This window comes from Triticum aestivum, chromosome 5B (genome assembly GCF_018294505.1).
Source record: "Triticum aestivum cultivar Chinese Spring chromosome 5B, IWGSC CS RefSeq v2.1, whole genome shotgun sequence".
Lineage (NCBI taxonomy): Eukaryota > Viridiplantae > Streptophyta > Magnoliopsida > Poales > Poaceae > Triticum > Triticum aestivum.
In genome coordinates, this window is record NC_057807.1 from 194426674 (window position 1) to 194570852 (window position 144179).

A 144179-nucleotide genomic window follows, 5' to 3' on the forward strand; every position below is an offset into this window, starting at 1 on the left:
CCTTTCTTTGCCGTGTTCTTCTACTGCGGGCTCTGCCCACCCTTCTCTGATTTCTTCTGCGATATCATGAATACCTACGGGCTCCACCTCCTTGATTACACCCCCAACGCTGTTTTGACCATGGCAGTTTTCGCCCATCTATGCAAAAAATTTGTCGGAATCCACCCCAACGTAGCTCTCTTCCGCCACTTCTTTATGCCTCGTGTCGAGAGAGGGGAAACTCTTGCCGGTGGGATTGCCTGGATCTCACGAGCTGGCAAGAAGGAGACTTATCTGGAGGGGGAGCTCCGCAGCAAATGGGACGAGTGGAGAGCAGATTGGTGCTGGGTAGTAGAGGAGAACCCGCAGCCGTTCACCGCCCTGCGCCAAACCCCAACAGTGCGTGGCAATGACTGGAGCGCCCTGTCCACGGACGACGACAAGCTGAAGATTGCCACTACCCGGATCTTGCGTCTCAGGCTTGCCGGGCTGACCGTAGGCGCTGTTGGCGCAGATTACCTTCGCCGCCGCATCGCCCCTCTGCAGGCGAGGGGGAGACCGGCCTGGGAATTTGGAGGCCCGGCAGATATCATGAGGTTGCGCCCGGGCCTTAATTACAATTTCACCATCCTGGAGTTGGATGGGATTCTCAAGGAGACATTCAAGCACGACCCGCAGCATCCCGAGTGGTTCAGGTTGCCGGCAGGCATCTTTCCTCTATGCAACAACTCCTCGCGCGACCGCATCTGTGCGATGATGCCGTTGTGCGATTCGCACGGGATCATCCCCACTTGGCAAGAACCTGCCGACGACGTCGTGCAGTAGTTCTTCGACGGCCTAGTGGAAGTGGCGGTCAATGCTGACGAGAAGAAGCTCCTCACCCGCGATACCACCGATCAAGAGATGGAGCGCATCGCCACCAGGGCGAAAGAGGCGGCGGTGGCCGCAGCCGCGGGCGAATTTGGGTTCATAGTGGAGGAAGCAGACGCAACGTTCGCAGCGAGCCTTGCCGAACGGGAGTGGCACGAAGACGAAGAAGAGCTCTCCGCGCCTGACGCCGAATTGAGCGAGCCCGCCGAGGGCACAAGCGGCCCGCCCTCTCCGAGGAGCTTGCCGCGAGCGCAGCCCCCAGCGCAGCCAAGAAGGCGCCTCCGCAGGCTTGGGAACATAGCAGGGCGGCAAGTGGGCCAACAGCCGCAGCGCCGCGCGACGCGCTCTGCCGCGGCAAGTACGGTTGCCGCGGGAGCGCCTCCCGCCGCGGCAGCAACTGGATCAGGGTCGTCTCGGGCCGCCTCCGCAGTCCCCGCCAAGCGGCCAAGGGATCCCACTCCTCCACCTCATCGCGCCGGGGGTGGGCCGAACTTCGACCTATCTGTGCTCAGCTCCGACGAGGAGGAAGAAGAAGAGTAAGATTCCTTGTTATTCTTGTAGTTCTTCAACTTGCTATCCTTGTCCTGTATCTGATCTGATCCACCCTGAACCCTCCCTTTTCAGGACTCTGGCCCAAAGGGCGGCGAAGAGGGCCAAGGCTACGGTGGTTACCATCGAGGACGAGCCTACTCCGACGGCAGGAGGAGCACCCGAGGTCACCTTGCCGGATCCGGCCACTACTCCGCAGAGCAGCCCCCAGCATAAGTACTTGATTTATTTTCTGCTTCTGGGCGCGCGCGGTCTCTCTTTTCATTTGTTGACATCTGATCGCTGGTTTGTTTGTGCAGGAGCAGAACAACTTCATCAGGAGGGCGTGGTGATCACCTCCGACTCGTCGTCTGCTTCGACTACACCGCCAAGGGTGGACTCCCCAGCAAGGTAGCGTTCCCCGGCAAGGGAACAATCTCCGACAAGGGAGGAGTCTCCGGCAAGGGAGGAGCCTCCGGAAAGGGGCGGCACCAACGAGCCTTTGGTGGTGGAGCCCATGGCCGCAGACCCCAGTGCAGGTAATCTTTCTTGCCCGAAACTCTCCTTGCGTTCTTCTGCTGATTCTTCTTCTTGAGTGCTTGTTTGATTTCTCCTTCTTCTCCGGTCGTCAGATCCACCCTCCGTGGATCCGATGGAGACCGAGGCCACCGGCGAGGAGGACGCGCGTGGCAACGACACCGCCACTGAAGAAGAGGCCGGCGCTGAAGATCCCGCCGGCGACGAGGCCGCCAAGGCTGCTAGCGCGGGAGCTGGCGGGGGATCCGGCGATCGTACCGACGGCCCAGAGGCCGCAGGAGCACCTGGCGCTGCACCGACCGCCGATCCCTCCGCCGCCGCCGCAGCGCCAGGCTCCAAGGAGCCCCAGCCCGGCGCCTATCTGAAGGCCGGCGAGGGCATCTTCATCTAGCTCCCCTGGGCGTCAAGCTCCAGGGCGCCGGTGGAAGGAGAAGCTCTGGATGGGGAGGTGCTCGCCTCCGCCGGGTTGTCAATCGTCGACTTGCCGGGAAGCAGCGACGAGCCTGAGGAGGAGCGGCTGCTACGGAGGCTGCTGGCGCTCTACCGCGCCCGCCAAGCGAAGTTGGAATCCCGGGAAGCGCTCGTCGCGAAGGCGAGCGTGGATATAGAGAAGCGCGCGGAGTAGCTCCGGGGTCTTCGCCAGGACACTCTCCGGGCCTTGGCGGAGGAGCGGGAGCAGCTTGCTGAGGAGCGGAAGGCCTTCCTCCTCGAGAAGGCCGAAGCCGAAGAGCAGCAGCGGCTCACCGGCGAGAAGTTGTACGCGCACGAGGGCGAGCTGGCTCAACGGAAGGTGAACCTCGACAGCCACGAGGAGGAGCTCGCCGCGCGCGAACAGGCACATGCCGGGACGCTCCAAGAAGCAAGGGATGCGGCTGCGGCTGCCGAGACCGCCAAGAAGGAGTTGGAGGTAAGGGTAGCGCAGCTGGAGGCCGATCTGAAGGCGGGCGGCGAAGAGCTTGCCGTGCTCAAGCAGGAGCACGAGAAGGATGCGCTTGCCCACGGTGATCTGCAGGTCCAACTTGCCGAGAAGGGCAAGGAGCTGAGCGCCGCCAAGGACTCCAACGCCGATCTGGCGCTGAAGTTGGCCACCTTGACGGAGACGCTGGACGCCGCCAAGAAACGGGAGGCGGACTTGAAGAAGGATATCAAGGCCAACGAGGCGCTGCTGGCGAGGGCTGCCGAAACCCAGAATCTGCTCAGAGATACTGTGGCGCTCTGGACGGAGGGCCTCGTGAACATTGCTGCAGTTATCGAGGAGGAGCTGGCGCAGCTAGGAGTGGAAGGCTTCGGGTATCCCCCCGACGAGAACCTCCAGCCTAGCGTCAAGCTCACTCTGTTCTTCAAAGGCGTGGCGACGGCCCTCCAGCAACTCCGGGAAAGGATCCCAAAGCAGCTGGCCGACGAGTCACGCTCGATTTGTGCCGGAGTTCTGGAGAAGGTGCTGGTGAAGGTGGCCTTCCGCAATCCGGGCCTCAACCTCACCAACGTCCTCAAGAGGCTGCCGGCGGACGCTGATCTTGATGCCCTCAAGGCCCTCGTAGCACCCATTGTAGATAGGGTGAACGAGGTCAAGAGGGTTGAAGGCGGCCGCGCAGATTAGGCCGTCTGTTTTCTTCTTTGCTTGTCGCTGCCAGTCATGTCATAGGAGCACTTTGTTAGAGGCGCGACAAGTTACTTTTGTAACATAACTCTATCTTAGGCAATAATTGTTGTGTTACTTCCTTTACCCGACCCTTGGCTTTGTATGTTTCTGCCATACGCTTTTTAGGAAAAACTTGCCGGCGGAGGCACGCTTGCCGCGAGCGCTGAGTGCGGAACTTCAACAGCCTGCTGGCGGTGCCGCTACCGACAAGTAACCTTGCCGCAACTAGTCGCGGCTCTCTTAAGTTGTTGAGCGGACTCGAAACAAGGTAAGGGCGCAACTAGCTGCGGGTTGGTTCCTTCTCGCACAGGTTTTCCATACAAAGCACGGCCGTTCAAGGAAAATAACTTAATTTTAAAAACTGATCGCTCAAACTTTGGCGACTTAGCTTTTCTGTCGTTTGCTTCCCGGCAAGGCGAAACTTTCTTGAACGGCCCGGTCCACACCATTATCTTCTCCTTCCCCCCCGGTAATCCTTGTGGGCGAGGGAACCTTCTTCCTTTTGAGAAAGAGAAAGAAAAGGAAAGTAATGATATGGAGCCTTACGGCTCGTCATCGCTTACCGGAGGCCGGTGCTGCACAAAGTGTCAGATGATATATGCGAAAAAGAAAGAAAGCATGAAATCGACAAGATGTGCGAAGCACATGAGCTTTATTTATGCACGGGATCTGCGCCCGGCTTTGTACAAAGGATTACATGCAACAGCGGCAAGACTTGTACAAAAGGTGGTTGCCGGAAAAGCTTCCGGCAACCGCGCCCTATGGGTAAAACTTACGAAGATGTTCAATGTTCCAAGAGTTGCTCACCGGAATGCCGTCTTCGGTCTCAAGGCGGACAGCGCCGGGCCTAGTGACTCGTTTCACCCGATAAGGGCCTTCCCACTTCGGCGTCAACTTGTTGGAATTCTTGGCGGACTGAACACGCCGAAGAACAAGGTCGCCTTCCTCGAAGCTTCTGGCTTTAACTTTGCGGCTATGGTAGCGACGCAAAGCTTGCTGGTAGCGAGCGGCTCGCACATCAGCCTGAAGACGGTCTTCCTCAAGGAGCAGCGCGTCATCTTGTCGCAGCTACTCTTGCTCGAGCTCATCATAAGCGAGCACTCGAGGCGACCCATAAACGAGTTCCGTGGGGAGAACTGCCTCTGCTCCATAGACTAGAGCGAAAGGTGTCTGGCCAGTGGCTCGATTTGGCGTCGTCCTGATTGACCAAAGAACCACCGGCAGCTCCTCGATCCAGTTTCTTCCGCACTTGCGCAGCCTGTCGAAAGTTCTGGTCTTGAGCCCCCGCAACACTTTAGCATTTTCCCTCTCCGCTTGACCGTTGCTTCTCGGATGAGTAACAGAAGCGAAGCAGACCTTGGCGCCAAGATCTTGGACATACTGCATGAAGGTGCGGCTCGTGAATTGCGTGCCATTGTCAGTGATGATCCTGTTAGGGACCCCGAAACGGCAAACAATTGACCTGAAGAACTTGACTGCTGACTGTGCTCTCACCTTCCTCACTGGTTCCACTTCCGGCCACTTTGTGAACTTGTCGATGGTGACGTACAAGAACTCAAAGCCCCCGACAGCTCGGGGGAAGGGGCCGAGGATGTCGAGCCCCCATACCGAAAATGGCCAGGATAAAGGGATCATCTGGAGAGCTTGAGCTGGTTGGTGTATCTGCTTGGAATGGAACTGGCACGCTTCACACTTGGTTACTTGTGCAGTTGCATCCTGGAGGGCTGTTGGCCAGAAGAAACCTTGCCGGAACGCTTTGCCGGCAAGTGCTCTTGCGCCAATGTGGTGACCACATATGCCTCCATGTATCTCTGCCAACAGCTGTTGTCCATCTTCCCGGCAAATGCACTTCAATTTCACACCGTTGAGTCTTATTCTGTACAGTGTGCTGTCGACAAACTTGTACATACTTGACTGCGGGGCTACTCTTTCCGCTTCTTCTTGCTCTTTGGGAAGTTCTCCTATCTAAAGGAAACGTACAATCTGCTGCGCCCATGCTGGAGCCTGCGGCTCGACAACAAGGACTAAAGGCATATCTGTTGCTGCGGGAACATCCGCTTCTACGGCAAGAACCTGGGGTTCAGCCGGAGCGTGATGCTCCCCGGCAAGCTTGCCGGAGCAAAACTTGTCGGGAGCGTCTGCTTCAACGATACAAACCATAGGGCTTGCCGGAGCAGACTGCTCCTCAGCATTCTTGGCGTCGATCTTGGGGACCTTCTTGGCGACGGCTTCGGGAAGCTCTGCCGGAAAGTAGTCACCAGAAACCAACTTCCTCTTCTTGCTCTGTCCGGTTGATGGTGTTACAGATGGTTGAGTTAGCTTGAGCACGAAGATCCCTGGTTCCACAGGTAACTTTAGTGCGGCGCACTTCGACAGGCCATCAGCTATGTCATTCTGAGCTCTTGGAACATGCTCCATTTGCAGGCCGTCAAAGTGCTCTTCTAGCTTCCTCACTTCATCGACATATGCTTCCATCAATGGACTCTGATAACTCTTGTTCACTTGGCGGATGAAAAGCTATGAGTCACCCCGGACAATGAGCTTCTTGATCCCAAGGTCGGCTGCGATTCTGAGGCCGGCAAGCAAACCCTCATATTCTGCAGTATTGTTTGTTGCTTGCTCCTTGGGAAAGTGCATCTGGACTACGTACTTGAGGTGCTCTCCGGTGGGTGCGGTAAGCAGCACGCCAGCACCGGCGCCTTGCAGCGAGAAGGCACCATCAAAGTACATGAGCCACTCTTTGCTTGTCTCATTGACGGGGATGCTCGTTTCTGGAATTTCTTCATCTGGTGTTGGCGTCCACTCTGCTATGAACTTTGCCAACGCTCTGCTCTGGATAGTTGAAGTGCTCTCAAATTTGAGGCCAAAGCTTGACAGTTCCAGCGCCCACTCAACAATCCTGCCTGTTGCTTCTGGATTCTGCAATATCCTCTTCGACGGAAAGCGAGTGACAACTGTAATCTCGTGTGCCTGGAAGTAATGGCGCAGCTTTCTCGAGGCCATGAGAAGGCCGAAAAGCAATTTCTGCACACCAGAGTACCTCGATCTAGCCCCCTGCAGGAGGGAACTGACAAAGTAAACTGGGCGCTGCACCATTTTCTTCTGCACCTCCTTGCATGCCTGCGCAGATTCATCTTTGTCGGGACCAGAGCTTGTCGGAGAAGCCCCCTGCTTGTTACTGGATTCACTTGCCGCAGTTGCTGGCTCATCGTCCGCCTCCCTCTCCGCTACTAACGCAGCACTAACCACTTGATTGGTTGCCGCTAGATACAGCAGCAACTTCTCTTGTGGCTTAGGTGCGACAAGTATTGGAGTGGAGGACAGGTACCTCTTCAAGTCCTGCAGCGCAGCCTCCGCTTCCAGAGTCCATTTCATTGGACCTGCCTTTTTCAATATTTTGAAAAACGGCAAGGCGCGTTCAGCAGACTTAGAGATAAACCTACTGAGAGTAGCCACGCAACCAGCCAGCCTTCGTACATCCTTGACGCGCTTCGGTGCTTTGATCTGCTCAATGGCCTTGATCTTGTCGGGGTTAGCTTCAATCCCCCGCTGAGACACAAAGAACCCGAGAAGCTTGCCGGAAGGGACTCCAAACACGCACTTCTCGGGGTTGAGCTTGAGGTTGATGTTGCGCAGATTTGCAAAAGTTTCTTCTAAATCTTGGATCAGGGTAGCCTTGTCCTTGCTCTTGACCACTATATCATCCATGTAGGCTTCCACATTTCTGTGTATCTGGGGCTCAAAAGCGACATGGACTACCCTTGCAAATGTTGAACCAGCATTCTTCAATCCGAAGGAAATTCGTACAAAACAGTATGTGCCACATGGTGTGATGAATGCAGTTTTCTCCTCATCCTCTTCTGCCATGAAGATCTGATGGTATCCTGAGTATGCATCAAGAAATGAAAGCAAATCACATCCAGCTGTGGAGTCAACAATCTGGTCAATGCGCGACAAGGGAAATGGATCCTTGGGACAAGCTTTATTGACATCAGTGAAGTCTATACTAAGCCTCCATTTCCCATTGGCCTTGCGCACAACTACAGGATTGGCCAACCACGTGGGATGGAGCACTCCTCTGACAAGGCATGCTGCTTCCAATTTCCTGATTTCTTCTGCAATAAACTCTTGGTGCTCCACTGCTTGCTTCCTGACTTTCTGCTTGACGGGCCGCGCATGAGGACAAACGGCTAGGTGGTGCTCAATTACTTTCCTGGGAACACCGGGGATATCAGACGGTTGCCATGCAAACACGTCGACATTCGCCCGCAGGAAAGCAATGAGCGCGATTTCCTATTTAGGGTCGAGGGTGGCACTGATGGTGAAGGTACCACCAGTGCCGTCCTCCTTGGCGGACACCTTCTTGGTCTTAGGTGGAGCTGCCATCGTCTTCTTGTACTTGCCGGTGGGGCTCGATGGTGCGTCCTCGACGGTAGCGCAGCACTCCGAAGAGGTGCGCTTGCCGGAGTGGGCATCAGAGCTCTTGCCGGACTTGGTCTTCTTCTTCCCCCCGGGAGCTTCAGCGGCAAGTGACTTGCTATCGGCTGCGGCTGCTGCTTCCCGATAAATCTTGTCGGTGCAGATAAGGGCATCTTTCTTGTCGCCAGGGACAGAGATGACACTTATCGGGCCTGGCATCTTGAGCATGTTGTACGCATAGTGAGAGGCTGCCATGAACTTGGCGAGCGCTGGACGGCCAAGGATCCCATTGTAGGGCAACGGGAAATCGGCAACGTCAAATGTGACCCTCTCAGTCCTGAAGTTCAGCTCGCTGCCAAATGTGACCGGCAGCGTGATCTTCCCCTTCGGCTTGCTCCTTCCCGGGTTGATTCCTTGAAATGTGCCGGTTTCTTCGAGCTCGCTGTCAGGGATCTGGAGTTTCTGGAGGACCGCGGAGGATATCAGGTTCAAGCCGGCCCCGCCATAAACTAGCATTTTCGTGACCTTGAGGTTGCGGATAGTTGGTGAAACCAACATCGGCAAGCACCCGACCGCAGTTATGCGGTCAGGGTGATCCTCAATATCGAAAATGATAGGCGTGCTGGACCATTTCAGAGGCTTGCGTGACTCCATGGATGGCTCTGCTGCATTAACCTCCCGCATCCACTGCTTGAGTTCGCGGTGCGAAGTATGCAGAGAAGCACCACCGTCAACGCACAGGACCTCTGTGGCTTTCTGAAATTCCTGCTCGTCGGCCTCGTCGTCATCCATGTCTTCGTCATCGTCATCGTCTTCATCCTTGTCGCGGCCACGGGGAGGCCTATCTCCTTGCCGCTACTTGGCCTTGCCGCGGCGTCCTCCCTGGCCGGGGCGTTTCTTGCCGGCTCCTCCAGCACCTTCCTGGGCCTTCTCCTTGTCGCGCCGCTCGTACTCAGCTTTTTGCAGCTCAACAAGCTGCTCAACCTTCTTGCAACTCTGGAGATCGTGGCCCTTGGTGCGGTGGATCTTGCAATACTGCTTGCCGGAGCTGTCCTGCTTGTCGGCGGCCGCCATAGGCTGGGCCTCCTTGCCGGAGCCACCATCCATAGCTTCCTTGGCGCCACCTCCGTTGCCGGACTGCTCGACAGCTAGCACTTCCTTGCCCTTTTTCCTTCTGTTGTTCTGCCGCCGGCCTTTCCTTGCCGGGGCGGCATCCTCACTGTCGGATCCTTCTGCTCCTGTATTTTCTCCGGGGATCCTCCTCCCCTCTTCAGCGCGTGCACACTTGTCGGCCAGGGCATACAGCTCGCTGACGTCCCTGATCTTGCACATCGCCATCTCCTCCCTCATCCTGCGGTTTCGCACGTTCTGATGAAACGCGCTGATGACCGCGGCAGGGTGGACGTCTGGGATGTTGTGCTGTACACGGCTGAACCTCTGAATGAACTTGCGTAGGGACTCTCCTTCCTTCTGGGCGAGCAGATGAAGATCACTCTCTTGGCCATGTGGCTTGTGGCCGCCTGTAAAGGCGCCGACAAACTGATGGCACAGATCTGCCCAAGAGGAGATGGAGTTGTCCGGCAAGTGCATGAGCCAGGACCTGACGTTGGGCTTGAGCACCAGCGGGAAGTAGTTGGCAAGGATCTTGTCGTCCCGTCCCCCGGCAGCCTGCACCGCGATGGTGTAGATGCTGAGGAACTCCGACGGATGCGACTTGCCATCGTACTTCTCTGGCACGTCTGGTTTGAAGTTTTTCTTGCTGGGCCACTGGACTTGCCGCAGCTCATGGGTGAACGTAGGGCAACCTACCGCGTACGGCAAGTCGCCTGGTTCCCCCGGCGCGTGCATGTCGACAGAGGGCCCAATGCGCTGGTCAGATTGATGCCGCGCTTCTCTTCGGCGCTCGATGCGAGTACGAGCGTCTTGTTGCCGTTCGTGGAGAACTTGGTGCTGGTCGCGACGAGCTCGTGGATCCGACGACGCGGTGGAGCCACTGTTGGGGTGGATCCGGCGATTCGGCGATCTTGGCCTTCTTGGCGGAGAGTGCATGGAAGTTGCACCCCCATCGGTCTTGTTGACATCGGCTCACGTCCGGCAGTCTTGCCGCGGCAGCGAGGTGCTTGGTTATCGTGTAGTGTCGCCGTTGGCGAAGCCGATGAGGCTCTGGATCGTGGCCCTCCATTCGTCGGTCTTGTCCGCCGTGGGAGGGTAATCTAGAAGTAGTTGAGCTCGCGCCAAGGCTTCTGCTGGAGTGGTGGGCGGCATCGGCGAGCGGTGCGAGGTGCGGGATATGCTCAGACTCCTAACTATGTTAGAAGGAGCAGTATCCCATCCAGGCGACCGCACTTCGCTGGGGCCAGCATGCTCTCGTGCAACGACAAGTGAATAAACACTCATCTTGTGAATAACACATCTTGCATGGAAAATATTGGTCACCACCTGCCGCTTCATGAGCGATACAGGCACACAAAAATGAAATTCAATTTCAAAATTTAGAGATGGCACACACAAATTTACTTAGAATCTCACGGAAATACCGCATATAGGTAGGTATGGTAGGCTAGAAAATAGATTGAAAATTTTGGATGCACAAGTAGTATTTCTACTTAGTACAAATGAAGGCTAGGAAATAGATTGAGAAGCATCCAATCAAGAAACAAAAATTCACATAAGCGAGCAGTAAGCATAAATAACACCGAATAATGCACCACAAGTAGGATGTAATCTCGTTGCATAACTGTTAACTTTCGTGCTTGCGTTGGGAATCACAAACCTTAACACGAATATTCTTACTAAAGCATAATTACTCACCAACATGACTCACATATCACTATCATCACATCTCAAAACTATTACAAAGAATCAAGTTTATTTTGTCCAATGATCTTCATGAAAGTTTTTATTATATCCCTCTTGAATATCTACCACTTTGAGACAAATTTCATATGTTGCAATTGCTTTTGATAAGCTCAACCAAATTTAAGTGAAGAACATGAGGCTAAAAAAATTTCATCTCTCAAAATAATCTAAGTGAAGCATGACAGAATTTTCTTCAAAGATTTACTAACTCTCAAATAAACCTAAGTGAAGCTTGAGAGCATTTCTTAAAAAATATTAAAACACCCCATGCTAAAAAATATATAAGTGAAGCACTAGAGCAATTTCATAGCTCAAAAAAAATAAGTGAAGCATAAAGAGCAATTCTAACAAATCATAGTATAATTTTGGCTCTCTCTAATAGGTGTTTCCAGCAAGTATAGATGACACAAACTAAAAAGCAAAACAAGCAAAGACTCATATAATACAAGACTGTCGGGGAAACTGATCCACGAACACCTATGGGGACCGGCGGACTGAGCCCCTTTCGGTTCGGCAGAGGGCGGAGGTCGCACAAAGAGCGGATCGAGGCAGTACACACGAGCAGTTTACCCAGCTTCGGAGCTCTCTGGAGAGATAACACTCCTACTGCTGCATCTATGTATATTCGGTGTTCTTGCTCGGGAGCGACGTGAGCTACCAGACCGAGCGTGGGAGCCTGCTAGCTTCAAATGAGTCGAACCCTTTCTACGTTGTGCATGGGCCTCCTTTTATACGCTCAAGGGGTCACCGACAGGTGGCAACGTAGGCTAGAGGGGTAAAAATGGAAAAAGAGTGCGGTAGGTACATCTACCTCTACTGTAGCCACAGCGTATCCTACCTAACTCTGACGGTAGGGGACAAGAGCATTGAATGCCCGTCTGAGTCGCCCAAACAGCGCAAAAAGTGATCGTTAGGAGCGCCACCTTTTGCCACGATGGCCTCCTCTTCATCTCCGCTTGCCACCGCATACCCCTGGCTGCACAGGCTCCCGCCACACGCCCCTGAGAAAGCCTCAGGGCGACATGCGGGCGGATGCGCTGGAGCGCGGGCACAGAGTGGCAGCTGCCCCCCGGCAAGTATCTTGTCGGGGTCGTCGTCTTGTCGTGTCCGGAAGTTTGTCGCTCGCCGGACCTTGCCGGGACGCGCGGCGCGTCGCGGCAAGTTTCTTGAGGTGCCGTGGTTGGCCTTCCCGGCAAGCTCCTCTTGTCGGGGCCTTGTCTCTTTATCTTGAATACTTTGTTCTTGAATGGCTTCTCGGCAAGCTCCTCTTGCCGGGGTCTTGTCTTCTGAAGAGCCACAGAGTATCTTGGCGGTGACCTGGCGAGCCTCGCCGTGGGGTGCTGCAACTGCCCGTGCACAAGTTCGGGGTACTAGGGTACCCCTACTCTAGTACACCGACAAAGACGCTCCAAACAAAACTCAAGATATGTGACGAATAAAAATATAGCTCCAAGTAAAATTACCGATGGTTGTTGGAAGAAAGAGGGGATGCCCCAGGCATCCCCAAGATTAGTTTCTTGGTTCTCCTTGAATATTAATTTGGGGTGCCATGGGAATCCCCAATCTTAGGATCTTTTCACTCCTTATTCCTTCATCCATCGAAATCTCACCCAAAACTTGAAAACTTCAATCACCCAAAACTTAACAAAACCTTCGTGAGATCCGTTAGTATAATAAAGCAAATCACCACTCTAAGTACTGTTGAAAACCCATTAATATTTTATTATTGCATTATATCTACAATATTCCAACTTTACCATGGATTATACCCCTCGATACAATCCATAGATTTATCAAAATAAGCACAGAATGCAACGAAAACAGAATCTGTCAAAAATAGAACAGTATGTAGTAATCTGGACTTTGATCATACTTCTGTAAATCCAAAAATTCTGAAAACATAGGACGATGTAGGAAATTTGTATATCAATCTTGTGCAAAAATTTCAGAAGCTTTCGCCGCTTCTGTGATTTTCAAAAATTGTTTTACTGGACGCAAAAGTTTCTGTTTTCCAACAAGATCAAATCAACTATCACCAAACATAATCCCAAAGGTTTTACTTGGCACAAAAACTAATTAAAACATAAAAACACAATCATAACAGTTGCATATTTGTGCAAACACTCAAGAACAAAAATAAAAAGTTAAAAATAAATTTTATTCATTGGCTTTCCTCCCAACAAGCGCTATCGTTTTAAGCCCCTAGCTAGGCACAATGCATAGATTTAAGTATTATCATCTTTAGTTTTCAATTCCTCAATCACACAACTAGAATTCTGATTTAGCATGCAAGTTTTTAACAACAATACTCCTACGAACAAGATCGAAAAAATTATTTTTGTAGATAGGTTGTTTTATCACTTCAACAAAATTGGGGGTGAACGCTAATCATTTTAAGATCTTGGTTACTGTTGGAAGTTGCACCCTTGTTCTTAGTAACTTGAGTAATCTTGCCAATTTTTACGGGAGCCTTTTCAATAATTTTGGCGAAATAAAAAGCACAACTTAAGTTACTAATAATTCTTCCAACTAATCAATCAGAGAAGGACTTTCTCCAATTCTTTCGTTAACTACGGTTTCGTTCTCCCTTAGTATTTAAAAACATCGCCTGCTTTTGACCCGAATTTATTAGCAAGATTCTGCATCCTTTTATCCTAAGTTTCAATTTTCTCTAAGGTGACCATCTTCTTTTCAATAGCATCTAATCTTTGCATAACATGCTCAAGAGTTAAGATTGTTTCATTAATAATGATAGGTGGTGCACCCACTAGATCTCCCATGGCATTAAAAGCATCCAAAGATGGACACATCAAGAAACTCCCACTGGTAGTCGTATCAAGGACCAGTCTATACCAAGTGGTAATGCCCACATAAAAACCGCGAAAAAGAATAACGGTAGATTGCTTACGAGTAGATCTATTATGAGCATTGCAAATCCTATACCAAGCATCTTTTAGATTCTCCCCTCCCCTTTGTTTGAATTTAAGAACCTTGTTCTCAGGGCTACACACAATAGAGGAAGAACTAGCCATAACAACAAAGTAGGCAAAAAAGATTGCAAACAAAAAGATAGATTTGACGAGAAAACGGCAAACGAAAAAGAGGGCGAATAAAAGGCAGTTTTTTGTGAAGTGGGGGAGATGAAAACGAGAGGAAAATGAAAAATAATGTAAATTGCAAGGAGATGAGATCTGTGATTAGGAACCTGATAGATGTTGATGATGTCTCCCCAGCAACGGCGTCAGAAATTCCTTTTGATGTCGCTTGAAACTGCGTCGGTATTTCCCCAAAGAGGAAGGGATGATGCAGCATAACTACGGTAGGTATTTCCCTCAGTTATGAAACCAAGGTATCAATCCAGTAGGAGAACCAAGCAACACTATGTAAACGGTAACTGCACACAAAGAACAAACACTTGCAACCCAACACGTAAGATGGGTTGTCAATCCCTCCACGGTAAAAAGATGGATAATTTTGTGGTAGATTGGATAAATAGCTCCCGATAAAATGCGAAATAAAAGATGCAAATAAAAAGTGCAGCAAGGTATTTTTGGGTATTTGGAATAATAGATCTAAAAATAAAAGTTGCAAATAATAGATCTGAAAGCAAATATGATACATAATAGACTCGGGGCCCGTGGATTTCACTAGTGGCTTCTCTCGAGAAATAGCACACGATGGGTAAACAAATTACTGTTGGGCAACTGATAGAAGATTAAATAATTATGATGATGTCCAAGACAATGATCAATATATAGGCATCACGTCCATGATTAGTAGACTAATTCCTGCCTGCTTTTACTACTATTACTCCATACATCGACCGCTATCCAGCATGTATCTAGTGTATTAAGTTCATGGATAAACAGATTAATGCAACAAGAACGATGACATGATGTAGATGAGATCTATTCATGTAGGAATAGCCCCCATCTTGTTATCCTTAATAGCAACGATACATGCGTGTCTTGCTGCCCCTTCTGTCACTGGGAAAGAACACCACAAGATCGAACCCATCACAAAGCACCTCTTCCCATGAGAAGAAAAATTGATCTAGTTGGCCTAACTAAACCAAAGATTCAAACAAGAAATACCAGGCAATAAATAATCATGCATATAAGATATCAAAAAAGACTCAAATAATATTCATGGATAAAAGATCTGATCATAAAATCAAACTTCATCAGATCCCAACAAACACACCGCAAAAAGTCATTACATCAAATAGATCTCCAAGAGACCATTGTATTGAGAATCAAGAGAGAGAGAGAGAGAGAGAGAGAGAGAGAGAGTAAGCCATCTAGCTACTGCCTATGGACCCATAGGTCTATGGTGGACTAATCACGCATCATCAGAGAGGCACCAATGAGGATGATGAACCCCTCAGTGATGGTGTTAGATTGGATCTCGTGGTTCTGGAATTTGCGGCAGTTGGAATTGTGTTTCGTCGACTCCCCTAGGGTTTCTGGAATATTTGGGAATTTAAGGAAAGTAACCCTTTAAGGGGCTTGTTCAGGGTATCTTCACCTCAACCGGAAGCACAAAGAGTTGTCCCTCATTCTACTTCACCTACTGAAATTTTTTATTATGAAATACCTTCGGGTATGATAGAGATTTGTCCCTCATTCTTCGGATGGATCCTTATGCAGGAGATGGAACGGTGCATCCTGATATGCACTTCATATATGTGGATGAAATTTGTGGATTGTTTAAGCTTGCAGGTCCATCCGAAGATGGTGTCAAGAAGAAGGTTTTCCCCTTATCTTTGGGCATAAAAGTATTGACATGGTATAGGCTATGTGATGATATTGGAATATGGGATTGGAACCAATTGAAATTGGAATTTCATCAGAAGTTTTATCCTATGAATCTTGTTCATCGTGACCGGAACTCAAGCTTGGGGGAGGCTTAAGTCAATGATGTATTCATGCCCCAATCATGAGCTCTCAAGAGAAATTATTATGCAGAATTTTTATGCCTGGCTTTCTCGTAATGATCAATCCATGCTCGATACTTCTTGTACTGGTTCTTTTATGAAGAAGACTATTGAATCCAGATGGGATATTTTGGAAAGAATTAAATGCAACTCTAAAGATTGGGAATTCGACAAAGGTAAAGAGTCAGGTAGAAAGCTTGAGTTTGATTGTGTTAAATCTTTAATGGATACCGATGCTTTTCTTAAATTTAGCACTAAGTATGGACTTGACTCTAAGATAGTAGCTTCTTTCTGTGAATCATTTTCTACTCATGTTGATCCCTAAGGAGGCGTGGTTAAATATAATCCGCCACTAAAGTGAAAGTAGAGGAACCTACTAAAGCTAAAGAAGAAATTATTACTTATAGTGTTAATCTAGTCGTTCCTACTGCTTATATTGAGAAACCCCTTTTCCTGTAAGGATAAAAGAACATGCTAAGGTTTCAACTGTGGTTAAAAAAAGCTATATTAGAAAACCTACACCCTCTGAACAAATTAAAGTTGAACCTAATGTTACTATGGTTAAAGATCTCTTGGTTGACAATATTGATGGGCATGTTATTTATTTCTGTGATGAAGCCACTAAAATTGCTAAACCTGATGATAAAGATAAAAATAGACCTGTTGTTGGCATGCCTGTTGTCTCTGTTAAAATAGGAGATCATTGCTATAATGGCTTATGTGATTTGGGTGCTAATGTCAATGCTATTCCATTTACCCTGTATCTAGAAATTATGAACGATATTGCACCTGCTGAGATAGAAGATATTGATGTGACAATTAAGCTTGCTATTAGCGACACTATTACACCACTTGGGATTGTTAGAGATGTTGAAGTCTTGTGTGGGAAAATAAAATACCCTACTAATTTTCTAGTTCTTGGTTCCCCACAAGATAATTTTTGCCCCATTATATTTGGTAGCCCTTTCCTAAATAAAGTTAATGCTAAGATTGATTGCACTAAGGAAACAGTCAGTGTTAACTTCTGTGATGTGTCTCACAAGTTTAATTTCTCCAAATTTCCGTAGACAACCCCGTGATAAAGAATTGCCTAGTAAGGATGAAATTATTGGTCTTGCTTCTATTGTTGTGCCTCCTACTGATCCATTTGAACAATATTTGCTAGATCATGAAAATGATATGCATATGAATGAAAGAAATGAAATAGATGAGATATTATTCAAACAAACACCTATTTTGAAACATAATTTGCCTATGGAGACTCCTGGATATCCTCTTCCACTTAAGAGTGATCCCGTGTTTGAGCTTAAGCAATTGCCCGATACATTGATATATGCTTACCTTGATGAAAGGAAGATATGTCCTGTTATTATTAGTGCTAACCTTTCAGAGCATGAAGAGATTATTGAAAACTCTGAGAAAGCATCATGCTGCTATTGGATATACTCTAGATATCTTAAGGGCATTAGTCCCACTCTATGTCAGCACATGATTAATATGGAGCCTGATGCTAAGCCAGTGGTTGATCATCAGCGACGATTAAATCCTAAGATGAAGGAAGTGGTAAGAAATGAAATATTAAAGCTCCTAGAAGCATGTATAATCCATCCTATAGCTGATAGTAGATGGGTAAGTCTTGTTCATTGTGTCCCTAAGAAGGGAGGTATTATTGTTGTTCCTAATGATAAGAATGAACCTATCCCACAAAGAATTATAACATGTTATAGGATGGTAATTGATTTTATAAAACTAAACAAAAGCCACTAGGAAGGATCATTACGCCCAACTATTTATTGATCAAACGCTAGAAAGGTTATCAAAGCATACATTTCGGTTTTCTAGATGGATACTCTGTTTTTTCCCAAATACCTGTGTCACAAGAGGACCAAGAAAAAACTACTTTTACATGCCCTTTTGGTACTTCTGCTTATAGATGTATGCCTTTTGGTTTATGCAATGCACCTGCTAGCTACCTTTCAAAGATGTATGATTATTATATTCTCTGACTTTTATGAAAAGATTGTTGAGGTTTTCATGCATGTTTTTTCGTGTACAGAACATATTTACATGATTGCTTAAGAAACCATGATCGAGCTTTGCAGAGATGTGAAGAAGCTAATCTTGTCTTGAATTGGGAGAAGTGCCACTTTATGGTGAATGAAGGTATTGTGTTGGGGCATAATATTTCTGAAAGAGGTATTGAAGTTGATAAAGCTAAAGTTGATGCAATTGAGAAAATGCCATGTCCTAAATATATCAAAGGTATAAGATGTTTCCTTGGTCATGCTGGTTTCTATAGGAGATTTGTTAAAGACTTTTCTAAAATTTCTAGGCGTCTTACTAATCTCTTGCAAAAAGATGTTCCATTTGTTTTTGATGATGATTGTGTAAAAGCCTTTGAAACACTTAAGAAAGCCTTGATCTCTACACCTATTGTTCAACCACCTGATTAGAACTTACCTTTTAAAACTATGTGTGATGCTAGTGACTATGTTGTTGGTGTTGTTCTAGGGCAAATAGTTGATAAAAAAATAAATGTTATCCATTATGCTAGTAGAACTCTAGACAGTGCTCAAAGAAATTATGCTACCACTAAAAAAGAATTCTTACAGTTGTGTTTGCTTGCGATAAATTCAGGTTGATTCTAAAGTAACTATTCATACTAATCATGCTGCTATTAAATACCTTATGGAAAACAAAGATGCTAAACCTAGACTCATTAGGTGGGTTCTTTCGCTACAGGAATTTGACTTGCATATTACTAATAGGAAGGGAGTTGAGAATCCAGTAGATGATAACTTGTGTAGGCTAGAAAATATTCTTGATGACCCACTGCCTATTAATGATAGCTTTCCCGATGAACAATTAGCTATTATAAATGCTTCCCATAACACTCCTTGGTATGCAGACTATGCCAATTAAATTGTTGCTAAATATATACCACCTAGTTTCACACACCAACAAAAGAAAAGGTTTTTCTTTGATTTAATAAATTACTTTTGGGATGATCCACATCTTTATAATGAAGGAGTAGATGGTATTATTAGATGTTGTATACCTGCGCATGAATAGGAACAAATCCTACGAAAGTTTCACTTCGAGGCTTCTGGAGGACACCATGCGGGAGAGAAAACTGCACACAAGGTATTGCAATCTTGTTTTTATCGGCCTACTGTTTTCAAGGATGCACGTAAGTTTGTATTATCTTGTGATGAATGTCAAAGAATTGGTAATATTGGTAGATGCCGGGAAATGCCTATGAACTATTCACTTGTTATTGAACCATTTCATGTTTGGGGATTTGATTATATGTGACCTTTTCCTTCCTCCAATGGGTATATTCATATTTTGGTTGCGGTTGGTTATGTTACTAAGTGGGCAGAAGCTATTCCAACTAGTAGTGCTGATCAAAACACTTACATTAAAATGCTTAAAGAAGTTAATTTTCTTGAGGCTTGGAGTCCATAGATATTTATTGACAGACGGTGGTTCACACTTCATTCATGGTGCTTTCCATAAACTTCTTGCTAAATATGATGTTTTTTTTGAATTAGTGACAGTGGGAGAGGCTCCCACTGACTTTGTATTACTCACAATAGAACAGTTACATTTGTGTTACATAGGGTTATTAGGCCCCCCGGCCATGATTGATACAAAGCTAGCTGCCCAAACTAACAATGAAATCAGAGAGGAAAGGATGAACCTTCTCAGGACAGTTGTGGGTCACCAAATACAAAGCTAGCTGCTAAGTATGATGTTAACCATATAATTGCATCTCCTTACCATCCTCAGTCTAGTGGTTAAGTAGAATTAAGTAATAGGGAAATAAAGCCGATCTTGCAAGAGACTGTTAACAGATCTAGGAGGAATTAGTCTAAGAAACTTGATGATGCATTATGGGCCTATAGAACTGCTTATAGAAACCCTATGGGTATGTCTCTGTATAAAATGGTTTATGGAAAAGCATGTCATTTACCTCTTGAATTAGAACATAAAGCTTATTGGGCAATTAAAGAGCTCAACAATGATTTCAAACTTGCCGATGAAAAGAGGTTGTTTGATATTAGCTCACTTGATGAATGGAGAACCCAAGCCTATGAAAATGCTAAACTGTTTAAAGAAAAGGTTAAGAGATGGCATAACAAAAGAATACAAAAGCGGGAATTTTAATGCAGGTGACCAAGTTTTGATATACAATTCTCTTTTAAGATTTTTTGCAAGAAAACTTCTCTCCAAATGGGAAGGACCCTACATTATCAAAGAAGTTTATTGGTCCAGTGCTATCAAGATCAACAACATCGAAGGCACCAACCCGAGGGTGGTGAATGGGCAAAGAATTAAACATTATATCTTAGGTACAACTATAAATATTGAGACTAATATTATTCATTCCGTAACACCGGAGGAGTACATAAAGGAAACTTTTCAAAACGCTCCAGAGCCCTGAAAAGGAATAGGTATGTGATATGGTAAGTAAACCAACTCCAAAAGTTCAAAGCAATTTTACTCCGTTTTGGAATATATGAAAATTTTGGAAAATAATAAGTAGTCCAAAAAGTGCACGAGCAGGCGACAAGCCCGGGGGGTGTGCCCAAACCCCCTAGGCGCGCCTCCCGAGCTTGTGGGCCCCTTGTGTGCCCTCCGGATTATGTTTCTTCCCAGATTACTTGTTTTGCATGGTAAAAATTCATTATATAAACTCCCGAAGGTTTTGACCACCGTATCACAACAATATCTCTTTTCTTGTTTCGAGCTATTTTTTTTGATAGATCTAGATTGCCATGACGACCCCAAGTTCATCCCAGGACAAGTTTTACGAGAAGGTCATCAGCCGCTACCTTCTGGAGGTGATGAAATACCCTCAAGCCATTGAGATGGTGAGGGGGTGCTTCACATCCAGGATGTTCAAGGGCCAAAGAAGATCGGAAGCATGGAGACCATGCTCGAAGCAGTGGAGCATGAGATCTTCAGGTGTAAAGGGATGGTGGAATGCGGACTCAACGCCAACCACTCCATGATCATGAAATTCACCCATGATCACAAGCTGGACAACGATAATATTGGAGAGGCCATCTTCAAGCTTCACGAGCAAATTGAGCACCTCCAAGAACAGATCTATGACCTACAAAACTGAAACTATGAGTATGAGTCCAGATTTAAGAGGATGAGTTTAGGTGCAGATTTCAGGATTCTAGAGAGTTGTTCATCCTTCTATGATGGGGAGCCTATGCCTTGGAAGTGGAGGACAAGCCCCCCACATCATGAACTTCATCATCACCACCTCCGAAGAAGGAGACTTGAGTACACGGGTATGGGCACTCCCTTGGCTTGTTCCAAGCTTGGGGGAGGTGCCCCGGTATCGTATCACCACCTTTATCATTACCATCTATCTTAGTTTGATCCTTTTGGTTAAATCGTGATCTAGTAGAATAAAAGCTTTAGTATGATCTAGTCTTTATGTTTTTGCTTCGTGATCTATCTATGTAATCGAGTATGAGAGTTACATTATAAAGATTAGTTTTGAGTTGAGTGATTTGATTTCTTGCTTTGATCTTAGAGATGAAAAAGAATAAAGCAAATGAAAGATTATATAATAATCTTATGAAGAGTGATGACTTCACATATAAGAAGTATAATGCATGAAATTTATTGAAGGTTGACAAACATAGTTTTGGTCATTGTTGCAATTAATAAGAAGTAATAAAGAAAGAGAGGTTTCAAATATAAATACACTATCTTGGACATCTTTTATGATTGTGAGCACTCATTAAAATATTATATCATAATAAGTTGATGTTAGAAAAGGAACACAACTTTTATGTTTACTTCTTTTCAAACATAAGTTATATTGTCATGGATCCTCCAACATGTGGAGCTTGTTTTCTATCCCATGCTAGCCAAAAGAATTATGCACCAAGTAGAGATACTACTAGTGCATTAAGAACTTTTAAACCCAGTTTTGCTATAAGAGTCCACTATACCTACCTATGGATTGAGTAAGATCTTTCAAGTAAGTTGTCATCGGTGCAAAGGAATAAAAAATGCTCCCTAAATTTTTATGGTCTTTTAGTGTGAGGAAAATAATCTTTGTACGGACTTGTGATGGGGTAGAAATAAAAGCGATAGAGTGCATAATAAAGGCCGCTATCACAAGTGGCAATATAAAGTGACGTTCCTTTGCACTAAGAGTTTGTGCATCTAAATAAAAAGCGCATGACAACCTTTGCTTCCCTCCGTGAAGGGCCTATCTTCTATTTTAATTATCTACCTTTATGCAAGAGTCATGGTGATCTCCACCATTCCTTTTTAGTTTTTCTCTTTTTGGAAAGCATCATATGTTGGGGAAAGATCAAGACACACATATCCAGTCGAATGTAGGTGATCATAAGTTATTATTGTTGACATTACCCCTGAGGTAAATGGTTGGGAGGCGAAGTTATAAGCCCCTATCTTTCTATATGTCTGCCTGATGCTTTGATCTCATAAGTATCGTGTGAGTGTTAGCAATTGTTAAAGATTAAATGATGGTTGAGTATGCGAACTTGCTAAATAAAAATCTCTTATATGGACTCCTTTTGACATTATGATAAATTGCAATTGCATCAATGAATGAGATTATAGTTTGTTAATTTTCAATGAAGTTTTTGGTTCATACTTTACCATGTGAATGAATTATCACTTTAGCATAAGAAGTTATATGACAATATATTGCTGTTCTAAAGATGATCATGATGCCCTCATGTCCGTATTTTGTTTTATCAACACCTCTATCTCTAAACATGTGGTAATGATTATTGATTTTGGCTTTTGCTTGAGGACAAGCAAGGTCTAAACTTGGGGGAGTTGATACGTCCAGTTTCCATCATGTTTTTATGTTGATATTTATTGCATTATTGACTGTTCTTACACTTTATGATACAATTCTTATGCCTTCTATCTCTTTCCAAGATTTACATGAAGAGAGATAATGTTGGCAGCTGGAATTCTGGACCAGAAAGGAGCAAATCTGATAAATCTATTCTGCACAACTCCAAATGTCTTGAAACTTCACGAAGAATTATTTTGGAATATATGAAAAATATTGGGCGAAGAAATACCAGGAGGGGACCCACTAGGTGGCCACAAGCCTGGGGGGAGCGCCCTACCCCCTAGGGTGCGCCCCTGAGCTTGTGGGGCCCCTAGCCAGCCTTTGGTGCCCATCTTCTCCTATATGAAGGGTTTTGACCTAGAAAAAATAAATAGAAGACTTTCGAGACGAAGCGCCACTGTCTCAAGGTGGAACTAGGCAGAAGCAATCTAGGTCTCAGGCAGAGTGATTCCGCCGGGGAAACTTCCCTCCGGGAGGGGGAAATCGAAGCCATCATCATCACCAACGATCCTCTCATCATGGGAGGACCAATCTTCATCGCCATCTTCACCAGAACCATCTCATCTCAAACCCTAGTTCATCTCTTGTATTCAATCTTTGTCTCAAAACCTCAAATTGGTACCTATGACTTGCTAGTAGTGTTGATTACTCCTTGTAGTTGATGCTAGTTGGTTTATTTGGTGGAAGATCATATGTTCAGATCCATAATGATATTCAATACTCCTATGATCATGAACATGAACATGCTTTGTGAGTAGTTACTTTTGGTCCCGGGGACATGGGAGAAGTCTTGTTATAAGTAATTATGTGAATTTGGTATTCATTCGATATTTTGATTGGATGTATGTTGTCTTTCCTATAGTGGTGTTATTTGAAAGTTGATTACATGACACTTCACAATGATTTGGGCCTAGGGGAAGGCATCGGGAAGTATCAAGTGGATGATTGGTTGCTAAAGTAACAAAAGCTTAAACCCTAGTTTATGCGTTGCTTCATAAGGGGCTGATTTGGATCCGCGTGTTTAATGCTATAATTAGATTTATCTTAGTTCTTCTTTTGTAGTTGTGAATGCTTGCGAGAGGGGTTAATCATAAGTTGGAGGCTTGTCCAAGTAAGGACAACACCCAAGCTCCGGTCTACCCACATACCAAATTATCAAAGTAGCGAATGCGAATCATATGAGCATGATGAAATCTAACTTGATGATAATTCCCATGTGTCCTTGAGAGTGTTTTGCTTTATATAATATTTGTACAAGCTTGTCCTTTGCTATAAAAAGGACTGGGCCACCTTGCTGCACCTTTGTTACACTTGTTACTTGTTACCCGTTATGAATTACCTTGCTACCAAACTATCTGTTACCGATAATTTCAGTGCTTGCAGAGAATACCATGCTGAAAACCACTTTTCATTTCCTTCTGATCCTCATTGGGTTCGACACTCTTACTTATCAAAAGGACTATGATTGATCCCCTATACTTGTGGGTCATCAAGATACCTTTCCCGACGAAGAAGGCATCTCACATGAGTTCTCGGTTAGGTACACACCTCAACAAAATGGAGTTGTTGAGAGGAGGAATTGGACTCTTATCGAGATGGCGAGAAGGATGCTTGATGAATACAAAACGCCAAGACACTTCTAGGAGGAAGCAGTTGAGACAGCTTGTCATGCTACAAATCGACTATATCTTCACAAGCCTCTTGGTAAAATGGCATACGAGGTTGTCACAGGTAACAAACCCCAAGTTGGATACTTTTGAGTATTTGGTTCAAAGTGTTACATTCTGGATAAGCATCATCGTTTGAAATTTGCACCTAAATCTCATGAAGGTTTTCTACTCAGTTACGACTCAAACTCTCACACTTACCATGCTATAACAATTTCACCAAAAAGGTTTAAGAGACAGTAGATGTGAAGTTTGATGAATCTAACGGGTCGCAAGTAGAGAAACTGCCAATTGATGTAGGAGACAAAGACCCCTCGGAAGCAATTCAGGATTTGTCTATTGGCAAGATCCATCCAACGGAGGTGAAGGAGAGCACTTCGTCCATTCAAGTGGAAGCCTCTACTTCACATCAAGTTGAACCACAAGTTGACATGGAGGCATCCACAAGTGGAACACGTCAAGACAAAGGAAATGAGGAATTAAAACAAGATGATCCACCTGGACCTCCTTCTCCACCTCCAAAAGTGAACAACGACGCCACCAACAATGAAGAAGAAGAAGAAGATGATGATGTTCCACCACAACCCAAGCAAAAGCTCTCACGAGTTAGAGCAAGAGTCTCAAAGAATCATCCGTTGAACAAATCCTCATCGACATTAACACCGGGAGAATCACTCGGTCTAAAACTCGTTTGGCTAATTTTTGTGAAAATTACTCATTCATCTCTAGCATTGAACCTATGAAGGGATAAGAAGCCTTTGAGGACCCATATTAGATAAATGCTATGCACGAAGATCTACACAACTTTGAGAGAAACCAAGTGTGGACATTGGTCGAGAAGCCCAACGATGATCAAAGCATCATTGAACCAAAATGGGTGTTCCGAGATAAGCAAGATGAGGATGGACAAGTGGTACACAAGAAGGCTCGTCTTGTTGCTCAAGGCTACACTCAAGTCGAAGGTATGGACTATGGTGAGATATATGCCCCCGCTGCTAGACTTAAGTCCATTCACATTTTACTTGCTTATGCCAATCACCATGATATCACCTTATACCAAATGGATATTCAAAGTGCTTTTCTAAATGGTGAAACTGAGGAGGAAGTTTATGTTAAACAGCCTCCAGGCTTTGTTAAGAAACCTAATCATGTGTATAAACACAAAGCTCTTTATGGTCTTAAACAAGCCCCTAGAGCTTGGTATAAATGCTTGACTAAGTTTCTTCTTGAGAAAGGTTTTGAAATTGGGAAAATTGATTCAACTCTCTTCACTAAAAGGGTTAATGGAGAATTATTTGTGTGCCAAATCTATGTTGGCAATATCATATTTGGTTCTACTAACCCTCATTTTAGTGAGAAGTTTGGAAGGTCGGTGTCGGAGAAGTTTGAGATGTCTATGCTGTGTGAACTCAAAATTTTCCTTGTCTTGCAAATCAAGCAAACTAAGGAAGGTACTTTTTTCTCACAAACAAAGTATACCAAGGATCTATTAAGGAAGTTCAACATACAAGAAAGCAAAGGTATGAAAACACCCATGCCTACTTGTGGACATCTTGACTTGACTAAGGATGGTAACCCGGTTGACCAAAAGGTTTACTGTTCGATGATTGGTTCATTATTGTATCTTTGTGCCTCCCGTCCCGACATTATGTTAAGTGTGTGTGCATGTGCGCACGATATCAAGCTGCTCCAAAAGAATGTTATCTTAAGGCTGTGAAAAGGATAGTGAGATATTTGATTCATACACCAAACTTTGGCATTTGGTACCCTAAGAGGTCATCTTTTGATCTTGTTGGCTACTCCGACTTGGACTATATATGCCGGTGACAAGGTTGATAGAAAATCCACTTCGGGTACATGCCAATTTCTTGGTAGATCCCTTGTCTCTTGGTCCTCCAAGAAACAAAATTCGGTATCATTATCCATCGCTGAAGTGGAATACATTGACGTGGGATCATCTTGTGCTCAGTTACTTTGGGTGAGCCAAACTCTCAAAGATTATGGGATACATGTGAGACATGTTCCATTGCTTTGTGAAAATGAGAGTGTGATTAAGATTTCACACAATCCCGTGCAACATTCCCGAACTAAGCATATTTAAGTTTGTCATCATTTCATTCATGATCATGTTGCTAAAGGTGACATTAATCTTAAGCTTTTTCGTACCGACAAGCAATTGGCAGATATCTTCACTAAACCGCTTGATGAGAAGATATTTTGTCGATTTAGGAGTGAGTTGAACATCATTGATGCCTCAAATTTGGAGTAGAGATTCTTTTTGGATACATGCAAGGCATGAGCCTACGTGACCAATCCGTGATATTTCTCTTATGATGACGATCATTTGTCTTGGATACAATTGCACCCTTGTATGGTATCTAACCCTTGTAGGTACTTGGATGAGCCTCATTCCATAAGATTAGAAATCACTCATATCTTAAGCAATATTGTCATGACCAAGTATCTATGGTTTGGTTGTTGTGATCAAGAAACAATTACACTCAACATATCCTTTGAAATATTTATATGATGAAACTCACTCTTGTCAATTTGGATGCATAAGTATTATTCCTTGCAAGACTAACCCATGTAGGAAGATGCGCTTCAAATACAAAAGAGATTCTCCCAACTCTTGATATATTACATCAACATTGAGCATCCACCACAAGTTCAACTACATGATCAAGTTCAATAACGAATGCAAGGTATGTCTTTCCATCTTAGAGAAGCTTTGCTCCAAGTCATGAGTCAAAGCAACTCAACAAGATGTGAATACACTAAGACGCTTGAATGAAAAATGGCAACCCCATTTTGAGCTTAATAATGAGTATGACCTATGGTCAAGTGACCTCACTTGAATCCTAAGTCAATATACTCTAACATAGGTGACTTAGTCGCTGATAACCCACAAGTACATAGTGGATACTAGGGATCAAACCCTAACAAAACTAACTTGATTACATGGTAAATCTCATCCAACCGATCACCGTCCAGCAAGCCTACGATGGAATTACTCACGCACGGCGGTGAGCATCATGAAATTGGTGATGGAGGATGGTTGATGATGACGACGGCGACGAATCCCCCTCTCCGGAGCCCCAAACGAACTCCAGATCAGCCCTCCTGAGAGAGATTAGGGCTTGGCGGCGGCTCCGTATCGTAAAACGTGATGAAACTTTCTCTCTAGTTTTTTTCTCTCGAAACAGAATATATAGAGTTGGAGTTGAGGTCGGTGGAGCATCAGGGGGCCCACGAGACAGGGGGCGCGCCCCCCACCCTCGTGGACAGGGTGTAGGCCCCTGGTTTTGATTCTTTCGCCAGTATTTTTTATATTTTCCAAAAGTTATCTTCGTGGAGTTTCAGGTCATTCCGAGAACTTTTTTTTTCTGCATAATAAACAACACCATGGCAGTTCTGCCGAAAACAACATTAGTCCGGGTTAGTTTCATTCAAATCATGCAAATTAGAGTCCAAAACAAGGGCAAAAGTGTTTGGAAAAGTAGATACGTTGGAGAAGATGACAGGTGGGGTCCAGGCGCCAGGGAAAGAAAGAAGAAAAAAACAAAGAGAGATGACGTGAGAGAGAGGGAACAAGAGGGAGGGGTGGTGGCGACTCGTGGGATTTCCTCCTAGGTGCGCTAGCCCTTGCGCTAGCGTTGGGTTGGGCCTCAGCCTGCTGGCTTGGCTGTGGCCTGGCCTGGTAAGCAGTTTTTTTTGTTTAAACAATGAGGAAAAAATACACAGAATAAAAAAACACTTTTATAGGCATATTATATACCAAAATTTTCAGAAAAAGGTTTCCTAAAACATGAACATATTTTGATGGCCAAATAAAATATTTTTAAAAAGTCATTTTTTGTAATAACTCCAAAATGAAAAGGAATTTGGATTTCAAATAAATTGCAAATAGTTTCTGTCTTCAAATTTGAATCTCAAATAAAACATTGTCTCTGATTTTGGAGTGTCATTTTCCTCCTCTCATTTTATTTGTTTATTAGAGGGTTTCAAAAGGATTCGAACTCAAAATTGAATAGGGATTCAAATGATTTTTTGGGGAAAGTCCTTTTATTCCCTCTCATTAAATTCTTAAAAAGTTTAAAATTCCACTCAATTTCACACAACCAATCACACAACAACCAAACAAACAATCATAAATATTTATTTAATATAAAATTCCAAAATTTAGAATTTTGGGATGTTACACCTCTGGTGCTTTCTTCGCCCAATATTTTTTATATATTCCAAAACTGATCTCCGTGAAGTTTCAGGACTTTTGGAGTTGTGCAGAATAGGTCTCTAATATTTGCTCCTTTCCTAGTCCAGAATTCCAGCTGTCGGCATTCTCCTTCTTCATGTAAACCTTATAAAGTAAGAGAGAAAAGGCATAAGTATTGTGATATAACGTGTAATAACAGCCCATAATGCAATAAATATTGATATAAAAGCATGATGCAAAATGGACGTATGAACTCCCCCAAGCTTAGACCTTGCTTGTTCCTCAAGCGAAAGCCGATATCGAAAAATATGTCCACATGTTTAGAGATAGAGGTGTCGATAAAATAAAATACGGACATGAGGGCATCATGATCATCTTTAGAACAGCAACATATATTGTCATATAATTTCTTATGCTAAAGTATGAATTAGAAACTTAATTGAAAACTAACAAACTATGATCTCAGTCACTAAAGCAATTGCAATTTATCATAATAACGAAAAAAGTCAATATAAGAGCTTTTCAGCAAGTCCACATACTCAACTATCATTTTGTCTTTCACAATTGCTAACACTCACGCGATACTTATGGGTACAAAGTTTCAATCGAACACAGAGAAGGATAGGGGCTTATAGTTTTGCCTCCCAACCTTTTACCTCAAGGGTAATATCAACAATAATACGTTATGAAAACCTACATCCGAGTGGATATATATATATATATATATATATATATATATATATATATATATATATGGATCTCTCCAACACATAGTGCTTGCCAAAGGATAAAGTGTAAAAGGGAAAGGTGAAGATCACCATGACTCTTGTATGAAGGTAGAAGATAAAAATAAAAGATAGGCCCTTCGTAGAGGGAAGCAGAGGTTGTCATGCACTTCTATGGTTGGATGCACAAAATCTTAATGCAAAAGTACGTCACTTTATATTGCCACTTGTGATAGGGACCTTTATTATGCAGTCTGTCGCTTTTATTTCTTCCATATCACAAGTTCGTATAAAGCTTATTTTCTTCACACTAATAGATCATACATATTTAGAGAGCAATTTTTATTGCTTGCACCGATGACAACTTGAAGGATCTTACTCAATCAATATGTAGGTATGGTGGACTCTCATGGCAAAACTGGGTTTAGGAATGTTTGGAAGCACAAGTAGTATCTCTACTTGGTGCAAACAATTTGGCTAGCATGAGGGGGAAAGGCAAGCTCAACATGTTGGATGATCCATGACAATATAACTTCTTCGGATATAAGAAAACATAACCCATTATATTGTCTTCGTTGTCCAACATCAACTTTTTAGCATGTCATATTTTAATGAGTGCTCACAATCACAAAAGATGTCCAAGATAGTTTGTTTATATGTGAAAACCTCTCTTTCTTTATTACTTCCTATTAATTGCAACGATGACCAAAACTATGTTTGTCAACTCTCAACAACTTTTATTCATCATACTCTTTATATGTGAAGTTACTACTCTCCATAAGGTCAAAATATGATCCTTTTATTTATTTTTATTCTTTCTTTGATTCCCTCTAGATCATAGCAAGATAGCAAAGCCCTCAACTCAAAACTACTCTTTATTATATATATATATATAACTCACGTAGTCGATTACATAGATAGAGATCAAAACAAAACTCAAAGCTAAATCATACTAAAACTTTATTCTACTAGATCAAGATATAACCAAAAGGATAAAACTAAGAAAAACGATAAAGATGGAGGTGTGATGGTGATACGATACCGGGGCACCTTCCCCAAGCTTGGCAATTGCCAAGGGAGTGCCCATACCCATGTATTTATGTTTTTTTCTTCGGAGGTGGTGATGATGGAGTTGTTGATGAAGTAGTGCCACACATCCAGCGAAGGAGATGCTCCAATTTACGAATGATTCCCTTGAGTGCGGTGATATGCTCTTGCAACAATATATTTTCACGCGTGAAATACTTGTTTTGCACGCGAACTATTTCAATGACCTTGAAAGCTTCAATTTTAGTACAGGTGAGATGATTGTAGTAAGGTTGAAGGATGTCTTCTTCTTCTACTGCCAGGACTTGATCTTCCGCGGCCTTCTTGATCTTATCACCTTCGTTGATTTACCCGAGTTCTTCTCGGTTCATCTCTATCTTCATTAGCCAAGCATCACCGCCCGCGTTGTTGGAGGGGGACGAGATGAAGCCTGACCTTGAAAAACTCTGGCAGAAAATAGCTCAAGACGAAAACCGGGTGTCGTGGTACGGTGGTCAAAACCTTCGAGAGATTATATAATGAATTTTTAACAACCAAAAGAAGTATTGTGTAAGAAAACGGAGTCCAGAGGGCACACGAGGTGGCCACGAGGTAGGGGGCATGCCCAGGGGGGTAGGGTGCGCCCTCCACCCTCGTGGTTGCCTCGTGTCTCTTTTGAACTACATTTAATTTTCCTAATTTTTTAAATATTCCAAAACGGAGAAAAATCACTATTAGAACAATTTTGAAGTCAGTTTACTTATCGTACCACATACCTACTCCTTTTCAGAGTCTGAAACGTTCTGGAAAATGTCCCTTTTGTACTCCTCCGGGGTTACGGTGTCAATTATGTTGGTTTCAACATTTACGGGAGTACCTGAGATATAATGTTTGATTCTTTGACCGTTTACCACCTTCAGATTTGTGCCTTCGGCGTTGTTGATTTTGATGGCACCGGAAAGATAGACCTCCTTGATAATGTAAGGCCTTCGCATTTAGAGAGAAGTTTTCCTACAAAAAATCATAAACGAGAGTTGTATAGCAAAACATGATCACCTACGTTAAACTCACGCTTTTGTTTCCTTTTGTCATGCCATATTTTAACTTTTTATTTAAACAACTTGGCATTCTCATGGGCTTGGGTTCTCCATTCATTAAGCAAGCTAATGTCAAATAACATATTCTCATCGGCAAGTTTGAAATCATAATTGAGCTCTTTAATTGCCAGTATGCATTATGTTCTAGTTCGAGAGGCAAGTGACATGCCTTTCCATGAACCATTTTATACGGAGACATACCCATAGGATTTTTGTAAGAAGTTCTATAAGCCCATAATGCATATTCAAGTTTCTTGGACCAATTCTTTCTAGATCAATTAACAGTCTTTTGCAAAATCAATTTAATCTCCATATTACTCAATTCTACTTGACCACTAGACTGATGTCAGGACCCCGACTAGATGCCACATCGATCTAGCATGTAACACCTCATATCACTTTGCGGCCTCACACACGGTATTCCCACGGGTGTCGCCTTACCTTTTCCCGGGACCGTTTGCGCCTTTTGGCACACGTATATGATAGTGTCGCTAACATCCATATGATAAGGAGCCCGGGCTGACATGGCTAGTCGTAAACCCAAAGTGGCACAGACTTACAGGGACAGGCATCCATGACCCAGCATCGAACGTGTCGGTCATCAGCAAGTGGGTCCGGGCTGTAGCACTGGGCTAGCAGGACTCCGGTAAACCGGGCTGTAGCGGGCTAATAGGACTTCGGTACTCAATGCGTGACATTTCCCCGAAGGGACAGACACTGGAACAAAGAAGGACATATGCTGGCCAGCCTAAGTGTTCCGGAGCAGTAGCAAGCTACCATGGCTCAATGGAAACACTAGGAGACATTTCCCGGTAAGAGAGGCTACTAAAGATAAACAACTAGATAGTCAGATCCCACACATACCAAGCATTTCAATCATACACACAATATGCTCGATATGTGCAAATACAACAAGGCATCACAACATGACTCTACGACACAAGTATGTATTCATTAGGCTCCGAGGAGCGAGATATTACAAACAGGCGTCTCATGACCCAACAAAGGGATGGTGGGGTTTAACTGCAGCAAGCCAGCTTTGACTCGGTGGCTATCCTGAACTACGACTGCAAGTGACTCTTTTGAGGTGGCGCACACGAGTCCACATATTCACCATATCAATACACCACTATGGATCCGCTCCCGTCTCCCTACAAGAACGCCATCCATAGCACTCACGCTTGTCTTGCGTATTTTAGGGTATCCACTTTCACTTGTCTATGAAATGATATAAGCAACCCAGAAGTCCTTTACCGCGGACACGGCTATTCGAATAGATGATGTTAACCCTGCAGGGGTGTACTTCTTCATACATGTTTCCACCACTTAGCGTCTGCACACGACATGTGCTCGGCAGACTTCAAGCGAAAGCCGACGTGGGTGTAGACCACGACCGACCTAAACACTCAAGTCTCTAGTCCAGGTTTATCGCCTATTCGGGTTCAACCCATGAGGAGATCCGGCCGAGGTTTCGCTCATAGCCCCAAACAATGTGAACAGGGTTCCCGAGACACCTAACGAGCATCCGGTACACCATGCCACGTACCTACCGCATCACAGCCCACCCCTACGGTCAGCGCTGTCCACGGCCTCCAGTAAGCTACAAACACCAGAAACTACTTGCAACTCCTGGACAGAGGACTAGGGTGAATAAGAAGTCGAGCGGGGTCATATTTGAGGGCCCAATGCATGGTAGTAGCTGAATCATGGATCACAAACACAGAACTCAGTTCCTAGGGACGACTTCAATGAGACAACCCACCATATACTCCTACATGGCCTCTCACCGATACCTTTACCAAATCGTGTTCACACACTTAGCTCACACACAGTAGGACAAGTTCACACACCTCTGATTCATCCCCGACAAATCAGACCTGACTCAACTCTAAGCAGTAGCAGGCATGACAACAAACATGAATGAGTAGGCACAACAGGGCTCAAACAACTCCTACTCATACTAGTGGGTTTCATCTATTTACTATGGCAATGACAGGTCATGCAGAGGATAAAGGGGTTCAGCTACCGCAGCAAGTAACAAATAACTCGTTGTTGTCCTAATGTAGTAAAAGAGAGCAGGGCGAGAGAGTAGGATTGTATCGGAATGAACAAGGGGGTTTTGCTTGCCTGGCACTTCTGAAGATAACATTGAGTCTTCATCAGTGTCAACGATCACATCATCGGTACAGCGTCTACCGAGGGGGGAACAACACCGGCAAACACAGAAGAAACACGATCAATGCAATGCACAATATGATGCATGCTATGACATGGCAATATGAATGTGTTTTGGGCTAATGCATCTAGCAACAGGTTAAATGGGGTTGGTTTGAACACTAGGTTCAAATTCAAACTCCATATGTGAGAGTTTAAATGCCATTTAATTGATTTGTGCTAAACAGCAGCTATAAGTTGTTCTAACATGCATGAAAATGGTACATATGGATAGATTGGATTTTTCTGATCATTTTTCATATATAATTTATCTCATTTGGAGTTACGGTTGAATTACTATGAATTTTAGAAGTTTATACAATTTTCTAGAATTTCCTGAATTAAATAAATCCAGAAAATAACTAATTGCGTCAGCACTACGTCACTATGACGTCAGCGGTCAACAGGCGTCGACCAGGTCAAACCTGACCAGTTGGGCCCGGTGGTCAGTGACCCGGTGCCAGTTTGTCTCACAGACAGGTGGGGCCAGTCAAGGTCCACGTCAGCCCGGTCAAAGCTGACGCATGGGTCCACTGGTTTTGCTAATTAGCCTAATTATTTTGGTTAACCAGTAAACTAACAAACTAGGGCCCACTGTCAGTGACTAGTGTTAACTAATACGGTTAATTAGTCCCTAATCTAATGATGGCCACGTCGGCAGTGAGCCGCCGGTGACACACAGACGTGGCGGTGTCGCTCGTCCCGGCGACTCCGGCGACGAGAGAAGGCGGGGTTGGGCTCTAAGGCTACAGCGCGACGAGGCGCATCGGGTGGTGGCTGCGGGGCTGCCGGAGATGGCCTGAGGCGACGGCGGGGAGCTCGGCCGCGGTGGCCGGAGCTTGGCGAGCTCGGGCTCGGTGTTGTGGTGCACGGGAGCAAGAATAGTTGGGTGCTACGGGCTCCTACAGACGCTATGGTTGCGTTGACGCGCTCATACGCGGTGCGGGTGGGCTCTGGCCACGGCGGCGCCATGGCCGGCGGCGGGGAGCGTTCGGCTCCGGTGGCTGATGCGGTTAGAGAGCGAGGTAGGCAACGGTTCATGGGGGAAACGGTACAGCGGCTCACCGCGGTTCATATGGTGCTTCTGGCGAGGCAGGGGAGGCACAGGGTCCGGCGAAATGACGACGGGGATCTCCGGCAACCGAGGTCGGAAACGGCGGCATTGGCGAGGCTTCAGGGCGTCTGGCGTTGCGTAGCTCAGCGAGGAGGTCGAGGACTGAGTGGCGGAGCTTCTGGGCTGCTCGGGAGGTTGAGGGAGAGGCGTTGGCTGCGGTGGTGGCGAACGGCGGCGACGGGCTCCACTCGGTGGGAGAGAGAGGGAGCCAAAGAAGGGGGGAGAAGGCACGGGAGAGAGTGCGAGGCCTGGGAGGGTGCGTGGCGCCCTCGGGTGAGTCCAGCGGCGAGCAGGCAAGCAGGAGGTGGCTGGCGCGTGCGCGCGCGCGTCGGGCACACGCCCTCCTGCCCACTGGCAGGAGGTGGAAGACGACAGGGAGGTGGAGGTGGGCTGGGCTGGCTTTGCCCGGCTGGGCTGCTGCACAGGAGCTGGGCCGGCTACAGTTGCGGGCCGCCAGGTACGTTTCTGTTCTTTCCTTTTACTTATTGTTTTCTATTTTTTCTTCCTCTGTTTTGATTTAGTTTAGCAACTAAATCATTTTAATAAATTCTGTAGGTCTTTATGTGGTTGCTAAAATATATACAAAGCCACTCACAAACTTCCAGAATTATTGGAGTCATATTTAATATATATTCTATATAAATCCAAAGCAAATAGTTATTGGATTAATTCAAATGGCCAAAATAAATATTTCCGTGACTCCAAAAATATTGGTTTGAATTTTACCTCTTACCAATATTTCTATAGAATAACAGGAACATTTTCTTGGACTCATTTGAGAAGATTTAAATGTTGGTTATTTTTAGAGGTTTCCTGAGGCTTTTGAAAATTCCTCAATTCAAATTTCATTTGAATTTAAACATGATGCACACATGGAAGCTAGCATAGGTCAGGCCAGAACTAGGGATGTGACAACTCACCCCCACTAAACAAGAATCTCGCCCCGAGATTCAAGGCGTGTGGTAAGAAGACAAAGGGAACACAACTAATAACATGAGCTCCAAGATCCAACTGTCTTCTCGAGGTGTTGATCTGCTAACTCAAAACAATCTTGACGTCTTTGCTCTGAGAACTCCAACTAACATGACAAGAAGAGGAAAGGAAAACTCTAGAAGGATCAATCTTCTCAAAGATCAAACAACTCAGGATCAACTCATGGGATGAGACATTGTCACATCTCTCGAGCTGAGACACGAAGCATACATCTGAGGAAATGGAGTGAGACAGATGACGAGGGCTCGCTAGGTAGACAACAATTCCAGACTTAAGAATGTGGTAAACGGTTGTCAATGTAGCGAAGAGTTGAATTGCCATGGTACCATAACGAGACATCTTGGAGGAGGGTGATTCGTAGAAATATCCCCTTAAGTGGCAAAAAGAATTACCTTTGATTCAGAGATCGTTGAAATTCTTTATACCAGCTTAAGGCAAATCAAAATCGATCATTAGGAGGAGTTCAGTGGAATGACATACCCGGACCCGTATGGATGATGTGGATTACCTTGTTGAAGACAACACAAGGGATAATTTTGGTAACCGGGGAGAAGCTCAACAGTAGAGAGTGAGTCCACTGTTTGAAAAGTTATAGCATAACCGAGGAAACTGAGAGCAATCCTAGTTAGTGCTGATGGTAACACCTAGCGCTTGTGCGTGCTCTCAAGAACTTGAGCATTTCCATAATCATCAAGGTTTTACCAACATCCATGTCAAGGGTGCTGACAACACAACATACTACCATGATGACTAGCGATGGACGATGCAGATGCAAATGAGGATAACACTTTCTCAGATTTCACCTTAGCGAGGCCAAGGGGACGAAATCTGGATGATCGACCGAGAGACATTTAGCACTGCGCTTCTAATGTTCTCCTTGATGTACTAGCGTATCCCATTCCTTGAAATGGTCTGGTATCTAGAACATCAAGTAAAGGTCGTACTTCGGAAACACAAAAATCATAAGGCACACAAATAGGGAATAATTCCTACGAAGTCCTTATGGGGAGGTGGCCAACTTCCTCAATCAAGATACTATAATAATAGGTCTTCCGGCTGGGTGTGTTGGCCATGACATCCACTTTACCGGTTATCAAGAGACCAATATTATAGTTCTTGGGAAACATTCCAGCCATTATATCCGCCTAAGATTCATATTTGGTTGGTGTCAGAATAATCCAGACTCATCGAGTCTAGGAAGAAAAATGAAAGTTTGCAACACAAATCGACGGTATGACATTGCGTGATTCTCGGGAGATGAACTACGATAGCAAGCCCCAAAACATGAGCTGGTTCTGCTACAAACATGTGAACACGTTGTCCCAGACAAAACATTATCACATGGTATTCTTACAATAAAACACTACCGAGTTCAGGTGTGGAACCATAATCGAGGATATTGAAGTCCTTGCATAAGGCATGCTCTTAAGAAGGAACTTCCTTTCCTTGAACAAATCAATCAGTGGCTTGGTGTGCTAGGGGATACATATGGAATGAAGATGATCAGTCTATCAGACCATAGAATACTTCGCACATGCATGACTGACTTGGGATGATTCCAGAGGAGCAAAAACAAACTTTCTCGAATTCACGGCGGCAACTTACATCAAATGCACGTGAATCAAAGGAAGTCACTTCTCTCATCCAACATATACTTCATGAACGGGGCATGAAGAAAATGCTTACACAAGTTTCCATCACTAACTTACTATTCAACAAAATCATGGAGGAGATAAGGATGTTGTCGATGGGCTCAACAACAATTCATCCAGGTTTCCATATAAAAGGAATTCCATAGTTAAGTGAACACGGTGATAGCATTGGTCAGACCAAAAGATGTAATGGTGTATGCTCGAGGAAAATCCACGAGTAAGACAACATTACGAACATCGTTGGTTCTGACTTGATTTGAGGATAGCCCATACTCAAATCAAAGTTTTGGCAAGACAATAAGTCCAACAACTGATCACGAGGATCAATCAATGAAGATATTACCTTTCTTCAACAAACACACACAAGGATATCCCTTGGAGATGAACTAAGTCAGTTGAGCTTTTATCTTCCAACTCTCCAAGTTGTTGTTTAGCTTAACCAACTAGCTCAGGGGTATCCAACACAGATTCTTGGAGAAGGGGATGGTTTATGAGAAACCAATTTGATCACGAACTCAACATAGCGGTCAGGTGACAACCAGGTAATACTTCCGAGAAGATCTTCGGAAAATCACGAACCACCGATATGTTACTAAGCTCGAAAACGACCTTGCTTTTCAGGGCAAGATGATATGATCAAAGAAGCGAGGGATTGACACAATCCTAACTCCTTGATCGAAGAGTGCACTAGAAATAAGGACTAGGTAGCACGATCAATCTTAGGATGATGATTTGATAACCAACACGCTAGGAATGAGAATATTGTCCATTAACTGCCAAGCAACGAGGTTGCTAGGAGTATTGATTTCACACATCACGATTCACTTGTCGGCATTCCGTTTACAATAACACAGGAACCGAGGAATGAACAATGATGGCAAGAAGTATCACTGTACCAAGAGTTCATAGGATGGTGTGCAATTCCTATAACAATCCCGATATAAAAGATGGTAATACTCCAAGGTAGAACAGAATCAAAAGCTGGATTAGCATTTTGATCTGCGAAGTACAATTGCTTTGACCCAATCCTGGATATGGATGAGGTACTGGAGTTTGTTTCTCCTAGTCATTCCAGAATAGAATGGCTTGACGGACCACAAGGGTAATAGGAATGCACGCATACTCTTGAATATCAAATGATAGACGAGGGTCAGAAGACAACTAAGAGGGACAACTCAAAGAACATATAATTTTCTGAGTTGTGGATGCATAGATTAGTATGTCGAACCAAGTTCAACATGTTTCTTCCGGATAACCCATGCAGAGAGGTAGGACTGGCAGAGTCACGATTTATGAATGGAGAACTCCTCAAGAGTACTCTGATTGTGATCTTTTGGTTCAAAGAACTTCTGCCATAAGTGGTTCATAGTATTTGGAAGAAGGAAATACCACGGACCTCGAGGACTATCGCAAAGGTTACTAATATCTTAAGGGAACTAGCAAATACTAACAACATGAAGTAGGGTGAATCTCGGGTTCAGAACCCAGGAGTAGAATACCTACTACTAAGTAGCATCACGGAATGCTTTCGAGAATAAAGGCCAGAATCATCACACTAGGATGCAAATCATGGCTAGATTACTAGATGATCCCCTAGGACACCTAGGGTCATAATAATAATTCCAACATATATGTCAAGGCAACAGAGTACCTCAACTCACCGGTTAGTGTGGTTAATCTAGCCCAAAGGAACGTCGAAACGGGAGGAAGGGATTTTGCAAATGCTTCAGACTATTTAGAAACCTGGGATGACTCGGACAGCATAACGGCTGTAAATGCTCAGAAAAGATTTAAGACATTCACAAAAATGGTGGCATAGCCACTCGGAAGCACAATATCAAGGTTTTGAGATCAACAGTTAACATACGGAAGTAGTAAAAGCTGAACTGAGATTTGAAACTAACAATTCTATAAGTCTATGGATTAGTAACACATCATCCTGATAGATAGATGAGAAGGCCTAGTTCTTAATCCCCGTAGAAGAGAAGAGGATGACTCAGATCAGAAGGCCATGGGGTATAAGGAGTAAAAAGAGCCTTACGTTCCATCCCACAATCAATTCCCCTACATATAACTAAAGCATTTCTAGACTCAACTTCGACCAGTTTGGCTTGGTAATCCTACAGGCAGTCAGGCTCTGATACCAACACTGTCAGGACCCCGACTCGATGCCACATTGATCTAGCATGTAACACCTCATATCACTTTGCGGCCTCACGCACGGTATTCCCACGGGTGTCGCCTTACCTTTTCCCGGGACCGTTTGCGCCTTTTGGCACACATATATGATAGTGTCGCTAGCATCCATATGATAAGGAGCCCGGGCTGACATGGCTAGTCATAAACCCAAAGTGGCACAGACTTATAGGGACAGGCATCCATGACCCAGCATCGAATGTGTCGGTCATCAGCAAGTGGGTCCGAGCTGTAGCACTGGGCTAGCAGGACTCCGGTAAACCGGGCTGTAGCGGGATAACAGGACTCCGGTACTCAATGCGTGACATTTCCCCGAAGGGACAAACACTGGAACGAAGAAGGACACATGCCGGCCAGCCTAAGTGTTCCGGAGCAGTAGCAAGCTACCATGGCTCAATGGAAACACTAGGAGACATTTCCCGGTAAGAGAGGCTACTAAAGATAAACAACTAGATAGTCAGATCCCACACATACCAAGCATTTCAATCATACACACAATATGCTCGATATGTGCAAATACAACAAGGCATCACAACATGACTCTACGACACAAGTATGTATTCATTAGGCTCCGAGGAGCGAGATATTACAAACTGGCGTCTCATGACCGAACATTCAGAGCATACAAATCAAAGCACAGGCGGAAGCTATCATGTCTGAGTACAGAAATCTATAAATGAAAAAGGCTGAGAAGCCTGACTATCTACCAGATCCTGCCGAGGGCACAAGATCGTAGCTGAGGTAACAAGCTAAACGTCGAAGTCCACGCGGAACTACTAGCGAGACCGAAGTCTCTCTGCAAAAACATAAAATAGGCAAACGTGAGTACAAATGTACCCAGCAAGACTTACATCAGAACTAACTACATATGCATCATTATCAACAAAGGGATGGTGAGGTTTAACTGCAGCAAGCCAGCTTTGACTCGGTGGCTATCCTGAACTACGACTGCAAGTGAATCTTTTGTGGTGGCGCACACGAGTCCACATATTCACCATATCAATACACCACTATGGATCCGCTCCCGTCTCCCTACAAGAACGCCATCCATAGCACTCACGCTTATCTTGCGTATTTTAGGGTATCCACTTTCACTTGTCTATGAACTGATATAAGCAACCCAGAAGTCCTTTACCGCGGACACGGCTATTCGAATAGATGATGTTAACCCTGCAGGGGTGTACTTCTTCATACATGTTTCCACCACTTAGCGTCTGCACACGACATGTGCTCGGCAGACTTCAAGCGAAAGCCGACGTGGGTGTAGACCACGACCGACCTAAACACTCAAGTCTCTAGTCCAGGTTTATCGCCTATTCGGGTTCCATCCATGAGGAGATCCGGCCGGGGTTTCGCTCATAGCCCCAAACAATGTGAACAGGGTTCCCGAGACACCTAACGGGCATCCGGTACACCATGCCACGTACCTACCGCATCACAGCCCACCCCTACGGTCAGCGCTGTCCACGGCCTCCAGTAAGCTACAAACACCAGAAACTACTTGCAACTCCTGGACAGAGGACTAGGGTGAATAAGAAGTCGAGCGGGGTCATATTTCAGGGCCCAATGCATGGTAGTAGCTGAATCATGGATCACAAACACAGAACTCAGTTCCTAGGGACGACTTCAATGAGACAACCCACCATATACTCCTACATGGCCTCTCACCGATACCTTTACCAAATCGTGTTCACACACTTAGCTCACACACAGTAGGACAAGTTCACACACCTCTGATTCATCCCCGACAAATCAGACCTGACTCAACTCTAAGCAGTAGCAGGCATGACAACAAACATGAATGAGTAGGCACAACAGGGCTCAAACAACTCCTACTCATACTAGTGGGTTTCATCTATTTACTATGGCAATGACAGGTCATGCAGAGGATAAAGGGGTTCAGCTACCGCAGCAAGTAACAAATAACTCGTTGTTGTCCTAATGTAGTAAAAGAGAGCAGGGCAAGAGAGTAGGATTGTATCGGAATGAACAAGGGGGTTTTGCTTGCCTGGCACTTCTGAAGATAACATTGAGTCTTCATTAGTGTCAACGATCACATCATCGGTACAGCGTCTACCGAGGGGGGAACAACACCGGCAAACACAGAAGAAACACGATCAACGCAATGCACAATATGATGCATGCTATGACATGGCAATATGAATGTGTTTTGGGCTAATGCATCTAGCAACAGGTTAAATGGGGTTGGTTTGAACACTAGGTTCAAATTCAAACTCCATATGTGAGAGTTTAAATGCCATTTAATTGATTTGTGCTAAACAGCAGCCATAAGTTGTTCTAACATGCATGAAAATGGTACAGATGGATAGATTGGATTTTTCTAATCATTTTTCATATATAATTTATCTCATTTGGAGTTACGGTTGAATTACTATGAATTTTAGAAGTTTATACAATTTTCTAGAATTTCCTGAATTAAATAAATCCAGAAAATAACTAATTGCGTCAGCACTACGTCACTATGACGTCAGTCAACAGGCGTCGACCAGGTCAAACCTGACCAGTTGGGCCCACTGGTCAGTGACCCGGTGCCAGTTTGTCTCACAGACAGGTGGGGCCAGTCAAGGTCCACGTCAGCCCGGTCAAAGCTGACGCATGGGTCCACTGGTTTTGCTAATTAGCCTAATTATTTTGGTTAACCAGTAAACTAACAAACTAGGGCCCACTGTTAGTGACTAGTGTTAACTAATACGGTTAATTAGTCCCTAATCTAATGACGGCCACGTCGGCAGTGAGCCGCCGGTGACACACAGACGCGGCGGCGTCGCTCGTCCCAGCGACTCCGGCGACGAGAGAAGGCGGGGTTGGGCTCTAAGGCTACAGCGCGACGAGGCGCATCGGGTGGTGGCTGCGGGGCTGCCGGAGATGGCCCGAGGCGACGGCGGGGAGCTCGGCGGCGGCGGCCGGAGCTTGGTGAGCTCGGGCTCGGCGTTGTGGTGCACGGGAGCAAGAATAGTTGGGTGCTACGGGCTCCTGCAGACGCTATGGTTGCGTTGGCGTGCTCATACGCGGTGCGGGTGGGCTCTAGCCACGGCGGCGCCATGGCCGGCGGCGGGGAGCGTTCGGCTCCGGTGGCTGATGCGGTTAGAGAGCGAGGTAGGCAACGGTTCATGGGGGAAACGGTACAGCGGCTCACCGCGGTTCATCTAGTGCTTCTGGCGAGGCAGGGGAGGCACGGGGTCCGGTGAAACAACGACGGGGATCTCCAGCAACCGAGGTCGGAAACGGCGGCATTGGCGAGGCTTCAGGGCGTCCGGCGTTGCGTAGCTCAGCGAGGAGGTCGAGGACAGAGTGGCGGAGCTTCTGGGCTGCTCGGGAGGTTGAGGGAGAGGCGTTGGCTGCGGTGGTGGTGAACGGCGGCGACGGGCTCCGCTCGGTGGGAGAGAGAGGGAGCCAGAGAAGGGGGGAGAAGGCACGGGAGAGAGTGCGAGGCCTGGGAGGGTGCGTGGCGCCCTCGGGTGAGTCCAGCGGCGAGCAGGCAAGCAGGAGGTGGCTGGCGCGTGCGCGCGCGCGTCGGGCACACGCCCTCCTGCCCACTGGCAGGAGGTGGAAGACGACAGGGAGGTGGAGCTGGGCTGGGCTGGCTTTGCCCGGCTGGGCTGCTGCACAGGAGCTGGGCCGGTTACAGTTGCGGGCCGCCAGGTATGTTTCTGTTCTTTCCTTTTACTTATTGTTTTCTATTTTTTTCTTCCTCTGTTTTGATTTAGTTTAGCAACTAAATCATTTTAATAAATTCTGTAGGTCTTTATGTGGCTTGCTAAAATATATACAAAGCCACTCACAAACTTCCAGAATTATTGGAGTCATATTTAATATATATTCTATATAAATCCAAAGCAAATAGTTATTGGATTAATTCAAATGGCCAAAATAAGTATTTCTGTGACTCCAAAAATATTGGTTTGAATTTTACCTCTTACCAATATTTCTATAGAATAACAGGAACATTTTCTTGGACTCATTTGAGAAGATTTAAATGTTGGTTATTTTAGAGGTTTCCTGAGGCTTTTGAAAATTCCTCAATTCAAATTTCATTTGAATTTAAACATGATGCACACATGGAAGCTAGCATAGGTCAGGCCAGAACTAGGGATGTGACAACTGAGGATGATATGGCGATGCTCTTCTAGGATTAACATCATACTTAGCAAGCATTTTACGAAAAGCACCATGAATAAAATGTGAACCACCATCGGTCATTAAATATCTAGGGACTTGTTGTGGAATTATCACGTCAGATGTCCTAGTGTGAGGACTTAGTCGTGGAGCCATCGCAACAAGATTAGCTTAAAGGGGTTAAACCAAACAAAGGACACGGGGAGTTTATACTGGTTCGGCCCCTTGCGGTGAAGGTAAAAGCCTACGATCCAGTTGTGGTGGGATTGATGGGGTCTCGATGAGCAGGGAGCGAATCCACTTTACCTATCTCTCGAGTTGTCGTTTCTTGTCCCTGAACCGCCGCCAGGTCGTCCCTTTATATACACAAGTTGACGCCCGTCAGTTTATAGAATCCCGAGGCCGGCTCATACACGTGTCCGGCTCAGTTTCTACCTATTCCTATCTTACAATATAAGTTACATATCTCATAGCGGTTTATGTCTATGGGCCCTAATCCACCTTTGGGCTCTGGGCCTTCAAGTCTCTGTAGTAAAGCGCCATACTCCTTGTCTTCATGGGCTCCAATACGGATGAATCCTTATGAGTATAACCCAACCCCTCCTGGGCGGTTTATACTCAGTAGTTATATCCCCAACATTAGGCCCCAGATTGATTTGAACCTGTTCATGTCAATCTTCAATACTTAGGAAAATTTCTTCTTGAATATCTTCATGTGAACCTTGTAAACCGCCATGGCGTCATCTTCATATGAACCTTGTAAACCGATGTGACGTCATCTTCCAAGATTGTAATAAATCGCCATGACGTCACCTATTTATGAAAACCATATATACTTCCCTTTTATTAATAAACCTCCGAAAACCGAGGCGAAAGCTCTATCACATATCCATTTTTTGGGTTCCTCGATTCCCGCGCCTGTCACTTATCCCTTCGCTTTATAAATAGGACCAGGGGTCATTTTCTCTTTTCCCCTTTCGTGCCTCTTCGCCTCGTCGTCTTCCTCGCGTCACCTCAGTGCTCGAGCGCAGCCGTCGTCGTCGACCTTCGCCTCTGCACCAACAACGGCCGCTGCATCAACCTGATTCGATTAGAGAAATGCGGCGCCTCTCCGCTACTCCTTCAACCTCTGTAAGTTTTCTTTCCTTCCACCCCAGATCTACTACTAGGGTTTCGGTGTTCAAGGGTGTTCTTCGGTGTTCGTCGGTGTTCATTGCTGTACTTTGCTGCCATATGGATACTTAATAAGGACTTAATATTTTCCTTGTGCGGCCGTAGCCATAATCTAGTTTCCTCATCACAGCATTCCTTTTTCAGCGAAAGAATCCCATCTGAATCCTTAACTGTTCTGCCGTCAGCACTTAGGGCTTTGGAATTGTTCTCCTTTTTTGAACTACGACAGATCCATAATTATAACATCAACATGTAAAACCTGTTTATGCAACACTTAGCAATTTTTCAGATCTGTAACCACCACACCATTGTAGGCGGTTTAACCTTTAGAAAATGATAATCCGCCATGTATCATTAGCCCTCTCTTAAACCGCCAATTCGCCTTTATTGTCAGAATCCGGTTTAATATGTGCATATGTCTCAATGCTTTCTCCCTCCGTCCTTGCGCCAGTTTATACGTGTCAGTCATGAGTCTTAAACCGGCATTGATCCTCTTTTTCAGCTTGTTGTTAAAATGACCAAACAGTTCTATGCTTGCAATTGGGTCCCTTCCCGAGTTACTGAAGCGCAGTTAGATGGGCTTGTTGCCATTGGCGTTTTGGCGAAGAAGGAAGTCATAAACTAGAGAGTTCCCGGTCCTGAAAATCCTCCTGAGCCCAAGGATGGGGAGGTGGTTGTTTTTGCTGACCATCTGGATCGAGGGTCTAGCCTGCCCGGTTCTAAGTTCTTTCGTGCCTTTTTGCCAACTTCCAGATCCACCCTCAAGATATTGGGCCTAACTCCGTGTCCAATATTTGTAACTTTCATGTTTTTTGTGAGGCTTATCTGCAAGAAGAACCCACTGTTGAGCTGTTCAGAGATTACTTCTATTTGAACCACCGTACCGAGTTCACAGATGGACCTAACACTGAGCTAGGCAGGGTCTCGATCCAGAAGAGAAAAGATGTCAGCTTCCCTCACGCCAAGCATCATAGTCATCCCAAGGCCTGGAATCAAACTTGGTTTTACTGCCGTGACACATCTCCACCTGATGAGAACCCTCTGTAGGGTTACCGTGCATACCGGCTTACCAGAGAGCATCCAGTTCTTCAACGACTGACTGCCAAGGAACGATCAAAATACGCCCCTCAGCTACCAAAACTCAAAGTTTTTGTTGCAAACGGTCTGACAGGCGTTGACTTCGTTTGGTGCTGGGTTTCTTGGAGCATTATGCCTTTAAGCCGGCGCCCCGGTTTAATGTGTGAACACACAGGGGATTTGAAAGACCCTCAGCGTCATATTGACATCCAGCTCACTGATGATGAGGTCACCGAATCTGTCAAGAAAATGCCTGATGAACCGGTGGTTGTATGCAGCAAACTAGGGCTCAGTCCCTTCTGTACTTCCAACAAACCGCCAGCTGTAAGAATTGCCTCATTTTTGTTTTAATATGTCCCCTCTTGCAGGGTGATGATCCATTTTGAAAGAGGAAATCACACGATAAACCGATGAAGCCGCAGGACAAACCGGTGAGAGCGCCTCGCACCAAGACTAGGGTTACGAAGAAACCCGCGAAAAAGAGAACCGCCGAGGCTTCTGACCTGCCCATTGATGAAGAGCTCAATGACCTGGAGTCAGAGGTAGTACTTGACTCTCTTGGTTCTTTTTTCATACACCTCATTGACAATGATTATTATCAGGATGATGTGGAAGCTAGCCGCGCTAGTGATCCAGAGGTAATTGTTCTATCTTTTGACTTAGATCATGTGCCAGTACCAAAAATCTGTCGAGTAGTCTGGAAAGTAAATTTTCACGCCCTCTTGCTTATTCAGATCCGCACTTTCTTTTGAAGACACAGCAGCATGAAGCTCGTAGCACAACCCGGCATAGTGGCCAAGTGGTTACCTCCTCCGGTTTACCGAACTCTCCGGTTCGCAAATGCCGTCAAGAGGTCTCTTGTACTTCTGATACACTTTATCCCAGGGTGGGTTATTTCCGATATCCTCTTAATCCGTTTGATTCAAATTATCAGGGAACCTCCCATTCATCCTTCGGCGAGTCATCGGCCACACAAATCCCTCCCCTCAAGACTGTTCCTGGGTAAGCATATTACATTTAACCCTTTATGCCTTGTATTGGTTTATTGTACTAACTTTTGCGTCTATTCTTTTCAGTGCCAAAGCCAGACTTAGCAAGAAAGCCAAGCTGAATAAACCGACCGATGATAATCCAGTCACTGGACCGGAGACAACTCCGAGACCTTTGAGCCGAATGCTGATACCATCTTGGATGATCCGGTACCTCAGGTTCAGGACACCTTTGTTGAACCGGCAGATATAAATCCGATGAGCTAGTCTACTGATCCGCCAAGCCTAGCTGTTGATCCACCAAGTCCAACAAGAACAACTGATAAACCACCAAGCCCAGCCAAAACTACTGATGACGATGTTGTTGTTACTGGCACTAGGTTTACCTCACCTGGCAACCCTGTAGCTCTATCAAAGCATACTGCCAAGGAAGAATTTTCTGCTATGGATAAGGGCAAGTGGAAAACAGATTTATCAAGCTATGCTCATCTCAGTGCCCAAGAGATCCATTCTGGATATCTAAACCGCCTATATACAAGCCGCGAGTATGAAGCCGGTTTAGTGGGCTTGATGAAGGAACGGTATGAAGTAAATATCACTCCCTCTTGCATAAATTTTCTTTCCTTGTAACTGGCTTAGAATATCAACTCCAATAGCCCCCAAGGGCTGGTTCATAAAATTGTTGTGAACTGGGACTTGTAGTAGAATAATATTGAATTTTTCCTACATAGCCCCCAAGGGCCGGTTTATACCTTTAGGATGAACCGGTACCTTTCATGTCATGAAGGCTTCAAAATTTCTGATAATCAACTTTCTTGTAATCCGATTTACTGGGCAAAATCCATAAATTTGAATTGATGCGATATGCATTAGCCCCCAAGTGCCAAGTATATAACTTGTTGTATGCTTGGGACTTAAAATATCAGTTGATAAAAAGCAATCCGCATTAGCCCCCAAGTGCCAAGTGTATAACTTGTTATGTGCTTGGGACTTCAAAGATGCACTACCAACTCATTAACTGTCTCTTGCAGGCTGATCTGAACAAGAAGGAATCTCAACTTGCCGACCTTCAAGAAAATATTAAGTCCCATCAAGCAGAAACCTCCAAGGCTAAAGAAGAGCTGACCGGCGCTTTCACAGCCATGGAACAACTGAAGGATGGCTTTAAAGGTGAACGGGCAGCCTGGGAAGCTGAAAGAGCAACTTTGCTAAAGCGGGCAGAAGATGCTGAAACACCCCTTAATCCGGTGAGAGAGGAATTGACTGGCTTAAAGCGGCAAATCAACGCCATGACCTCTGCTGTCTTCGGTAAATACCCTCTTCAGAAGCTGTAAATAAACAACATCCTTGAAACTGCCGGTTTAATAATAATTTTTTCACCATTGCAGGTAGCCGTATTACTCATCTTTGCTCGGATATGCGCAAGAAACTGAAGGCTGCCTATACATTGATAGAGCAGTTGTATACCGGCGTTCAACGGGTCATCGGCACAGCTTCATATAATAAACCACCCCCAACTTTAATCAAGGAAACATTGGAAAAATTATCCATGATGCCTGCCCAGCTTAAAGAATTGAAGAAATCTGCAGCAAGGGCCGGTGCTCTGTCTCCACTGACTCGGGCCAAGGCCTGGATATCTGATCTTGATTCGGAAGACATTGGAAACGGCTATCCCAGCCAAAAAGAGGATGGGTCAGTTCTTAACAATGACGACCTCAAGGCTTTGACGAAGGAAATGCGTCCGCTTGCAAGTAAACTGGCTGAAGAGACTGATTTGTCTTTCCACCGGTCAATTTATGACGCAGACAACCGACGGGTTAATGCCTCTGTATATGATGTGCATAATCTTATCCCGCCAATCCGTAAGCATACTTATGCCCCTGATGTTGAACCGTCCATCCTTATAAGCGATGAAGTTGTCTTCCGAGCCTTAACTGGGATTGACTGGGCAACCCTTGACTTCCAGCCACTGGGTGGAGAGGAGGAGGGTGAACTGGCACAGGATGATCCACAATCTTCAAGTCAGCCTGGGGAAGAATCATAATATGGAGGCCGGTTTAGCTTCTTCACACTACAATCTGTGTGATAAACAACTATCCTTTTGGGCGTCTGCTGCCTTGTAATAGGCTAGTTTAAACACTTGGTCTGCTATGCCATCGTGCATATTTACTTTGCCTGATACTGTTGATTCGTCATGATTATGCTATGTCTACTTATGATCCTTAGCAGCTTTATGCAATCCTGTTTCTGCATATAATAAATGAAAAATTGTCCCGGCGGTTTACCGTCGGATGGGTCATAACACCCAATATGAAGCCATGGTTTATAACCAAGGCTGTATTAATCAAGAATAATTAAATATGATATATATCATACCTGTGACGTTGAATCACATTGTTGATTTATCAACTTTGTTGTAGTAAGGGTGATAACCCGAATCTTGAGTGTTGATAACCCCCACCATGTTGTGCTGGTTTACAATGAAGCCATACCAGGTTATAATAAATGCTGGATGATTATACTGCTGACTTATAGTCAAAGCCAGACCGGGTTATCAAATGCCGGTTTATAATTGATTGTGTACTGACAACTTATAGTTGAAAGCCAAGCTGGGTCAACGGACACCGATCATCTTTGTAAGTTTGTACTTGGCAACTCAAAAGCTAGACCGGGTTAGCAAGTACCGGTTTGAATAGAAACGCCATCGAAATAAACATCGAAAAGAAAGATTTGCGAATAAAATGTTCAAAAAGGTGAGGCTTTTCATAGGCTGCCAGGCCACTGAGTTAAACCATTTTACAAAGCCTTTTAAGATGGACCTCACATTAACCAATCGTCGTTTTAACTTTGACAAGTTCAGGGTCTGTATAAGATTGACTTGCCAAACGTTCGGCGGGTCATACCAAGATTACCTGGGCGGAGTGACTTACTTGATGAAGGCAGGTTAACCCGTGGTTTTAGGTGAATACACATGGCTTCCAAGCCTGGCTTTTATAGCCTATTGCAAGGCGTAGATTCTTTGTTCTTGTAAAAGCAAAGATCCCCCAACCAACATTTTGAGCTGTGCTCAGTGGGCGCCTATGTTTGAGTTATGCTCTGCCATAAACTCTCTTTGGCTCCTTATGACGTTGGGTATTAAGCCCCCAAGCTTATGTTTGAGTTGTGCTCTTTTTTTTGTAGCTTTATAAGCCGGATCAATGGACAAATAGAACTCCGCTTTATAGGCAGAAGCCCCCATGTAACCAAAATTTTTCTTTAAATAAAAAGGCAGAGGCCCCGCTTTAGCAAGGATGCCGGTTTATTATGTTGATCATAATATATACATTGTCAAAAATATGTATATAATAGGAGCCTATGGCTCAGGTGTAGTAAGGCCGAAGATGAGCGATATTCCACGGTCGACGGGTCTCCTCCTCCGACTTGCGTGAGTCTTTGTGCTCTCGAACATCGATAAGGTAGTATGACCCGTTGTTCAGATTCTTGCTGACCACAAAGGGTCCTTCCCAAGGTGGGGATAACTTGTGCATATCGGTCTGATCCTGGATAAGCCGGAGCACTAAGTCGCCTTCTTGAAAAGCTCTGGTTTTAACCTGGCGGCTGTGATAATGCTGCAGGTCTTGCTGATAAATTGCCGATTGAGCTGCTGTTATGTCCTGTTTCTCATCTAACAGGTCCAATGCATCTTGGTGTGCTCTTTCATTGTCCGCTTCAACATAAGCTGCAACTCAGGGCGAGTCATGACGAATATCAGATGGGAGAACTGCTTCTGCTCCATAAACCATGAAGAAGGGTGTATAACCCGTAGATCTACTGGGAGTGGTATTAATGCTCCATAATACCGAAGGCAACTCTTCCACCCAACAACCCGGTGTCCTCTGCAAAGGAACCATAAGCCGGGGCTTGATGCCTTTCAAGATTTCTTGATTGGCTCTCTCAGCTTGACCATTAGACTGGGGGTGAGCCACCGATGACACATCAAGCCGGATGTGCTCACGTTGACATAACTCTTCCATAGCACCCTTGGAGAGATTTGTGCCATTATCTGTTATAATGATGTGTGGAAAACCAAAGCGGAAAATCACCCTCTTCATGAATTGAAGCGTCGTGGCTGCATCGCACTTGCTGACTCGCTCTGCCTCCACCTACTTGGTGAATTTATCAACCGCCACCAAAAGGTGGGTCTTCTTATCCTTGGACCTCTTAAAAGGCCCAACCATATCCAGCCCCCAAGTTGCAAATAGCCAGGTGATTGGAATCATCCTCAATTCCTGGCTCGGAATATGGGCTCAGCATGAAAACTTCTGACAACCATCACACTTCCTGACCAGATCCTCAACATCAGCATGAGCTGTTAACCAGTAAAAACCATGTTGGAAAGCCTTAGCCACAAGGGATTTTGAATCAGCATGATGACCGCAATCTCCTTCGTGGATTTCATGCAAGATCTCACAGCCTTCTTCAGGAGAAATGCAACGCTGAAATGCCCCCGAGACACTGCAGTGATGTAACTCGCCATTGACAATAGTCATGGATTTGGACCGCCGGATTATCTATCTGGCCAGAACTTCGTCCTCGGGTAACTCGCCCCGGGTCATATACGCCAGACATGACACCGTCCAATCAGGGGTAGCATGAAGAACCGCCACCAATTGAGCCTCCGGGTCGGGAATAGCCAGATACTAACCCGTTGGTATCTTGACCGACGGGTTATACAAAATGTCAAGAAAGACATTTTGGCGGCACCTGTTTACGCCGAGACCCGAGCCAAGCGTCCACCGCTTCATTCTTGCGCCGATCAATGTGCTCGACCTGGTAACCCTTGAAGTGACCAGCAATGACATCCACCTCACGCCTTAGAATCCCAAGTACCAGACACTTGCTGAGCCACTAAATCGGAGTCGCCGAAGCAACGTACCCGGATTAAGTTCATCTCCTTAGCCATCCGAAGACCGTGGAGCAAGGCCTCATACTCAGCTGCATTGTTAGTACAGGGAAACATTAAGCGGAGAACATAACAAAATTTGTCACCTCGAGGGGAAGTAAGAACCACTCCAGCCCCCGAGTCCTCCAATTGTCTGGATCCATCGAAGTGAATAGTCCAGTATGTGTTATCCGGTTTATCCTCCGGCGCCTGCAATTCTGTCGAGTCATTGATGAAATCCACGAGCGCTTGAGACTTGATGGCTGTGCGAGGCATATATTTTAACCCGTGAGGTCCAAGCTCGATAGTCCACTTAGCAACCCGGCCAGTTGCTTCCCTGTTCTGGATGATATCTCCCAAAGGAGCGAATCTGACCACGGTGATGGGATGGCCCTGAAAGTATTGCTTAAGCTTCCGGCTCGCCATAAAAACTCCATACACCAGCTTCTGCCAATGTGGATATCTCTGTTTGGACTCAATAAGAACCTCACTGATATAATAAACCGGCCGTTGAACCGGATACTCCTTACCGGCCTCCTTGCGCTCCACCACAATAGCCACGCTGACAGCCCGGGCGTTAGCAGCCACATATGACAGCAATGGTTCCTTATCAATGGGGGCAGCAAGAACAGGCGACTCGGCTAATTGCTTCTTCAAATCGTCAAACGCCGCATTAGGAGCATCACTCCAGACAAAGTTGTCTGTCTTCTTCATCATCTGATATAGAGGGATGGCCTTCTCTCCCAATCGGCTGATAAACCGGCTTAGCGCCGCAATACGACCCGCCAGACGTTGAACATCATTGATACATGCCGGTTTAGCCAGGGACGTAATAGCCTTGATATTTTCTGGATTAACTTCAATGCCCCTGTTAGATACCAGAAAACCCAAGAGCTTGCCTGTTGGTACACCAAAAACACACTTGGCCGGATTAATCATCATCTTATAAACCCGGAGATCATCAAAGGTTTCCTTTAAATCAGATATTAGCGTCTCCGCTTTCTTGGACTTCACCATGATATCATCCACATAAGCATGAACATTGCGCCCAATCTGACTGTGAAGACAATTCTGCACACATCGTTGATAAGTCGCCTGGGCACTCTTGAGCCCAAAAGGCATAGACACATAGCAGAAGGCTCCAAAGGGAGTTATAAAGGCTGTCTTCTCCTGGTCCTTAACTGCCATTTTGATATGATGATAACCGGAATAAGCATCCAGAATTCTCAAATGCTCACAACCCACCGTAGCATCAATAATTTGATCAATATGAGGGAGAGCAAAGGGATCAGCTGGACAAGCCTTGTTCAAATCTGTGTAATCCACACACATACACCAAGTGCCGTTCTTCTTGAGTACCAGCACCGGGTTAGCCAACCACTTTGGGTGAAAAACCTCCACAATAAACCCTGCTGCCAAGAGCGAGGCTACCTCCTCACCAATGGCCTTGCGTCTCTCTTCGTTGAAGTGACGGAGAAACTGCTTGACCGGTTTGAACTTAGGATCGATATTAAGAGTGTGCTCAGCGAGTTCCCTCGGTCCACCTGGCATGTCAGAAGGTTTCCATGCAAAGATGTCCCGGTTCTCACGGATGAACTCGATGAGCATGCTTTCCTATTTCGGATCCAGGTTAGCGCTGATGCTAAACTGCTTGGATGAATCGCCAGGAACAAAATCAACCAACTTAGTCTCATCAGCCGATTTAAACTTCAATGCTGGATCATGCTGTGTAGTTGGCTTTTTCAAATACGTCATATCTGCCGGATCAACATTGTCCTTATAGAACTTCAACTCCTCTGTCGCACAAACTGACTCAGCATAGGCCGCATCGCCCTCCTCGCATTCCAAAGTGATCTTCCGGCTTCCATGTACTGTGATGGTCCCCTTATGACCCGACATCTTGAGCTGCAGATAAATATAACAGGGCCTTGCCATGAACTTAGCATAAGAAGGCCGTACAAACAGGGCATGATACGGGCTCCTGATTTTCACCACTTCAAAATTCAATGTCTCTGACCTCGAATCATGATCATCTCCGAAAGAAACCTCCAGCGCTATCTTACCGACGGGATAAGCCGATTTACCAGGCACCACACCGTGAAAAACGGTGTTCGACAGTTTAAGATTCTTATCTGTCAACCCCATGCGACGGATGGTTTCATAATACAACATGTTGGTACAGCTCCCTCCATCCATGAGCACCTTGGTGAACTTATAACCTCCAACCTGAGGCGCCACCACCATCGCCAGCTGACCTGGATTATCAACCCGGGGCGGATGATCCTCTCGACTCCACACAATAGGCTGATCAGACCAACACAACTAACGGGGCACTGCCGGTTCAACGGAGTTCACTTCCCTCTTATGAAGCTTCTGATCGCGCTTGCACAGGCTAGTGGTGAAGACATGATACTGCCCACTATTCAACTGCTTCTGGTGGCTCTGGTAACCCGACTGTTGATGCTGCTGATTCCCCTGTTGATTATAACCTCCCTGGTTTCCCTGATTGCCTTGATTGCCATGCCCACCCTGATTACCTTGAAATCCCGAACCGAAGTTACCTCCACCATAACCCGGCCCGTGAGACCCGGGAACTGAACCGCCGGACGGCCCATGATCATATCGGAAAAGATCAGAGTTTTTGAACTCCCGCATAATAAAGCAATCCTTCCAGAGGTGCGTAGCTGGCTTCTCTCGCATCTCGTGCCTCGGGCAAGGCTGATTTAACAGGCGCTCAAGATTGACACCTGATCCTCCACTCCGCGGGGGCAGTCTACCCTTACGACGCTGGCCATTGTCCTATGCATTGGTGTTAGCCACAAAATCGGAATTACTATCCGCTTTATGCTTACCATTGTTCCATGGCCCGCCTGGTTATGTTGCTGGCCTTTTGCACCGCCGTTTTTCTTTCCCTTCCCCGGCTTTTCATCATCAGACTCGGGATCCTTGGTACTATCAGAATCGGCATACTTAACCAGAGCTGCCATAAGTGTTCCCATGTCATTGCAGTGACTCTTGAGTCGTCCCAACTTTAACTTCAGCGGCTTAAACCGGAAATTGCCCTCCAATGTTATGACTGCCGAATCAGCATTGATGCGGTCCAATGAATGCAAGATCTCCGAAACCCAGCACACCCAATGGGTTGTCGATTCGCCTTCTTCTTGAACACAGGCGGCTAGGTCCACAATTGACATGGGTTGCTTGCACGTGTCCTTGAAATTCGTTATAAACCGGGCTTTTAACTCGACCCATGACCTAATGGAATTAGCCGGCAAACTTTTCAGCCAAGTGCGAGCTGTTCCATCCAGCATCATGGTGGAGTACTTCGCACATGCCGCTTCATCCACATCCAGCATCTCCATTGCCATCTCATAACTTTTGACCCATGACTCGGGGGGTAAATCAGCGGTGTAATTGGGCACCTTACGTGGGCCCTTGAAATCCTTGGGCAGCCGCACATTGCGCAGAGCCGGGGTGAGACATGGCACCCCCCAAGAGCTGAAAGAAAGACCTCGCTCCACTAACATCGTCGGACGAACCGGAGTAAGCTGTGCTGCTAACTCGGCTTCTCGACGCGCTCTACCATTATCCACCACATCCTGAGCATTTGCACCACCGCGCGCCAGATTAGGCCCTCGAGGGGCGTCACGGTTCCACGCACTGCTTGACACAGCCGGTTCATCAATGTGCCTGCTGTAACTCCTGCTCGGGAGAGGGGTTGAATGAATTATATCTCGACTATATGAATAGGCATGTTGCTGAACCATAGCCTTTTGAAGAAGATCTCTGGCGCGTCGTGTCTCAACCGCCGCTGGAGACTCGCCCTCCATTGGAATAGCTGCCAATCGCGATGCCGCAACGATCATGTTATCCAAAGGGGTGGAGAAGTAACCCAGTGGTGTCGACATGTACTGAGGTGGGTCAAGGTTCCGACAAGGCGGGTCCATTGCCCGGGGCTGATCCGGTGCTCCTGTCCCTGGTGCTTCAACCCGGTTCACCGCTGCGGGATTACTGGGTCCTGCTCCTGGCGTGTTGAAGAGATTCATTGCTTCATAAAACGGCAGCAGACGAGACCGATGCCTCCTCCTCAACACGTCGTTCGAAGCGCTCTGATCCAGCATAAGCCGATAATTCTCTGCCTGAATCCGCTGTGACTGGGCATCTAAAGCGGCCCGCTCATCAGCCATCTTGGTTTCCTCAGCCGCCAAGTCCTCCTTGGCCTAAGTTTTCTGATCTTGCAGCTTTGTGACCTCTGCGTTATGCTAATCTTGAGTCTCCGAGGTAACCTCTCTGGCCAACAGTGTCGTCCAGGCATCCAATAAACCGGACAGAACTTGAGCCGGCCGGCGCGCGGGGCCTCCTGCCCCGGCTGCCGATCCGGAAATCATCACTGTTGCAGTTGAGGATTGCAACGTGGGCTGCGTACCGGCCATGAAGATCGCAACTCGGTTCAGCGGTTCAAGGGGGTCCAGAATACTGTCACCATCGGAACAGCCCCCAAACCGGCCATCTTGCAGTTGGTACAGTGACTCGGTCTCACCAGTGGATGATTCGCCATCAGAACAAACGACCGTCTCACCGTCGGACACCGGTTCAGACTCCGCACCGTTGATGAATCCTATGAACGCACGCTTCATGGCAGGCTAAACCCGGGCATGGCTTGCATGCTGAGCCGTCTCGATGAGGTCGGTGCAGATGTCCGGCTCAGGGCCCGGTTTGCCGATCTTGCCGATGAAGACGTGAATTCCTCCAAAGGGGACCCAATACCCGTACTCGATTGTGCCGGCGTTGGGGCCCCAGCCTGCTTCATCGATGTAGAGCTTGCCGCGACGACTCTTGGTCATCTGACCCACTGCGTATCCCTTGAGTCCTTCAAAGTTGCCCTTTAAGAACTTGAAACCATCATGCGATAGCCCCACGGTGGGCACCAACTGTCGTGGAATTATCACATCAGATGTCCTAGTGTGAGGACTTAGTCGTGGAGCCATCACAACGACATTAGCTTAAAGGGGTTAAACTGTAAAAAGGACATGGGGAGTTTATACTGGTTCGGCCCGTTGCGGTGAAGGTAAAAGCCTACGATCCAGTTGTGGTGGGATTGATGGGGTCTCGATGAGCAGGGAGCGAATCCGCTTTACCTATATCTTGAGTTGTTGTTTCTTGTCCCTGAACTGCCGCCGGGTTGTCCCTTTATATACACAGGTTGACGCCCGGGGGTTTACAGAATACCGAGGCCGGATCATACACGTGCCCGGCTCGGTTTCTACCTTTTCCTATCTTACAATACAAGTTACATATCTCATAGCGGTTTATGTCTACGGGCCCTAATCCGCCTTTGGGCTCTGGGCCCTTAAGTCTCTGTAGTAAAGCGCCATACTCCTTGTCTTCATGGGCTTCAATACGGATGACTCCTTATGAGTATAACCCGGCCCCTCCTATGCGGTTTATACTCAGTAGTTATATCCCAAACATGACTCCAAACCTCGGAAAAAGAACTTCTTTAAGCATCTTAATAGAAGTGTAATGATCATCACTACTAGTTGGAATAGCTACTACCCACTTAGTAACATAATCAACATCAACTAAAATATGTGTATACCGATTAGAGGAAGGAAAAGGTCCCATATAATCAAAGCCCCAGACATCAAATAGTTCGATAACAAGTGAATAGTTCATAGGAATTTCCTGACGTCTACTAATATTACCAATTCTTTGGCATTCATCACAAGACAAGACAAACTTACCGGGCATCTTTGAAAAGAGTAGGCCAATAAAAACTGGATTGCAATACCTTATGTGCAGTTCTATCTCCAGCGTGGTGTCCTCCATAAGCCTCAGAGTGACAATTGCGTAGGATCTATTCCTGTTCATGCTCAGGTACACAATGTCTAATAACACCATCTACTCCTTTATAAAGGTGTGGATCATCCCAAAAGTAATGTCTTAAATCATAGAAAAACTTTTTCTTTTGCTCGTATGTGAAACTAGGTGGTATAAATTTAGCAAAAATGTAATTAGCATAATCAGCATACCATGGAGCAGTACGAGAAGCATTTATGACAGCTAATTGTTCATCAGGAAAGCTATCATAATTAGGCAGTGGGTCATCTAGAACATTTTCTAACCTAGACAAGTTGTCTACAACGGGGTTCTCAGCTCCCTTTCTATCAATAATATGCAAATCAAATTCTTGTAGCAAGAGAACCTGTCGGTGGGAAACGACACCTATGGGATCACTGGAATCCCTTCTACGGTTGCAGGGCGCGGGGATCGTGAGAAGAGCGGGACTAGTAGGCAACACGAAGGGGCTTTACCCAGGTTCGGGCCGCAAAGATGCGTAAAACCCTACGATCCTGCTTTGGTGGATGTATATAGTGTTCTTGAGCTCTCAAACTAGCTCTGGGTGCTGCTAGGTTCGAAAGAGCCGAATCCCTCTTCGGTGCGCCATGGGCCTCCTTGTATAGGCAAAAGGGGCTACCACAGTGGCACACAGGAGGTAGAAAGTGCTACTGCGTGGTGAGCTTATCGCTGGTATTACAGGACAAAGTGCATTTAATGCGAGGCTTAGGTGTCCCTTCACTTTATCGGGGACGGGGGTGAGGCCCATCCCGTCCGTCGCTGCTCCTCCTTGCTTTGACACGCGCCCTGGCCAGCGATGCATGCGGTGCCAGGTTGGCAGGCAGGCAGCTGAGGTGGCGCGGTGGTGGAGTCTCCACGAAGGGCTACATGCTGCCACACAGGTCCCTGCCCAGCTGTTTGGGTCGGCAGCTGCATGCGATCAGCGGCGGAGACTTGGCTGGCGCGGGCCTGGCAGTGGCCCTGCCGATGCGCTTGGCGAGGGCCTTGCTGGGTGGCCCCGCAAGGGTCTTGCCGTGGCGCGCAGGCGTCCCTGGCAATGATCTTGCCGGGGGTCTTGTGGGTTTCTTCAGTGAGGATGGTTGCCTTCCTATCCTCATTTGATCTTGACTATTCTTTGTCTTCACAAAGATCTGCATGCCACCACGGATGTGCCTCCCGAGCCCTGTCCCAATGCGTTTACTTAGCGTTGGTGGGCTCTAAGGTGGCTCGCTCGGCTAGTGGGGGCGAGCTGCCCCGGCAAGGGTCCTTGCCGGGGAAACCTACCTCGTCCATCTGATCTTTGTGGCCTTGACCCTTGTCATTGCTTTGTCTGCTTTGTGCCTTCGGCTTCTCTCCGGCTTCCCTTTCTTGCCCTGTTATGTGTGGTCGTGGCTGGGGGCTCTGACTGCCCTTGCACAAGTAAAGGGGTCAAAATGAGAGCCCCTACTTTTGTACACCGACAGGAGCCCCCGGGCCTGGGCCACAAATAAGCGCAGCACGTTGTTGGGCCAGGCCTAGAACGGTGCGCAGGCAGTTGGGGGCGGATTTTACCGTGACCACTGCTCTGTCCACTACGCTTCCCCACGACCCGCGTTGAACGCGCGACGTGGGGGTCGTGCGCGCGCGCGTGACGTGGGAGGCATGTGTGGGATAGTTTCCACACGCATGCGTCGTATCGCAGTTAACGGGAAAGGAGGCGGCCCGCGCCTTCCCCATAAAAAGGAATAACCGCGGGCGCGTTGTTCACATTACCCCTCCCTTGCGCCTTCCTCCAATCTCAGAGCCGCCGCCCCTTTCTTCTCGAACCTCTCTGCGTTCGTCCATCACTGTCGTGCTTTCGCCATCCTCTGCTCTTTCGCTTCCCGCAGCCGCCATGGCGCCCAAATCGACCTAGAGCAAGGGAGCGGCGAAGGACGCCGACGTGTCGGAGCAGTCGGAGAGCGAGCTGGTTGTCACAACCCTAGATTATTGCTTGTATTAGTTGCATCATAGAGCACTCATGAATCATGTCTAAATTTCTGAAACTTGAACTGAGGAAATTAGAAAGCCTCAAAACTTTTAAACGAAGGGCAAGAACCCTTTAAATTGCATTCAGTGTTTCCAAAATGCCCTAAAAATCATTTTGGTAATTTTGGCAAGAGATATATATCAAACCAAAATTCTGGAACATTTTTTGGAATATTTTGGGACATTGAATTTAAATCATATTCTATTTGAATTTGGAATTATATTCATAATTTATGATGAATATATTTTCAAATGCCCTGAGATATTATATTTATATGTGGAGAAGTCCATTAAGTGACTTAAAAATATCCAGGGGAGTTTTGGCACTGTTTCCAAATTGTTTTAATTTGAATTCAGTGGCAATTAAATAAAACAAAACAGAAGAAAAATAAAAAAAGAGTAGAAGACCTACTTGTCGCTTACCTGTCCAGCCTGGCCGGCCTGCTACTGTGCGGCCCAGCCCATAGCGCCGTGCCAGTCACCCTCAACCTCCTGCTAGGAGGATGAGAGGCGCGTGGCCACCGCGCGCGAGCACGCGCCCCGCCACCTCCTGCTTCCTGCCGCTGCTCCGACGCGCCTAGACAACGCCACGACACCCTGGACCCCCATCTCGCTTTCTCCATCGCCCTCATCCCCTTCCCTGGATCCCTCTCTCTCACCACCGAGCGGGGCTCGTCGCCACCGACGCCGTCCACCACGGCCACCGGCCACCACTCGCCTCACCGACGCTTACTCAAGAACCGCAGGACTCCTCTCCATATCCACGTTGACGCACACGACCAGAGAAGGCCATAGTCGTCCGCAACCTCGCCTTCTTCCTTCTCGGCCATTGGACTTCGTCGACGTCGATCCACCGTCGTCCCTGCCTCCCCGAGCTCGACGCCTGTCTCATTAGAACCGCGATTAGCTATTGCGCATTTCCCCTCTGCCCTCCTGCTTGCTCCCGCCCTCTAGCCGTAGCCTCGAGGTCACCCGAGGCCGCTGTCCGCCATGGCCGGCGAGCCTGTGCTCCCGAGCCTCTCCTGCTCGCTTCAGGGCATCGAAACGCTCCTAGCGCCTCCAGGAGGCCGCCTAGCCACTCCTTTTGCCCGCCCGTGCACTGCAGCCCCGCGCCCGATCACGCCCGTAGCTCCAGCCGCCGCCTGGCTCAACGCCACCACCGCTAAAGTCCACCTCGCTCCCTCCCGAGGCCACCACTGGATGCGCGCGTGCGCCGGCAATCCATAGCCGCAAACCACGCTCGAAACCATCACTCGTAGCTCAATTCCGAGCGGACTCCACCGCGGCCCGAGGTAGCCACCGGCCAAACTCCGGTGAGCCGATGTGGCTCCATCATTAGGCGCTAACCCAGCCAGCTAAGCACCCCACATCCACGGACAGTGGGCCCCGCAACGAGTCAAACCACGAGTCAACGCGGGATTAGCCCCCCAGTCACTGACCAGTGGGCCCTACAGGTCAGTTTGACCTGGGCTGACACGTTGACTCGTTGACGTCACCCTGACGCAGTGCTGACGCAGTAATGCAATTTTCTGGATTTATTCTTATTCTGAAGATTCCAGAAAATGTCCTAAACTTCTGAAAATCATAGAAATGCAACCGTAACTCCAAACGAAATAATTTATATATGAAAAATGATCAGAAAAATCCAATCTATCCATCTGTACCATTTTCATGCATGTTAGAACAACGTACGACTGCTGTTTAGGACAAATCATATAAATGGCATTTGAATATGGAGTTTGGATTTGAACTTAGAGTTCAAACCAACTTCATTTAACTTTGTGGCTAGTTGCATTAGCTCAAAACACCAGCATGTTGCCATGTCATAATCATGCATCATAATGTTGCATTGAATTGATTGTGTCCTTCTCTATTTTACGGTAACCATCCCCTCTCAGTAGACGATGTTCCGACGTTGTGATCGTTGACACTGCTGAAGACTCAATGCTATCTTCAGAAGTGCCAGGCAAGCAAAACCCCCTTGTTCATTCCAATACAATCCCAGTCTCTCGCTCCTGCTCTATTTTACTGCATTAGGACAACAACGATACAACTGTTACTTGTTGCGGTAGCTGAACCCCTTTATCCTCTGCATGACCTGTCATTACCACAGTAAATAGATGAAACCCACTAGCATGAGTAGGAGTTGTTTGAGCCCTGATGTGCCTACTCATTCATGCTTGTTTGTCATGCCTGCTACTGCTTAGAGTTGAGTCAGGTCTGATTCATCAGAGATGAATCAGAGGTGTGTGAACATGTCCTACTGTTTAGAGTTAAGTGTGTGAACACGATTTGGTAAAGGTAGCGGTGAGAGGCCATGTAGGGGTACATGGTGGGTTGTCTCATTGCAGCCGTCCTCAAGAACTAAGTTCTGTGTTTGTGATCCATGAACAGCTACTACCACACATTGGGTTCCGGTAACTCAGCCCCTCTCGACTTATTAATCAACTTGATCTCTGTCCAGGAGTTGCAACTAGTTTCTGGTGTTTGTAGGTAGTGTTAGTAGTCTACCAAGTGGCACCCGGTACAGGTGGGCTTGGGACAGACTAGGCACAGTCGCACGGTGTACCAAGTGGCACCCGGATGGTGGGCTTGGGAACCCTGCTCACATCATTTGGGGCCGTGAGCGACACCCCGGCCGGATCTCCTTGCGGATGGAACCCGAATAGGCGATAAACCTGGACAAGAGACTTGTGAGGTTAGTCAGGTCATGGCCGACTCCCTCGCTAGGCTTCCGCTTGAAGGTTGCCGAGATACACGAGGTGTACATGGCGGTAAGTGGCGAGAGCGTGTGTGAAGAAGTACACCCCTGCAGGGTTAACATTATCTATTCGAATAGCCGTGTCTGCGGTAAAGGACTTCTGGCTTGCCTGTACAATTCATAGACAAGTAAAAGTGGATACTCTAAAATGTGCAAGATAAGTGTGAGTGCTATGGATGGCATTCTCGTAGGGAGACGGGAGCGGATCCATAGTGGTGTATTGATATGGTGAATATGTGGACTCGTGTGCGCCACCTCAAAAGAGTTACTTGCAGTCGTAGTACAGGATAGCCACTGAGTCAAAGCTGGCTTGCTGCAGTTAAACTCCACCACCCCCTTTGTTGATACCGATGCATATGTGGATAGTTCTGATGTAAGTCTTGCTGGGTACATTTGTACTCATGTTTGCCTATTTTATGTTTTTGCAGAGAGACTTCAGTCTCCCTAGTAGTTCCGCTTGGACTTCGACGTTTAGCTTGTTACCTCAGCTACGATCTTGTGCCCTCGGCAGGATCTTGTAGATAGTCAGGCTTCTCGGCCTTTTTCATTTATAGTTGTCTGTACTCAGACATGTTGAGCTTCCGCCTGTGCTTTGACTTGTATGCTCTGAATGTTGGGTCATGAGACCCATGTTTGTTATATCTCGCTCCTCGGAGCCTATTGAATAAAATACTTGAGTTGTAGAGTCATGTTGTGATGCCATGTTGTATTTGCACATATCGAGCATATTGTGTGTATGTTACTGAAATGCTTGGTATGTGTGGGATCTGACTATCTAGTTGTTTATCCTTAGTAGCCTCTCTTACCGGGAAATGTCTCCTAGTGCTTCCAGTGAGCCATGGTAGCTTGCTACTGCTCCGGAACACTTAGGCTGGCCGGCATGTGTCCTTCTTCGTTCCTGTGTCTGTCCCTTCGGGGAAATGTCACGCGATGAATACCGGAGTCATGTTAGCCCGCTACAGCCCGGTATACCGGAGTCCTGCTAGCCCAGTGCTACAGCCTGGATTCACTCGCTGATGACCGACACGTTCGATGCTGGGTCATGGATGCCTGTCCCTATAAGTTTGTGCCACTTTGGATTTACGACTAGCCATGTCAGCCCGGGCTCCTTATCATATGGATGCTAGCGACACTATCATATACGTGTGCCAAAAGACGCAAACGGTCCCGGGCAAAGGTAAGGCGACACCCGTGGGGATACCGTGCGTGAGGCCGCAAACTGATATGAGGTGTTACATGCTAGATCGATGTGGCATTGAGTCGGGGTCCTGACAGCTTTGGTATCAGAGCTTGACTGCCTGTAGGATTACCAAGCCAAACTGGTCGAAGTTGAGTCTAGAAATTCTTTAGTTATACGTAGGGGAATTGATTGTGGGATGGAACGTAAGGCTCTTTTTACTCCTTATACCCCATGCCCTTCTGATCTGAGTCATCCTATCTTTCCTACGGGGTTAAGGAACTAGGCTTTCTCTTCTTTCTATCAGGATCACGTGTTACTAATCCATAGACTTATAGGATTGACGGTTTTAAGTCTCAGTTCAATTCCTACTATCTCAGTGTGTTGAAAATTGATCTCGGAACCTTGATATTGTGATGCTAAGTGGTTATGACACTATTTTACATGATGTCTCAAATATTTTTTCGAGCATTTACAGCCGTTATGCTGTCCGAGTCATCCCAGGTTTCTAGATAGTCTGATGCACTTGCAATCATTCCTCCATGTTCCTGATGTCCATTTGGGCCAGGTTAATCACACTAATCGGTGAGTTGAGGTACTATGTTGCCTCGGCATATATGTTGAAGCCATTATTATGACCCTAGGTGTCTTAGGGAGTCACCTAGTAATCTAGCAATGCTTGTATTCCCAGTGTGATGATTCTGGCCATCATTCTCGAAAGCATTCCGTGATGCCACTTAGTTAGTAGGCATTCTATCCCTGGGTTCTTGACCCAAGATTCACTCTACTTATCTCGTGTTGATAGTGTTGCTCGTACCTTTAGGATATTAGTAACCTTTGCGATAGTCCTTGAGGTCTGTGGTATCTCCTTCTTCCAAATACCATGAACTATTTATGGCAGAAGTTCCTCGTTGAACTGAACGATCACAACTAGAGTGCTCTTGATGGGTTCTCGGTTCTATGTTGTGATTATGCCAGTCCTTCCTCTTCAGCATGGGTTATCCGGAAGAAATATGTTGAACTTGTTCGACATACTAACCTATGCATCCACAACTCAGAAAGATAGATGTTCCTTTGAGTTTTCCCTCTGTAGTTGTATTCCAATCCTTGTCTATCAGTTGATAGCCAAGTTTATGGCGTGCATTCGTGTTATCGATGCCTATTATTTTGTGGTTCGCTAAGCCATTCTACTCCGGAATGACTAGGAGAAACAAACTCCAGTACCTCGTCCATCTCTGGGATTGGGTCAAAGCAGTTGTATTCCGCAGATCAAATTGCTAATCCAGCTTCTGGTCTGTTCTACCTTGAAGTATTACCATCTTTATATCAGGAATATCATGGGAATTGCACACCATCCTATGAACTCTTGATGTAGTGATACCTCTCGCCATCGTTGTTCATTCCTCGGTTCCCGTGTTGTTGCAACCGGAATGCCGACAAGTGAACCGTGATGTATGAAATCAATACTCCCTAGCAACTTTGTTGCTTGGTAGTTAAAGGACAATAATTTCATTCTTAGCGTGTTGGTTTTTGAATCATCATTCTAAGATAGATTGTGCTACCTAGTCCCTATTTCGGTGCACCTTTCGATCAATGATTTAGGGCTATGCAAATCCCTTGCTTATTTGATCATTTCGTCTTGCCCTGAAAAGCAAGATTGTTCTCGAGCTTAATAGCATATCGGTGGTTTGTGATTTTCCAATTATCTTCCCGGAAGTATCACCAGGTTGTCCCCTGACCGTTATGTTAAGCTCGTGATCAGGTTGGTTTCTCTATAAACCACCCCTTCTCCAAGAATCTGTGTTGGATACCCCTGAGCTTGTTGGTTAAGCTAAACAACAACTTGGAGAGTTGGAAGATAGAAGCTTGCCAACTTAGTTAATTTAAAGGGACATCTTTGTGTGTGCATGTTGAAGAAAGATGATATCTTCATCGATTGGTCCCTGTGATCAGTTGTTGGATCTATTATCTTAAACAATCTTTGATTTGAGCATGGGCTATTGTCAAGTCAAATCAGAACCAACGATATTCGTAATGTTGTCTTACTCGTGGTTGATTCCTCGAGCATACACTGTTATACTCTTTGGGTCTGACCAATGCTATCACCTTGTTCACATAATTCTGGAATTTCACTTATGTGGAAACATGGAGGAATTTTGTTGAGCCCATCAGCAACATTGTTATCTTCTCCAGGATTTGTGTTGAACATCCAGCTAGTATTGGAAACTTTATAAGCATTATCTTCATGTCCCGTTCATGAAGCATATGCTTGGATGAAAGAAGTGACTTCCCTCTAATTCATGTGCATCTGATGCAAGTTGCCGCCGTGAATTCGAGAAAGCATGTTTTTTTACCTCCTCTGGAATCATCCCAAGTCAGTTATGCACGTGCGAAGTATTCCGTGGTCTGTTAGACTGATCATCTTCATTCCATATGAATTCTCTAGCATACCAAGCCACTGACTGATTTGTTCAAGGAGAAGGAGTTCCTTCATAAGAGCTAATCCGGACTTATGAAAGAACTTCGATATCCTCGTTGATGGTTGCCAACCAGAACTCGGTAGTGTTTTATTGTAAGACTACCATGTGGGCATGCTTGTCTGGGACAACATGTTCACATGTTTGTAGCAGAACCTATCGCAGTTCGTCCCTCGAGAATCTCGCAACATCATCTCGTCGATTTGTGTTGCAAACTTTCGTTTTTCCTTCTAGACTTGATGAGTCTGGAATATTCTGACACCAACCAGATCTGAATCTCAGGCAGACTCGATAGTTGGAACGTTTCCCAAGAACTACTATATTGGTCTCTCCGTAACCCGGTAAAGTGGATGTCGTGGCCAACACACCCAGCCGGAAGACCCATTATTGTAGTATCTTGATTGAGGAAGTTGGCCACCTCCCCATAAGGATTTCCTAGGATTTACTCCAGTAGATGATCATTATGGATTCTTGTGCTCCCGAAGTCCGACCTTTTACTTGATGTTCTAGATACAAACCATATCTATAAATGGGTTGCGCTAGCACATCAAGGAGAACATTAGAAGCGGAGTGCTAAATGTCTCTTGGTCGATCATTTAGATTTTGTTCTCCTTGGCCTCGCTAAGGTAAAGTCTGAGAAGGTGTTATCTTCCTTTGCATTTGCATCCTTCACCATTGTTCATCATGGTAGTAAGTTGTGTTGCCAGGATCCTCGACATGGATGTTGGTATAACCTTGATGAATATGGAAATGCTCGGGTTCTTGAAAGCACGCTCAGGCACTAGGTTACATCCTCGGTATCAATTGGAATGTGCCTTCCATTTGCCGAATTACCCTATAACCATAGTATTGTCTCCAGTCGGAGCATGCCATTTCTTCGAAATCCTTCAAACGATCGTTTGTGAATTGCCATTAGCCTGGTATGAAGAGTTTCAATGATCCTTTCCGATAGAGTTTCTCTCTGACGTCATCGTGTTGGATGAAGATCTCGAGAGCAAAGACGTCAAGATCAATATGAAGCAATGAATCAACATCTTTGAGAAGGACAGTTGGATCATGAAGATCGTATTAGCTTTGTGTCCCCTCTGTCTTCTTACCTCACGTCTTGAATCTCGGGATGAGATTCTTGTTTAGTGGGGTTGAGTTGTCACAGCCCTAGATTATTGCTTGTATTAGTTGCATCATAGAGCACTCATGAATCATGTCTAAATTTCTGAAACTTGAACTGAGGAAATTAGAAAGCCTCAAAACTTTTAAACGAAGGGAAAGAACCCTTTAAATTGCATTCAGTGTTTCCAAAATGCCCTAAAATCATTTTGGTAATTTTGGCAAGAGATATATATCAAACCAAAATTCTGGAACATTTTTTGGAATATTTTGGGACATTGAATTTAAATCATATTCTATTTGAATTTGGAATTATATTCATAATATATGATGAATATATTTTCAAATGCCCTGAGATATTATATTTATATGTGGAGAAGTCCATTAAGTGAGTTAAAAATATCCAGGGGAGTTTTGGCACTGTTTTCAAATTGTTTGAATTTGAATTCAGTGGCAATTAAATAAAACAAAACAGAAGAAGAAAAAAGAGCAGAAGACCCACTTGTCGCTTACCTCTCCAGCCTGGCCGGCCTGCTACTGTGCGGCCCAGCCCACAGCGCCGTGCCAGTCACCCTCAACCTCCTGCCAGGAGGATGAGAGGCGCGTGCCCACCGCGCGCGAGCACGCGCCCCGCCACCTCCTGCTTCCTGCCGCTGCGCCGACGTGCCTAGACGACGCCACGACACCCTGGACCCCCATCTCGCTTTCTCCATCGCCCTCATCCCCTTCCCTGGATCCCTCTCTCTCTCACCACCGAGCGGGGCTCGTCGCAACCGATGCCGTCCACCGCGGCCACCGGCCACCACTCGCCTCGTCGACGCTTACACAAGAACCGCAGGACTCCTCTCCATCTCCACGCTGACGCACACGATCGGAGAAGGCCATAGTCGTCCGCAACCTTGCCTTCTTCCTTCTCGGCCATCAGACTTCGTCGCCGTCGATCCACCGTCGTCCCTGCCTCCCCGAGCTCGACGCCTGTCTCATTAGAAACACGGTAAGCTACTAAGCATTTCCCCTCTACCCCCTGTTTGCTCCCGCCCTCTAGCTGTAGCCCCGAGGTCACCCGAGGCCGCCGTCCGCCATGGCCGACGAGCCCGCGCTCCCGAGCCTCTCCTGCTCGCTTCAGGGGCATCGAAACGCTCCTAGTGCCTCCAGGAGGTCGCCTAGCCACTCCTTTTGCCCGCCCGTGCACTGCAGCCCCGCGCCCGATCACACCCGTAGCTCCGGCCGCTGCCTGGCTCAACGCCACCACCGCTAAAGTCCACCTCGCTCCCTCCCGAGGCCACCACCGGATGCGCGCGTGCGCCAGCAATCCATAGCCGCAAACCATGCTCGAAACCGTCGCCCGTAGCTCAATTCCGAGTGGATCCTCCACGGCCTGAGGTCGCCGCCGGCCAAACTCCGGCGAGCCGACGTGGCTCCATCATTAGGCGCTAACCTAGCCAGCTAAGCACCCCACATCCACGGACAGTGGGCCCCGCAGCAAGTCAAACCACGAGTCAACGCAGGATTAGCACCCCAGTCACTGACCAGTGTGCCCTATAGGCCAGTTTGACCTGGGCTGACACGTTGACTCGTTGACGTCACCCTGACGCAGTGCTGACGCAGTAATGCAATTTTCTGGATTTATACTTATTCTGAAGATTCCAGAAAATGTCCTAAACTTCTGAAAATCATAGAAATTCAACCGTAACTCCAAACGAAATAATTTGTATATGAAAAGTGATCAGAAAAATCCAATCTATCCATCTTTACCATTTTCATGCATGTTAGAACAACTTATGGCTGCTGTTTAGGACAAATCATATAAATGGCATATGAATTTCACATATGGAGTTTGGATTTGAACTTAGAGTTCAAACCAACTTCATTTAACTTTGTGGCTAGTTGCATTAGCTCAAAACACCAGCATGTTGCCATGTCATAATCATGCATCATAATGTTGCATTGCATTGATTGTGTCCTTCTCTATTTGTCGGTAACCGTCCCCTCGCAGTAGACGATGTTCCGACATTGTGATCGTTGTACTGATGAAGACTCAATGCTACCTTCAGAAGTGCCAGGCAAGCAAAACCCCCTTGTTCATTCCGATACAATCCCACTCTCTCGCTCCTGCTCTATTTTACTACATTAGGACAACAACGATACAACTATTACTTGCTGCGGTAGCTGAACCCCTTTATCCTCTGCATGACCTGTCATTACCACAGTAAATAGATGAAACCCACTAGCATGAGTAGGAGTTGTTTGAGCCCTGATGTGCCTACTCATTCATGCTTGTTTGTCATGCCTGCTACTGCTTAGAGTTGAGTCAGGTCTGATTCATCGGAGATGAATCGGAGGTGTGTGAACATGTCCTACTGTTGAGAGTTAAGTGTGTGAACACGATTTGGTAAAGGTAGCGGTGAGACGCCATGTAGGAGAACATGGTGGGTTGTCTCATTGCAGCCGTCCTCATGAACTGAGTTTTGTGTTTGTGATCCATGAACAGCTACTACCACACATTGGGTTCCAGTAACTCGGCCCCTCTCGACTTATTAATCAACTTGATCTCTATCCAGGAGTTGCAACTAGTTTCTGGTGTTTGTAGGTAGTGTTAGTAGTCTACCAAGTGGCAGCCAGTACAGGTGGGCTTGGGACAGACTAGGCACAGTGGCATGGTGTACCAAGTGGCACCCGGATGGTGGGCTTGGGAACCCTGCTCACATCGTTTGGGGCCATGAGCGACACCCCGGCCGGATCTCCTTGCGGATGGAACCCGAATAGGCGATAAACCTGGACGAGAGACTTGTGAGGTTAGTCAGGTCATGGCCAACTCCCACGCCAGGCTTCCGCTTGAAGGTTGCCGAGATACACGAGGTGTACATGGCGGTAAGTGGCGAGAGCGTGTGTGAAGAAGTACACCCCTACCGGGTTAACATTATCTATTCGAATAGCCGTGTCCGTGGTAAAGGACTTCTGGGTTGCCTGTACAGTTCATAGACAAGTGAAAGTGGATACTCTAAAATGCGCAAGATAAGTGTGAGTGCTATGGATGGCATTCTCGTAGGGAGACGGGAGCGGATCCATAGTGGTGTATTGATATGGTGAATATGTGGACTCATGTGCGCCACCTCAAAAGAGTTACTTGCAGTCGTAGTACAGGATAGCCATTGAGTCAAAGCTGGCTTGCTACAGTTAAACTCCACCACCCCCTTTGTTGATACCAATGCATATGTAGATAGTTCTGATGTAAGTCTTGCTGGGTACATTTGTACTCACGTTTGCCTATTTTATGTTTTTGCAGAGAGACTTCAGTCTCGCTAGTAGTTCCGCTTGGACTTCGACGTTTAGCTTGCTACCTCAGCTACGATCTTGTGGCCTCGGCAGTATCTTGTAGATAGTCAGGCTTCTCAGCCTTTTCCATTTGTAGTTGTCTGTACTCAGACATGCTGAGCTTCCGGCTGTGCTTTGACTTGTATGCTCTGAATGTTGGGTCATGAGACCCATGTTTGTAATATCTCGCTCCTTGGAGCCTATTGAATAAATTACTTGAGTTGTAGAGTCATGTTGTGATGCCATGTTGTATTTGCACATATCGAGCATATTGTGTGTATGTTATTGAAATGCTTGGTATGTGTGGGATCTGACTATCTACTTGTTTATCCTTAGTAGCCTCTCTTACCGGGAAATGTCTCCTAGTGCTTCCAGTGAGCCATGGTAGCTTGCCACTACTCCAGAACACTTAGGCTGGCCGGCATGTGTCCATCTTCGTTCCTGTGTCTGTCCCTTCGGGGAAATGTCACGCGATGAATACCGGAGTCCTGTTAGCCCGCTACAGCCCGGTATACCGGAGTCCTGCTAACCCAGTGCTACATCCTGGATTCACTCGCTGATGACCGACACGTTCGATGTTGGGTCATGGATGCATGTCCCTGTAAGTTTGTGCCACTTTGGATTTACGACTAGCCATGTCAGCCCGGGCTCCTTATCATATGGATGCTAGCGACACTATCATATACGTGTGCCAAAAGACGCAAACGGTCTCGGGCAAAGGTAAGGCGACACCCGTGGGGATACCGTGCGTGACGCCGCAAAGTGATATGAGGTGTTACATGTTAGATCGATGTGGCATTGAGTCGGGGTCCTGACACTGGTGGCGCGGCGGGCGCAGTCCGCCTACTTCCCCGCGACGGTCGGTGTGCCCGAGCTCCTGGAAATGTTCAAGGACCTGTGGGAGTGAATACGGGGGGAGAGAAGATAGGGCATCCGGCCACGCACGTCGTCCCTGCCAGCGCCGGGCCTTCCCCGCATCGGTACCCCTTCTTCGTCGACTATTTCTCCTGCAGGCTCTGTCCCCCCTTTTCTGATTTCTTCAAGGATATCATGCACACCTACGGCTTCCGCCTCTTGGATTTTACCCCGAATGCCATGGCGTGCATGGCTCTCTTCGCACATCTCTGCGAGGGCTTCGTCGGGGTGCATCCCAGCACAGCGCTCTTTCGCCACTACTTCTCCCCTTGGATCCATAAAGGGGGTGCCATTGCTGGTTGTGTCGCCTAGATCCCGAGGGCCAAGGGGGCATACCCGGACGGCGCCACGAAGGAGAGGTGGGAAGAATGGCGGGGCCGGTGGTGCTGGATTGAGGAGAAGGACCCGCCAGCATTCTGCGCGGTTCGCGAGAAATCGCCGGTGCGTGGAGGCGACTGGGGCGACGCCGACACCGACGACGTGAAGCTTACGATTGCCACCACCAGAATTCTTCGGCTCACCTAGGCCGGGCTCACCCTCGAGATGATCGGGGTGGACTTCATCCGCCGCCGAATTGCCCCTCTGCACGACAAGGGTAGGCCGGCCTGGCTCTTCGTGAAAGCCGCTGACATCATGAGGCTCCGCCCCGGCCTCGACAACAACCTGACGGTGCTGAGGCATGCCAACCTGTGCCAACGGATCTTCCAGCTTGAGGTTGACGATGAGGGTGAGGTCGAGCGGTCCGGAAAGCTTGCCAAGGCTCCCGCAAAGGCCGGCAAGGTCGACAAGGAGCCCGTCTTCAAGCTGCCGGCGAGGGAGGTCCCGCTGAGCAACAACTCTCACCAGAACGAGATCATTGCCATGATGACGCTCTTCAACGTGCATGGCCTTGACCTGAACTGGGTTGAGCCGGACGAGCTCGTGGTGCAGGAGTTCTTTGACACCCTGCACGAGATATATGTCACCAACGAGCCGCGGCTTATCCAGGACACCTCTCCGGCGGAGCTGGACTATATCGCTGCCAGGGTGGAGGAGGCGAGGCTTGCCGAGGAGGAGGCAAAGCTCGTCAAGGAGGCCGGAAGCACCGGCGGCATGGTGGAAAAGGCCGCAGCGGAGGCAGAGGAGGGGGAGCTTGCCCGGTGGGCAGCAGCCACTAGGGAGGCCAGCGGCGGTGACACCGGGGCTTCCCTCGTTGAAGACGGTGCCGATGGGTCGTCGGAGGAGGAGGGCGAGGAGGAGAGGACTGCGACCGTCGATCCCCCGATCACCGGAAAAAGGCGAGGGTGGTGGCGATGAAGAACACGGCGAAAGTCGTGGCGTTGAAGAAGAAGGCATCTGCTTCTTCGTCGTCCAAGCGCGCCCGGACGCCATCGCCTCCCCCTCATCGGCAAACATCGGTGCGGGGATCGCGTTTGACTTCGAGCCCCTCAGCCCGGAGAGAGAACTCGGGCCTCTCAGCCCGGAAAGAAAAAGGAAAGCAACAGAGGAGGAGGAAGAGAATGAAGAGTAAGCTTCTGCTTTCCTCCCTCATTCCTTACACTTCCCCTGGTGGCGTTGCTTACTTGTTTTCATCTTGCAGGGATGTGGAGACGCTGGCCCAGAGGATAAAGAGGGCCAGGATTTCGGCAAGTGGCCAGCCCCCGGCAGGCACCTCCAGTACGCCACTGGTGGTGTCGAGCAGCCCGGACAGCAGCCCCCAGCCCAGCCCCCAGCGTGAGTCCACCACCCGCCCTCTATCAATGTGCGTCATGTGTGATTCTTTAGTGTTAACCATGCCGCGGATGCAGGAGAGGAGCAGCACCAAAGGGAGCCACATAGGGCTTCTCCGATCGTGTCGCCTCCATCAACTACACCGCCCCAAGGGGCGTCCCCGGCAAGGGCACCAAGCACCGAGGCCGTGCACATGGAGGAGGGGGAGGAGAACGTAGGCACCAGCGGCTTTGCCTCGACGCCAGACCTTGGCGGAGAAGGGGCTTCCGCCTCTTGACCCGGCACGGGTAAGCCACTCGCTCTCCACTTCCGCTTGTGTTCTTTCTTTCCTTTGTTTCTTACTAGCTTTCGATCTTGGCTCAGCCCTGTCTCCTTCTTGGCATCCAGACCCCTCCTCGGTAGGTTGAGAGGACGTTGACACCTCCATCAAGTACATCGCCGCGGATGCCGCGGCAGAGGCGGAGAAGATTGCTGCGAAGGAGAGTGCCGAGGGCGCCGCCGAGGACGCGCCAAGGGGCCCGCCAAAGAGCCCGGCAAGGGGCCCGCCGGGGAGGCTGGCAAGGCCACTGCCAAGGAGGTGGCGTTTGACGACCTGCCCTGCTCCTCTATCACCTCCGGCCCCGGTAGGTACCTGAAGGTAAGCGATGACCTTTTCGTCCATATCCTTGGCGCATCGAGCACCAGGGCTCCCTTTGAGGGAGAGGTGTTTGACAAGGAGGCGCTTGCCACCACCGGGCTTGAGGTTGTCGACGAGCCGGGCATCAACGGCGCCGGCTCCCAGGAGGAGCGGTTGCTCCAGGCCATGGGCGCCAGCTTCCGGAAGCTTCAGGCGCTCCACCGCGCCCGCCTGGACAAGGCCAAGTCCAGGGCGGCGGTGGTGGAGAAGGCGGAGGAGGACTTCGAGGGGCGTGTCACCGAGGCGCAAGGCTGGTTCCGCCAAGCTCAGGACGAACTGAAGGCCGCCCAGGGCGAGCTGGCCAACCGTGAGGTGGAGCTCGCCCTGAAGCTAGCCGATGTCGAGAAGGCCCAGGAGACGGCGAAGAGATTGGCCGACGAAGCCGAAACTACCCGGAGCCAGCACGAGGCCGCGCTGAAGACCCAGGAAGAGGACCTTGCCACGCGCGAGGAGAAACTTGCCGCCACACTCCGCGGCAAGGACGAAGAGGTGGGCAAGCTCGTCCTACAGCGGACCCAAGAGGTGGAGCGGAGGCATCAGGAAGCACTCAACGCCCAGGCTCAGGCTCACGCTGACAAGGTGAAGGAGCTGGAGGGGCAAGCTTTGAAGCTGGCCCAGGAGAAGCATACGCTCAACGGCGCTCTGACGGTGGCGTAGGGCGAGGTCATCAGCAAGGCCGGAGAACTATCCAAAGCCAAAAACTCCATCAACGACCTCAAGCTAAAGCTGGGAGCTCTCTAGAAGACGCTGTCAGAGGCCAAAACCCGGGAGGGGATCCTAACCAAGGAGTTGGCGACGGAGAAGCAGCGGTGGATAAACGAGACCGCCAACCTTGAGGACCACGTGGCGGGCGAGAAGCGTTGGCTCGAAAGCCTTGCCGTCATTGCAAACTCGGCCGCCGATCAGCTGGCCATCATGGGGATGCCGGAGATGGAGTACACCCCGAAGGCGAACCTGAGCCCCAACGGCAACCTGACCATTTACTTTGAGAAGGTCGTCGGCGCCCTGAGGCGGCTTCATTCCAATTGGGCGGCCTCCCTGGCCGAGGAATCCCGGATACTCTGCCGGGGGACCATGACCAGGGTGCTCACCAAGATTGCGCACTGGCACCCAGACCTCGATTTCGGAGCTATGCTGAAGAGCTTGCCGGAGGATGCCGACATCGCGGCGCTCAACGAGCGTATCCAGCCCATCCTCAGCCGCATCGACAAAATCAAGAGGGTGGAGGACCAGCACCCCGTTCTCCGTCGCCGCTGCAGGTTTCCCTCTGTATGTTCACCCCACGTCGACCGGGTAAGCTTGCCGGCACATAAACCCAGGGCGGCGCTCTGAGGACAGATCCTCATTAGCCTGCCGGGTGTGCTTGTTGCCGGGCAAAGCACCTTACCGCCCTTGGCGCGGCCACTCGACCTGTCGAGCTTTCCTCGAGTCAGAACCAAGAACGTTGCCGAGGATGAAAGGCTACCCTGCCGCTCTTGACGTGACTGCTTGAACTGTTGAGCAGACTCGAAACAGGACAAGGGCGTTGCCGATCATAGGAGGGCCCCTCTACGTATAAGCTCTCCATACATAGGCCGAACCGTCGGGGATAATAACCTCATATCAAAGGAGAAAAACTTAAAATCCAGCATGACTTAGCTCTCTCGTCACCGCCTCGGCGTCCTTCGCGCCAACGGGCAGCGCTGCTTTCTCCGCAGGAGCTGTGACGATGATGAACTGCTAGGCCTTCCACTGGACCCGATTCTCACAATTGCGTCGCCCCTACCTGGCGCGCCAAATATGTCGGTGGGAAATGACCCCTATGGGATCATGGAATCCCTTCTATGGTTGCAGGGCAGGGGGATCGTGATAAGAGCAGGACTAGTAGGCAACACAAAGGGGATTTACTCATGTTCGGGCCGCAAAGATGCGTAAAACCCTATGATCCTGCTTTGGTTGATGTATTTAGTGTTCTTAAGCTCTCAAACTATCTCTGGGGTGCTGCTAGGTTTGAAAGAGCCGAATCCCTCTTCGGTGCGCCATGGGCCTCTTTTTATAGGCGAAAGGAGCTGCCACAATGGCACACAGGAGGTGGAAAGTGCTACTGCGTGGTGAGCTTATCGCTGGTATTACAGGACAAAGTGCATTTAATGCGAGCCTTAGGTGTCCCTTCACTTTATCGGGGACGGGGGTGAGGCCCGTCACATCCGTCGCCGCTCCTCCTTGCTTCGACACGTGCCCTGGCCAGCGATGCATGCGATGCCATGTAGGCAGGCAGGCAGCTGAGGTGGCGTGGTGGTGGAGTCTCCATGAAGGGTTGCATGCTGCCACACAGGTGTCTGTCCAGCTGTTTGGGTGGCAGCTGCATGCGATCGGCGGCGGAGACTTGGCTGGCGCGGGCCTGGCAGTGGCCCTGTTGACGCGCTTGGCGAGGGCCTTGCCATGCCGCATAGGCGTCCCCGACAAGGGTCTTGCCATGGCGCGTAGGCGTCCCCGACAAGGATCTTGCCGGGGGTCTTGTGGGTTTCTTTGGTGAGGATGGTTGTCTTCCTATCCTCATTTGATCTTGACTATTCTTTGTCTTCACAAAGATCTGCATGCCACCACGGAGGTGCCTCCTGCGCCCTGTCCCAATGCGTTTACTTAGCGTTAGTGGGCTCTAAGGTGGCTCGCTCGGCTAGTGGGGGCGAGCTGCCCCGGCAAGGGTCTTGCCGAGGCCGCTGAGGCTGCCCCGGCAAGGGTCCTTGCCGAGGAAACCTGCCTCGTTCATCTGATCTTTGTGGCCTTGACCCTTGTCGTTGCTTTGTCTGCTTTGTGCCTTCGGCTTCTCTCCGGCTTCCCTTTCCTGCCCTGTTATGTGTGGCCATGGCGGGGTGCTCTGACTGCCCCTACACAAGTAAAGGGGTCAAAAGGAGAGCCCCTACTTTTGTACACCGGCAGAACCCATCTAGTAAGTCTAGGTTTAGCATCTTTCTTTTCCATAAGATATTTAATAGCAGCATGATCCATGTGAATAGTTAATTTGGAAACAACAACATATGGTCTAAACTTATCACAAGCAAATACAACTGCTAAAAATTCTTTTTCAGTAGTAGAATAATTTCTCTAGGCACTGTCTATAGTTTTACTAGCATATTGGATAACATTTAATTTCTTATCAACTCTTTGTCCTAGAACAACACCAACAGCATAATCACTAGCATCACACATAATTTCAAAGGGTAAATTCCAATCAGGTGGCTGAACAATAGGTGCAGAAATCAGGGCTTTCTTAAGTATTTCAAATTCGTCTACACAATCATCATCAAAAACAAAAGGAACATCTTTTTGCAATAGATTAGTGAGAGGCCTAGAAATTTCAGAGAAGTCTTTAATAAACCTCCTATAGAAACCAGCATGACCAAGGAAACTTCTTATACCTTCGATATAACTTTAGGACACGACATCTTTTCAATAGCATCTACTTTAGCTTTATAAACTTCAATACCTCTTTCAGAAATTTAATGCCCCAAGACAATACCTTCATTAACCATAAAGTGGCACTTCTCCCAATTCAAGACAAGATTAGTTTCTTCGCACCTCTGCAAAACTCGATCAAGGTTGCTTAAGAAATCATCAAACGAAGTTCTGTAAATGGAGAAATAATCCATGAAAACCTCAACAATCTTTTCCCAAAAGTCAGAAAATATAGCAGTTATACATCTTTGAATGGTAGTAGGTGCATTGCATAAACCAAAAGGCATATGTCTATAAGCAAAAGTACCGAAGGGCAACTAAAAGTGGTCTTTTCCTGATCCTCTTTTGGCACGGGTATTTGAGAGAAGCCAGAATAACCATCTAGGAAGCAAAAATGTGTATGTTTGGATAGTCTTTGTAGCATTTGATCAATAAAAGGTAGAGTAATGATCTTTTCTAGTAGCTTTATTTAATTTGCAGAAATCAATTACCATTCTATAACCTATAACAATTCTTTGTGGGATCAACTCATTCTTATCATTAGGAACAACAGTAATACCTCCCTTCTTAGGGACATAATGAACGGGACTTACCCGCTGGCTATCAGCAATAGGATAAATTATACCTGCCTCCAGAAGCTTTAGTATTTCATTTCTTACCACTTCTTTCATCTTAGGATTTAACCGTCATTGACGATTAACAACTGGTTTAGCTTCTTTCTCCAATTTTATTTTGTGCTGGCATAGAATGGGACTAATGCCCTTAAGATCATCAAGAGTATATCCAATAGCGGCACGATGCTTCTTCAGAGTTTTCAATAATTTCTCTATTTCATGCTCTGAAAGGTTAGCACTAATAATAATAGGATATATCTTCTTTTCATCGAGATAAGCATATTTAAGAGTATCAGGTAATTGTTTAAGCTCAAACACGGGATCATCCTTGGGTGGAGGAGGATCTCCGAGAATTTCAACAAGCAAATTGTGTTTCAAAATAGGTCCTTGCTTAAAGAATACTTCATTTATTTTCCTTCTTTCATTCTTAAACATATCATTTTCATGGTCTAGCAAATATTGTTCTAAAGGATCATTAGGAGGCACGACAATAGAAGCAAGACCAATAATTTCATCCTTACTAGGCAATTCTTTAACATGGGGTTGTCTATGGAATTTAGAAAAATTAAAATCATGTGACATATCCCCTAAACCAACGGTAACAATATACTTTTCGCAGTCTATCTTAGCATTAATAGTAATCAAGAAGGGTCTACCAAATATAATGGGACAAAAGTCATCTTGTGGGGAAGCAAGTATGAGAAAATCAGTAGGGTATTTTATTTTCCAACACAAGACTTCAACATCTCTAACAATCCCAACTGGTGAAATAGTATCTCTATTGGAAAGCTTAATAGTAACATCAATATCTTCTATGTCAGCAGGTGCAATATCATTCATAATTTCTTTATATAAGGTATAAGGTATCACACTCACACTAGCACCCATATCACATAAGCCATGATAACAATGATCTCCTATTTTAACAAAAACAACAGGCATGCCAACAACGGGTCTATGTTTATCTTTAGTGTCGGGTTTAGCAATCCTAGCAGCTTCATCATAGAAATAAAAAACATGCCCATCAATATTATCAACCAAGAGATCCTTAACCATAGCAATACTAGGTTCAACTTTAATTTTTTCAAGGGGTGTAGGTGTTCTAGTATAAGTCTTACGAACCACAGTTGAAGCTTTAGCATGATCCTTTATTCTAATAGGGAAAGGTGGTTTCTCAATATAAGTAGTAGGAACAATAGGATCAACATTATAAGTAATAGTTTCTTCTTCAACTTTAATGGGTTCTACTACTTTAACTTCAATGGGAGGATGGTATTTAAACCACTTCTCCTTAGAGAGATCAACATGAGTAGAAAATGATTCACAAAAAGAAGCTACTATCACAGAGTCAAGTCCATATTCCACTTAAGTTTTATACTTACCAAATTTACCAAAGCATCGGTATCCATAAAAGATTTAACACAATCAAACTTAAGTTTTATAATTACCAAATTCCACTTACCAAAGGCGCTTCACTCCCAACCAACGGCGCCGAAAAAGAGTCTTGATGACCCACAAGTATAGGGGATCTATCATAGTCCTTTCGACAAGTAAGAGTGTCGAACCCAACGAGGAGCAGAAGGAAATGACAAGCGGTTTCAGCAAGGTATTCTTTGCAAGCACTGAAACTATCGGTAGCAGATAGTGTTGTGATACGGTAATTCATAACGGATAACAAGTAACAAAAGTAAACAAGGTGCATCAAGGTGGCCCAATCCTTTTCGTAGCAAAGGACAAGTGTGACGCCCCCGATTCAATCATACAGTAATCATACACGCAAACGTGTACGATCAAGATAGGGACTCACGGGAAGATATCACAACACAACTCTAAACACAAATGAAAGACATACAAGCTTCATATTACAAGCCAGGGGCCTCGAGGGCTCGAATACATAAGCTCGATACACAAGCGAGTCAGCAGAAGCAACAAAATCTTAATATAGACATAATTTAAACAAGGATGCCTTAAGAAGGCTAGCACAAAAGCAACACGATCGAAGAGGCAAGGCCACCTGCCTGGGACCTCCAAACTACTCCTGGTCGTCGGTGGCCTCCACGTAGTAGTATCCATCGGCGGTGGCATCTGGCTCCAGGGATCCACTGTCTGGTTGCAACAACCAAAAAGAAGGAGGAAAAGGGGTAGCAAAGCAACCGTGAGTACTCATCCAAAGTACTCGCAAGCATCAGATCTATACTAAGTATGCATTGGTATCAAATGGAAGGGTTGTATCTGTGGACTGAACTGCAAAATGCCAGTATAGAGGGGGAAGGCCTAGCATATCGAAGACTAGCATCTTCAAGCAGCTCCAAGCATCTTGCACCATGTAGGAGAGTAAAGAATAGCAGTTTATAATACTCCCTCTGTTCCTAATATAAGGTGTATTAGTTTTTCAAAAAAGTCAACTGTCGTCTATGTTTGACCAACTTTATAGCAAAATATATAAAGATTTATAAAACTAAATATATAAAATGTAAAAATAAAGTTCATGATGAATCTAGTGATAATGATTTGGTATTCTAGATATTGATATTTTTGTCTATAAACTTGGTCAAACTTAGAGAAGTTTGACTTTTTTAGAAAAATAATACACCTTATATTGAGGAACGGAGGGAGTATTAAACAAGCATGTTGTAACATCAACACCCAGAGATCCTTCCTCGGCTCCCTGCGAGAAAGCAATCTCGGAGCCACATATCCAACACATATCTCAAGTATCCATTTCTACTTGTAATAGATCAGGATACAAGTCTGAGAGTCTGATACTGTGGACACGACTATTAATAGATAATCTTCCCTACAGGGGTGCACCAAATTTTCCAACACGCTTGATTACTCTGGCCGGACACACTTTTCTGGGTCAATGCCCAGCCTCGAAAAACCAACACGTCGCAGCCCTACATAGGCTCAGCAGAGAGGTCCCCGCCGGTCTACATCCTAAACATTCTGGGGTCTGGGCCCATTGCCCATTCCACTCTGGATCGTTGCGCGCAAGGCGATCCAGGCCACCTCCACCGCGGCGCCGACCAGGCCATGCCGCAATGCTGAACTGGATGTCTGACAAAGCTTAGACTGATACCACGACATCGAGGCCCATAACTATTCTCGCGTGGTGGTTAGTGCGTAAAGGCCAAAGGCCAACTCAGAACAAATACCCAAACCTGTTAGTACATTATTAAAAGAAGTGACGGCTGTCCGGACAAGTCACTACAAAAAAAATACACTTCCGTGATGATACGTGTTTGTCACAGTAGGTCACATTTTTTGTCATGCATGTACATCCATGACGATTTTATGACAGAATCAAAATAGTCATACCTGTGTTGTCGTAGAAGTGTTCCATGACATTACCAAAATTATCATCACGGAAGTGTCCACTTCCATGACGATAAATAACGCGTCATAGAAGTGCTTTCGTCAAGGGTCACCGACACATGGCATCCACCGTAACGGAACACCGTTAAGCTATCGGGTCTAGTTTTGGATCCGATAACCCGTTAACAGCCTGGACCAATGGGAAGTTTCCACGTGTAAAGTTCTGATTGGCTGGAGGAAACACGTGTCAGCTTGTCAGTGGGCCATATGTCCCCCGTCCATTGGAGGAGACATGCCTATGATACGTTGACACGTGGCGGGGCCCAACAAAAGCCCATATAGGTTAACGGCCTAGTGAAAGGCCCATAGTACTTACTCAGGTACCAGTGGGCCAGCCCAATAACGACATGTTTAATAAAGGCCCATTTACGGCCCGAAGCCCGATCTGGCCCGTTAGTTGTTCGCTGAATACTTGGGCCCAATTACATCCCAGTGACTTTCATCCTGTTAGAGGCCCGATGTAGACATCGGCCCATTTCAGCCCGGTGTGACTTTCGGCCTGGGAATGGCTCGTGCTGCCCATGGGCCATATATGGTCCGACGGGACATCGGGACCACTCACGGCCTGTGATAAAGGTGGCAACAGTTAAGCCCAACGTGACTTTGGGCCTGTTAAAGGCTTGTCATATAATTCGGCCCGTTGATGCCTGTACTAAGCTTTCGGCCTCTTAAAGGCCCATGATATCAGTGGGCCAACTAAGGCCCGAGATATGTTTCGGCCTGGTAATGGCTGGTCATATAATTGGGCCCAAAAAGGCCCGGTCTAAATTTCAGCCTGCTGAAGGCCCGTCGACGACTAGTGAAAATTGAGGCCCAACATGCATTTCGGCCTGCTAAAGGCCCATGGTTTCATCTGGGCCGTAACAGGCCAGTAGAATATTCAGCATGTTAATGACCCAACGCTACTTGGGCCAAACTAAGCGCTGGTTCCACAAAAGGCCCAACTAAAATATAGGCCGGAGTAAGTTGTGGGACTGGTGAAAAGTGTGAAGGCCCCAGTCATTTGGGCCCAAGAAAGATGCAGGCCGGCCCAATTGTGGCCCGCTAAAAACAAGGCCCATTAGAGGCGAATGTTTCGGCCCGGTCGACTACATCAGATTTTTTTCAGATAGCGAAAGATGGCAGTAACTACTAGGAGTTAAGAACAAACCTACTCTATACAATAAAGAAATTACGGCATAGTAACGAAGAATAAACCTACACTATACAATAAAGGATTTATGGTATATTACATCCACTGGGCATCGAAGTTCGCCACCAGTGATCATAAAGGGCAACGAAGAAGCAAATTACAAAAACTGGGCACCATTGCAGCGTAACAAAATAATACTGAATCGAGACCACTTCCAAGACAGTTCAAGAAAGGTTAGCCTTGCGCGGGAACTTCTGCGCAAGCTGCTGAGCAAGGCTGTGAGACCGGCCTAGCATGTCGGTCATAGCTTCCAGGTGTAGCTGTTTAGCGATGAGATTCTCATTGGTGTGCTCCGCAATCTTTCTTAGAGATAGGACTTCAAATCGAAGTTGAGTTGCAGAATGCCTTTCTGCTAGACCTTGAGACTGAACAATTCAAACTGATTTAGAGAATGAATTATGTGAGCTTGTCTGACTGCTAGTCTCAAGTAACTTGAACACTGCATCAAGACAAGACTTTGGGGTTGTCTCTCTATCTTCAAGATGTTTTGCCTTCTTTGCTGCAATATATGTTGGGTTTGTCTCACAGCCTTCAGCAGACTTGTGCATGCCATCAGGCATATCACCCTGAAACAAAGCATAGAGATGACAGGTTTTGCACATGTATAAACAAAGATGATAATTGTGGTGTCAATTCCATCCAATTTCAAATTAGAAAATAAAGAGTAAGTTCAAAATATCAATAGCATAATTTGGCATTGTTCCTAATGCGGGGAGCTTCACCACACTACCGGCCATGTTAATATAACAAGCATAGATGAAGGGCAAAGGTAATCATTGTATCTATTTTGGTTAATGTGCATGGTATGTTGTTCATATCATCACCCACATCAGTAAGATAAAACAGGAGATGACAAGGTGCAAACGTGGGCTGCTTCACCACACACTGGATTATAGATCCACAAAAACAAGCATACATATAGGGAGTATTGAGTAATGTGCATGCTATGAATAAGGAATTTGGTTTTACAAGTAAAACTTAGAACTTACGGTTCTTGCGAACATGCATTTTGATAGAAACAGCAAACTAAACAGCAGTAAATGATAGGGAGTATGAGCAAATTTAACAGTAGTTGAGGATAAAGGCTTTAGAAGGACTGACTTACATTAACAGTTAACACCGGCGTTATAATGCCTTTCTCCATGTCAAGGGAAGGATAACTCAAGAATTTTAGCACATAATCTTCTTCATAAGCATTACTTGTACTCTACATTTTGTAGGGAGTAATTATAGATATGATAATGCTGGAAGGGATAGAGGATAATGAAGATAAGATGCAGATTGATGCTACATAATCAACTACCAATCCCTGGAAGTACAAGTGTTGCAGGACAAAATGTACTGACAAGAGCAATGGGCTACACTGCTGCACTGGCATTATCTGTGTATTCTACTTGTTGGTAAGATTAGATATAGATCTGATCTTTTTTAGTAAATGTTTGGCGAGGGAGATAAGATGTAGAATGCTACACAATGAACCAATCCCTCTTCCCATAATACAAGAGTGTTTTGAACACTGGTGTATTGTACAAAACGTTCTTATATTATGGGACGGAGGGAGTAGCTGTTAATGTAAGTACAGTGATAGACGACATTCAATCCTTACAAGAGGACTGCAGAGCTAAACCTCTTCAAAAGCATTGGGTTGATTCTAAATTTATGTAAGAGTCCATACGGATCTTATAATTTCCACCAAATGGACAATAACGAGGCTGACATGTGTAGTGATGCTACATAATCAAACAACTATGAAAGTAAGTATGGTCATACAGGGCAAGAGATACTCACAAGACCAAGGCAGTGTGCAGTATAGTTGTGAGATTTTGTGGTCCCTTGAGAATGAATGTTCTTCTGCTAATAGTTTTAGTACAAGTGAGACGTTAAAGCAAATGCAGAAATGTAGTTCAAATTGTGATGTGATATCATATACAGTACCTTATGTTGCATCCGAGACCAATGTGTAACAAGATTATTCCAGTCACCGTCGGATAAATGTAGCACCACAGACTTTACAGAAAATTTTCTTTAGAGGCTTGCCATCGAAATGCGCTTGCCTCAGGTAGGAATGATACTTCATCAATGAGTTCTTGAAAAGCGCAACCAACCCTTGCTCATCTTCACAATCTAGTTTGGTCCTCGCCTATTTAAAAGAATGAAATCTTGTGTCTTCTGTCAGCAGAAACATATGCAGTAATGACCATGAATAACATTAGTAAATTACTTACGCGTAAGTTGCGGAGGAAGACTGGAAATTGTTCTGTGTCTGCGGCATAATCTTTCCATGAAGGAAAGATGCGCACAAAGTTCCTGAAAATGATATAAGCTTCGTCTTCTAAACTGGGAAGAAATGGAACAGGGGTCCTATTTGCTGCAATTGGGGCTCTCTCTGATTCGAAAAGGGATTTGGCAACTGGATTTGGTGTACTCTTTGCTGGAATGGGGGTTTTGCATCGTAGAGCTGGTGCTATGTCAACTGGCATCATCATACTGTTTGCTGCAGTTGGGGTCTTTTGAGTTGGGGCATCAGAAATGACTAGTGTATTAGGGCTAGAGTCTGCTAGAGTTCGGGTGTTTTGTGGGTCAGGTGATATTGCAACTACACCTAATGGGCTATTTGATTTATCAGGTGCCACTACCTTTTCCAAATACTTTGCTTGTGCTCCTCCACGATCAGCAATCACCCTCTTCCTTTTGAACGTCTGATACACCAGAACAACATTTGAATGGATAAATATGGTATGATGACAGATGGAATCTGTACTAAAAATGGATAGGCAGGGCGTATTCACATACACGATGTGTAAACTAAGCTAATGGCAGTGCAACAAAGTAGAAGCAATGCAAAGCATCAGTTGCAAGATATGTGCGACCAATATAACCTTGGAAAGTTAGAGCAAGCACCTTGATAGGTGAATAAGATAGGGCATCTGCCTCTGACTCCTCCACTAGGGAGCTACATTGACTTAGGTCTCCCTCTAGCTCAGAATCACTGTTAGGATCATATTCTGAGCATGAATCTATAGGTGGAGAACGTTCGCATTGCATTGCATCCAGACATGATTTCAGTCCCTTAATGCCAAGTTTGACAGCCATGGCATTTTTCTGCTTTATGCTTTTCATGCGCGCAAGCTCATAATCATTATGATGCTGTTCAGAATCTGAGATTCATGAAAACATAAAAAGTAGTCAGATTCTATATGGAATGCATTGCGGATTCAACTCGAAGAGTGTCCCTATAAACCCCTGCATATGCAAAGTTCATCCCCCCAACCGTGCTGACCAGACCACACACAGAAATACAAACCCCTTAAGTCTCTATAACAGGCAAACACACATTTCAAAACTGAAGTAGGAACATTAGAATCATATCAAATTCGCATTTTAACAAATAAACTAAGGAATTATGAGTGGCATAATGTTTAGCTTCAAGAGTGGAGTGTTGGTAGTGCGACACAAAGCAAGTAGGCAGATTGTATTCCATGTAAAAGATAGAAGCCTATGTAAAAGCTGGAAATGACGCTTTCTTTCTATACAATGCAATGTTCATTGCCCACACATGATGGAAGAGATCACACAAAGAAATATTATTCACTCATGTCTACAGTTCTAGTATTTTGAAATAGGGTGGTCCACCCTAAAAGAATATTGAGAACAAATATGACAAGGCAAGCATAGATGTAGTGAATCAATCATTTACTTCTGAGCTTATTAGGACAAGTATGCAGAATTGTAACTGAAGTAAGAGACCGTCCAAAATCTGAATCAAGAAATTTGTCTAGCACTTATTGTTTGCAACTAATCGACGTGAATAATTGGATATTATGTCGAATGAGTAAGAAAGACAAGTATCAACAAACCTGGCTTGCAGTAGTAATCTGGGTCAATGTCACTACGACCAATAATCCAAAATGACTAGTGTCTGTTCCTAGGGACGGAATTTCGAAAACCCTATGAACTTTACAGGTACTAAAGATTACTGAAATACATCTGAACCATTAAGTGTAGGTAGCACTCAGCACACAACAAACCCTAATGACAGTCCTGCCTAATGAGTAATGAATCAATTAGAAAATGGGTGATGAGGAGTGGCTGCTGAGTGTTGAGGACGTATCTCAGGATAAATCGGGTTGGCTAGTGGGTGCTGCACACCTGAGCTCTGAATGGACTGGGAAGGTAGGTACGGCAGTGCGCTCGGGCAGTGGTGACGCTGTTGGGCGAGCGACTCCTGACCTCCTGTTAGTCCGACGTCTCCTCCTAGAGTCATGCCGTCCGGGGACGGCAAGTCACCGGCGAGGCAGGCGGCTAGGGGCGAGTAGAGATCGGAAGCGTGCAACAGAACAGAGGGGAATCGGGTCCTGGGACGACCCAAAATCCCAAGGTGGGCCACCCCACCGTGGTCACCCTGTAGAGATACACACTCGAGCAGCGTACATGCATTTTCAAAACTAATTTAGGAACATTTAGCTGACCAATTAAATGACTCTGTTTTAAGAATATCAGATTCGTATTTGAACAACTAAGCTTGTTTAGCTTGGAGTAGTGCTATTATGACACGAAGCACGTATTCTAATCGTATAGTGATCATAAAAGGGGGGGGACTCTAAGCATATTTTTTTAGCAAAAAACAGGGTTTCCCCTCTGATTTCTATTAAAGAAACCACCACGGAACCAACATGATCAATTAAACCCTAAGCATGACCAATTAAACCGTATTATGACTGTGCCATGGAAGATTTGAAGCTGCAACCCAGAGAAATGATATTTAGCATCCATTGTTTGCTTCGAACTAAGAACAATTTCCAAGAGCTGAAAAGAAAGTAGAGTAACCAAGTTATGATCTATTTTCTGGTTGAGATCAAAAAGTTGAGGAGATATGAAGAACCACCTCTCTTGCGGTGCCGTGTAGGCATCGGGGGTGCAATGGTTGTCGGTGGCATTGAAGCAGATCTGCGACGGTAGATGGGTGCATCAGGGGATAAGTCCCATTGCCGTGGAAGAGAAGGTCGTGTGAGCGGCCCCGGCAAAGAGGACGACGACGTCGATGAAGTGAGAGGACGTGATGCAAGGCTCTTGGTCTGTCGCCATGGATGAGAAACGTCCATCTCTAGCAGTGGACGACGCAGTCTTGGTAGGCGCTCCGACATGGTGGAGGACGGTGGCAATGAATGGGGTGGAGGACGGCGGCGATGGATGGGGTGGAGGACGGGGGCGATGGATGGGGTGTCGGACGGAGGAGGCTGGTGTGGGGATGGTGTTCTAGCGCAGACAGTGTATGAATGGGAAAATGAAGGGAGAGGTATGGGAAACCATGTTTTTGGGACGCGCCTGTCTGAAATATGGGAAAATTACGAACTTAGCCCCCATTTAAAATTTGGACGTCTCGTCGGTTGGGGATAGGACGGTAATCTCGCATCTCGCCAATATTTGCCCAGAGCGATTTCGGGCGAGGAGAGGGTGGTTGGCGCCCATGTTTAGCGCCCACGGTGTCTGAACGGGGCTAACAGGTAGGGCGGTTGTGTCACGTCTGAGTGAAGTTACAAACCTGCCCCTATTGAAAATATTTGCCTATACCGATTTCGGCCGAGTCGAGTTTGTTTTGCCGCCCACCGTGTATGAATGGGGAAATGGAGGGAGAAACAAAGGTCTTTTAGACGAGCTTGAATCAAATGTGTTTTGCCGCCCATGTTTGGCGCCCACCGTGTCGGAATGGGCTCAGAGGCGGTCGTGTCACGTCTAATTGAAGTTACTAACCTACCCCTATTTAGAGAAGTGGAAATCGGGCCGATAGATTGTCCGTGTAATGGGTAGACAATAATTTCCATCTCCCAAACACTTGGCTTTGGGCATCCGACATGCGAGTGGACATTTTGCCGCTTCTTTCGAATTTTGGGACAATAAGCATCCATGTTTACCCTCGCAACTAAATTCAAATCCATTTTGTATTCCTATACGAATCTTTATAAATCATTCTATGTGTTTTTATATATCTTCGAAAGCACAACAAAGATGTATTCCACTGTCATATATGAATATGGTTTACAAATGCGGATACTCAAATTTAGAAGCTAGAATCCAGTTTAAGGTGAATTCGAATATTTGGAACACTTTATGTCCAACTCAAATGTCACACGCAGCATAATGTGTAATCCCATTTAGATATGTACACAAGCGATGTATCAAGATTCAAATACTCAGTCAATCAACCAAGAATGTACAGAACTAACAGACATATAAACACTTATAGAGTATATGGATCAATAATATCAACTAACATACATAAGCCAGGACGCTATACTTTTTTTTGCTACAACAGCATCCTTTTTTTAGCCAAGCTACTACATCATCTTGGCCCTTTCCGATGTGTGCAACTTATGGTCCATCTATACTACTATTATTGTTGAATGCACATTCAGCCCGATTGGCATATTTGTAGGTCGGGCACAACAATCAAAATGAAATGTCTCCAAGTCTTATCAATTAATACAGACTTGTGGTCAAATAAAATGACAAACCAAAATACAAAAAACAATTATTACATGATCTCTAAAACAAATGGTTTGATTGATTACATGAACAAACAACCCAAAGGTTATTCAATGATGGAAAGAACATTTCACCTATGATTTACCAAGTGGGAATTTAATTTCCTTTTTTTCCTTCAGGATCTTAACAATGCGGTCAGTTTCAGCTTGCTTCATTTTGAAATCCACCACATATTTAATGGTTGTCTTGAGTACTGCTTATGATTGGGTTGTTTGCTTCCTCAACATGTCAACTTCATCTCTAAGTGCAGAAGCAGAATCTCATTCTACCACTAGCTTAGCCTCTAGAGCATCAGCAGTTGGCAATTCATAATGCATGTTTGGGCCGGTGCCACTGATGTGGGATGATACAACGTCCATGTGGACCTCGCTCTTTGATCTTGGGCTAACCTGTTTTGCCATTGAAGTTCCGATTGGATTCAGAAAAGTTGAATTTAGCAAAACATCTCAACTAGGAGTTATAGCGGCAAACCAATTAAACAAACAAGGAATTAAAGAGTTTCAATTGGATGCTGAAAAGTAGTTATTAACATCATTGTAACCCGTTGTTGCAGCAGCAAAGCAGTTAAACAAACAAGTAGCTATGTAAGTTCAGGCAAACAGGTAATTCTTAACAGTAAGTATCAAACACATAGATAGGCGTAGTCTATAATAGGATTAACAGGTTGTGGCATTATGTAATCAGTAGCAAACTAAATTAAGCCAAGCAACGTAATTGAACAATTTTGCAATAAGTGGCTAACTAAAATTCTGAGAAGTAGGTAACTGAACTTACGCTAGCTCTTTGTACAGGCACACTGCAACTTCTTTTTTGCTTACAAGGTTCTATGAAGGAGTCCATGGCATAAATTGCTTGGATACGCAGTACCAATACTTCTTTCTTCCGGCACTGCATTGGTAAGTCGGATGGTTAATCTGGTAAGAGGGTGCGTCCTTGATATGTTATATGAGGACGTGTAGTCAGACTAGTTGTAGCCACACACATCACACTGGCTTTTACTATATATTTCATGCGATTACATTTGGCATATCGAGATCTAAGCAATCTACAATAGGATGAAAAGACTGGTATCCTTCACATTATTGGCGAACTCAGTTCATAGAAACAAGCAATTCAACCATTCTGTGGGTAAATCAAAAGCGCCACTGGAATATTTTTCACTACCCCAATCATACACGCAAAAAGGGCGACGCCACCATAGGGGCTAGTCCGCCTCGGGTGGCTGGAAAGTGTGCACCTACTTTGAGTCGTCCAGGTTGGCCCAGGCTAGTTTTGTTGGTCCCAACACACGAGCAGGCAATGTAAAAAATGAAGAAATATTTTTCAATTTGGATGGGCCAATAACATTGGTGCAAGGCAGGCCCAATAGCAGGCTCGTGGCCCAAACGAGCGCCTCCCATATCGATCGATGATAACCCACAAGTATAGGGGATTGCAACAGTTTTCGAGGGTAGAGTATTCAACCCAAATTTATTGGTTCGACACAAGGGGAGCCAAAGAATATTCTCAAGTATTAGCAGTTGAGTTGTCAATTCAACCACACCTAGATAACTTAGTATCTGCAGCAAAGTATTTAGTAGCAAAGTAGTATGGAAGTAATGGTGACAATAGCAAAAGCAACAGTAGCAGTTTTGTAGTAATTGTAACAGTGGCAACGGTAAAGTAACTAAGCAAAGAGCAATATGTGAAAAGATCGTAGGCATTGGATCAGTGATGGATAATTGTGTCGGATGCGATTCCTCATGTAGTAGTTATAACATAGGGTGACACAGAACTAGCTCCAGTTCATCAATGTAATGTAGGCATGTATTCCGAATATAGTCATACGTGCTTATGGAAAAGAACTTGCATGACATCTTTTGTCCTACCCTCCCGTGGCAGAGGGGTCCTATTGGAAACTAAGGGATATTAAGACCTCCTTTTAATAGAGTACCGGACCAAAGCATTAACACTTAGTGAATACATGAACTCCTCAAACTACGGTCATCACCAGTAAGTATACCGATTATTGTCACTTCGTGGTTAACGGATCATTACACATAATAGGTGACTATAGACTTGCAAGATAGGATCAAGAACTCACATATATTCATGAAAACATAATAGGTTCAGATCTGAAATCATGGCACTCGGGCCCTAGTGACAAGCATTAAGCATAGCAAAGTCATAGCAACATAAATCTCAGAACATAGTGGATACTAGGGATCAAATCCTAACCAAACTAACTCAATTGCATGGTACATCTCATCCAACCCATCACCGTCCAGCAAGCTTACGATGATATTACTCATGCACGACGATGAGCATCATGAAATTGGTGATGGAGGATGGTTGATGATGACGACGGCAACGAATCCCCCTCTCCGGAGCCCCGAACGGACTCCAGATCAGCCCTCCTGAGAGAGTTTAGGGCATGGCGCCACCTTCGTATCGTAAAACGTGATGAGTATTTCTCTCTGATTTCTTTTCTCCCCGAACGTGAATATATGGAGCGGGGGGCGCCCCCCACCCTCGTGGACAGGGTGTGGGCCCCCTGACGTTGATTCTTTTGCCAATATTTTTTATTAATTCCAAAAAGTTGCTTCGTGGATTTTCAGGTCATTCCGAGAACTTTTAATGACACCACGGCAGTTCTGCTGAAAACAGCGTCAGTCCGGGTTAGTTCCATTCAAATCATGCAAGTTAGAGTCCAAAACAAGGGCAAAAGTGTTTGGCAAAGTAGATACGACGGAGACGTATCAACTCCCCAAGCTTAAGCCTTTTCTTGTCCTCAAGCAATTTAGTTGACAAACTGAAAGTGATAAAGAAAAACTTTTACAAACTCTGTTTGGTCTTGTTGTTGCAAATAAGTAAAGCCAGCATTCAAGTTTTCAGCAAAGATTATGAACTAACCATATTCACAATAACACTTAGGTCTCATTGAGGGAGTCCTGGACTAGGGGGTGTCCGGATAGCCGGACTATCATCGTCGGCCGGACTCCAAGACTATGAAGATACAAGATTGAAGACTTTGTCCCGTGTCCGGATGGGACTTTCCTTGGCGTGGAAGGCAAGCTTGGCGATACGGATATGTAGATCTCCTACCATTGTAACTGACTCTGTGTAACCCTAGCCCTCTCTAGTGTCTATATAAACCGGAGGGTTTTAGTCCGTAGGACGAACAACCATTACAACAATCATACCATAGGCTAGCTTCTAGGGTTTAGCCTCCTTGATCTCGTGGTAGATCCACTCTTGTACTACCCATATCATCAATATCAATCAAGCAGGAGTAGGGTTTTACCTCCATCGAGAGGACCTGAACCTGGGTAAAAACATTGTGTCCCTTGTCTCCTGTTACCATCCGCCTAGACGCACAGTTCGGGACCCCCTACCCGAGATCCGCCGGTTTTGACACCGACATTGGTGCTTTCATTGAGAGTTCCTCTGTGCCGTCACCGATAGGAAGGATGCCTCTTCCCGTCTTTAAAGACGGTATCTTCGCCAAAGGAGCCTTGGCCGCCGGCCAAACTATCCGGCTGGGTGGTTTTCTCATGACCGCCTGTTCGGCCACCGCTTCGACGATGACCTCTCGGGTCATCAAAAGCAATCTTCACGTCAGCTCGGAATTCGCCGAGCAGCTGGATCCAATAGAGCTCTCGTCCGTAAACGAGCTCTTGGATCGCATCGCCACCCTGGGAGTCGCTACAGACTACAATCAGATTGGGCTTAAAATCAATCTGAGAGAGATTAACTCTCCCCAGGTTACCCACCACGTTGCGGTGGTAGAGGAACAACGCGGCGACTCTTCTTCTGTATTGAAAACTAGTCTTGTCCGGACTCCCGAACCCTCCATGCCGGATTCCCGCGGAGGGACGGACTTCGATCAAGCACTGAACCTAAAGTCAGGCATCGGACCAGACTCGTTGGATAACGTCCAGCAATCCAAGCTTCCAAATTCGGAAACTTTTCGGCCCTTGAGCCTCGAGATGGGTAGGGTTCCGGACTCAATTCCACCCTCCCACCCAGACATATGTGATCTATCTCAAATCCGGCAAGAGCCCGCCGAAACAGTACATCATTACTGGGCCAGATTCCTCCTGGTTATGGACAGGATAAAGGACTGCCGAGAGGAAAACACAATTTCAATTTTCTGCAATAATTGCATGGACGAGGGAATCTAGAACGCCGTCAGTCACCGTGAAATTACACGCTTCGCCGATCTGGCGTCCATAGTACGAAAGTACTGTGCGATGGAGAGTTTCCGGAAAACCGAAACTAAGTTTTGGGACAATCCGGCCCCGAATACAACCCTAGTCCGAAACAAAAGGGTGCATCACACTCATGCACCAGGTACAAAAACCAAAAAGCAAAAACCCCATAAAGGGCATGGAACCGTACTAGAGGGATGGCTCAGTGGACCCTGTAAAATTCACAGTACAGAAGGCGCCACTCCAACACATAGCCTTCGAGCATGTTGGATACTGCGGCAGGTGGCCAAAAGTGGCGAAGAGCTTCTAGCCCCGGAGAACCACTCCAACAGTACCAGTATGGTATCAACAGTCTTCGAGACTTTCGCATCAAATAATATGCGGAAACGAACAATCCGCAGCCTCGCCGAAGTCTACCAAGTAGCAACAACAAATCCATGGAGCGACACGGCCATCACCTTCAACGCCAGCGACGAACCTAAATTTCGAACAGCCCGAGCACCATCCGCATTGGTCCTCAGTCCAATAGTGGACGGTTTTCATCTTACCAAGGTACTCATGGATGGCGGCAGCGGATTATGTTGGGGAACGTAGTAATTTCAAAAAAATTCCTACGCACACGCAAGATCATGGTGATGGCATAGCAACGAGAGGGGAGAGTGTTCATCCACGTACCCTCGTAGACCATAAGCGGAAGCGTTAGCACAACGCGGTTGATGTAGTCGTACGTTTTCACGATCCGACCGATCCAAGTACCGAACGTACGGGGCCTCCGAGTTCAGCACACGTTCAGCTCGATGACGATCTCCGGCCTCCGATCCAGCAAAGCTCCGGAGATGAGTTCCGTCAGCACGACGGCCTGGTGACAATGATGATGTTCTACCGGCGCAGGGCTTCTCCTAAACTCCGCGACGATATGACCGGGGTGGAATATGGTGGAGGGGGGCGCCGCACACGGCTAAGGAACGATCCGTAGATCAACTTGTGTGTCATGGGGTGCCCCCCTGCCCCCGTATATAAAGGAGCAAGGGGAGGAGGGCCGGCCAAGGAGGAGGAGGCGCGCCCTAGGGGGGCAATCCTACTCCAAGTAGGATTCCACCCTCTTTCCAAGTCCTACTAGGAGAAGGGAAGGAAGGGGAGGAGAAGGAGAAGGAAGGAGAGGGAGGAGAAGAAGGAAAGGGGGCCGGCCCCCTAATCCAATTCGGTTTGGGCTAGGGGGGCCGCGCGCCCTACCTCCTCTCTTCCACCACTTGGCCCATGAGGCCCATTGCTTCTTCCTCGTATTCCCGTAACTCCCCGGTACCCCCGAAAATACCCGAATCACTCGGAACCATTCCGAACTCCGAATATAGTCGTCCAATATATCGATATTTACGTCTCGACCATTTCGAGACTCCTCATCATGTCCCGGATCTCATCCGGGACTCCGAACTCCTTCGGTACATCAAAACTCATAAACTCATAATATAACTGTCATCGTAACATTAAGCGTGCGGACCCTATGGGTTCGATAACTATGTAGACATGACCTAGAACTATTCTCTGTCAATAACCAATAGCGGAACCTGGATGTTCATATTGGCTCCTACATATTCTACGAAGATCTTTATCGGTCAAACCGCATAACAACATACGTTGTTCCCTTTGTCATCGGTATGTTACTTGCCCGAGATTCGATCGTCGGTATCTCAATACCTAGTTCAATCTCGTTACCGGCAAGTCTCTTTACTCGTTACGTAATGCATCATTCCATAACCAACTCATTGGTCACATTGCTTGCAAGGCTTATAGTGATGTGCATTACCGAGAGGGCCCAGAGATACCTCTCCGACAATCGGAGTGACAAATCCTAATCTCGAAATACGCCAACCCAACATGTACCTTCGGAGACACCTGTAGAGCTCCTTTATAATCACCCAGTTACGTTGTGACGTTTGGTAGCACACAAAGTGTTCCTCCGGTAAATGGGAGTTGCATAATCTCATAGTTACAGGAACATGTATAAGTCATGAAGAAAGCAATAGCAACATACTAAACGATCAAGTGCTAGGCTAACGGAATGGGTCATGTCAATCACATCATTCTCCTAATGATGTGATCCCGTTAATCAAATGACAACTCTTTTGTCCATGGCTAGGAAACTTAACCATCTTTGATAAACGAGCTAGTCAAGTAGAGGCATACTAGTGACACTATGTTTGTCTATGTATTCACACATGTATTATGTTTCCGGTTAATACAATTCTAGCATGAATAATAAACATTTATCATGATATAAGGAAATAAATAATAACTTTATTATTGCCTCTAGGGCATATTTCCTTCAGTCTCCCACTTGCACTAGAGTCAATAATCTAGTTCACATCGCCATGTGGTTTAACACCAATATTCACATCTGTATGTGATTAATACCCATAGTTCACATCGTCATGTGATCAATACCCCAAGGGTTTACTAGAGTCAATAATCTAGTTCACATCGCTATGTGATTAACATCCAAAGAGTACTAAGGTATGATCATGTTTTGCTCGTGAGAGAAGTTTAGTCAACGGGTCTGTCACATTTAGAGCTGTATGTATTTTGCAAATATTCTATGTCTATAATGCTCTACACGGAGCTACTCTATCTAATTCCTCCCACTTATGTATCCAGATTAAGACTTAGAGTCATCTGGATCAGTGCCAAAACTTGTATCGACATAACCCTTTACGACGAACCTTTTGTCACCTCCATAATTGAGAAACATATCCTTATTCCACTAAGGATAATTTTGACCAATGTCCAGTGATCTACTCCTAGATCACTATTGTACTCCCTTGCCAAACCAGGGCAGAGTATACAATAGGTCTGGTCCATAGCATGGCATACTTTTATAGAACCTATGACTGAAGCATAGGGAATGACTTTCATTCTCATTCTATTTTCTGCTGTGTTCAGGATTTGAGTCTTACTCAATTTCACACCTTGTAACACAGGCAAGAAACTCTTTCTTTTACTGTTCCATTTGAACTACTTCAAAATCTTGTCAAGGTATGTACTCATTGAAAAAACTTTTCAAGCGTCTTGATCTATCTCTATTGATCTTGATGCTCAATATGTAAGCAGCTTCATCGAGGTCTTTCTTTGAAAAAACTCCTTTCAAACTCTCCTTTATGCTTTGCAGAATAATTCTACATTATTTCCGATCAACAATATGTCATTCACATATACTTATCAGAAATGATGTAGTGCTCCCACTCACTTTCTTGTAAATACAGGCTTCACCGCAAGTCTGTATAAAACTATATGCTTTGATCAACTCATCAAAGCGTATATTCCAACTCCGAGATGCTTGCACCAGTCCATAGATGGATCGCTGGAGCTTGCACATTTTGTTAACACCTTTAGGATTGACAAAACCTTTTGGTTGCATCATATACAACTCTTCTTAAATAAATCCATTAAGGAATGCAGTTTTGTCTATCCATTTGCCAGATTTCATAAAATGCGGCAATTGCTAACATGATTCAGACAGACTTAAGCATAGATACGAGTGAGAAACTCTTATCGTAGTCAACACTTTGACCTTGTCGAAAACCTTTTGTGACAATTCTAGCTTTGTAGATAGTAACACTACTATTAACGTCCGTCTTCCTCTTGAAGATCCATTTATTCTTAATGACCCACCGATCATCGGGCAAGTCAATCAAAGTCTACACTTTGTTCTCATACATGGATCATATCTCAGATTTCATGGCCTCAAGCCATTTCGCGGAATCTGGGCTCATCATCGCTTCCTCATAGTTCGTAGGTTTGTCATGGTCAAGTAACATGACCTCCAGAACAGGATTACCATACCACTCTGGTGCGGATCTCACTCTGGTTGACCTACGAGGTTCGGTAGTAACTTGATCTGAAGTTTCATGATCAATATCATTAGCTTCCTCACTAATTGGTGTAGTGGTCACTGGAACTGATTTCTGTGATGAACTACTTTCCAATTCGGGAGAAGGTACAAATTACCTTATCAAGCTCTACTTTCCTTCCACTCACTTCTTTCGAGAGAAACTCCTTCTCTAGAAAGGATCCATTCTTAGCAACGAATGTTTTGCCTTTAGATCTGTGATAGAAGGTGTACCCAATAGTTTCCTTTGGGTATTCTATGAAGACGCACTTCTCCGATTTGGGTTCGAGCTTATCAGGATGAAACTTTTTCACATAAGCATCGCAGCCCCAAACTTTAAGAAACGACAACTTGGGTTTCTTGCTAAACCACAGTTCATATGGTGTCGTCTCAACGGATTTAGATGGTGCCCTTTTAACGTGAATGCAGCTGTCTCTAATGCATAACCCAAAAACAATAGTGGTAAATCAGTAAGAGACATCATAGATCGCACTATATCCAATAAAGTGCGGTTACGATGTTTGGACACACCATAACGTTGTGGTGTTCCACGTGGCGTGAGCTGTGAAACTATTCCACATTGTTTTAATTGAAGACCAAACTCGTAACTCAAATATTCGTCTCCGCGATCAGATCGCAGAAACTTTATTTTCTTGTTACGATGATTTTTCCACTTCACTCTGGAATTCTTTGAACCTTTCAACTATTTCAGACTTATGTTTCATCAAGTAGATATACCCATATCTGCTCAAATCATCTTGTGAATGTCAGAAAATAACGATACTTGCCACGAGCATCAACACTCATTGGATCGCATACATCGGTATGTATTATTTCCAATAAGTCAGTAGCTTGTTCCATTGTTCTGGAGAATGGAGTTTTAGTCATCTTGCACAAAAGGCACGGTTCGCAAGCATCAAATGATTCATAACCAAGTGATTCCAAAAATCCATCTTTATGGAGTTTCTTCATGCGCTTTACACCGATATGACCAAAACGGCAGTGCCACAAATAAGTTGCACTATCATTATTAAGTTTGCATCTTTTGGCATCAATATTATGAATATGTGCATCACTACGATCGAGAGCCAACAAACTATTTTCGTTGCGTGTATGACCATTGAAGGTTTTATTCATTTAAATAGAACAACAATTATTCTCTAATTTTAAATGAATAATTGTATTGCAATAAACATGATCAAATCATATTCATGCTAAACGCAAACGCCAAATAACATTTATTTAGGTTTAACACTAATCCCGAAAGTATAGGGAGTGTGCGATGATGATCATATCAATCTTGGAACTACTTCCAACACTCATCGTCACTTCCCCTTCAACTAGTCTCTGTTTATTCTGTAACTCCTGTTTCGAGTTACTAATCTTAGCAACCGAACAAGTATCAAATACTCAGGGGCTTCTATAAACACTAGTAAGGCACACATCAATAACTTGTATATCAAATATACCCTTGTTCACTTTGCCATCCTTCTTATCCACCAAATATTCAGGGCGTTTCCGCTTCCAATGACCATTTCCTTTGCAGTGTAAGCACCCAGTTTCAGGCTATGGTCCAGCTTTGGTCTTCTTCACGGGAGTGACAACTTGTTTGCCATTCTACTTGAAGTTTCCCTTTCTTTCCCTTTGCCCTTTTCTTGAAACTAGTGGTCTTGTCAATCATCAACACTTGATGCTCTTTCTTGATTTCTACCTTCGTCGATTTCAACATCACAAAGAGCTCGGGAATCGTTTTCGTCATCCCTTGCATACTATAGTTCATCAAGAAGTTCTAGTAACTTAGTGATGGTGACCAGAGAATTCTGTCAATCACTATCTTATCTGGAAGATTAACTCCCACTTGATTCAAGCGATTGAAGTATCCAGACAATCTAAGCACATGCTCACTAGTTGAGCGATTCTCCTCCATCTTTTAGCTATAGAACTTGTTGGAGACTTCATATCTCTCAACTCGGGTATTTGCTTGAAATATTAACTTCAACTCCTGGAACATCTCATATGGTCCATGACGTTCAAAACGTCTTTGAAGTCCCGATTCTAAGCCGTTAAGCATGGTGCACTAAACTATCAAGTAGTCATCATATTGAGCTAGTCAAACGTTCATAATGTCTGCATCTGCTCCTGCAATAGGTCTGTCACTTAGCGTTTCAACTCAATTTTCTCTAGGAACATATCAAAATAAACATATGAAAGCAACAACGCAAGCTATTGATCTACAACATAATTTGCAAAATACTACCAGGACTAAGTTCATGATAAATTTAAGTTCAATTAATCATATTACTTAAGAACTCCCACTTAGACAGACATCTCTCTAGTCATCTAAGTGATTACGTGATCCAAATCAACTAAACCATAACCGATCATCACGTGAGATGGAGTAGTTTTCAATGGTGAACATCACTATGTTGATCATATCTACTATATGATTCACGCTCGAGCTTTCGGTCTCCGTGTTCCGAGGACATATCTGCATATGCTAGGCTCGTCAAGTTTAACCTGAGTATTCCGCGTGTGCAAAACTGCCTTGCACCCGTTGTAGATGTACGTAGAGCTTATCACACCCGATCATCACGTGGTGTCTGGGCACGACGAACTTTGGCAACAGTGCATACTCAGGGAGAACACTTCTTGATAATTTTTAGTGAGAGATCATCTTAAAATGCTACCGTCAATCAAAGCAAGATAAGATGCATAAAGGATAAACATCACATGCAATCAATATAAGTGATATGATATGGTCATCATCATCTTGTGCTTGTGATCTCCATCTCTGAAGCACCATCGTGATCACCATCGTCACCGGCGCGACACCTTGATCTCCATCATAGCATCATTATCGTTTACGCCATCTATTGCTTCTACGACTATCGCTACCGCTTAGTGATAAAGTAAAGCAATTACAGGGTGTTTGCATTTCATACAATAAAGCGACAACCATATGGCTCCTGCCAGTTGCCGATAACTTCGGTTACAAAACATGATCATCTCATACAATAAAATATAGCATCACGTCTTGGCCATATCACATCACAACATGCCCTGCAAAAACAAGTTAGACGTCCTCTACTTTCTTTGTTGCAAGTTTTACGTGGTTGCTACGGGCTGAGCAAGAACCGTTCTTACCTACGCATCAAAACCACAACGATAGTTCGTCAAGTTAGTGCTCTTTTAACCTTCGCAAGGACCGGGCGTAGCCACACTCGGTTCAACTAAAGTTGGAGAAACAGACACCCGTTAGTCACCTGTGTGCAAAGCACGGCGGTAAAACCAGTCTCGTGTAAGCGTACGCGTAATGTCGGTCCGGGCCGCTTCATCCAACAATATCGCTGAACCAAAGTATGACATGCTGGTAAGCAGTATGACTTGTATCGCCCACAACTCACTTGTGTTCTACTCGTGCATATAACATCAACACATAAAACCTAGGCTCGGATGCCACTGTTGGGGAACGTAGTAATTTCAAAAAAATTCCTACGCACACGCAAGATCATGGTGATGGCATAGCAACGAGAGGGGAGAGTGTTCGTCCACGTACCCTCGTAGACCGTAAGCGGAAGCGTTAGCACAACGCGGTTGATGTAGTCGTACGTTTTCACGATCCGACCGATCCAAGCACCGAATGTACGGGGCCTCCGAGTTCAGCACACGTTCAGCTCGATGACGATCTCCGGCCTCCGATCCAGCGAAGCTCCGGAGATGAGTTCCGTCAGTACGACGGCCTGGTGACAATGATGATGTTCTACCGGCGCAGGGCTTCGCCTAAACTCCGCGACGATATGACCGAGGTGGAATATGGTGGAGGGGGGCACCGCACACGGCTAAGGAACGATCTGTAGATCAACTTGTGTGTCATGGGGTGCCCCCCTGCCCCCGTATATAAAGGAGCAAGGGGAGGAGGGCCGGCCAAGGAGGAGGAGGCGCGCCCTAGGGGGGCAATCCTACTCCAAGTAGGATTCCCCCCTCTTTCCAAGTCCTACTAGGAGAAGGGAAGGAAGGGGAGGAGAAGGAGAAGGAAGGAGAGGGAGGAGAAGAAGGAAAGGGGGGCCGGCCCCCTAGTCCAATTCGGTTTGGGCTAGGGGGGCCGCGCGCCCTACCTCCTCTCTTCCACCACTTGGCCCATGAGGCCCATTGCTTCTTCCTCGTATTCCCGTAACTCCCCGGTACCCCCGAAAATACCCGAATCACTCGGAACCTTTCCGAACTCCGAATATAGTCGTCCAATATATGGATCTTTATGTCTCGACCATTTCGAGACTCCTCGTCATGTCGCCGATCTCATCCGGGACTCCGAACTCCTTCTGTACATCAAAACTCATAAACTCATAATATAACTGTCATCGTAACGTTAAGCGTGCGGACCCTAGGGGTTCGAGAACTATGTAGACATGACCTAGAACTATTCTCGGTCAATAACCAATAGCGGAACCTGGATGTTCATATTGGCTCCTACATATTCTACAAAGATCTTTATCGGTCAAACCGCATAACAACATACGTTGTTCCCTTTGTCATCGGTATGTTACTTGCCCGAGATTCGATCGTCGGTATCTCAATACCTAGTTCAATCTCGTTACCGGCAAGTCTCTTTACTCGTTACGTAATGCATCATTCCGTAACCAACTCATTGGTCACATTGCTTGCAAGGCTTATAGTGATGTGCATTACCGAGAGGGCCCAGAGATACCTCTCCGACAATCGGAGTGACAAATCCTAATCTCGAAATACGCCAACCCAACATGTACCTTTGGAGACACCTGTAGAGCTCCTTTATAATCACCCAGTTACGTTGTGACGTTTGGTAGCACACAAAGTGTTCCTCCGGTAAATGGGAGTTGCATAATCTCATAGTTACAGGAACATGTATAAGTCATGAAGAAAGCAATAGCAACATACTAAACGATCAAGTGCTAGGCTAACGGAATGGGTCATGTCAATCACATCATTCTCCTAATGATGTGATCCCGTTAATCAAATGACAACTCTTTTGTCCATGGCTACGAAACTTAACCATCTTTGATAAACAAGCTAGTCAAGTAGAGGCATACTAGTGACACTATGTTTGTCTATGTATTCACACATGTATTATGTTTCCGGTTAATACAATTCTAGCATGAATAATAAACATTTATCATGATATAAGGAAATAAATAATAACTTTATTATTGCCTCTAGGGCATATTTCCTTCAGATTAAACCTCATCTACGAGGAAACTCTTCAAAAAATGGAAATAGACTAGAGCCGCATTGAGCGAAGCAGCACAACCTTTAGAGGAATAATCCCTAGCCGGGAAGCACGCTGCACAGGAAAAATCACACTTGATGTGGTGTTCGGCTCGCCGGACAATTACAGGTCCGAAGAGGTCACGTTCCAAGTGGCCCCGTTCAGCAGTGGATATCATGCTATATTAGGACGAGAGGCATTCACAATTTTTCAAGCCATACCCCATTACGGGTACATGAAGCTTAAGATGCCCGGGCCCGGCGGAATAATCACTCTCGTTAGTGATCCGGACACAGCACTCCGCGCCGAAAACAAGACAGCCGCATTAGCCCTGGAGGCACTATCCGAAGCCCTAGCGGCAGAGGAACTGACTGCGCTGCGCTCTACGGTGAATAGGGATGATGTGATACTCGATAAGAGATCCAAGTCCACCTCCTTTAAACCAGCTGATGAAATAGTCAAATTCCAGGTCCATCAAACGGACCCAACAAAGACAGCCTCCATCGAGGCACAGTTGAACCCTGATGTAGACGCCGCACTACGAGAATTCCTTCAGGAAAATTGGGACATCTTTGCCTGGCACTCTTCAGATATGCCAGGAATCCCACGCAGATTGGCAGAACACAGCCTAAACATCCTAAAAGGATTCAAGCCAGTCAAACAAGCTCTTCGGCGATTTTCCGAACCCAAAAGACAGGCAATGGGAGAAGAGCTAGCCAAACTACTGGAAGCCGGATTCATCAGAGACATCAAATATCCGGACTGGCTAGCAAACATGGTAATGGTACCAAAGAAGGATAAATCCTGGCGCCTATGTGTCGATTTTAAAGACCTCAACAAGGCCTGCCCAAAGGATCCCTTCCCCCTTCCCCGCATCGACCAAATAATCGATGCTACTGCAGGGCACGATTCATTGTGCTTCCTTGACGAATACTCCGGCTACCATCAAATCAAGATGGCGGAGGCGGACCAAGCCGCAACAGCATTCATTACTCCATATGGACCATTCTGCTTCAACACGATGCCCTTCGGACTCAAAAACACCGGCGCAACATATCAGCACATGATTCAGACATGTCTGGCTACCCAGATCGGCAAAACAGTAGAGGCATACGTAGACGACGTAGTCGTCAAAACCAAACACGTCGAAACTCTAGTAGACGATTTGAGGCTCACATTCGACAACCTCCGAGCATATCACATTAAGCTGAATCCGGAAAAATGCGTTTTCAGCGTACCAGCCGGAAAGCTCCTGGGCTTCATTGTATCCAGTAGAGGAATTGAAGCAAACCCAGCCAAGATCCGAGCTCTGTCACAGCTGGATATTCCAAAAGACATCAAACAAATACAAAAATTGACTGGATGCGTGGCGGCTCTAAGCCGCTTCATCTCCCGTTTGGGAGAAAAGGCATTGCCCCTCTATCGCCTCCTCAGGCGCACCAAACACTTCGAGTGGACGGATGCCGCCACTGCCGGACTCGAAGAAATAAAAGCCATATTGGCAACAAATCCGGTCCTGGCTGCGCCTAACCTGGGCGAACCAATGTTGTTATACATCGCCGCAACACATCAAGTTGTAAGCGCGGCGCACGTCGTCGAACGAGAAACAGAAGGGCATAAATTCCCCCTTCAAAAACCAGTGTACTACGTATCCACTGTCTTAACTCCCTACAAGTCCCGGTACCCGCACTATCAAAAGATAGCGTACGCGGTGTTCATGGCATCCTGGAAGCTCCGACACTACTTTCAAGAGTGTTCGATAACAGTGGCCTCCGAAGTGCCCCTCAACGACATTATAAACAACCACGACGCGACGGGAAGGATTGCAAAATGGGCCATTGAGCTCTTACCATTCGATATAACTTACAAACCTCGGCGAGCTATAAAGTCGCAAGTCTTGGCTGACTTTGTCGCTGAATGGACTGAAGCCGAACTCCCTAAAGAGTACGGCGCATACTCCAATTGGATTATGCATTTCGACGGCTCCAAAATGTTGGCCGGCTTGGGGGCTGGCGTCGTATTGACGTCCCCAACCGGGGACACAGTCCAATACGTACTTCAGATAATGTGCACGGACTCCAACAATGCAGCCGAATATGAGGCCCTCCTACATGGCCTCCGGATGGCAATCTCCATGGGCATTCAACGCCTAGAGGTGCGCGGGGATTCAAACCTTGCAATATCCCAAGTAAATGGAGACTTTGACGCCAAGGATCTGAAAATGGCAGCCTATCGTAACGCTGTCCTAAAAATGTCAGCTCGGTTCGAAGGACACGAATTCCACCACGTAGCTCGGGATAATAACCAAGCAGCCGACGTATTGGCACGCATCGGCGCGAAACGCGACGCTGTCCCTCCAAACATCTTCCTGGAGCGGCTCTTTAAGCCATCCGTACTATGGGAAGAGGAGTCCGGAAATAACAACCCGGAAGCAGCCGCACCACCCAACACAGAACAATCTGACATAATCGGCGGCTCAGCCGACGAAATAACACCTTCAGCCCATGAAATAATGGTAGTAATCACCCCATGGACAAAGCCATTCCTAGCCTACTTAATTAGGCAGGAACTTCCCGAAGACCAAAATGAGGCCCGCTGCATAGTTCGGCGATCTAAAGCCTACAAGGTCCACGAGGGAGAACTTTATAAGAAAAGCACAACCGGAGTCCTTCAAAGGTGTATCTCCGAAGAGGAAGGGCGAAACCTTCTAGCTGAAATTCATGCTGGACTAGGCAGACACCACGCCGCAGCCCAGGCCCTTGTAGACAAGGCATTCCGTACAGGATTTTATTGGCCGACGGCCCGGGCAGATGCTCAGGACTTAGTCCAAAGATGCGTCGGTTGTCAGCTCTTTGCTAATCAGAGCCATATGCCACCCACCGCCCTCAAAACTATACCCATTACCTGGCCGTTTGCGGTCTGGGGGCTTGACATGGTTGGACCCCTTAAAGGGGGAACCCACAAGAAAAAATACCTACTGGTCATGGTGGATAAATTCACCAAATGGATAGAGGCTAAGCCAGTTAAGATGGCAGAGTCTGGACCAGTGATAGACTTCATATCCGGGGTAGTACACCGTTACAGCGTCCCCCACAGCATCATTAATGAAAACGGCACGAACTTCACGGCCGACGAGGTCAAACTCTGGTGCAAAAACATGGGCATTAAGCTCGACTACGCTTCGGTTTACCACCCTCAAACCAACGGTCAAGTGGAACGAGCAAATGGTCTAATAATGAGCGGCATCAAACCCAGACTAGTGCGGTCCCTTACGGAGTCTAACACGCACTGGGTAGAGGAGCTCGACTCCGTACTCTGGGGACTATAGACCACGCCAAACCGTACTACTGGATTCACACCATTCTTTATGGTATATGGCGCAGAGGCAGTTTTGCCCTGCGACATAATTCATGACTCACCTCGAGTGCGCATGTACGAAGAAAAAGAAGCCGAGCTGGATCGGCAGGACAGCTTGGACGCATTGGAGGAGGAACGCGATGTGGCAAAGGCCCGTTCCGCATTCTATCAGTAGCAGGCTCGAAGATATCAAAGCAGAGAATTATGGGCTAAAACTTACAATGTTGGCAAACTAGTTCTACGCCTGCCGGACAAGAAAAAGGACAAACTCAAGCCCAAATGGGAAGGTCCCTTCATCATCGACCAAGTCCTAACCGGCGGAGCATACCGTCTGCGGAATGCATCGGACAACCGACTCGAGCCGAACCCATGGAACGCAGCTCACCTCCGAAGATTCTACGCCTAGCGCCGGACTAAGAGTTCGTCTCCTTCCTCCACATTTTCACAATTCAGCTGTCTTTTGTTTCTCTCTCTTCTCCTAACTTTTTCATAAAAGCCCTTGGGGGCCTATTTGCGCATTGTTCGCACACACCTGATGTGCTACCCGCACTCATTATACCTGGGGGCTTCTCTAACAGAAGCTTACTTATAAGGGCTTCATGCCCAGCACATGTGTCAAACTTCCACATGTACCTTTTATTCACCAATATATGCATCGATATGACTTAAGTTTTGGCCAAGCTGGGTTGCCTGGCTCCTGTGCTTACCCCTACATTCCCGATTGTTCGGCTAGGAGGTAAAGGGAGCACCTCTGCGATTGTTACTGCCGGGTCAGCCGGATGTGTACCTCAGACTGGGTGAAGCCGAAAGCTAGCGTTCTTAAGAGAATATTCGGTCGGTGACTTGAAAGATGATTTTTTACACATTTATCTATCTGCACCTAGATGTTTTCCTGCTCTTTTCGCAGTCCGGACATGCACTTTAGGGCATGCCTCCCAGGGAAAGGAACCCTTAACGGAACTATTCTCCCTGGAAGATGTTTCTTACTAACCATGTAATATAAGGTAACTAGTTGGGCACTTGTCTGATAAAGCACTAATGACCCCTACGCCTGGTCTCCATGCATGCCCCGGTTTTGTCATAACCGAGAAGGTATTCGGACACACTCCGGACTCTAGGGTCCCGAGGTCGAAGCGAAAAGGTCGGCAAAGACAAACGATCTACAATCCGGCTAGAAGGCATTTTACATGTCATTTTAAATACATCGTCAAATTGACTGACTGTACTCCTCCTCAATCCCGTCTAACAGGCTGTCTAATTTACAGTCCCGTTGGGAATACTTAGCGGCCAACTCTACTTGGCCGTACACTAAGCTCACAGGGATCTCGTTCCCATCGGGCCCCACAGGTCCGACCTCGGCCATGTGGTTTGGATCCGCCTTCTTGTACCGCGTCTTCACCATGGCCCAGGCCTCCCTGGCACCTTGACGGCAGGCCGATATCTTCCATAAACGGAAGCGATGCCGCGCTCCCTGAAGCTTCTCCGCAAGCTCTCCAAGGCCCTCGGGTAGGGAGACGGATGGCCATAGGGCCTGGACGACGCCACTCATCGCCTGCCGAACACGTTCGAGCAGTTGCACCAGCTCGGGAAGTTGGTCACCCGTCGAACCGGGCATTTCCTCCGCAGGGCGACCTGTGAGCGCACCTATAGACATATTTCTGTCAATAGGCTTCCTCGCCGAACTCTTCTTTTCAAAAGAATTCGCTCAAGCACTTACCATAGATGCCGCGACGAAGCCGCTGATTCTCCTTCACGGAGCCAGACAGCTCGGCCCGAACACCTTTCAGCTCTTCCCCAAGCTGGGTGTGGGCATCCTAGAGTTTGTTCCTCTCCTGCTGCACCTTCATAAGCACCCTCTCGCCGGCCTTCAGCTGGCGCAGTAGGTGTTGCTTGTCCTGATCCAGTCCGGCAACATCTGCAATATCATTGTCAGACTTACACGCACGCCGCACACCGCTTATCTTTTTGAAATAATGTGTTACCAGGAGGGGTCTCTGTGTCTCCTCCTGCGGCAGCGAGTGCAGCCTCAAGTTGGGCCTTGCACTCTTGTAGCTCCTAGGACAATTGGGTATTCTTCTCTGTAAGATCCTGCACAATAAAAGATCCTTAATCAGTTATTTTAACTACTTTAAGTCTCAGGGGCTACTGGCGTATACCGCTATTATTATCCCTTACACGTATGTCTTTTACATACTGCTCCGTGGCTCTGGTCAAACCATCTTGAGTAGCACGGAGGTGCGCGTCTCCCGCGTTAAAGGCATTCGATGCCTCAGGGGAGAGACATGCGTCACGAAAAACTGTCCGGCGGTGCCTATGGTTCATGGCGCTCTCCACCTCAGACCTGGTGGCGGACAGCCTGTCGGCATCCTCCGTTGGAGGAGTATCCGTCTCGCGCCTTGCGCTCGCCTCCCCCTCCGGACCAGGTGGTGGAGCCTGGCTGGCAGAGGCTTGGGTGGCAACCTCGCCGGGCACAGTCCGGCGAGCGCTCTTTCTCCTGAAAAAGTCATGAGCATTAATACGCCCCCTAGGAATCTTTTCCTAAATAATGGTCGCGAGCTATACCATTGTGGTGACGTTTCGATTCGCACCGCACCCCTCTTCCGCCTGCGGAGTCGGATTGACCCTTGTTGGTCAGCCGCCGCGGGTTTGGCTTCCCGCCTTGAAGGCACCTCCTGCAAGGCACCGTTGTATACGGTGGTCAGGAATGCGCAAGGATGAAATAATGGTGTCAGGACTTCGGTCATAAGTACCTGGGAAGCTGGTAACAAGCCGGGGTAGTCAGCCGTAATGGCGACTAGAGCGTTGTCCATGCTGAGTTGGGGGAACACCCCGTCGATTAGCTCCACCTTTATGTCCGGATCCTCTTCGGAGGCCGGATCAAGGGATCTTCCTGGATCCTCGGGTTGTGGAGCCGGACTATGTATGCCCTCCACATCCCGACGCAGCTCCTGCGTCGAAATCGTAAAGTAAGGTACTTAAACTTTGAAGGCATGGGTCGGATAAATAAAATGTCCGCTTACCCAGCGTCGAAGGTTATTCATGGAGAACCCATTCAATGGGCTCGTCTGGAGGAAGTCCTCCTTCTCCCCCTTGTACAGGCCGGACAGAATCTTCACCAGATCTTCGGCCGATTCCGGCCCTTTGCGGCCATGACGGGTGGCATCATTTTCCCCGTTGAAATCCCACATGGGGTGGCCCCTGTATTGCAGCGGCTGCACCCCCCGCATTATGCACGTGGCCATGACTCCAATCATGGTCAATCCGGAATGGGCCAGCAACCTTATCCGGCCCATCAAATAATGGACGCCCTTGTCTTCCTCCAGTTGAGGGCTCCGTGGGCGCCAACTTAGGTGTTTCTTTAGAGGAGCCCTATTGAACTCTGGGAGGCCGATCCGAACTGGGTCCGGCAGTAGAGCGCCTTCTACATAGAACCATTCCGAAGGCCAGTCTTCGGACGCCTTCTTTGGGGTTCCGGATGGATATCCGGTCCCGGCGATGCGCCATATTTCGGCACCGCCCACTTGATATATTGACCCCTCGTGAGAACGGGGTACGAGGCATAATAGCCTCTTCCACAGCGCAAAATGGGGCTCGATGCCCAGGAATAGCTCGCAAAGAGCTACAAAACCCGCGATGTGCAGAATAGAGGCGGGCGTGAGGTGATGGAGCTGGAGTCCATAGAACTCCAGAAGCCCGCGGAGGAACGGATGTACGGGAAATCCAAGCCCCCTTATTAGATAGGGGACGAAACACACCCGCTCTCCTTTAGAGGAGCTAGGGGTGGCCTCCGCTTGCTTCCCACCTTTGTAGGTGGACAGCCCGGCTCGAACCGGGACCATAAAGGCCGGAGGAAGATATCCCTCCGCTTGAAGCTTCACCAGCTCGTTGTGCGGAACTGAACATCTCCTCGAATCTCCTGGTGGAGGGCTGGGAGCGCGAGAGGAGGAGCCGTGTCGATGGTCCATGATGGAATGGGTTTTAGGTCAGAAGCGCTCCGATGAGTACTCGCGGAAGGAGGATGGTGTGATTTGGATCTGGATTCTTATCTCTCTTATAGGCAGATTATTTATGCAGCTAGGGGGTAAAACATAAAAGATACCCTGGCTTTTCGCATTCGTGCGACGCGTGGAAGAGGGCCATTATTGGGCGTGGAAGCCAAGGAGCGCAACATTTGTAAGGGAGCCGGACACTATTCGGCAAGCACATGGAATTTGGAGGAGAACCCGCCTTCCAACGCCGAAGACTATATATGCGCTGGACTCGTTGTCATTGAAGCCTGGTTCGGGAGCTACTGAGGGAGTCCTAGACTAGGGGGTGTCCGGATAGCCGGACTATCATCATCGGCCGGACTCCAAGACTATGAAGATACAAGATTGAAGACTTTGTCCCGTGTCCGGATGGAACTTTCCTTGGCGTGGAAGGCAAGCTTGGCGATACAGATATGTAGATCTCCTACCATTGTAACCGACTCTGTGTAACCCTAGCCCTCTCCGGTGTCTATATAAACCGGAGGGTTTTAGTCCGTAGGACGAACAACCATTACAACAATCATACCATAGGCTAGCTTCTAGGGTTTAGCCTCCTTGATCTCGTGGTAGATCCACTCTTGTACTACCCATATCATCAATATCAATCAAGCAGGACTAGGGTTTTACCTCCATCGAGAGGGCCCGAACCTGAGTAAAAACATCGTGTCCCTTGTCTCCTGTTACCATCCGCCTAGACGCACAGTTCGGGACCCCCTACCCAAGATCCGCCGGTTTTGACACCGACACTCATGTTTACTCATATCAATGGCATAATCAACTAGCGAGCAATAACAATAAATCTCGGATGACAACACTTTCTCAAAAAAACCATAATATGATATAACAAGATGGTATCTCGCTAGCCCTTTCTGAGACCGCAAAACATAAATGCAGAGCACCTCTGAAGATAAAGGACTGACTAAACATTGTATTTCATGGTAAAAGAGATCCAGTCATACTCAATATAAATTAATAGTAATGCATGCAAATGACAGCGGTGCTCTCCAGTGGGTGCTTTTTAATAAGAGGGTGATGACTCAACATAAAAGTAAATAGATAGGCCCTTCGCAGAGGGAAGCAAGGATTTGTAGAGGTGCTAGAGCTCGATTTTGAAATAGAGATAAATAATATTTTGAGCGGTATACTTTCATTGTCAACATAACAATCGAGAGATCTCGATATCTTCCATGCTACACACATTATAGGCGGTTCCCAAACAGAATGTAATTTTATACTCCCCCTCCACCAACAATCATCAATCCATGGCTTGCCTGAAACAACGGGTGCCTCCAACTAACAACAATCCTGGGGGAGTTTTGTTTGTATATTTTTTTTATTTAAGCATGGGACTGGGCATCCCGATGACCAGCCATTTTCTCGTGAGTGAGGAGCAGAGTCCACTCCTCTTGAGAATAACCCGCCTAGCATGGAAGATACAGACAGCCCTAGTTGATACATGAGTTTTTCGAGCATACAAAACAGAATTTCATTTGAAAGTTTGGAGTTTGGCACATACAAATTTACTTGGAACGGCAGGTAGATACCGCATATAGGAAGGTATGGTGGACTCATATGGAATAACTCTGGGGTTTATGGATTTTGGATCCACAAGAAGTATTCCCGCTTAGTACAAGTGAACGCTTGATAGAGACTGGGAAGCGACCAACTAGAGAGCGATAACAGTCATGAACATGCATTAAAATTAATCAACACTGAGTGCAAGCATGAGTAGGATATAATCCACCATGAATATAAATATCGTGAAGGCTATGTTCATTTCATTTCAACTACATGCGTGAACATGTGACAAGTCAAGTCACTGGAATCATTCAAAGGAGGATACCACCCTATCATACCACATCACAACCATTTTAATAGCATGTTGGCACACAAGGTAAACCATTATAAACTCCTAGCTAATTAAGCATGGCATAAGCAACTATTATCTCTAATTGTCATTGCAAACATGTTTATTCATAATAGGCTGAATCAGGAATGATGAACTAATCATATTTACAAAAACAAGAGAGGTCGAGTTCATACCAGCTTCTCTCATCTCAATCAGTCCATCATATATCGTCATTATTGCCTTTCACTTGCACGACCGAACGGTGTGGAAAATAATAATAGTGCATGTGCATTGGACTAAGCTGGAATCTGCAAGCATTCAATTAAAGGGAGAAGACAAGGTAATATGGGATGTTGGTTAAATCAACAATAATGCATAAAAGAGCCACTTCATCATGGTCTTCTCCTCTCGACCCCCAAAGAAAAGAAAAGAAATAAAACTATTTACACGGGAAAGCTCCCAACAAGCAAAAGAAGAACGAGAAATCTTTTTGAGTTTTCTTTTAATATTACTACTACAAGCATGGAAGGTAAACTAGCTAAATGCTACAACTAATTTTTTTTGGCTTTTCTTAAGGTTTTTCAAACACACAAGAAGAAAGCAAGAAAATAAAATAAACTAGCATGGATAGTACAATGAAAAAGTATGAGCACCGACAACTAGCATGAGTGTGTGAACATGAATGTAATGTAGGTGAGAAATACGTACTCCCCCAAGCTTAGGCTTTTGGCCTAAGTTGGTTTATGCCCATGGATCAAAGTGGTAGCTGGGGTCATACTGAGATGCAACAGCCATTGCCTCACGAGCTGCAGCTTGGAGGTCGGCTGCCTCTGTCCTCCTCTCATACTCGTTCGCCTGCTCCCTGGTTATAAAATATCTCCTTTTTGCCTGAAAGTCAAAGAAACCAGGAGTAGGGAGAGCAACATGGACAGTGCGACGTCTATCAAAGATTAGTCGATACTGGAGGAATTGCTCATTCCTCTCAAGAAACTGATGGCTAACCATGGCATCATAATCTAAATAAGTAGGGGGCAACTCCATATCCCCTTCATGTATGGGTATCTCAAGAAAATTAGCTACACTGGTTGCATAAATCCCACCAAACAAGTCTCCAATTAAACCATTATTATGCAACCTACGTGCAACAATGGCCCCCAAGTTATATTGTTTATCTCCTAGCACAGCACTCTTGAGGACACTAAGATCAGGCACACACATATGACATGCCTCATCCTTACCATTTATACATCTACCTATGATGAGAGCAAAATAATGTATGGCTGGAAAATGAATTCTCCCTATGGTAGCTTGTGCTATTTCTCTAGATTCCCCCACAGTGATACAAGTGAGAAAATCTTTATATTTGGATTTGCGAGGTTCACTAGCACTACCCCATTGCGGGAGTTTACAAGCAGTAGTAAAATCTTCTAAGTCCATGGTGTAAGATTTATCATAAAGATAAAATAGGACAATGTGAGAATTGCGTGAAGATGTAAATTTGAACCTTCTCACAAAGGAATCAATTAAATGGTAGTATTGAGGGCACTTATCTTGCATGAAGTCCTCAAGATCAGCATTACGCACATATGCATCAAATTCATCCTTGATGCCTGCTTTGACCATAAACTCCTCTGACGGCCATTCAAAAGGCTGCACGTAAGCTTCCCTCGGTGGTTCCTCGTCTTGCTCACGTATTGCAAGCCTAGGTCCTTGCTTCCTTGAAGAACCACCTTGGTACATTTTCCTAGACATATTTCTTCCTCTGAAAAATTTCTAAATTTTTTAGTAACTCCAAATAAAAGTGAACCAAAGTCAATAAAACTGATAGCAACTATGGCCACAAGTGCCTAGAGACTATCATACATTAAAACTACTTGGGACCATATAAATTTGACATGCAAGCTCAAGAACAGGGTCACCTTAGCAGCAAAAATTTGCAATGACTAAAGCACTAGAACAAAAACTAATAGGACCACTGGAGGAGTCACATACCAAGGAACAATCCCCCAAAGCAGTTTTGTGAATGGAGCTTTGAGCAAGGAGATCGAAAATGGCACCAAAATGAACTAGAACTCGTGCTTGAGCTGGATAGTGATTTTTTGGGGGACGAAGATGAAGTGTGTGGGTGCAGGAATAATTGCAGGGGGGCTGCCGTGGGCCCACAAGGCAAGGGGCTCGCCCAGGGGGGTAGGGTGCGCCCTGGACCCTCGTGGCCAGGTGCTTGCTCCCCCTGTTGTGTTCTCAGTGCCAGATATTTTCAAATATTCCAGAAAAAATCATATTTCATTTTTAGGGCATTTGGAGAACTTTTATTTTCGGGGTATTTTTTATTGCATGGATAATTCAGAAAACAGACAGAAAATACTATTTTTACTTTACTTAATCTAAATACCAGAAAGTAAAAAGAGGGTACAGAAGGTTGTGCCTTCTAACTTCATCCATCTCATACTCATCAAAAGGAATCCACTAACAAGGTTGATCAAGTCTTGTTAACAAACTCATTCGGAATCGCATGAAACCGGAGAAATTTCGAATAACACTAGGCTACCTCAACGGGGATATGTACATCCCCAATAATAAGAATATCATATTTCTTCTTGACAGTAGGAAGAGGAAATTCAAAACCTCCAATAGTAATAGTTGGAATTTTTCCAATAGAATTGATACTGTGAACTTGAGGTTGTTTCCTCGGGAAGTGTACCGTATGCTCATTACCATTAACATGAAAAGTGACATTGCCTTTGTTGCAATCAATAACAGCCCCTGTAGTGTTCAAAAAGGGTCTACCAAGGATAATCGACATACTATCGTCCTTAGGAATATCAAGAATAACAAACTCCGTTAAGATAGTAACGTTTACAACCACAACAGGCACATCCTCACAAATACCGACAGGTATAGCGGTTGATTTATCGGCCATTCGCAAAGATAATTCAGCAGGTGTCAGCTTATTCAATTCAAGTCTATGATATAAAGAGAGAGGCATAACACTAACACCGGCTCCAAGATAAAATAAAGAAGTTTTATCATAGTTTCTTTTAATGGAGCATGGTAGAGTTGGTACTCCTAGATCTCCAAGTTTCTTTGGTATTCCACCCTTAAAAGTATAATTAGCAAGCATGGTGGAAATTTCAGCTTCCGATATCTTTCTTTTATTTGTAATAATATCTTTCATGTACTTAGCATAAGGATTCACTTTAAGCATATCAGTCAAACGCATACGCAAAAAGATAGGTCTAATCATTTCAGCAAAGCGCTCAAAATCCTCATCTTCCTTTTTCTTGGATGGTTTAGGATGAAAATGCATGGGTTTCTAAACCCATGGTTCTCTTTCTTTACCGTGCTTCCTAGCAACAAAGTCTCTCTTGATTCTTTGATTGTGGGTTATCAAGATCAATAGCAGGTTCAATCTCTACATCATTATTATTGCTAGGTTGAGCATCAACATGAACATTATCATTAACATTATCACTAGGTTCATGTTCATCACCAGATTGTGTTTCAGCATCATAAATAGAAATATCATTGGGATTCTCAGGTGTGTCTACAACAGGTTCACTAGAAGCATGCAAAGTCCTATAATTTTTCTTCTTCTTCTTTTTAGAAGGACTAGGTGCATCTACATTATTTCTTTGAGAATCTTGCTCAATTCTCTTAGGGTGGCCCTTAGGATACAAAGGTTCCTGAGACATTTTACCCGTTCTAGTAGCTACTCTAACAGCATTATCATTTTTATTATTTAATTCATTGAGAAAATCATTCTGAGCCTTAAGCACTTGTTCTACTTGAGTGTTAACCATAGAAGCATGTTTACTAATGAGTTTAAGTTCACCCTTAACTCTAGACATATAATCACTCAAGTGTCCAATCATATAAGCATTACTTTTCAATTGTCTACCAACATAAGCATTGAAGTTTTCTTGTTTAGCCATAAAGTCATCAAATTCATCCAAGCATTGGCTAGCAAACTTAGTAGACAGGATTTCAACTTTATCATATCTATAGAGAGAATTGACCTTCACTACCTGTGTCGGGTTATCAAGACCATGTGTTTCTTCAACAGGTGGTATATTAAGGCCATGTATTTCTTCAACAGGAGGTAAATTCTTAACATATTTAGCTTTAATACCTTTTTCTTTCATAGATTTCTTTGCCTCTTGCATATCTTCAGGACTGAGAAATAGAACACCTCTTTTCTTTGGAGTTGTCTTGGGAGTTGGTTCAGGAAGTGTCCAATTATTTTCATTAGTCAACATATTATTCAATAGCAACTCAGCTTGATCAATAGTTCTTTCCCTGAAAACACAACCAGCACAACTATCCAGGTGGTCTCTGGAAGCATCGGTTAGCCCATTATAAAAGATATCAAGTATTTCATTTTTCTTGAGAGGATGATCAGGCAAAGCATTAAGTAATCGGAGAAGCCTCCCCCAAGCTTGTGGGAGACTCTCTTCTTCAATTTGCACAAAATTATATATTTCTCTTAAATCAGCTTGTTTCTTATGAGCAGGAAAATATTTAGCAGAGAAGTAATAAATCATGTCCTGGGGACTACGCACAACACCAGGATCAAGAGAATTAAACCATGTTTTAGCATGACCCTTTAATGAGAACGGAAATATCTTAAGGATATAATAGTAGTGAGATTTCTCATCATTTGTGAATAGGGTGGTTATATCATTCAACTAAGTAAGATGTGCCACTACAGTTTCAGATTCATAGCCATAAAAAGGATCAGATTCAACCAAGGTAATTATTTAAGGATCAACAGAGAAATCATAATCCTTATCAGTAACACAGATAGGTGAAGTAGCAAAAGCAGGGTCATATTTCATTCTAGAATTCAGAGATTTCTGTTTCAGCTTAGCTAATAGCTTCTTAAGATCATATCTATCATTGCAAGCAAGAAAATCTCTAGCAGTTTCTTCATCCGTAACATAACCTTTAGGCACAACAGGCAATTCATATTTAGGGGGAGAACCTTCATCATCACTTTCATCAATAATATTAGTTTCAAGAATTTCATTCTCTCTAGCCCTAGCAAGTTGTTTATCAAGAAGTTCACCTAATGGCACAGTAGTATCAAACACAGAAGTAGTTTCATCGTAAGTATCATGCATAGCATAAGTGGCATCATCAATAACATGCGACATATCAGAATTAATAGCAGAAGCAGGTTTAGGTGTCGCAAGCTTACTCAAAATAGAAGGAGAATCAAGTGCAGAGCTAGATGGCAGTTCCTTACCTCCCCTCGTAGTTGAGGGAAAAATCTTAGTTCTTTCGTCTTTCAAGTTCCTCATAGTGATCAGCAGATATAAATCCCAAGTGACTCAAATAATAGAGCTATGCTCCCTGGCAACAGCGCCAGAAAATAGTCTTGATAACCCACAAGTATAGGGGATTGCAACAGTTTTTAGGGTAGAGTATTCAACCCAAATTTATTGATTCGACACAAGGGGAGCCAAAGAATATTCTCAAGTATTAGCAGTTGAGTTGTCAATTCAACCACACCTGGATAACTTAGTATCTGCAGCAAAGTAGTATGGAAGTAACGGTGACAGTAGCAAAAGTAACAGTAGCAGTTTTGTAGTAATTGTAACAGTGGCAACGGTAAAGTAACTAAGCAAAGAGCAATATGTGAAAAGCTCATAGGCATTGGATCAGTGATGGATAATTGTGTCGGATGCGATTCCTCATGTAATAGTTATAACATAGGGTGACACAGAACTAGCTCCAGTTCATCAATGTAATGTAGGCATGTATTCTGAATATAGTCATACGTGCTTATGGAAAAGAACTTGCATGACATCTTTTGTCCTACCCTCCCATGGCAGCGGGGTCCTATTGGAAACTAAGGGATATTAAGGCCTCCTTTTAATAGAGTACCAGACCAAAGCATTAACACTTAGTGAATACATGAACTCCTCAAACTATGGTCATCACTGGTAAGTATCCCGATTATTGTTACTTCGGGGTGAACGGATCATAACACATAATAGGTGACTACAGACTTGCAAGATAGGATCAAGAACTCACATATATTCATGAAAACATAATAGTTTCAGATCTGAAATCATGGCACTCGGGCCCTAGTGACAAGCATTAAGCATAGCAAAGTCATAGAAACATCAATCTCAGAACATAGTGGATACTAGGGATCAAACCCTAACAAAACTAACTCAATTACATGGTAAATCTCATCCAACCCATCACCGTCCAGCAAGCCTACGATGGAATTACTCATGCACGGCGGTGAGCATCATGAAATTGGTGATGGAGGATGGTTGATGATGACGACGGCGATGAATCCCCCTCTCCGGAGCCCCGAATGGAATCCAGATCAACCCTCCCGAGAGAGTTTAGGGCTTGGCGGCGGCTCCGTATCGTAAAATGCGATGAATCTTTCTCTCTGTTTTTTCTCCCAGAACGTGAATATATGGAGTTGGAGTTGAGGTCGGTGGAGCTCCAGGGGGCCCAAGAAGCAGGGGCGCGCCCTAGGGGGCACCCCCACCCTCGTGGATAGGGTGTGGGCCCCCTGACGTTGATTCTTTTGCCAGTATTTTTTATTAATTCCAAAAAGTTGCTCCGTGGATTTTCAGGTCATTCTGAGAACTTTTATTTGTGCGCAAAAATAACACCATGGCAGTTCTGCTGAAAACAACATCAGTCCGGGTTAGTTCCATTCAAATCGTGCAAGTTAGAGTGCAAAACAAGGGCAAAAGTGTTTGGAAAAGTAGATACGACGGAGACGTATCAATCAACAGCAGGAAAAATCCCAATTCGTTCGCTACTGCCTCCAGTCTGGTTCCTCCTAACCTAGCCACCGCTGGACAGACCAACACAGCACTTCCTCGCGCCCTCGTTGGAGGGCGGTCGCTGGGCTTCAAGCTAACGGAAGGACAAGAAGATGAAGATCCAACCCTGGGTGTAGCCTGCGTGGGAGGCAGCGGCGGCAGCATGGGCATGGCATCGAGCTTGCACAAACGGACAATCGCAGTACGGGCAGGTACATCACATCCCTGATTATATCTAATTCAACTGTTCAATTTCTGGCCAATAGTTAAACCTGACGGTGTTGTAAAACTGCTTGCATGTAGGGAATCTATGAGAAAATGAAACCAATTTCTGCTTATTTTATAACTCCCCCAATCAATACTGAACTGTCTGAATCTGATGTATCTAATCAAGTTTCCGGTGCAAACATACAATCTCATGTTGTTCTTGAGCCTGAAGTGTCTAATGAAAAGATTGCTAATAATGGATTTGATGCAAGCATTTTACATGCTCCTGGTGATGAACATATAGTGTCTAATGAGGGATCTAATGCAAGCATTTTGCAAGCTCCCATTGAAGGATTTAGTGTCTAATGATGATCTGCTATGTTGAGAGAGACATAGAGATTTGTAGGCATTGATGACAAGCAAATTATAGTCCATTTTTATGGCTTGAGGAAACATCGAGGCCATCTACCAGAAAGTCCCCGTATCATGACAAGGTAGTACAAATACTTTTCTAATCTGTTGTTTGAAACTATTGGCATACTTGTGCAGGATAGATACATTGATATGCAGTTTGTGCACTGGTTATAGGTGCAATTACACTTCGATATTTTTAGCCAGAGAATGAATAATTCAAGCAGACCATGTTTGTAGTCCTTGTACACCATGTTGCATTTTGCGTTTTTTGGTGCTTGCATCGTTTAGTGTTTATAATCGGAACTACTTTGGATCATTAGCTGGTTTTCAAAGTGCATGTAGCTTCACATTTCTCAAGTTATGTTGATTTCTGGAGTGCAAGTGCCTTCGTATTTTTTAAGTTAAATGTTCTCCCCTAGTAACTTGAATTCGTGTATCTGCCACTGCACACAAATCATACACACATGTCAGTACAAATTAAATGAAATGCAGGGACTTACGCTAGCTCGTTGTACAGGCTCACTGCAACTCTGCTTCCGCTTGGGATGTTCCATGTACAAGTCCATGTTACCACTTGCTTGGATGTGCAGGCCTTGTGCTCCTTGCATCCCCCTCTGCATTTTTGACATGTCGAATGGTTGATCAAATAAGAGGAATCGACCTTGCCGTTGTACCGGAGGACAGATACTTACAAGGTTATACAGGTGTGCAGGATGTGTACCAGATCCCGTAGCGCCGTCATGCTTCGCTAAAAAATGGTTTTGCTTGTTTCAGATGATACCTCCAGAAGAAATAAGAGTTAAAGTCAGAGTTGGAAAGGATATCCAAACATCGTCGGAACAGTGCACAAGGGAGTGATGTGTGGATACCTAGTTCGGGCCGACGTTTGGGCATGCTCGCCTAGCTAGAGTGCGGGTCACCTCAGAGCCGTTGAGGGTGATGCGCTAGCGTTGGCTGGCCGCGCACGGATGCAAATCTTGAGTGGTAGCGGAGCGCTATAATGCGGTGGACGAGACTGTTGGTGAAGCCCTAACGGCCTTGAGGGACATAGGTGTGACGATGTGCTCGATGAAGTAGCCCCGGTGAGGTGGGAGATGTCATTGGTGAAGCGCACCTGATGCGGTGGAAGTCGGTGTCTGTGAGGCATGTCGGTTGTGGTGGCCGACGTTGTCAGTGGACCACCCGTTGCGGTGGACGAGGGCGTAGATTTTGCAGGGCTGGAATTGGGGCCGCCAGATATTTTAGTCCGAATCGTGAAAGCGCGAACTTATTTTGTTGTCATCCTTTTGGGGGGGAGGGGGAGGGACTGAGGGGGTGGGTGGCTGCGTGATAAGCGCCTGTTTGACACACGCGACCACCACGACACGACCCTGGTCTGCCTGGTGCGCCTACATTTGAGAATGAAAACGAATCTTCTTTCATTTGCAAATGAATTCGTATGTATTACCATGCCCGTGTTTTGCTTGCAAATAATTAGTCATTCGAAACGAGATACTATAAATTAATTAATGAGGAGTTATTTGAAAAAAAACGGTATCCATGCTAACGTGGATTAGAGTGTGTGTCACATAATTAGTTATTTGAATTAGAGTGTGTGTCACATAGCGATCTCCAATTCTAACATGGATTTCGCATTTCACTGTATCCATGCTACTTTTTTAATACAAATTCATATGTATATGATGAACACCATGGTAGTGAGAAAAGTTTTGGATAGATTCAAACATATGACCTACAAAATAGCACAACAAATCGAGTCAATGTCAACTTTTCGAAACCTAGTATGGCACGAATTCGAAATAATTACCCATATGCATGGTCCTCAGTTCAAATCTTACAATGTACACCGAATTGAAACATCGATATTAAGTTCCGTACTATCTACATTCAAATGTTGTTTTTAGCCCCCCCCCCCGACACACACGCTACATATTTCCTGTATCGGTAAATCTTCCTTTCCTAACCACCTTAGGAAGCTATCGGTTTCCAACACACGTTCATTCTTCCTCTCCATGTTTCGATCTCTAACTCTCTCAACTACACAACCCCCTTTTTCCACATTGTTACCAAATGTATTTACCTCACACACCCGCCATTGCACCCCATGTCGAGCTCTCTCTCTCTCTCTCCCTCCCTCCCACCCTCTCACGCTAGATACATGCATTGCCTATCTAGCCCCCCAATCTCTCATGTGCACACACGCACATTGTCTATCTAGGTCACTCCATCGAGACTGTCTCACTCTTTCTTCCGCACGGCGGGCCACACTTGCTCCATCTCTCTCTCTTTATCTGAGTCTCGATTCACCTTGTTTTCTTTCACACACAAATGATATATCTCCCTGTTCGGGCCTCGATCGACACACTCTATACTCACTCATGCAGATTGTCTATCTAGGTCAGTCCATCCAAGCCGCCCCCACTCTATCGACCTCATGGCAGGCCACGGTCGCTCAATCTCTCTCTCTCTCTCTCCCCTCTCTCTCTCTCTCTTTGTATATATCGATTGACCTCGCTCTTTCTCGGAAAAAAACGATATATCACCATGTTTGAGCCCAATTCGACATATTCACATTGTATACTCTCTCACGCACATTGTCTATCTAGGTCACTCTTCCAACCCGTCTCACTCTTTCGATTGCCCGACGACCCACACTCGCTCAATCTCTCTCCCTTTATATATGTAATCGATTGACCTTGCTTCCTCCCATGCATAAAATATATGTACATGTTTGTGACTGGATCATCTCTCAAGCTCTATCTTACAGCCCTCACCCTTGCCAAAATCTCAATCGTACAATATCTCTCTAGAGCATATATATATCTGTTCAATGAATGTCAGACCACACTCACTTTGTCTCTCTATCTATATGTCTCTCGATTGAACTCGCTTTCTCACGTTGTATCTTCCACACATTGAAGCTACCTCTCCATCCCTTGCAAAGCCGGAGCTATTTACATTGCGAGGGGCACTCCAACCTTGGATTAATTTGTGTAGGAATTTATTCCGGTGGGTTTAGATTATATTTTCCTAGCCTTCGGCCCACAACTACTCCAAACACCGTTGCAACCCCCGCACCTCCCCTAGTTGATTTCCCGCTGGCTCGGTCATTGCTCTCTCGCACGTCCTTTCTCGCCTTCAACGTCACACCATGGTATTATTGCAAAAAACTCTGTTGTTCTCTTTAATTATTATAAATAAGCTACAAAACTACACACCAATAGTCCACTTGGAATGGAACAAATTTTGACCCACAAATTAAAGTGCTACAAACTACACGCCGTGGGGCCCACCTGTCATGAAACAAATTTGGACCCATATAAAAATAAAAAATAAATGAGGAGGATCGAACATGCGACCAGGGCCTTCAAGCCGCACGTCAATAGGCAACATACGTAGAACAACAATGTTTGTTGTACCCCCCTTTGTTCATATAATTTTTTTTATATTACCACAACCTATTTAATGAATAACATGTAATATTATTTTTAGTACATTAGTGGGACCGGCTTGTTAGCACGTACTATTCGCCTTCACTTACTGGTTTGTTCCATGTGTCCTCTCTCCCTCTCCTCCCCTTCTGCGTTTAGACGCACAGGCAAACACGAAGAACTCGCGGGCGATGTTGCCGTTGACCATATCTGGACGCGTTCACAAGTTACGGCACCAGTTTCACGTACTAGTAGCACTAGTCAATGTGTACGTGCAATGCACGTTAATTTGGAAGTATATTAAGTACATGCAAATATTAAGTAGGATATTATTTGCGTGTTATTATGTGATTAGCACTATTTTTGGCATTAAATTAACTGCACGCTAAATGTGTTGAGCGCTCGACATTGAAGCAGTCTAGGTCGTTGGATGACAAGGAATACATGTGGCTTGATGACATTTTATATTTAATTTGATACAGCTATAGCAGAACATTCGATCGATCAAACCATAGATTTTGTTCAGTCTGACTCCGGCTTTAAATTATATGACGATCGATCTAAAATAAACAGAAATGATAAACTTAGGATTTTAAGCATGGCAATCCGAATGTTTTTCATGGCAAATTTAGATTACGCGGCGGCGGCGGGGTCGTCTTGCGGTGGGAAGCGGCTCCTCTACTGTGCTCTGTGTGTTGTCGGGCCACTGACCGATGGAGACGGCGGCGTCGTGCGCCGTTGTTGGCGTACTCCTAGACGTTGGCCTAGCTTCAAGGAAGGCCACAATGTTCTGGACTTCGGAGCGAGTCAACTGGCCGGAGGAGGCGACTGGCGTTGGTGCAAGGAAGCGGTCGATGGCGGCCGTCCATGCTGCTGAGGGGGGCACGGGACAGACACTATCAATGGCGCGGCGGAGACATTCGTGTGCACAGACATCGGCACGGGTGCGCACGTCAGTTCACGCGCAGGCGCATGCGCTGGCAGGTGCACGGGCACCGGCACGGGCGTGTGTGTTAGTGCACGCGCACGCGCATGCGCTGGCAGGTGCACAGGCGCGTGAAACTTGGCGGGGACCTCATGGAACCCCATGGCATCAAGCTCGGCGACAATGTGCGGCTCCCAGCCCATCAATTCCATGGAGATGGGCGCTGGCGCAGTCGGGGCGACGGGAGCCGAAACGGGAGCGGGGACAGGCGCGGCGTCTTCCCGCAAGGCCAGTTCAAGCTTGTCCCAAAGAGCCTTATGTTCTTGAGACTCCGACTGGGTGTCTTCCTCAGGAAACTGGAAGACTAAGGGCAGACCATCATGATGCGGCATGGCATACGTTTAGGTCAGGCTGGTTGGAGGTAGACGATAGGAGAATCAGAGAGGAAGAGAGAACATTGTAGCAATACCGGGTAGTGTGGGGTTGGTTTTAAACTGTGGCGCCGTCGACATTAAAAGTGGGAGAAGTTGGGACGAAGGTGGGCGGCGGAGCCTGGTCAAAGGGCTCGCCTCCTGGTGAGCATGCACAGTGGTCTGCTCGCATGCCTCCCTGTCAGCCGGCACAGCGGTCTGCTTGCATGCCTCCCTTCGACTCACACGCTTGCTCGGCCCCTGCCGATGAGAAGCGGGACTCGTGGCGCCACGTAAACGCCTACGGTTTCAATAGTGAAAGTGTTCGCCTTAACGTGACAGGACTTTGTTCCAAAATACCTTGGCTCTTCATTTGTGCAACTTGTCTTAATTAGCTTGTCTCAAATTGAAGAAAGAAATTACGAAGGAATATTTGTGCCATATCACGTGGCCATGCTCGGTTTCACGAATTTCTGGTCACTTTTGGATTTTCTGAAATTTAAAATCCAGGATTCGAAACAATATCATAACCTGCATCATGCAATAAATTTTCAAGCCATACATCTGCCCTGTTGTATTTCTTAAGAAAGGATTTGGTCAAACATTTTGCTTAGTTAGACTTCAGACAAGTTATATATGCAGAGTAAAAGGATAATCCCTCCGTACCAGTACATTGCCTGATATATTAACTCAAGTACTAGGCACGAACAAATGGGCTCAATTATGTGCTCATCCTGGTGTAGTAGTAGTAGTAGTAGACAATGCAGTTGACGGGTGACCTTCGGGAGCGGCGACCGAGGGAATTGAACCGTGCTTGGCACGGTAGGTAACGTTGTCTAGTTACTAAAGTATCCCTCCATTTTTCAGCGGTTGTCATTATGGACCGGGGACATGAGGGGAATATCCTAGGGGTGGAATTCTGACCGCCAGATATTTCGACTCAAAACGCGGAGGCTCGACCGGTTGGGGTTGCCTAATGTACGTACCACGCACGCCACTAGAAGGACACGAGCCCGGGTTTTTTAGGATCAACACGAGCCAAGGTCTGGCTGGTACGCCGTTGGGTCCTACCATTCGAGAATACGAAAGGAATCTTTTAAATTGCCGAACGAATCTATGTGTATTACAATGCCCATATTTTCCTTGCAAATACTAATCTCAATGTGGTAATTGATTTGTGACGAGTTCTTGAATTAGTGTGAGTTTGTGTATAGTAATATCAACGTGGATTTCACATTTCATGGTATCCCTAGTAAGTTTTTCATTGCAAATTCAAATTTGAAAGATGAAAAATATGGAGGTGAGAAAACTTTGTATGTATCAAGCATATGACCACACACACACGTGCGCACACACACGCACGCGCGCGCGCACACACACACACACACGAACACAACAACAATCCAATAAGTATAGTGCATCTATTATTTCAAACAATGCATGTATGACAAGAATTCAAAAATACTCCTTCTATTCCTAAATATTAGTCTTTTTAGAGATTTCAACTAGTGACTACATACAGAGCAAAATGAGTGAATCTACACTCTAAAATATATCTATATACATCCGTATGTGCCAGTCCATTTGAAATCTCTAAAAAGACTAATATTTAGGAACGAAGGGAGTAAAATGTAAGACATGCATGGTCCTCAATTCAATATTTAAAATGAACAGGAAACTGAAACATGAATATTAAGTCTACTACTACAGTACATGCAAATGTTGTGTTTAGGCGGAGCTATGTAGATTGTCGGGGCTTAACCCCTCGACCTTAGATAAAATTGTGAAGCTCTGTTTAGGGTTGTTTAGATTATATTTGTCCCCGCCCTCCCAAACACCGATTGGTTGTGCACCCCCACCCCTCCTCCCTGGGAGAATATCATGTGCCCCCATACCTTAGATGATGTATGCCGATACGAGTTGCTTGGAGCTTGTAGATCTGAGATATAGCAGCTCACATGATGTCTTAATATTTTTACAGGAAACCTTGATGAGTTTGAGAATTGCACACAATTTGTACAAAAACTACTCAGATGCCCTTGGATCCCATATCCAACGACCTCGAAGCTCGTATCACCGTAGCATCTAAGATGAAGGAGGACATCATATTCTCCTGTATGTAAGAATATCATGTGCTACCACACCTTAGATACTTTGGTGATACAAGATCTTCGGAGCCGTTGGATTTGTGACCCAACAACTCCTCGGTGGTTCGAGTGATTTTTTGCAGAAAAGCCCCCAAAGAGTTTGACCACTGCTTACAAGCACAAATACTACTCAGATGCCATTGGATCTCAGATCAAACGACCTCAAAGCTCGTATTACCGTAGCATCCAAGCTGCGAGAGCACCTTATGTTTTCTCGCATGGGAGAATATGAGGTGCTCCCACACCGTAGATTCTATGGTGATACGAGTTCACGGAGATCTAACGACCCACAGTAGGAGGTTTGAATGTTTTTGCAATATACAACTAAGAGAGTTTGGGAATTGCGCAGAAAGTACAAGTACTATGCATGTGCCATATGATCACTGATCATACGACCTAGATGCTCGTATCACCGTAGTGGGTAATTAAGCTACCGGGAGCACCTAATATGAGCAACGGGGAGCCGTTGGATCCAAGATGCAGCGGCACACACGAGGCATGAATGTTTTATTTGCAAAAAAACCTTTGGAGAGTTTGGAAATTGCGCATAATTACAAAGACTACTCCCAAGCCATTGGATCTCACGTCTTCTCAAAAAAAAAGCCATTGGATCTCACTTCCAATGATGTAAAAACTCGTATCACCATAGCATCTAAGCTGCGGGGTGGATGTGATATTGTATGCCGCTGTCATTTTTGTTTGTAAACTTGCAAAATACGTGTAACTCGTGTCGTTACTTGTCTAACCGCACAAAGTGTTTGTTCAAAAAAAACATCCTACACTGAAATATCGGAACAACACATGGCGGTATGATACGTCTCAAATGTATCTATAATTTTTTATTGGTTCATGCTATTATATTACCCGTTTTGGATGTTTATGGACTTTACTTTACACATTTATATCATTTTTGGGACTAACCTACTAACCGGAGGCCCAGCCCGTATTGCTGTTTTTTTGCCTATTTCAGTATTTCGAAGAAAAGGAACATCAAACGGAGTCCAAACAGAATGAAACCTTCGGGAGCGTGATTTTTGGAATGAACGTGATCCAGATGACTTGGAGTGCAAGTCAAGCAACAGCCGATGCGGCCACGAGGGTGGAAGGCGCCCCCCCCCCTACTGGGCGCGCCCCCCTATCTTGTGGGCCCCTCGGGCGTCCACCGACCTACTTCTTCCTCCTATATATACCCACGTACCCCGAGAACATCAAAGGCGACCACGAAAAACTATTTGCACCACCGTAACCTTCTGTATCCACGAGATCCCATCTTGGAGCCTTCGTCGGTGCTCCGCCGGAGGGGGAATCGACCATGGAGGGCTTCTGCATCAACACCATAGCCTCTCCGATGAGTTGTGAGTAGTTTACCACAGACCTTCGGGTCCATAGTTATTAGCTAGATGGCTTCTTCTCTCTCATTGGATCTCAATACCATGTTCTCCTTGATCTTCTTGGAGATCTATTCGATGTAACTCTTTTTGCGATGTGTTTGTCGAGATCCGATGAATTGTGGGTTTATGATCAAGTTTATCTATGAGAAATATTTGAATCTCCTCTGAATTCTTTTATGTGTGATTAAGTTATCTTTGCAAGTCTCTTCGAATTATCGTTTTGGTTTGGCCTACTAGATTGATATTTCTTGCAATGGGAGAAGTGCTTAGCTTTGGGTTCAATCTTGTGGTGTCCTTTCCCAGTGACAGCAGGGGCAGCAAGGCACGTATTGTATTGTTTCCATCAAGGATAAAAAGATGGGGTTTATATCATATTGCATGAGTTTATCCCTCTACATCATGTCATCTTTCTTAATGCATTACTCTGTTCTTTATGAACTTAATACTCTAGATGCAATCTGGATAGCGGTTGATGTGTGGAGTAATAGTAGTAGATGCAGGCAGGAGTCGGTCTACTTGTCACGGATCTGATGCCTATATACATGATCATGCCTAGATAATCTCATAATTATTCGCTTTTCTATCAATTGCTCGACAATAATTTGTTCACCCACCGTAATACTTATGCTATCTTGAGAGAAGCCACTAGTGAAACCTATGGCCCCCGGGTCTACCTTTTATCATATAAGCTTTCAATCTACTTTTATTCGCATCTATACTTTTCCTATCTATATTATAAAATACCCGAAAATATATTTATCTTATCATATTATCTCTATCAGATCTCACTTTCGCAAGTGGCCGTGAAGGGATTAACAACCCCTTTATTGCGTTGGTTGTGAGTTCTTGTTTGTTTGTGTAGGTGCGTGGGACTTTTGAGGAGCCTCCTACTGGATTGATACCTTGGTTCTCAAAAACTGAGGGAAATACTTACGCTACTATTGCTGCATCACCCTTTCCTCTTCAAGGAAAACCAATGCAAGCTCAAGATGTAGCAAGAAGGATTTATGGCGCTGTTGTCGGGGAGGTCTTCACTCAGGTCAAGACATACCAAGTACCCATCACAAACTCATCTCCCTCGCATTTACATTATTTGCCATTTGCCTCTTGTTTTCCTCTCCCCCACTTCACCCTTGCCGTTTTATTCGCCCTCTCTTTCCCAATCTCCTCTCTCTCTTTCGCTTGCCTTTTTGTTTGCTTGTGTGTTGGATTACTTGTCGCCATGGCACAAGATAATACCAAATTGTGTGATTTCTCCAATACCAATAATAATGATTTCCTTAGTACTCCGATTGCTCCTCTTAATGATCTTGAGTCTTGTGAAATCAATACTGCTTTGCTGAATCTTGTTATGAAAGATCAATTTGTCGGCCTTCCTAGTGAAGATGCCGCTACCCATCTAAACAACTTTGTTGATTTGTGTGCAAAAGGAGAAAGATACGGATAATAATATTGTTAAACTGAAGTTATTTCCGTTTTCACTTAGAGATCATGCTAAAGTTTAGTTTTTGTCTTTGCCTAAGAATAGTATTGATTCGTGGAATAAGTGCAAAGATGCTTTTATCTCTAAGTATTTTCCTCCCGCTAAGATTATCACTCTTAGGAACGATATTATGAATTTTAAACAACTTGATCATGAGCATGTTGCCCTATCTTGGGAAAGAATGAAATTGATGATTCGCAATTGTCCTACTCATGGTTTGAATTTATGGATGATCATACAAAAATTTTATGCCGGATTGAATTTTTCTTCTAGAAATCTTTTAGATTCGGCCGCGGGAGGCACGTTTGATAATATTATGACTAATTATTCTCAATGGCACACCGAAAGATCTACTAGTAAAGAAGTGTGTGCTATAGAAGAAATAAATGTTTTGAGTGGGAAGATGGATGAACTTATGAAATTGTTTGCTACTAAGAGTGCTCCTCTTGACCCCAATGATATGCCTTTGTCTACATTGATTGAGAATAATAATGAATCTATGGATGTGAATTTTGTTGGTAGGAATAGTTTTGGAAACAATGCTTATAGAGGAAAATTTAATCCTAGACCGTTCCCTAGTAATTCCTCTAATAATTATGGAAATTCCTATAATAATTCTTATGGTAATTTTAATAAGATGCCCTCTGATTTTGATAATAGTGTGAAAGAATTTATGATCTCTCAAAAGAATTTTAATGCCTTGCTTGAAGAAAAATTGCTCAAAGTTGATGATTTGGCTAGGAACGTTGATAGACTCTCGCTTGATGTTGATTCTTTGAAACTTAGATCTACTCCTCCTAAGCATGATATCAACAAGACTCTCAAGGCTATGAGAATTTCCATTGATGACTGCAAAGAAAGAACCGCAAGATTGCGTGCTAAGAAAGATTGCTTTATAAAGGCGTGTTATTCTAGTTTGCATGAAAGTAATGATGAAGATCTTAAAGTTATTGATGTGTCCCCTATTAGATCTTTGTTTTGCAATATGAATTTTAATAATGATGGGACTGGAGATGAGTCAACTTTAGTTAAAAGGCGTCCCAATGATTCGGAGTTTTTAGATCTTGATGCTAAATTTGGTAAAAGTGGGATTGGAGAGGTCAAGACTTTAAATAGCATTGAACCCACTATCTTGGATTTCAAGGAATTTAATTATGATAATTGTTCTTTATAAAGTTGTATTTCCTTGTTGCAATCCATTGTGAATTCTCCTCATGCTTATAGTCAAAATAAAGCTTTTACCAAACATATTGTTGATGCCTTGATGCAATCTTATGATGAAAAACTTAATTTGGAAGTTTCTATACCTAGAAAACTTAATGATGAGTGGGAACCTACTATAAAGATTAAAATTAAAGATCATGAGTGCTATGCTTTATGTGATTTGGGAGCTAGTGTTTCCACGATTCTGAAAACTTTATGTGATATTCTAGGTTTCCATGATCTTGATGATTGCTCTTTAAATTTGCTTCTTGTGGATTCCACCATTAAAAAGCCAATGGGAAGGATCAATGATGTTCTCATTGTTGCAAATAGGAATTTGGTGCCCGTAGATTTTATCGTTCTTGATATAGATTGCAATCTTTCTTGCCCTATTATTCTTGGTAGACCTTTCCTTAGAATGATTGGTGCGATTATTGATATGAAGGAAGGGAATATTAGATTCCAATTTCCATTAAGGAAAGGCATGGAGCACTTTCCAAGAAAGAAAGTTAAATTACCTTATGAATCTAACGTGCGAGCTACTTATGAATTGAGTGCCAAAGATGGCACTACTTAGATCTATCCTCGCTTTTATGCCTATCTAGGGGCGTTAAACGATAGCGCTAGTTGGGAGGCAACCCAATTTTTGTTGGAATTTGTTAGTGGGCTTTTGGCCCAAAGCCCAACTAAAATTCTGAAATTCTCTTGGCCCATTCATGCACACATGTGAGTGGAGTGAGTGAGGCTAAAGTTTAGTCCCACCTCATAAGTTGAGAGAGAGATGCACCTCTTTATAAGGTGAGCTCTCCTACCACTTGTATGAGCATGAGAAGAGGAGACCTACACACGCGCTCCTCCTCCTCGCTCGCCTCGCCACGCCACGCCTCGCCTCGTCACGACGCGCTGCGGGTTGCGGGATTGAGCCGAGCTGAGGACAGAGCTATGCACGTTGTCTATATTTTTGCTGCTCAGGAAAAATTAATGAGTCATTAATTAATAATTAATGGACGCGTTAATTACAGAACCGTTTCCGGTTCTTTTGGATCGTGACGACTCGGACGTGGGGTTTACTCCCACGACCTACCCGGCCCGCACTATATAGTCAGGCAGACGTCTACCCTAGCCGCCGCCGTTTTTCGTATGGTTTCTCACCACCGTTCCAGACCATTGCACCGCCAAGCAAGTCTTCTCCATCCCTCCTTTCGGCATGCACCGGGAGAAGGGACAGCAGGCCTCCGAAACCCCGCCTCTCGTGATCCTGTACGGGAGAGGGGCGATCAGGTTTTTGGGGAGCGCACTCGCGCGACTGCTGGCAGCAACGACTTCACGAACAACGACTTCTTCCCCGACCTCGGCAACCTCATCCTCGACGACATGGGAGACAACGTCAACGCCGGCGGTGCGGCTCCTGTTGCACCGTATGTGATTCTATCTTTCCTGTTCGAGATCGTGGTAGAATTCATGTTTCTAGTATGTGCCCTAGATGTGATTTGTTCATCTACTATGCTAGTTCGCATGATTAGTTCAATCTCTGCTACTGTAGTCATGATTTATCTTCTGTTAATTCGGATTAAATCTCGTAATAATTTGCTCATATTTTCAACAATCCAAAAACCTGATTATAGGCAATTTGCTCCGAGTGGTTTTGCTGCGTATCTGAAGCCGCCTGCCTTTAAGGGGGCGTAATATAAGAGGTGGTGCACGAGAGCAGTCTACTGGTTTCAGACCATGGGCTGCTATGACGCCACCAAGGGCAAGCCTGAGGGCGATCTTAATCCGGCACAGCTGGAAACTTTTGAGAAGATCGATACTCTCTTTAAAGGCGCTCTTCTGGGTGTTCTTGATGACTCCATTGTGGACTCATATATGTCGTTTGAGAACGGCAAGGACATGTGGGCTGCGCTCGAGGCCAAGTTTGGTGCCTCGGACGCCGGCAGCGAGTTGTACGTCATGGAGCAATTCTATGACTACAAGATGACTGATGATCTCTATGTTGTACAACAGGCTCATGAGATATAGTCGCTCGCAAAAGAACTTGAGTACTTCAAGTGTGTGTTGCCGGACAAATTTGTTGCCGGAGGCATCATTGCCAAGCTTCCACCTTCGTGGAACAATTTTGCTACTTCTCTGAAACACAAGAGACAAGAGTTTTCCGTTGCGGATCTCATTGGTACTCTTGATGTTGAAGAGAAGGCGAGAGCAAAGGACACACGTGCTCGAGTTGCTGAGGGAGCTTCTAGTGCCCACATGGTACAAAAGAAGAACTTCCAGCCCAACAAGTTCAAAAACAACAAGAACAAAACTTAGGGCAAAGGCAAGTTTGATACAACGAACAAGCCATCGCATTCTACCAACTTCAAGAAGAATTCTCACAAGAAGGGGAAGGGACTTTTCCATGTTTGCGGTGATCCTAATCACTGGGCTCCGAAATGTCCTAACCGCTTTGAGGAGCGCGAGCATGAGAAGAGCGGCAAGTCCGCTAATGTTGTCATCGGTGATACTAATATGAAGGAAACTGGGTACGGTATTCTTCCTACCATCCTTTCAGTATTTCAATCTCCTGATTGGTTAATTGACACCGGTGCCAATGTACATGTTTGTGCTGACGCCTCAATGTTTTCTTCTTACCAGGTCACAAGGACTTCTCCCGTGCTGATGGGGAACGGGTCACATGCCATCGTTCGAGGTGTCGGTACGGTCAATCTGAAGTTTACTTTGGGCAAGACCGTGCGTCTGAAGAACGTTCATCATGTGCCATCCATCAATAAAAATCTCATTAGCGGTTCCCGTTTATGTCAAGCTGGTTTTAAGTTGGTTTTTGAGTCCAATAAAGTTGTAATTTCCAAGTGTGGACAATTTGTTGGAAAAGGCTATGAGTGCGGAGGCTTGTTCCGCCTATCTTTGTCAGATATTTGCACTAAAGTTATTAATAATGTTTGTCACAATAATGAGTTGGATATTTGGCATTCACGACTTTGTCATATTAACTTTGGTTGCATGACGCGGCTAGCCAATATGAATTTAATTCCGAAAATCTCTACTGTCAAAGGCTCTAAGTGCCAAGTATGTGTGCAAGCTAAACAACCTCGCAAGTCCCATAAGACTGCAGAGGCAAGAGACTTGGCGCCACTAGAGCTTATATAGTCGGATCTCTGTGAGATGAATGGCGTGTTGACAAAAGGTGGAAAGAGATACTTCATGACGTTGATTGATGACTCCACTAGATATTGTTACGTGTATCTTATGAAATCAAAAGATGAGGCTTTAACTTTCTTCAAAAAACTATAAAGCTGAGGCAGAGAACCAACTTGATCGAAAAATTAAACGGCTTAGGTCCGATCGTGGTGGAGAGTATTTTTCCAATGAGTTTGATCTGTTTTGTGCGGAACATGGTATAATCCATGAGAGGACGCCTCCCTACTCACCTCAGCCTAATGGGGTGGCCGAAAGAAAGAACCGAACTCTAACTGATTTGGTTAACGCCATGTTAGACACATCGGGTCTTTCCAAGGAATGGTGGGGGGAGGTGCTAATGACCGCGTGTCATGTCCTAAATCGAGTTCCCACAAAGCATAATACCATGACTCCATTTGAGGAATGGGAAAGGAAAAGGTTGAAACTCTCTTACCTATGTTCTTGGGGTTGTTTGGTGAAAGTCAATATACCAATTCCCAAGAAGCGCAAGCTTGGACCAAAAACCGTGGATTGTGTTCTTCTGGGCTATGCTTTTCATAGCATTGGCTATAGATTTTTGATAATAAAATCTGAGGTATCCGACATGCATGTTGCTACGGTTATGGAGTCTAATGATGCAACTTTTTTGAGGACATATTTCCTATGAAGGATATGTCAAGCTCATCAAATCAGGAGATACCTACTTCATCTAGTGAGGAACTCACTGTAATTCCTGAACCCACCATTGCGATGGAACACGTTGAGAATCCTGTTGAGGGTGACAATGAAACTTCTGTAAGGAGTAAGAGATAGAGGACTATAAAGTCCTTTGGTGATGATTTCATTGTGTACCTTGTGGATGACACACCCAGGACTATTTCAGAAGCCTATGCATCTCCTGATACTGACTACTGGAAGGAAGCTGTTCGTAGCGAGATGGATTCCATCTTAGCTAATGGGAGCTGGGAGATCACTAACCGTCCTTACGGGTGCAAACCTGTAGGGTGTAAGTGCGTGTTCAAGAAGAAGCTTAGACTTGATGGTACGATTGAAAAATACAAGGCACGGATTGTGGCTAAGGGTTATACCCAGAAAGAAGGTGAAGACTTCTTTGATACTTACTCACCGTGGCTAGACTAACCACAATTCGGGTGCTACTATCACTGGCTGCCTCACATGGTCTTCTCGTTCATCAAATGGACGTTAAGACGGCTTTCCTCAATGGAGAGTTGAAGGAGGAAATTTACATGGATTAGCGAGATGGTTTTGTAGTAACTGGTCAGGAAGGAAAGGTGTGCAAGTTGTTAAAGTCTTTATATGGCCTTAAACAAGCTCCTAAGGAGTGGCATGAAAAGTTCGAAAGAACATTAGCTGTTGCTGGCTTTGTAGTAAATGATGGTGACAAGTGTGTGTACTATCGCCATGGTGGGTGCGAAGGAGTTATTCTTTGTCTGTATGTCGACGACATATTGATCTTTGGAACCAAACTTGATTTAATCAAGGAGGTTAAGGATTTCTTATCTCGTTGTTTTGAGATGAAGGATCTAGGAGTAGCTGATGTTATCTTAAACATCAAGTTGTTGAGAGATGAGAATGGTGGGATCACACTGCTTTAGTCTCACTATGTGGAAAAGGTCTTGAGTCGTTTTGGGTATAGCGACTGCACGCCTTCTCCAACTCCATATGATGCTAGTGTGTTGCTTCGAAAGAATCGACGGATTGCTAGAGATCAATTGAGGTATTCTCAGATTATTCGCTCGCTTATGTATTTGGCGAGTGCTGCGAGGCCTGACATCTCTTTTGGTGTGAGCAAGCTGAGTCGGTTTGTTTCAAAACCGGGAGATGATCATTGGCGTGTGCTTGAGAGAGTTATGCACTACTTGAAGGGCACTGCGAGCTATGGGATTCACTACACCGGGTATCCAAGGGTACTGGAGGGTTATAGTGACTCGAACTGGATATCTGATGCTGATGAGATTAAGGCCACAAGTGGTTATGTTTTTACACTTGGTGGTGGTGCTATTTCTTGGAAGTCTTGCAAGCAGACTATCGGTGTCAAAACCGGCGGATCTCGGGTAGGGGGTCCCGAACTGTGCATCTAGGCGGATGGTAACAGGAGACAAGAGACACGATGTTTTACCCAGGTTCGGGCCCTCTTGATGGAGGTAAAACCCTACGTCATGCTTGATTGATATTGATATTGTGGATGTTTACAAGAGTGGATCTACCACGAGATCAAGGAGGCTAAACCCTAGAAGCTAGCCTATGGTATGATTGTAAGGGTTGATGTTGTTGTGTCCTATGGACTAAAGCCATCCGGTTTATATAGACACCGGAGAGGGCTAGGGTTACATAGAGTCGGTTACAATGGTAGGAGATCTACATATCCGTATCGCCAAGCTTGCCTTCCACGCCAAGGAAAGTCCCATCTGGACACGGGACGAAGTCTTCAATCTTGTACCTTCATAGTCTTGGAGTCCGGTCGATGATGATAGTCTGGCCTGTGATAGTTCGGCCGATGGTGGTAATCCGACTATCCGGACACCCCCTAGTCCAGGACTCCCTCAGTAGCCCCCGAACCAGTCTTCAATGACGATAAGTCCAGCATGTGTGTAGTCTTCGGCGTTGCAAGGCGGGTTCTCCTTCAAGTTCCATGTACCGGCCGAACAGTGTCCGGCTTCCTCATCAATGTTGTGCTTCTTGGCTTCCACGCCCAATAATGGCCTTCTTCCACGCGTCGCACGAATACGAAAAGCCAGGGTATCTTTTATGTTTTACCCCCTAGTTGTGCAAATAATCTGCCTATAAGAGAGGCAAGAATCCAGATCCAAATCACCATCTTCCTCCCGCGAATACTCATCGGAGCACTTTCGACCAAGAATCCATTCCATCATGGACCATCAACGCAGCTCCTCTTCTCGCGCTCCCAGCCCTCTACCAGGAGATTGGAGGAGATGCTCTGTTCTGCACAACAAGCTGGTGAAGCTCCAAACGGGGGGATATCTCCCTCCAGCCTTCATGGTTCCGGTCCGAGCCGGGCTAGCCACCTACAAAGGTGGGAAGCAAGCGGAGGCTACCCCAAGTCCCAACAAAGGGGAGCGGGTATGCTTCGTCCCATATCTGATAAGGGGGCTCGGATTTCCTGTACATCCGTTCCTCCGCGGGCTCCTGGAGTTCTACGGACTCCAGCTTCATCACCTCACGCCTGCCTCGATCCTGCATATTGCGGGTTACGTAGCTCTTTGCGAGCTATTCCTGGGCGTCGAGCCCCATTTCGCGTTGTGGAAGAGGTTGTTCTGCCTTGTACCCCGCTCTCACGAGGGGTCCATATATCAAGTGGGCGGCGCCGAAATATGGCGCATTGCCAGGACCGGATATCCATCCGGAACCCCTAAGAAGGCGTCCGAAGACTGGCCTTCGGAATGGTTTTATATAGAAGACACTCCGCTGCCGGACCCTGTTCGGATTGGCCTCCCAGAGTTCAGCAATGCTCCTCTGAAGAAACGCCTTAGTTGGCGTCCGCGGAGCCACCAACTGGAGGAAGACAAGAGCGTCCATTATTTGATGGGCCGGATAAGGTTACTGGCCCATTCCAGGTTGACCATGATTGGAGTCATGGCAACAAACATTATGTGGGGGGTGCAGCCACTACAATACAGGGGCCACCCCATGTGGGATTTCAACGGGGAGGACGATGCCACCCGTCATGGCCGCAAAGGGCCGGATTCGGCCGAAGACCTGGTGAAGATCCTGTCCGGCCTGTATAAGGGGGAGAAGGAGGATTTCCTTCGGACGAACCCGTAAAATGGGTTTTCCATGAATAATCCCCGGCCTTGGGTAAGCGAACACTCCGCGTGTCCAACCCATGCCTTTGAAATTTAAGTTTCTTATATTGTGTTCTTCTTTCGACGCAGGAGCTGCGTCGGATGGTGGAGGACATGCTAAGTCCAGCTCCGCAACCCGAGGATCCAGAGAGATCCCGGGATCCGGCCTCTGAAGAGGATCCGGACATAGGAGTGGAGCTAATCGACGGGGTGTTCCACCAGCTCAGCATGGATAATGCTTTAGTCGCCATTACGGCCAACTATCCCGGGCTATATCCGGCTTCCCAGGTGATTGTGACCAAAGTCCTGACACCGTTATTCCTTCCTTGCTTATTTCTGACCACCGTATATGATGACGCTGTGCAGGAGGCGCCTCTAGGGCGGGAAGCCGAGCCCGCGGCGGCTGACCATCAAAGGCCAGTCCGGACCAGTAGGCGGAAGAGGAGCGCGGCGCGGACTGAAACGTCGCTGCAAAGGTATAGCTCACAATTCATTATTCGGAGCAACGTTCCTAGGAAGCGTTTGAGTGCTCATGACTTTTGTAGGAGAAAAAGCGCCCGCCGGGCTGCGGGTGTAGAGGTTGCCAATCCGGCCTCTACCAGCCAAGCTCCAACGCCTGGCCTGGAGGGGGAGGCGAGCGCAAGGCGCGAGCCGGACACTCCTCCGACGGAGGATGCCGGCAGACTGTCCACCACCAAATCTGAGGTGGAGAGCGCCATGAACCATAGGCGCCGCCGGACAGTATTTCGTGACGTGTGCTTCTCCCCCGAGGCGTTGAATGCCTTTAACGCGGGGGACGCGCACCTTCGTGCTGCTCAAGATGGTTTTACCAGAGCCACGGAGCAGTATGTAAAAGACATACGGGTAAGAGAATTTAATAGTTATATATGCCAGTAGCCCCCGAGACTTAAAGTAGTTATATTAACTGATTTAAGGATCATATGAAACGCAGGGTCTTACCGAGAAGAATACCCAACTGTCTCAGGAGCTGCAAGAGTGTAAGGCTCAACTTGAGGCCGCACTCGCTGCCGCAGGAGGAAACACAGGGACCTCTCCTGGTAACACATTATTTTAAAAAAGATAAGTAGTGTTTGGCCTGTACGCAAGTCTGATAATGACATTGCAGGTGCTGCCGGACAAGATCCGGACAGGCAAGAACTTCTGCGCCAGCTGAAGGCCGGCGAGAGGGTGCTGCATAAGGTGCAGCACGAAAGGAACAAGCTCCAGGATGCCCATGCCCAGCTAGGAGAAGAGCTGAAAGGCGTTCGGGCCGAGCTGTCTGGCTCCGTTAAGGAGAATCAGCGGCTTTGTCGCGGCATCCATAGTAAGTGCTTGAGCGAAGTCCTTTGAAAAGAAGAGTTCGTCTAGGAAGTCAATTTGACAAATATGTCTATAGGTATACTCAAAGGTCGCCCTGCGGAGGAGATGCCCGTATCAACGGGTGATCAACTTCCCGAATTGTTGCAACTGATCGAACGAGTTCGGCAAGCAATGAGCGGCGTCATCCAGGCTTTATGGCCAGCCTTCTCCTTACCCGAGGGCCTTGGGGAGCTTGCGGAGAAGCTTCAGGGAGTGCGGCAGCGCTTCCATTTATGGAAGATTTCAGCCTGCCGCCAAGGTGCCAGGGAGGCCTGGGCCATGGTAAAGACGCGGTACAAGAAGGCGGATCCCAACCACATGGCCGAGGTCGGACCTGTGGGTCCCGATGGGAAGGAGATCCCTGTGAGTTTAGTATACGGTCAAGTAGAGCTGGCCGCTAAATTTTCCCAACAGGACTGTAAATTAGACAGCCTGTTAGACGGGATTGAGGAAGAATACAGTCAGTCGATTTGACAATGTATTATAAAATGACATGTAAAGTGCCTTCTAGCCGGATTGTAGATCGTTTGTCTTTGCCGACCTTTTCGCTTCGACCTCGGGACCCTAGGGTCCGAAGTGTGTCCGAATACCTTCTCGGTTATGAAACAACCGGGGTATGCATGGAGACCAGGTGTAGGGGTCATTAGTGCTTTATCAGACAAGTGCCCAACTAGTTATGTTATATTACATGGTTAGTAAGAAACATCTTCCAGGGAGAATAGTTCCGTTAAGGGTTCCTTTCCTCTGGGGGTGGCATGCCCTAAAGTGCATGTCCGGACTACGAAAAAAGCAGAAAAACATCTGGGGACAGATAAATAAGTAGATAAAAAATCATCTTTCAAGTCACCGACCGAATATTCCCTTAAGAACGCTAGCTTTCGGCTTCACCCAGTCTGAGGTACACATCCGGCTGACCCATGTGCAAGCTTGACACATGTGCTGGGCATGAAGCCCTTATAATTAAGCTTCTGGTAAAGAAGCCCCCAGGTATAGTGAGTGCGGATAGCACGTCAATTACGTGCGAACTATGCGCAAATAAGCCTTTTAAGGCTGTTATGAATAGGGGTGAGAGAAAAAAGAGAAACAAAAAGGCAGCTGAAGTATAAAAAATTTGGACGGGGGAAAGGGACGAACTCTTAATCCGGCGCTAGGCATAGAATCTTCGGAGGCGGGCTGCGTTCCATGGGTTCGGCTCGAGTCGGTTATCCGATGCATTTCGTAGACGGTACGCTCCGCCGGTCAGGACTTGATCGATGATGAAGGGGCCCTCCCATTTGGGCTTGAGCTTGTCCTTTTTCTTGTCCGGCAGGCGTAGAACTAGTTCGCCAACGTTGTAAGTCTTGGCCCGTACTTCTCTGCTTTGATATCTTTGAGCCTGCTGCTGATAGAATGCGGAACGAGCCTTGGCGACGTCGCGTTCTTCCTCCAATCCGTCCAAGCTGTCCTGCCGATCCAGCTCGGCCTCTCTTTCTTCATACATGCGCACTCGAGGTGAGTCATGAATAATGTCGCAGGGCAGAACTGCCTCTGCGCCGTACACCATAAAAAATGGTGTGAATCCGGTAGTACGGTTGGGCGTTGTCCGCAGCCCCCAGAGTACGGAGTCGAGCTCCTCTACCCAGTGCGTGTCAGATTTCATAAGTGACCGCACTAGTCTGGGTTTGATGCCGCTCATTATTAGACCATTTGCTCGTTCCACTTGACTGTTGGTTTGAGGATGATAGACTGAAGCGTAATCGAGCTTAATGCCCATATTTTTGCACCATGATTTAACCTCGTCGACCGTAAAATTCGTGCCGTTATCGGTGATGATGCTGTGGGGGACACCGTAACGGTGTACTACCCCGGATATAAAGTCTATCACTGGTCCGGACTCTGCCGTTTTAACTGGCTTGGCCTCTATCCATTTGGTGAATTTATCCACCATGACCAATAGGTATCTTTGCTTGTGGGTTCCCCCTTTAAGTGGTCCAACCATGTCAAGCCCCCAGACCGTGAACGGCCAGGTAATGGGTATAGTTTTGAGGGCGGTGGGTGGCATGTGGCTCTGATTAGCAAAGAGCTGACAGCCGACGCATCTTTGGACTAAGTCCTGAGCATCTGCCCGGGCGGTTGACCAATAAAATCCTGTATGGAATGCCTTTCCTACAATAGCCCGGGCTGTAGCGTGGTGTCCGCCTAGTCCGGCGTGAATTTCAGCCAGGAGGTCTCGCCCTTCCTCTTCGGAGATACACCTTTGAAGGACTCCGGTTGTGCTTTTCTTATAAAGTTCTCCTTCGTGGACCTTGTAGGCTTTAGATCGCCGAACTATGCAGCGGGCCTCATTTTGGTCTTCGGGAAGTTCCTGCCTAAGCAAGTAGGCTAGGAATGGTTCTGTCCACGGGGAGATTACGGCCATTATGTCGTGGGCTGAAGGTGTTATTTCAGCGGCGGAGTCGCCGCTTATGTCCAATTGCTCTTTGTCGGTTGGTGTGGCTGCTTCCGGTTTGTTATTTCCGGACTCCTCTTCCCATAGTACGGATGGCTTGAACAGCCGTTCCAGGAAGATGTTTGGAGGGACAGCGTCACGTTTTGCGCCGATGCGTGCCAATATGTCGGCCGCTTGGTTATTATCCCTGGCTACGTGATTGAATTCGAGTCCGTCGAACCGAGCTGACATTTTTAGGACAGCGTTGCGATATGCTGCCATTTTCGGATCCTTGGCATCAAAGTCTCCATTTATTTGGGATATTGCGAGGTTTGAATCCCCGCGCACCTCTAGGCGTTGGATGCCCATGGAGATTGCCATCCGGAGACCATGTAAAAGGGCCTCGTATTCGGCTGCGTTGTTGGAGTCCGTGTACATTATTTGAAGTACGTATCGGACTGTGTCCCCGGTCAGGGACGTCAAGACGACGCCAGCCCCCAGTCCGGCCAACATTTTAGAGCCGTCAAAGTGCATAATCCAATTGGAGTATGCGCCGTACTCTTTAGGGAGTTCGGCTTCGGTCCATTCAGCGACAAAGTCAGCCAAAACTTGTGACTTTATAGCTCGCCGAGGTTTGTAAGTTATATCGAATGGTAAGAGCTCAATGGCCCATTTTGCAATCCTGCCCGTTGCGTTGCGGTTGTTTATAATGTCGTTAAATGGTACTTCGGAGGCCACTGTTATCGAACACTCTTGAAAGTAGTGTCGGAGCTTCCGAGATGCCATGAACACCGCATACGCTATCTTCTGATAGTGCGGGTAACGTGACTTGTAGGGGGTTAACACAGTGGATACATAGTACACTAGTTTTTGAAGAGGGAATTTATGCCCTTCTGTCTCTCGTTCGACGACGAGTACCGCGCTTACAACTTGATGTGTTGCTGCGATGTATAACAACATTGGTTCGCCCAGGTTGGGCGCAGCCAGGACCGGATTCGTTGCCAATATGGCCTTTATTTCTTCGAGTCCGGCGGTGGCAGCATCCGTCCACTCGAAGTGTTCGGTGTGCCTAAGGAGGCGATAGAGGGGCAATGCCTTTTCTCCTAAGCGGGAGATAAAGCGGCTGAGAGCCGCCACGCATCCAGTCAATTTCTGGATCTGTTTGAGGTTTTGTGGAATGTCCAGCTGTGATAGAGCTCGAATCTTGGCCGGATTTGCTTCAATTCCTCTACCGGATACAATGAAGCCCAAGAGCTTTCCGGCTGGTACGCCGAAAACGCATTTTTCCGGATTCAGCTTGATATCATATGCTCGGAGGTTGTCAAATGTGACCCTCAAGTCGTCTACTAGAGTTTCGACGTGTTTAGTTTTGATGACTACGTCGTCTACGTATGCCTCTACTGTTTTGCCGATCTGGGTAGCCAGACATGTCTGAATCATGCGCTGATATGTTGCGCCGGCATTTTTAAGTCCGAAGGGCATTGTGTTGAAGCAGAATGGTCCATATGGAGTGATGAATGTCGTTGCTGCTTGATCCGCTTCTGCCATCCTGATTTGATGATAGCCAGAGTATGCGTCCAGGAAGCACAATGAATCGTGCCCTGCAGTGGCATCGATGATTTGGTCGATGCGGGGGAGGGGGAAGGGATCCTTTGGGCAGGCTTTATTTAGGTCTTTGAAATCAACACATAGGCGCCAGGATTTGTCCTTCTTTGGTACCATTACCAGGTTTGCTAGCCAATCGGGATGTTTGATGTCTCTGATGAATCCGGCTTCCAATAGTTTGGCTAGTTCCTCTCCCATTGCCTGTCTTTTGGGTTCGGAAAATCGTCGAAGAGCCTGTTTGACTAGCTTGAATCCTTTTAGGATGTTTAGGCTGTGTTCTGCCAATCTGCATGGGATTCCGGGCATATCCGAGGGGTGCCAGGCGAAAATGTCCTAATTTTCCCGAAGGAATTCTCGCAGTGCGGCGTCTACATCAGGGTTCAATTGTGCCCCGATGGAGGCTGTCTTTGACGGGTCCGTTGGGTGGACCTGGAATTTTACTATTTCATCTGCTGGTTTAAAGGAGGTGGACTTGGACCTCTTATCGAGTATCACATCGTCCATATTCACCGTAGAGCGCAGCGCGGTGAGTTCCTCTCCCGCCAGGGCTTCGGATAGTGCCTCCAGGGCTAATGCAGTTGTCTTGTTTTCGGCGCGGAGTGCTATGTCCGGATCACTAACGAGGGTGATTATTCCGCCAGGCCCAGGCATTTTGAGCTTCATGTACCTGTAATGGGGTACGGCTTGGAAGATTGTGAATGCCTCTCGGCCTAATATAGCATGATATCCGCTGTTGAACGGGGCCACTTGGAACGTGACTTCTTCGGATCTGTAATTGTCCGGCGAGCCGAATACCACATCGAGTGTGATTTTTCCTGTGCAGCGCGCTTCACGGCTAGGGATTATTCCTCTGAAGGTTGTGCTGCTTCGCTCAATGCGGCTCCACTCTATTTCCATTTTTTGAAGGGTTTCCTCGTAGATGAGGTTTAATCCGCTGCCGCCATCCATGAGTACCTTGGTAAGTCGAAAGCCATCCACTATCGGACTGAGGACCAATGCGGCTGGTGCTCGGGCTGTTCGGAATTTAGGTTCGTCGCTGGCGTTGAAGGTGATGGCCGCGTCGCTCCAAGGATTTGCTGTGGCTACTTGGTAGACTTTGGCGAGGCTGCGGATTGTTCATTTCCGCATATTGTTTGATGCGAAAGTGTGAAGACTGTTGATACCGTACCGGTATTGTTGGTGTTGTTTCCCGGGGCTAGAAGCTCCTCGCCACTTTTGGCCACCTGCCGTAGTATCCAACATGCTCGAAGGCTATGTGTTGGGACGGCGCCCTCTGTACTGTGAATTGTACAGGGTCTGCTGAGCCATCCCTCCAGTACGGTTCCGTTCCCTTTAAGGGGTTTCTGTTTTTTGGTACTTGCACCTGGTGCCTGAGTGTGATGCACCCTTTTGTTGCGGACTGGGGCTGTATCCGGGGCCGGATTGTCCCAAAACCTACTTTCGGTTTTCCGGAAACTCTCTATCGCACAGTACTTTTGTACTATGGATGCCAGGTCGGCGAAGCGTGTGATTTCACGACGGCTGACGGCGTTCAAGATTCCCTCGTCCGTGCAATTATTGCAGAAAATTGAGATTGCGTTTTCCTCTCGGCAGTCCTTTATCCTGTCCATAACCAGGAGGAATCTGGCCCAGTAGTGATGTACTGTTTCAGCGGGCTCTTGCCGGATTAGAGATAGATCGCATATATCTGGTCGGGTGGGTGGAACTAAGTCCGGAACCCTACCCATCTCAAGGCTCGAAGGCTGAGAAGTTTCCAAATTTGGAAGCTTTGATTGCTAGACATTGTCCAACGAGTCCGGAACGAGGCCTGATTTTAAGTTCAGTGCTCGATCGAAGTCCGTCCCTCCGCGGGAATCCGGCATGGAGGGTTTGGGAGCCC